The sequence below is a fragment of the Pseudoliparis swirei genome, chromosome 9 (genome assembly GCF_029220125.1).
Source record: "Pseudoliparis swirei isolate HS2019 ecotype Mariana Trench chromosome 9, NWPU_hadal_v1, whole genome shotgun sequence".
NCBI classification, from domain to species: Eukaryota; Metazoa; Chordata; class Actinopteri; order Perciformes; family Liparidae; genus Pseudoliparis; species Pseudoliparis swirei.
The window spans coordinates 10,524,641-10,649,367 of record NC_079396.1 but is presented as its reverse complement, the minus strand read 5'-3'; the positions used below and the strand labels follow the sequence as shown (position 1 = coordinate 10,649,367).

Here is a 124,727-nt window from a genome sequence, read left to right as displayed (position 1 = left end):
GCCCCAGGATACTCTGGACCTCAGTAATCACCCACAGGACACAGAGAGTTTGGATCAGAGTTCAATTCACGTAGATTTATTTGTAACCAACAGTTCCACAAATAAACCTGAGCTGGGTCCAGTATTAAAGACAACAACCTCCTCCACATCTGTCTTTTCCCAACTCCCGAACAAACATATTGACATATTATTTATACATCAGACTCAATGCATGTGTCGCCTCCGTCCACTCCCTCATTACATATTAGTACTCGTCACTCAGTGTGACCTCTGTCCCAGTCCAAGCCGGTTACTTTAAGGAATGTGGAGGTTTCTTGCTGACGTCTCCCTCCTCGTTACTTCTCTTATCGTTATTGTGTCTAAGCCTCCTGGTCCTCACTCTGCAGTCTCCTCTCTACCGGTTAATACTGGACCAGCACAAGGCCGCTGGATCGATCTATGTCTGGCGTTGTTGACCCTTGTCTCAGGGAGAGAGCTGTGTGTGTGTGTGTGTGTGTCCTCTCAATCATCTTTGTTGATGTAATTTAAGCCTAATAGAACACAATGGAAAAGTTTAATACACACTTTGTATTTATGTTGTAGAAGCACACGATTTGAAACATTTGATCCACCACATGTTCCATGTCTTTCTTTCATTCTTCCTGCAATGTTTGTCTTGTCTTGTTTTATTACCTGAATGACTCTAGAAAACATTCCCTGTATTCTTGCTTGCTTCTGTTGTACCAGCATCTGTAACTGATATTTAAATGTTCTTTACCCTGTCGATGAAATCTTACTTCTCCTTAAGAGGAGGGAAAAACACACTGCATCCATTGGCCACGAGTAGTACAATAATGAGATAGTCTGCACAGTTACTTTATGTTTCCTCATGAAATAGTCTGCAGCTTTGCATGTTTTATATTTCAGATGTCTGTGATACTGGACTCTATGAACATGGACCAATCTTCTGATTCAGATGTGGTGGGCATGTCAATGAACTCAATTCCCTGTGCTGTGTCATGGTGCACCAGCTCAAAGCACAATATGTCATCATGACATTTGTGGGTCAAGCCCACAGGACACATTTGGAAAACAGATCCAATAGTATTAGTGAGAGTAAGCCTATTTGAAGTGTATGCAGCCAAATGGCTTTTACATTTTTTAAAGTGATTTGGAAGCTGTTTAGTTGATGTTGGTCTTGTGGAGTAAACATGTGCTGTAAAGGCGATCGCGGAGTTGCAGACACAACGTTACTGGTGTGTGAACAGGCTTACAGAACCATTCTGAAGCATGGTTCTTACATGTTGAACATTTCATTCATGCTTTTATCCAAAGTGCCTTACAATCATGTTAAATTCATACATCTATAGACACAGAGAACAATTGTCTAGTTCAAGGACAGGGGTTGAACTGCCTATCCCCTAAGTGAAAGACGGACCTGCTAACCACCGACCCACAGTCGCCCCTATACTGGCTGATTGGCATGTATTGGTACGCGGGCTCAACTCGGGCTGGTAGTGATTGGCACATACATTTCACATTAAAGCCTTGCAATTACGATGGCATCATTATGATTTATGATTATAGATAGCGTGATGTGATGCGTTCATGTTATATTGTAAGGTTTCCTTTGACTGAATATGTTAATCATATAGCATCATATCATGTACATATTTCTTTATCCATATTGTCGAATGAAACAGTGTTCAACAAAGTGCAGTGCCATTTATAACCTCTTGGTGGGTGTCTCCACTTTAAGATCTCGTCAGCCTGAGAATGTTTTCTAATCCCCCACCAATCTCTAGACTACATTATAACTGAAGTCAAAGATGTTATATAATGAAACAGCTGAACAGAAGTCACTTAACAATATAAATGGTTCAATATCACTTTGATTATTTGTATGTTTAAGTTAAAATGACAACAGAAAAAAAGTCTTTGTCTCAGATGTTGCAATGTGTAACTATGTAAATGTATTCTGTCTAGCTTTGATTTGACTGACAGGTATCCCCTGAACCCTGAAACAAGGACAATCCAGAGGGTTATTATATACAGGGTGCAATGAGCAGTCATTGTACTCCCAGGAGTGGAGAGGCCATACAATGTACACGTTCAACTGCAATACGTGTTGCAAGAGTAGCAGCCAATTGAATTTTAGCTGCTTCTCAAGATTAAATATGGGTTGTTAGTCTCATTTAATATATATATATATATATATATATATTCCCTCTTGTCCTTGGCAATTCAATCATGGAATAATGTGGCCGGAAACATTTCCTCTATTCATGTAACAAGGCTTGGCTAGTTTTTGTTATTGTATGTCCTTGAAATGATGTAGATGCTATCAGTTTCACTGCCGGCTGTGATGCTGAACATGTGAATGAGGTGGAGAAAAAAAGATGGTTCTGTCTGACTGTCGGTGAAAGTTGGAGCAGGTACGGGGATGGCTGGAGTTGTGGGAAATCTGCCTTTTTTATGGCCTCCTGGTGCCTTTTTCTTTTGTCACCAAAGACAGGAATGTAGACGGAGGATGGCGATGAACAAGAGAGAATTGAAATGCTTGCATTATGGAAGCAAGGAAAGGAAAATATGGCTGACAAGAGGTAGAATGAAGATGTGTCAGCAAGTATAACAGTTGTCTGCAGTTTTTCCAATACGACGGACTCTCTTAAATTCAATATCTACCTCTTGTGCGACACATTAAAGATCGAACAGCAAATATTAAAGCAAATTATTCTTTTGAGGGTATGATAACATGGCTGATCATATTTTAGATAATTAAATGTATGCAAAACATCAGGATATAGTGTTTTGAAAACATATTTTGTGAAGGTTTCCTTTGCAGTAAGAACAGAAATATTTGTGTGCCAAAGTCATATGACAAACATGACAAATGGGCATAATTCCCCACCTTGTGCTCATATTGTTTCCAGACTGACCCAAAACAAGTCTCAATACCACCCCTTGACCTCAAGGCACCGCCCCCCGAGCACCCATAGTCAATCATGTATTACATTGTGCATTAACCTGCCATTGACCTCTGTATGCTAAACCCAATTGCCATATTATCTCCATCGTAATGTTCTACTCTTAGTTATCTTCCCTGGACTGAATCAGATTTTGTGTTCCACTTTACCCTCAGGCATAAAAGATGTCTCGAATGATTGCCATAGGTACTAGAGGGATGCGAGGGGAGGGGGAGGGGAGGGGGGGGGGGTCATCTAAATCACCAACATTTTGATCTAAGGTAGAAGCTGCATTAGTAAAGGAGTGAGACGAAATGTTCTTCTGCTGCTGGAGGAGAGAGTTTCAGATTTGTGTGTCCTATTATTTATTTTTCTCCCAAAAAAATATCTAATATAAAATAAAAAAAGTAGCCTGAAAAGCCCCGTCTGACACCTGACACTTGTAGTGTCTCTAATTATCACTAACTGACTTGAGCAATTATTACTTTTGTTATTACGACCAATTGATTGTTTCCTTCTGTGTGATTGCTGGTCCTGCCCTCATTGTGTCCACCTGTGTCTCGTTCCCGTTGTCCAATCCTCGACAGGAATAATGATAATCCCGTGAAAATGTTTTGAAGTCAAAATAATGCTAATGACTCTAATGATGAAGCATGCTCAGAAATCCCTCCCCGTCATCCTATTGTCTCCCGTGGCGGAGGAGCTGGCCTCCACGGTCCCATGGGAAATCTGTAATGTATTCAGCCAGGCCTTGGGAGTAAAATGAAAACAAATGTGGTGTAATAAAGGAGAGAAGATGAAGCGAGTCTGTGATGATGCTCTCCACCAGCCTTATAAATCAAAATAAAAGTGGAGCAGGTCATATGTGCCTCCGCCCTCACTGGAAATACATGCAAAGACACATACACAATGTGTCTGCGTGTGTATGTATATATGCAAGTGTTTTTCTATATCTATATAGAAATAAGATGTGTCTAATTAATGAATGATCGCTTCGTCTCGGCCAGCCATTCCTTTTTATATATTTCTATGCATATCAGACATTTCTTTACATTAGGCAGAATACAAAAGGTGTGTTTCCTTTTGTCTCAATACAAGAGCAGTTATGACATTTGTAATTGATACCTTGCACTTAAACTCCATACTAGTGTGCTGATTTTCAAAAATGTCTGTTTATGCAGCTGAGAAAAAAATATGTTGACGCCTTTTTTAAATCTTCCAACTCATTAAAACGAAGTAATGTCGTCCTGTGATCTCAAACCACGGTTGCATATATGGCTTATAACAAGGTCAATCAAGGGCTTTGTTTGTGTAAATGTTAGATGCCTGAAAAGGTAACATAATATATTCATTCACAGGCAAAGATTAGAAAAACATCCGAACAAATGAATGTAACTCCGTGCACTTTAAAGTATTTATGAGTATATCAATCATCTCATGGTTTGTCTGGTGAGTTTCTTTAGTGTCCGACCCTAGTTTAGAAACCAACGTTACTGTAATTAAACACGACTGAAGCTGATGGCAGTGGCAGTACCGTCGTCCGACGGTAGGGGCTGCTGTGGTGTCAGTTGACTTGCTGTGTGAAGCCAATGGTCCCAAACAGAGAGACTGGAGGCTTGCTGATGGTGGCAGCACTCATTACACACAAAAAATACTCCAGAAATTAAAACGGAAATACATCTCAAAAAACAGCTGGTTATCTTGGCCCAGTTTTGAAGCAGGCAACTGAAGATTGAGACATTTATTGACGGGGAAATGGGGTTGATTTGAAAAGTGTCACCATCATAGACTCGTGGTGTGCTCGCTTTAAGGTCAGTAACAAGAGGTGAGCTTTTTTTCTCTGGCATACTCCTAGAGCAAACTTTGAAGATTAATTTGAAACTTTCTCTGTCAAGGTAGCTGCTTATTACAAAGATAAAGAATAGTAAACAGAGAGGACAATACATAATTGATGCCTAATAAGTTGAGGTAGAGCGCGCCAGGGCTCCTTTTTTTATTTTCGGGCCAAGAATAGAGAAAGCCTCCTGAGTTGTTTATTTCCTCCTTTCCTTCTTTCTTTTCATGTCCTTCTCATTTTACGAGCCATGAGTCAACACAGCACACGTAAATGATATTTTGACACAGAGAGCTATGAATAATGCATTCAAATTTACTTTTATGCTGGAGTTAGACCCCTCTCACCACCCTTTCGCTCCCTCCCCATCTCTCCTTATTCCACTCTTGGTTCCCCCTTTTCTCCCCACCCCTCATTCCCTACCCCCTATACCTCTTCACCCCGTCCTTCTCCTTTCCTTCTTCTTCCTTATTTCACTATTCATCCTCATCAGAGCTCAACTTCATTTCTTCTTCCTTGCCCCTCCCTCCCTTTTCTCCTCTTCCTCCTGCTCTCTCCTCCTACACCTCCATCACACTGCAGAGAGGAAGCGGTACATGAGACTCCAGCTTTCAGAACTGAAGATCTATTGTATCAGTTTTTATTATCCAGGTCTCACTCAGTTGGCTGCACACTGGCACGTTTTTAAGAATCATAAAAGATATAATGTGACAGGTACAGACAAGTTATTTTTGAAAAGATTAAGTAAAAAAATGGGCTTACCTGCATACCTATTGATTTACTATAAACCTATGTTCTGAAATAAGGTGACAAAAAGGAATGTGAATAAAGACTGGTTTTAACTTGACTTAAAGGACAAGATGTTGAGAGCGATGTTTTATTTTTAGAGTAAATAAACAATTTAAAACGAAGGGAAGTCTTTTACATACACTACCGTTCAAAAGTTTGGGGTCACTTAGAAATATCTTTATTTTTCAAAGAAAAGCACTGTTTTTTCAATAAAGATAACATTAATCAAAAATACACACTTTTCATTGTTAATGTGGTAAATGACTATTCTATAGGTGGAAACGTCTGGTTTCTAATGAAATATCTCCATAGGTGTATAGAGGCCCATTTCCATCAACTATCACTCCAGTGTTCTAATGGTACATTGTGTTTGCTAATCGCCTTAGAAGACTAATATCTGATTAGAAAACCCTTGTGCAATTATGTTAGCACAGCTGAAAACAGTTATGCTGGTGATATAAGCTATACAACTGGCCTTCCTTTGAGCTTGAAGTTTGAAGAACAAAATTAATACTTCAAATATTAATCATTATTTCTAACCTTGTCAATGTCTTGACTATATTTTCTATTCAATTTTCAATTCATTTGATAAATAAAAGTGAGTTTTCATGGAAGACACGAAATTGTCTGGATGACCCCAAACTTTTGAACGGTAGTGTACACCCCCACGTATTGAAGGCCTCCCAGGTCATCGAGGCCCTGATGAAGCTAACGGCGCGTATTGATTCACTGTCTAAATTAATCATTAATAACGCGATCTGTTCCGATAAAGTCATCAGCAGCCGGCACACTGCATGATCAGCAGCGATCATTCTTGCCTGCCATATTGCTGATGTTTGGCCGGGGCCCACAAACCACAAGTCAGACACAGCTGTGTTGCTAAAGTAAATTAAAAACATTTATTCTGCTGTTCAATAGCTCGCTTGTAGTCATGACAAGTGAAGACGGAAAACTAAGTTCAGGGTTCTCCGACCATCTGGACATCATCCTTTTGAGACTGTTTGTTGTCCTCCACGTCATCAGTATCCTCAACATCTTCAGAACACAGTTTTCCAAGAATATTTGGTTGTTTATATTCCAGAAGGTCCTCACAAGAATTTTAAATACCTTATTTTCTATTCTTCTTCACTCTTTGGAGGTTTTCTTCAGCCAAACATTTTTGTTATCCTTTGTACTTGCCTTGCCACCATCCGTCATTTAGCGTTGCCTCATTTTCTGTGTTAATCTACGAGACGAGATTGTGTCTCTGTAGTTGTATTTCCCTCCACACGCCTCCACGTACCTGCAGTAATGTTTTATCTTTTTTTTCTTTCTGTTTTTTGGCAGGATGTTCACTAGGTCCCGGGACACTTGTTCTAATGTCATTGATGGATAGTTTATTTTCGCACTGTAAAAATGAAAATCATCAAAGCTATCCATCACCACTATGCATTGCCATATTGTACATGGCTTGAAGTAATACTACAACACCGATAATTGATGTAGACTATGGACTGCGGGCAACATCAAAAATAATGTTCACAGCAATTAACATATTATGTTATATTAGGCTATAACTATACTCAAAACTCCGGTTTAGACCAATTTCCAGGACAAAAAGGACAGGAATTGAGACAAATTTCCCTATCCCTCATGAACGGTAGCTTAATTTCATTTGTATAATGTTGTCATTGCCACAGTAACCATATTCACTTCTCATTATATGTCCCTTTTGTCATTTACTGCTTAAACAATATTCCATCTTTGCTGTTTTCTATTTACTTTCAACTGTAATATCACCTTCGCCAGGATTCAGATCTCTGACAACATTTGTTTCCCGAACTTGTGGCAGCATGTGGAAGTCTTACATTAAAAAGTTTGAGAACCCCTGATCCAGACCATAATCCAGATGGTGATAACTGTCGCTGGCTGTAGCCTGGAATCTACTTACTTTCTTCTTGTGAGAAATACAGTCCTCATCTCTCTGGTGTGAAATCCTTCTGCTGAGAAGTGGCTTCTAGGGAAGCAGGGATGAATAATCTGCATCATCCCCAGAGTGGTTCTTCATTCATAATTTACAACCACCCCCATTACATCTGATGAAAGCCACTGACCTGAAAATACAGAGGGAATGAGCTCCCTCAAGTATGGCGTTAACTTTGTCGACGTCCACCCCGTTCATGTTGCCAGAAAACATCAATATGAGTCCAATGTCAGCAGTGGGATATGATGTCGCTTCTGATCGACCACATGGGAATATGACACCCTCCAGGTTTCTACACGCATATCTTATGTTGAAAAGTATCACTGTAACATCACCTCAAATATAATACATCACATTTAAAGTGTAAATTCAACGGTTCTGTGGAGTGTAATTGGATGTTTTACGGCAAGATGAACAATGATTAACTCTGAGATGTGATCAAATGTTTTAATTATCCAGCAAATGTAGACTAAAGACCACATGCTGGGTTGTTTTATTGGTAGGAGAACATCAAAGACTGCTTTCCATTCAAAGAGTGTGTTTTATTCTCAGCATGCATCACATACAGTACAGTCTGCATGTGTCCATCCAGTATTGGAAAGTCGAATGTATTAAATGCATTTCTCCGAGGCTTTGACCACGCTATGACCCAGAAACGTTCATGTTCCCAGTGGTATATGAAAAGTGCACTATGCAGTTATACTTAAATACATTGTGGCGTGTGTGTGTGTGTGTGTGTGTGTAAGATTGAGCACACTTAATGGCATTCCTTGTGGCTATGGATTGTCCTGAGCTTACACCTCTTTTACTCTACATCCTTTTATTCTACTGATTTGATTGTGATGAATATGGAAAAGGCTTAGCCCACAATAACAAGTAAACAGTAACTTACTGCATCATTTTCTTCCAAAAACACTGTTCTATTTAATTGAAAAGCTCTATTTAAATAAGTAATTTAAAACTTTAAAGGATTTTTTTTAGCTGGGTTCTGCTAAAATAATGTGATGTAAGCAGATTTGTTAACCAACAGAACTTTGATGCTCTCTTTTTTCTTTCTTGTAAAACATGACTAGTTTTCACAATAAATATATATGCTGTTTAATCGCAGCTAAATGCATTCGTCACCGTGTTGCCCCGAGGCAAGGACTGTTCAGAACGCATCATTGGCTGTGATATCTAAAGATACCATATCCCTTTAAGCCAGTTTCACCAAGTCTAGTTATTTTTCTTCCTGTCAGACTTTCTCGTTTCTCCTACTAAGTTATTCATATCAAGATTTTTAGAGATAAGCCAGTGTTTGAGCACAGTTTAAGAATTTACACCCCGATAAAGATAGAGTTAAAAGGTTGAACAAAAAGAGCAAGCTCCAACCTCGTGAACACTGTACTCATCCCGTATCAGAATGGAAATCAGTTCATATTGAGAACCTCAGTGTGACTTCAACGACATGAGTCATCCAGGATTATGAGTCATATTCTACCTCAATACAACAAGAGGCCCAGCTGTACCACATACAACAGACAGGGGAACTTTTCACAGACTGGAGTTACCACTTCAGCATGCCGGCGTCTGTCGAATGCACTAAAAGTGGGACGATGGCTTTTTCTGTACTGCAGCCCAAATATTCAACAGATGTGACGAGATCAAGTTCAAACTGACTTTGGAGCTTAAATCATTTCCACAGCGGTGAGGAAATGGTGAGTGGTTTAAAGTGTTTGACCTTTCACACTTTGCGTTGGTTCAAAAAAATTCCTTTTGTAATTTTTGTACTGCATTTAAAGCAACCACTGTCGGTGGCTTCAAATTGAGCTTCAAAACCCCAGATTATTGTGGAATAGGATTCAGATCAGATGGATGGATGGATAGCCCAAATACTTTTCAATAAAATGAAACGCGCAGCAGCATCAGTAACGATGGCAATTTTTTTTTAAACACACATGGGGAAATCGAAAACAAATACATCTGAAATGCGTACATATTGTATTTCTTTATTTTTAATATTGTAAAAGACTGAGGGGGAATCGGAGAGTGGGTGCGATGCTGTCATTTGGGGTGGCGTTATCAGCTGTAACCGCCTTATGAAAGTAGTGCAGTGAGATGACCAGTGGAGCACACTCACGTGCACTAACATGCACTAACGTGCACTAATGTGCACTAACATGCACTAAAAGCAGGCGCGGCCGGCCCAGCAATGTCAACAACACACACACACACACACACACACACACACACACACACATGGAGGTGACTTCTTTCTCTGCTCAGGTAGATATTAGTCCACTATTTATTTGCATGGATTATGAATACCATATAGTTCATTATAGTTAGTTATATGAATAGTTAAATACTTCTCCTTTCATCCATTCTTCTTCATGCTTCAAAAACAAACAAGCTCTCTCATCTGTCGCTCTCTTTCTCTCTCTCTCTCTCTCTCTCTCTCACTCTCAGGTCAAAAATCAAGCTGTTCCACTTATCACTACCCTATTTGTATTCATGGGTTTGCGTATTGTATGCGTTGGCATAGTTTCTGAAGCTGCACCATATTTTTCATGACATATCTTTCTGTCCAGAGTAGCGTGTTTTGCCCTTGTTGACCCCCATATAATTTAACTTAATTGAATCTGAAGTGTTGCATGCAGAATCACAAATGCACACACTCCAACGTAAATATCCATGAATAGAGAACTTTGACTCGACATAATTAAGTAAACTTCATCTGAAGTTGTAAACTCTCTTTTAAATGGATGCATCTACGCCATGATAGGGAAATAATTGTGGCCACTTTCATCCCCTGTGCAATTAGTCTCTCTGTGAAGTCGTCAGATAAAGGACAAGAGCAGAGCGAACCTTTGTTACTTTAATCATTCCTATGTTTGTCTTCAACACTGGATAAGAACAGCTGAATGTCAACAACTCTATTTCACATCATTAGTGCTCTTCTTTGTGTTGATTCTGTGACACTTCCAACCAGTGCTGTATGTGGAGGGCCGTCAGAAGCAGTGTGTATCATTTTTACTAACACATAACCTGCTTGAGACAGCAGTTACATTTTAAGATAACATTATTTCTGAGCATTTCATCGTGTCAAAATGAAGAACCAGTATTTGCATGGGATCAGGATTAGTTATTAGCATGACATGTATGAGTATATGCAAACATGTATAATATCACCTGTATTTTACTTTTACGTAGTGTTTTTTATTTTTAATTAGCTGAATGAAAATGATGAATAACTTAGCTTCACCAACAATAATCATAATCAGATGTTAAATAATCTCTAAATACCAACATTTGCTTCTAATTATTTTGGCTTTATAATATCTTGTACATTTTTTGATTGCAGTTATTTTACTGGTAAAGGAGTATTCATGCATTGCTGTCAGTAAAATATGTGAATCCTTCCCTGAACTCTTCTTGACTTTTTGCTCGTCCCCAATCACAGCCTCAAGTGACGTGTTGTCTTTGCTGCACTCTCTGTGGCACTGCAGCGATGCCCAGTGAACCAAAGCTACGGTTCAAACCCCCCCCCCCAACCCCATCCTAATAAATCTGATTTGCTCTGGCATGTATTGTTTTGGAAAATAAATCAGTCCACTCTTTCCACTTCATGCTCTCATGACATCATTTGTTTCCCCTCTTAACTCAATTATTGTCACTTAGTTCATCTATACGGCAACAATGACCTGTAGGGCCCTTCCCACTCTCTGAAGCATGACTGAAAGGATTAGGAAATGGTTACGCCTTGAGCCTGTAAGTTTGTCAAAGTTAAATACAAGAGAGCATATTATCCTCCTTATTTTTCTGTCACCCAATCCTCTTTTTCCCGCCTCGAAAATAAGCTTTACGGTAATTGTGTCATTGTGTCATAAAGCACAGGGAAAAATGGTAATCCATTAAATTGTACTCAATGTTCTTTTTTGCTTTTGTAGTGCAGCGCGACACCGCAGGATTTTTGGAAGGTGAATTATGAATAATTGCCTTTGATCCAGAGAGCCTGACGAGTAATAACATTTAATGCTATAGCTGATCAATGAAACTGAGACTTTGTATGTCCAGTTTGTCAGTAAGTGCTTGTTTATTATCATATTCACAAAGAGAAGAGAATTGCGATTCACACAGGTTCTATTGCTCCAAAGTCCCTACATTTACTTTGCTTCACTTTATTTTAACTCTTCACCTTTACTGCCTGACGTGCTCATCTTCCAAAAATTGTGAATAATTTAGCGTTAAACATGAGAGGGACTAGATGTAATTGAACACACATTAGAAAAGGTCTTTGTTGTGTCAATTAGTTGATTAAGTATCATCTACTCCCCGTTACAGCCGGGAACCTGATCTGTTTTTAAACCGATTCATATTACAGGGACAGAGAAAAGTAAGAGAATGGGGACTTTTTCAATTAGATGTCAGCATATTTGACTGACTGTCAGCCATCATTTGATCAAGCTTTCACTTTAATTGCATGCATTTAATTAAGTATAATCATTTATGGTGGAATTTAATCAGTGTTGATTCAGCAACACACTGCGTGGAAGGCAAACAGACAGCCGAATACATTCAATTAAAGTACGAGAGGTTTTATCATGAACAATTTGTTGGGTTTTAATTAGATTCATACCACTTGATTCAAAGAGTTTATATTGTTTACATGCAGGTCAGAGACATCAGCAGTCAGGAGGCAAACAGCCGTGTGATAAAAACAGAATTACTGAGTGAAAAATATTGAGTTATTATTAACGCTTAAAAGTGAAACATCGGAAGTGATAAATATGTCTCTCTAATGTTTTAAGAGGTTTAGTTGACATCCATTCAGAGAACCAAGACCCTTTTAAAATCTTCCAACATGAAATACCTTCCTCTTACATGAAATCTCTAGGATGCCTACTGTGCTGTAGATAAGATCATTTCCAGAAAAGAGGACAACGGCAGCGAAATACAAAGACACAAAGACGAGAGAGAGCCAGCATGAGTGTGAAGAGTAAAGGCGTGAGATACGGACTGAACATGGAGTACGGCTACATCCACACATGTCCATTTTGTCTTAAGCACTGTTTCAAAATAAGACTGATGTTGGTTTTCTTCGTGAGCAGGATCATGTGATAGGGGCGTGGCAAACCAGGGAAGGACACATCGTGACTGATGAGAGCCGATCAAGAGCCGATCAAGAGCCGATCAAGAGCCGATCGTGGGTTCCTGTGCTATTGGTTCAAAGTATTGTTTCTTTCTGCCCAGAATAAAATGAAATTGAAACTAAAACAACACCAGCAGCAGTTTCTGTTTCAGAAGTTACAAATTATTTTTCAAATATATATATATGACATTTAATGCAGTCAAAACAAGACTAGTCTTAAACTCAATATATTATATTTATAAATGAATTGTTATAATATATTGATGTGCTTCATGGAACGTCGGTCAGTTGGTTAAATAACTTTAAACTAAAGCTCCTAAATATATGTCGGAGATTAAAATATGTGAAAATACTACAGTAAAGTACAAGTACATCACACTAGTACAAGAGTACTCCAGTACATTTCCTGACTCCGTACTGCAAGACACAGAAAAGAAGCTCTGAGCTGAGCCTTAGTGCCTTTGCAGCGGGAAGTCCTCATCCTCCTAAATATTTATCAAGCGCCTGATTCTCAGCTGATGGTCCAGACCGTCCAGACATGTCCATATTAGGTCAGAAACATCACAAGGCCTGATCCTCCACCACCTCTCAGAAGGCCGCATATCAACAGCTTGTCTCTTTCTCCGTCAGACTCTCTGGTTCACCTGAAAGGAGGAAATGATTTTGCTGTGAGACAGATTATCCCTGAAACTGAGAGAAGATATGTCACCTGTGGATTTGTACAAATCTTTGCTTTGCTGATCAAACACATTTTAAATCTAAAATATGAGCACAGATTATAACTTATGGAGAATTTCTCTCCATCAGCAAAGCAGGAAGAAGCACCCACAACAACTAATAAAGCCAGTGTTGTTTAGAAAACTGTAGGATGTAAGGAAAAGGCAGTTATATAGCAAACAATTATTGGATTTTATAGAGTTACATCAACCAAACGTGGCTCAAGAGCAGTGGGGGTACTTGAGAAGATGAGCCAACCCTAAAATCAATGGGCTCTCGTCAAAGAGCTGTATCTTTTAGCTGCTCTAGTGGCTCGAGAGATGGCAATGTTGTTCTGTTGGTCAGTACACTTTAGTCCAGTCTGAAATATTCTGAAATACAGCTATTGGACAATTTGCCTTGATATCTTGTCTATAAATTCATGGTCCTCTGAGGATGAATCCCACTGATTTCTGAGATCCCCTCGCGTTTCCTCTGGCCCAACCATAAGGTTGACACTTGCAGTTTTGAGTGAAATGTCTCGACAACTATTGGGTGGATGAATTGTTTAGTTTTCCTTTTTCATCTAGCGCCATCGTCAAGTAATATGTTTAAATTGATCATGATTGAAAACCCGAACAATGAATTCCATCAGCCTCAACTGAACAGTGTGTCTATGTTATGGGCAATATTATCAGGAAACACTCCATAAACTTTCATTGTTATCAGGCTGCTCTATCAGCTCCTCTTTTATGATCTGCCTGATGGATCGACTACGCCACTGTCCTGTTGGCATCTGTCCATCCTGGAGAGGATCCTCCGGGATGTCTATGTGTACAGATTAAATAAACTGAATTGAATTGAATTGAATTGAACATGCTAAACTAAGTAGTTGAAAAGGATAAACATTGTTAATACATACATGAATACATTATTGTGAACATAAGTGGTAGACTCATAGTCTTGGTGTTGCTGAGATCCTTTTAATTAAGGTGACTCTTGGCTAATTTTCAGTTAAATACTCTATGCTCCTCTCAATGGAGCCACAACCAGATCCTGTGCTAGTCTCACCCCGTGTCATCTCAGTGATAATCCATTCAGTTTGGGCTGAACCGCCACAAATAAACAGAAATAGAAGGCGTGTGGAGTGTGGACACCGGCATGAATCAAACCTTCTCTTACGCTGCCTTTGCTGACATTGTTTCTCGGTGAAATGGGGGGAAACCACGAGGTAGTTTCTTGTGTCCTATGTGTGCGACAAGGTGCGTGGGTGTTCACCTAACAGATGGACACCCTGATCTAAATTATAATCAGGTTATCCAGTGAGTAAAAGGACAGCTCATCATAGATGGGCATGTCATTTGCATAAAAGTACACACTGATGTGAAAACCCCCATTGGATGCAACATATGCCTTCAGTTCACTTTATCTAGGAATGCACAGCTCCAAGACAACAGCGTTCAAAAAAAGAGAAAGATTCACAAGCATTGTCGAGAAGCTGTTCACTCGTCCTTGTTATATTTGTTTTTTCATAAATACCGCAGCTCTGAGTGTTGTTAATACTTTGTGTATCAGTTTGTTCTTGTTTGCCAGACAGTGTTCAGCAGATGCCTCTGGGGCTTGTCTGCAGTCAAACAGGCCTTCTCCTCTCTTTCTCTGTTTCCTGTCAGTCGTAAGTGATAGAAGACGAGGGTGAGCGATGTCAGCAACAAGCAGCTGTACGGGAGGGAGCGTGTTGGTGCTGGTCTCTCACGGCGCATGTGAGAGCTGTCACTTTCCTTCAAAAATCACAGAATCTCTCGTGTCACAACACAAAGGCAGACATGATACATCTTTGACCACATCTATTTCAATTTGTAAATACCGTTGAGTGTGAAAGAAAGAACACAATAGATTTCAAATTAGTAATATGGATGTCCTTAAACGTTTGTGTCCGAGTAAAACTGTTAAATTAGAGAAAAGAAGATTAAAAATCCTTCTGTTTTTATTTTCTCAGTTTCCTGTGCTCTCTTTTGTATCGTAATGGCAATATTTTCACAATGTTCCCCACCATCTGTGGGAATGTGATACCTTTCTAAAGCTGAGTGAAAGAGGGGTGGGGGGAGGAAGTGGTGTTCTCTAATCCCAGAATCCCTCACATCGAATCATGCAAATTTGGTGCACTTTGAAGCGAATCCAGCTCCTACCATATGCAGAGTGAAAACAACAATCTATTATGCATGCATTGCACCAAGCTTATGGTAATGTTATTTCACTGCTATTCCTATAAAGTCAAATGTGCAGATGCGCAACATATCTAAAGTTTCTTTTAAAATAAAATGTGTCTCATTGCGGTGTGTAGTTGTGAATAACACCGTTTCGTGGAGGTAGCTGCAGTGCTGAGATCTGTTTGGACTATGGGAGTGATACAAATTGGATTGGGGATATTTTCTTCTATCAGTCTGTGTTTAAGAGTTGTTTTTTCCCTAAGTATGTTCTAATGGTTCAAGTTATGCTCTTCCAAGAGAACAACACCATTGAAAACTTCCTGCAATACAATGCTGTTTGTTTTTGATGGGGTTTGTCGGTCCCCCGGCACCAAGGAGCTTAGTGTTCATGATGTCTTTGTCATGTTAGTCATCGGTAACAGACCATGTTATCCTGTCAGAGCAACATGGTGAAGTTAGAGAGCTGCATCAGCCACGAATAAACTTTAATGACCAGGTATAGGTTTAAGCTCCCAGGCTGCTCATCACAACAAACTGTTGGACGCTCTCGTACTGAATCCCACCAGCCAAAAAGCTGTCAGCGCGCTTTGTTGCTCTCTGTCTTGGGGTGGATTAAGAACACAACATCAATGATATTTCCATTTGTTCAATGGATAATTAGGGCCCACGACATGCCAAGAATAATTTTCCATCTTGGCTCAACCTAATTTGGGGGAGGAATCATGCAAAGTGTAATTGGCAAGACGAGATGTGACTGGTGTCTCCCAAGCAGATCCATGCTTTGTTACAACATAGAGGTCCTAATAAATAGACCGGCAGCTCAATTGATTATCTCGTGTTGTAATATAAAATCATATGCATAAGCTTTCCGAAACTATAAGTAAGCTAAATTAAAACTTAAGTCATAACTTATATCTGTCTTTCTGTCTCATCGAAATGTGTTTTTTTGCTGACTTTATCTTTACGGTCGAAGTTATTTCATATCTTTCTCTGCCTCTGAGGAGATCCGAAAGTAGACACCTTACAAGAAGTTAACATCAGCACGTTTGAGACTGTCTGGGTCAGTGTGGGTGGTATTGGAGAAGGGATGGCATACCGTTGAAAGGAAACACACACACAGGCACACTTTGTGGTCTACCTGTGACAGTACCGTTATGAAAGATGACAGTGTGTCAAGCAGTTTCTTGGCGATTATAAAACATATTTCACACACTGAAGCACTGTTTTCCTGCCTTGTTGCATCCAAACCTTGTACGTACACAGGCTTACTTGCTCTCTGGGTAAAGTGACAGTTTCAAAATGTCACTTTTCACACTCAAAGGTGGATTCTGAGATATATATTTCTTCGAATTACATTATAAATCCTTTAAAACCAATTTCTTCCCTATAAAAATACTGTCATGCTATTAGTTTGTTCCAACTATTTTAATCTATGTGATGTTATTTCAAACCTCACACCAAATGTTATTTTCAATTGCACCATTGTATCAAATATTCTAAATATGTTGTGCATCATTTTATAAAAAATTCAGTCTGACTTTTTTTAAGCACCATTTAATACTTTGTGATATCCAGCAGAATTGGAAATAAAGCTTGTACATTTGTATTGAATGGAGTGGATAGTGCTTTACATATTTGAGGTTTCTTGGTGTAAACATATATGTATAATGATACATATGCAACACTGATACACAAACATGTATACAGTAGACACCGTCGCACTCACACAGCCATTATGCACACAGAGCTTCGTAGCCCAAGCATATAAATCCAAAGGATTTGGGGAATAAAACTGTTAACCTACTGTTGAGAGTAAGTGCAGCTCGGCAGGGGCGGCTGCATATCATGCAGGATGAGAGAGGGGACGTGGGGCGGCTTTATCATTCAAACTGGCCTCATGGAGCCCAGTGCTCTCTGCCAGCCAGACTCCAAGTTATTCTATGCCAGTGGAGCATTGATTTTCCACACTGTTAGCTCACATGATTCCCCCTTTCCTCAGAGGAAAATTGCTGGGATAAAAAAAAGACTCCCCGTGATCGATTGGTCCACTGCGCTACTGAATACAGGTTACAAGCAGAGGGAAATGAGCAGAGAGGGAGAGCAGGGAGAGTGAGGATGAAGTCGGTGCACAGCAGGGGGGCTTGCATGTTAGTCTCAGTGAGGTAAATTAGGACTTGTAAAACTAGGTCTGAGGAGGAATAGCCACGGTTATAAAGCAACATCAATAACAGTGCACAGGTACTTGTTTTACACCGTTATAATGATGCAAAATCAGCATTTTTTCCCCCATTTGTACACTTTAATCAACTAGTTTAAAAAAAGATATCCTTACAGAGGCCTTACAGAAGAGTGGAATTATGTATCACATAAACATGGTCAACCTGTATTAGCTCTCTTTTAAATCTTAACAAAAATCCTGTACACTAGAATTTGGCTTATACATTCATGTGAGCTGTGTACTTGCATCATTATCTTAAAATATCAGCGTAATAAAAGCTGCTTATTGTTTTTGGCCATGCTCTTTTCTTCATGTAACACCATTCTATAGTCAATTTTTCACACATCAAACCCTTTTGGAGAAAGACAGAAATTGTCCCAAAGTCCTGGATACAGAGCCAACAACACCAACAAGCAACAAAATACAACAATGTCGTTTTCTTCCTTGACAAAAAACTTGGCAACAAAGAAAGAACATCAAGTGTAAGGAGACGGCATGAAAATAGCACAAGCTATCAATAACCAGTCACTTAGTCATTTACTATTAATAAATAATGCTCTGTCTTCCTCTTCGCCATTACTTCTGCTAGTTTTAAATGGTATACATTTTCATTAATGCCAATGGGTTCTTCTTTATTGTGCCATTCTGCATGCTAGGTGAGCCTCTTACTCAGCCTCTTAAGACCATTATGTTAGCAGTGATGCATAAGAACTCATCTTCACGTGATGGATGTTAAAGATGGAGAGAGGCACAGTGGCCCATACAGAAGTGCATATGAGCGTGAAAAGACTTGTGTTCTACCATGAAAATTACTGTACATATTGGATCGATTTTTTTTAAGCTATGCGAGTGGCCAGAGGTCAACTGATAGGGTATTTTAAAAGTCAATGTAATAACGATAGTTTGGCGAAGGAAAAAGCCAAACAATTGGCCAACACCTATAAAGAGCTGATGGTGTTGCATCATATATTCGAGAACTTTTATGGGGAGAAATACACTTTAAACGGGTCAGATTGAAGGTTTTTTTCATAGAGTGGAGAATATCTAATATCTACGACATCATTTAAAGTCTATCTAGCGTATATGGCTGGAGCACTCCTGCTCCTTGTCTCAAAGTGCGAGTGTGAATGGGGTCAGAAGAAGTGGCATCATTGTTTGTATGAAGTCTTCATGCAAAACTGTGGTGTACAACCTCCAGTGGCCGGTGGCGGCTGTGCAGCCGTCGGACCCCAGTTCTGCTGACAGCGATAGTTTGTGAGATATTGTTTCAGTGCTGAACATCAGCCAACATTTTGAATAGCTTGATCTCAACTCATGGCGATTCCTTTCAATTCAATTGAATTCAGTTTAGTTTGTAGACCAACATCACAAATTAGAAATTTGCCTCAGAGGGCTTTAGAATTTGTACACACACGACATCCCTGTCCCAAGACCTCACATTGGATCAGGAAGAACTCCCCAAAAAAATATTGTAAAGTGGTAGTGGCAGAAGTCAAACAGTTATCTCAAAACAAATAAAAGCAAAACTATCTTAATGGCTATATAACACAATGAGTACAAATCTTTGCGGGAAACATCCTGATTTAGCTCTGCAGCATTTATATGAAATAGCCCAGAGCAGGTATATTAGCCCTGCTCCCAGCAGTGAAACACAGATCTAATTATGTCTTTCAATAGAAATGGACTTTGAATTCAAATGTGTCCACCACATTTATCTTTTAACTATACGACCATGCCACTCACCTCATCTGCATGAAGCGGTATAGTACTCTGCTTCGGGTCTAAGTTGTTGTTGTATTTGTTAAAAGACTTCCATAAACATTTGATGTCCAATTGATTGAGTTTCCCTGTTGCCATGCATAAATCAAATCCATAGAGGCAGAATCATATAAATTAAACACTACTTTTATATATTTCATGTCAGAAATTACACATTATGTGAAAGTGATCAATTAAAGGCGTTATATATTTTTACAATATGAATCGCAGTTCTACTTACATATTAAAGTATTTGTTTGCTGTTTTTTATTATATTAATCATTTATCATTGTGTGTATTAACCTAACTGTCAATCAACAGGAGGTGAAAGCAATGATTGTAGTCTTTTATTTTCACTTCGAGGGCTCCACTTTTGTTTATTTTTATATTACAAATTGAACCTCTTTTTAAAAGAGAAAAACAATACGGTTAACCCTGCTTCTGAATCATATTTATTGAAGTGAGAGTATGATCTCGCTGGGTTAAAAAGTATTCACTAATTGATTAAGTAACCTTGTCACATTCTCGGTGTATGCTAATAGTCATAAAAGTTTAGAATCAGTGATTATCAAAACACTATTCCAACTATCCACTGACACAACACATGTTATATTTTAATGTCATATTGATCTAAAAAGCCAACAATCATTATTTTCATATTTATCTAAACAGGGCAATTCCTGCTTTTAGGGGGCCAAAATGGGTGAGAAGCATTGTCACTTTAATTACATCAATGTACATATTTAATATTGGCTAAATCAGATCTTGAGGCTGCAACATTCTTGTAAATGGAATTTTATCTGTAGCTCGGGACCATTAGTGGCACTGAGTTCTGAGGCAGCCTAGAGGACGGTAATTAAGTCCACTCTGCCGTGACTAAACATTTTTGACATTTTTCCTAGTCCGGAATGAACTGTCAGTGTGCAGAGAGAGTAACCATCTTGTCACTTTGTGTTTGTATAAAAATAGCAGAAAGCTGGGTGCTGCGAGTCCAGAGTTTCATATCACAATTTATTTCATTATCCGGGAAAAAAAAGGAATGAAATACAGAAAAAGAGAAAATGGTGCTGGTTTATTAAACATGGCTTTGTCTGTTGGTCTGTACAGTGATTGAGTGATTGAGATAGATACAGAGGAAGGAAGACACAGAGTGTAACCCATTTTTAATTCTAAGTTATTTAATTTCACAACAGTTCTGACGAGAGAACAGCCTAAAATACAGTTTGTGTAAAGAAATGTTAATGAATCGAGCTCTGAAAGAAAAGTAGGGCAGATTTGACTTTGCTTTGCATCATGAAATCCTGATGGATCAAAGCTGTCAGAGTAGCCGAGTTTCTCATGGGTGCTTTTGTTAGATCTTCTCTATATTTGTTTGGACCTTCAACCAAGGTATGTGTGTCTGTGTGTACATATGTGTGTACATATGTGTGTGGGTTTGTGTGTGTTATATATATATATATATATATAGTGAAACATTTTGCATCTCATATTAGTAAGATACCAGGGTACGAATACGTCTCTCTTCTTGTGCGTGCAGAGATAATGAGTTACGGTGGTATCGAAGACTAAATCCAGAGATAGCAAGGTGACTTTGAACTTGCCTCTGAAGATATTCCACTGGCATTCTTGAGAAGAAGAAAACAACCAATGCCTTAATAGCCAATACAAGTATTCCATCAACTTTGGTATGCTTGAGTAAATTGAATACCCCTACTTTGCCTTTTGTTCTAGAAAATGCATCAAATTGATTGAAAGAAGCAATTACGGTACCAGGGAGTGGTATTGATTTTATGAAAGTGTGCAATTACTTTAATTGGAATAACCGTGTCTCGATTAGATGTTTGTAGTAGGCTATGTTAAAAAAAAAAAAGTCTGCATTTTACATTGTTATTTTCATTTTGAGCAAATTCCATTTCCACTGCAGCCCAAACTTTGTACCTGATTACCCGCTCATTCTCTCCTGCAACAAGGTTCTCTGGGGATTCAACATGGGTTCAATGGTAATGAAAAAAAGTGAATGGGAACATTAGTGAAATATATTTTTTCAATGTCACAAGAGTTATTGTACCCAATGCTGGATTGGATTAGTGCATTGAGCACCCAGTGAAAGCCCTGTTATTAGCTAATGAGATCTGTGGTGTATCCTTGAATGTGTTGATTTCCAGGTACGATTAAAATGTATCGTCTGTTTCCGCAACATTGAAAAAAGGGGAAAAATTAGTCAAGCCTTAAATCTGGCTGCACACCATGTGACTGGACATGGAGCAACCGAATGAGAGACAGAGAGAGAAAGGGGGTGGGGGGAGAGAGCGACTGAAGAGACAAAAGAGAGAGAGAGAAAGAGAGAGAGATATAGAAAGAAATGGGAAAAGGAGAGATGCAGGAGAGGGGGAGAAAATGAGAGAGAGAGAGAGAGAGAGAGAGAGCAATACCCCCATCAAACCATCTCTGCTTTCAGTTCAAATAGGTCCTATCATCTCCATGACAACAGTTGTAATGGTAACATGGAAATATATTAATGTAAAACCATGGCAACGTTCTCCAATTGAATTAAGCAGCACCTGTGCACATTACAGAAGAAGATAAAAGACAAAAGGAGCCAGCTTCTGCTTGCCAAGCAGCTGTGGCTTTCAGACCTTAAAAACCCATCTACATTTCCTGAACACATTTGTTTTCCAATGTTACTGTGCGGCAAATTACCGTATAGCATTGAGCGTTTTTTGAGGGTTTCTCTTTCGTATTTGTGCAAACAGATGAGAAACTGGATAATTATGTTCTTTTTTCCCCCCATTGACTCTAAGCCCGGCTCTTCTGCTAGCTGGATTAAGAGTATGTGTGTTTTACCATTAAATCACATAATGGTGGGCCAATCATTCTGATAGGTAAAAGGGCACAGTGTTTGTGCACAAAGAGACATGTTAGACGCACAAACCCCGGTACATTGTGCTCCCTTTCATTCAAAACAGAGGGTGTGAGAGACTGAAAGTGGTTGTGTTCTGCGTTCTTTTCTCTGAGCTGAGCTGAAAAGAGAAAACATTATCTACATCACCATGCCATCAAATCTGATGGATTTCTCTCCCCCTCCCTTCCCTCTTCCTTCTCTCTCCCCCTAGCCTCTGTGTTCACTGGTAATGGCAATGTAGCATTCTCTCACCCCTGAAAATGTGAGTCTGTGTGTGTTTGTTTGTGTCTGTAAAAGAAGAAGAAGGGGGGGGGGAGGTGATGCTGGAGAGGACACACAGCCTAAGTGAAATTACTCTGAAAAGAATATTGTTGTGTTGAACAGCATGTTCAATGGCCATGTTTTATTCATGCTGGCAGTCATGACCAACACAAAGACCCATACAGTACTTTGACTTTGGTTCAACTCTATCTGCCTCCGAGAGAAAATGCTCCTCCTGTTGTAAGGTAGTGAAGATAAAACTCTAATCTCCAATCTCTCTAGGGATCTGATGAGAAACTATTTTCTGCATCTTGCTTTCCATCGTGTAACAGTGCCTCTCCTTCCAGGCTGACAGAGGTCCAAACCATCAGTACTAAGTGTGCTTACACATTATAAGGCACTCAAGCCTCCCCACAGGCATCTTCTCTGCAATAGGTCAAAATTGCATAACCATCTCATTCAAATCTCCCAGCTGTTATATTCCAGAAAGGAGGGAAAGTGGAGATTAACAAATTCACAAACATTGAGGGAAAACATTGTCGAGCCGGCTCTCCATCAGACATAAAGTACATCAGTGTGCTGCACAAGAACCGAGCAGTGCACCGAAACCTGTTTGATTTCAGTCATTGTACGATGACACTGATGCTCACTTTGTGCAAAATTGCAATAGTTTGTCATATGTATTGCAAGCGTGACATTTTTATCGGAATTTGATCGTGAAACACATCTTTCAGCGTACAGTATATTGTAATCGCCGACATTTCTCACCACATGGATCTACATGTTGAGTGAGATTAGAATGGGATGCATCCCTTAATAATAACAAGGTGAGGAGGTATGAGGAACATAGCCTTGAATTATGAGTTAAATACTTAATTCATTTTGTACTCTACTGCCTGTCGGAAAAGTATACTTTTATTGCACTCAAATTCCAGTAAATAAAACATATATTTACAATATGGTCTATACTTTAACTTGGACAGACAAACTACTTCTTCCCAGAATTAGACCTTTCTCATGTCAGATGAATACAATACTTCAGTCAAGATGAGGGAATTTCTGTGAATTATAAATGATTTTGCTTTGTGGCAGTTCCAACATTTGTGGTTACTTTAATTAAGTATTTCAGTGTGGATGCTTGGCATGCAAACTTGGACGAGCAAGACATAAGTTAGATTCATGCTTGAGAAGTATGTTTCACTTTTAAGAAAACGTTTTAAAAAGAAATGTGTAGATGTCCAAAAAATCTATCGGAGTTAGGGGCATAGTGTGAAGAACGCCTGCAGTTCCTGATGAGCTGCAGAAACAGTTGTTCTTCCTGCATCTAGTGCTGTGACAGTGATCCTTCAGAATCTGAGCTGCAGAGAGCAAACTCCGACTGGCGGAGCCGTTGCTCAAATTGCCCTCCGATGCCAACAAAAGAATCATTCTGCTCATTCTGACCACTCACTCTGACCAAACCAGAATTGCCGATTGTTGGAACAATTGAAAGACTAACAAGACAGGTTTGAGTTACATTTTGTTTTGTTTTCTGCGTGTCTTAATTTGGTGTAAGAGAGAAATTTGACGATATTTGTTGGTTTAGATGTAATATTATTTCCTTTATTGACATTTCGTGAATCAATTTTTATTTTATTTTATTTATTTATCAACTTGTATTTTATTGAATTTTGTAATTAATTTGTATATATCTTTATACATATTGCATGCACTGGGACATGTATTTCTTCAGTGGACTACATTTACAATCAGAACTGATTTTTAAGGATGAGGACTAAATGTGTTGACGCTATCAGGATAAAGGGTGTGACTGGTTTGCTGAAGTGTAAACTTCAGCAAATCCAATAAAAAGCCGGACATATCCGCCCACTGTGTCTAGTGCTGTTGCTAAACTATGATTGGACAATTGTGGTTTAGGGGCGGGTTTAGAAAACCAACAATTGATAATATTTGTGAGATCAATATCCAGTATAGTAGATCATGGTTAATTTTTTAGTAATTGTCCCTTATTGCATAGTAAATTATATATATTTGAGGTAAAATATACTTTTAACATCCTGTATGTTTGGATTAAATAACACTTTGACAGTTCATCTGCAGATTTGAGGCCATACAAACCATCTCAATATAGCTCATACATTTATTGTGGTTCTTATTTCACAGTCGACAGGACCTGGATACTGGATCATCCTTCAACCTCGATAAAGATCAAGTATGCATGCTTCATTTAATCAGTGGGTGCAACATGAGAAGCAAAAGTAATGTTTCACCACCATGCATGATAGAAATTACAGGATCTACATGTCTTGACGTCAACAGAGAGTACAAATGGAAAAGGTTTTTGCAGAAAATAGTGCTCGTATGGTATCTACAGATCTGCATAAATTGAGTATTCTAATATCAGTTAATTGCGAAGCTGTTAAGGTAAACAACTCTTGAAAAGTGGTGATACACAAATAAAATGTTGAGTTCTGACCAAACAAGTTCCAAAAATGTGCAGTCAAGAGAAAATAAAATGTATTTAATGTGTGTTATTGCTGTTGGGTCACATTAAGAAGATGTCTGAATTCAAATTAGCCTTTTTTTCTCTCTATTTTCTTCTCCATTTGGTAAAAACATCTATAATTTCAGCTACTCAAAAGGAATCCTAATTGCTTATCTGAAAGAGACAGTGATTGGATGCTTGAATTTCTTTATATAGGAATGACTCATAATTCCTTCGCTTGAATGACAAACCATTTTCACTGGCAAATGATGCCATGTGTCTCCTGAGTAGAAATGAGAATAGGTCCTGTTTTCCGACATATGCATAAAACATGCACTCAGTCATATGCATGAGATACATTGCATCAACATTTTTATTTTGAAACCTGCGCAAAAGTCACTGAATTGTTCTGGGCTTTCAAAACAACAAACACTTGTTTGCTATACAATTTTTAAAAAGGGAAACTTTAAATTGACATTATCAGCATGTGCAAATGTTGGTCTTTTTAATGATATGAAAACCCTGAACTAAGCTCCTGCATACTGCAATACATCCTTCTCCAAATGAGAGCTGAAATGTTATAGGCAATTAGAAGAGTCTCCAGAATTTCCTTGAAATGAAGTGCTAAATGAAACGTGGTCAGACTGACAAGTCTGCTCTCTTTTCCACTGAAGCTCTCTGTCTTCCTGCATACGAGTCTGCAGGGGGAAAGGTATCCACATCTCTTTAACCACATCAAGAGTCAATGCATGTAAGCCCTATGGTGATTTCACTTAATTATTCTCGGGGGTGATTTGCAAGGTGGATGACACAATGAGGACATGGTGTCAGTCAAATAATACACTGGTATGCATCTTCACAGCAAGCTGAGATTCACCGGCGTACTGTACTGCATTTGACTTCTGTGGGGAGTCAGCATATTCCATGAATGATCAAATCAAGAAAACACTATGGACATAATCCTTTAGTGGTTCAGATGTCAGAAGCTTAAAGTTCAGCAACAGTGTGTGTGAGATGACCTCTGAGGGAAACGGCCATGACCTCTTTGTCTGCATTGAGGACATTATACGATCATTACATCTATTCCAATAGCAATCTGGGAGGAAGAAGAGGCCGGCTTTTGTTTCACGCTGTTAGAACAGTTGGAACGCCATTCACGAGAGATGGAAAATTACAAGTTTTGTCCTTGTGGAAATGAATTATCCCAGAATCATTATCTTAACTGCTGTTTGTTCTTTCAGGCCAGATTGTTGACACACTCAGGACACACTGCTGGTTCCCATGCCCTGCTGAGAAAAGCAGGGTCAGGGCAACCTGGCACAGGGGTCAAAAGTCAGCTGGGTCTGAAGAAAATCTTCACGTTTCCCCAAGGTGTTTTCTGAGATTAAAAATCATTGTTTTTGGAAGTCCTGAGGTGTCTCTGCATACACATTAACTTAGTTCCCCAAATATATACTGTATATATGTTATTATTGCACCATAAGAGAGTCATGTTTTACTATTCATACTTCTTAACTACATTCAAAGGGAAACAGTGCAATTATTCTCAATACACAAATGTTGATTCTCAGTTAATAAACTATCTTTGATAATTATCTCTTGGCCCTGAGACACATTTAGCTCCAAATGCCTCCAAGCTTTCTGTACCGCTCATCAATGCAAACAGGACCACACACAGGTTAGTGGGAAACAGAACTCAATGGGAAACTCTGTTCAGGGTACTTTTGATACACCTCAACACCATGTAATGGTGATATAAACCCTGAGCCCTTGTATTGTAACGTAACATGTAACTTACTATATAGTTACGTATATTCAAACATTGTATTGTATACAACAGGCTGAACATTCTTAGTTTATGTGTTTTTGGAATATATTGAGTGAGAAGATAGTCAGAGTGAGTTTACACCATAATGGTATCATCTGCATGTACCCATAGCTGCCCTGAAGAGTAGTTCGCAAGAACAGATCAAATAATACAGAATGTAATAATAATAATAATAATACATTCATTTTAAAAGGTGCCTTTCAAGGCACTCAAGGTCGCCATACAACATATTTAAGGTAAGGAAAGTACAACAAAGTACCACATGTCCTGCATTTCTGTGTGTGTGTTGTGTATAACACAAACCCAAACTGGTTGTCATCTGATGGTATTTAAATCAACTGTTAATATATCCAACAACTGCATATGCGGTACGTATCTTTACTCTTTTGTGATTTCAGATCACATCATACAACTAAATATATCTGCGATCACAAATATAATTTACAAATGCCAAATGTTACTTATAAGAAAAACATAATTTGTTCTTCTTTTGTTAACTGAGTTTATAATACACAAACAAAAAACGGAAGAAAGCCGAAATCTTCTGAAATATGTTCTTTTGTCATATTTTCATCACATCGGAAGACATTAGAAAACACATGAATGTCTGTGACACTTCACCCACAGAACGTGCTGCGATACGTAAATATCATGCCATTTCCTTCTTGTGTGTAGCACCATGAGAGGCAGTTGATGAAGACGTCTCAATGTTAAAAAAGGTATTGGATCTGTAGTGAGCCTCTCTCCGAAACTGGAACCATCTGGAACCATCTGGAAACTGAAGATGAACTAAAAGTGAAACTGCTTATTGTGTAGTCGGCCAATAGTCACTGAGCGAGGGTGAAATGGTAAAGAAAAACACAAACCGCCTGCTTGGACTACTTCACTGTTTCTCCCTTTCATTGCTTTCTTTGTCATGCTCCCTGTTGTCTGCTGAGCTGCCACCATTAATTTCTGGTCTGTATATTATTTATTTATTTTATTCCAAGCGGACCGTTGTAACTGAACAGGCCATTAGATTTAATTGTTTTTCATTTACATTCCTAAGTAAAATAAAGAATAATAAATGAATTACTCAAACAATCGAGACTGTATGACAATAGTTAGACCAACTCCATGTAGATTCATCTTTACATGTTACCTCGTAACATCAGAAGCTGTTATTTTTGTGTGTTTTATTACATGTAATAACTAAAAAACATTGTAGAACAACCTTCATTTTCAGTGGTGCAGAGGTAGTACTAAAACTAAACAGAAATGCTATATAAACTGAAGCCAAAACAAAGAAGAAAAAATAATAACCAAGGACAGTTAAGATCAAGAAGACAATAATTAAACCTTAAATTGGTCTCAGCCGTATTATTGAGGTCAGTTTAAAAGGGTTTGTAGTTGTTCTTTAGAGGCTTTTAAACAAGCAATCTAATGCAGTCCACTTCGGGGTTGAGTGGTTTGCCAAATTGATCAGCAATTATGTATAAAACTATAACACACTGTATTTGTGTGTTTGTGTGTGTGTGTGTGTATACAGGACTGTCTCAGAAAATTAGAATATTGTGATAAAGTTCTTTATTTTCTGTAATGCAATTAAAAAAACAAAAATGTCATGCATTCTGGATTCATTACAAATCAACTGAAATATTGCAAGCCTTTTATTCTTTTAATATTGCTGATTATGGCTTACAGCTTAAGAAAACTCAAATATCCTATTTCTAAATATTAGAATATCATGAAAAAGTATACTAGTAGGGTATTAAACAAATCACTTGAATCGTCTAATTAACTCGAAACACCTGGAAACACATTTTCAAATGTTTGATTTTGTTTTGCTGTTATAAATCTTTTTTTTAACTTGGTCTGAGGAAATATTCAAATTTTATGAGATAGGATTTTAGAGTTTTCTTAAGCTGTAAGCCATAATCAGCAATATTAAAAGAATAAAAGGCTTGCAATATTTCAGTTGATTTGTAATGAATCCAGAATGCATGACATTTTTGTTTTTTTAATTGCATTACAGAAAATAAAGAACTTTATCACAATATTCTAATTTTCTGAGACAGTCCTGTATATATATATATATATACACACACACAAACACACATATATAAATGTACATATATACGCATATATGTGTACATATCCATATATATAACATGTGTATATGTATATATACGTGTACATTTGTGTATACAGTATGTGCACATGTGTGTACATGTGTGTGTATATTTAGACCGATAGGCAATTATTTAACTAATTTTGTGAGCAAATCTCTGACGTGATTGTTTGTGAAAGCTTTACAGCACACATAGAGTCTAACAGTACAGCTACACGTTTAAACTTTAGGCTACATTGTACAATACTTACTCAGTGTTTTGGAACTGCTTAAATGAGTCATACATTGGGACTAATTGTGTTTAAAAAGTCTGTGTTTGAAGTGCATCCACCCACTGCTCAAAACAACATTAATCTAATAATGTGACACCGTGCTCAATTCTCAGAATGAAAGATGTCCCTGCTCAGTGGAATATATGAACACAATAAAAAGAAAGTTAAACAAACAGTACAGAGGTTAGCTTTTTGCTTTTACCCTAAGACCATGACTTAAGTTGGTTAAAAATCCCAGTAATATTCAAGTAAATACAGTTATGAGATGATGTATAACATAAACTGTATTCTTCTAAAGAATGTGCACAGCCACCATGGATGCTACAGTTGTAGCTGCTCATGCCAGCACTTCACAGTTTGCTCCGCACTATAAAATTAACCTCATGTGGGTACAAAACAGCAATCAGCGTGACTGTACAACGTTCCTAATTGTAATAATAGTCATCTTTCAATGACATCACAAACTGTAGACTTGTGTTTCCCCTCTCTACTGTAAATGTGGGAAAGATATATTCAGCATTCACTTTTTCATGTTTGATTTAGCTATCCAAGGTCACAGAGGTATCACGTGCAGATTCTGTTTTGAGATGATTTTCGGTTGAAATGAGCACAACCCTCAGCAGTTCTTTTGTTCTCCCACACTTTCCACAAATCAGTCATCGTTTCTGCAGAACGAACTGAACGCCACATTATCTTATCTACCTTTCATCTTCCACATTTTTTCATGTGCATCACATTTTATTTGAGATTAAAGTAGGGCTGTGTCTTTGTGGAGCACTAATTGCCATAGAGCTTCAGTAATTAAAGGACAATAAAGCCTTAGTAGTAATTAGTTTCTCTTGTTTGGTTGCTAGCCCATCAATTGTGCCTCAATAATACTGATCATTAGCATGCGCCTGGGCAGTGAGGGATGCTGGGAAAGGAGCCCTGCACACACAGCACTCCACATTCCATTCCCATGAAGCCATGGCACCGGGCCATGTGGTTAACCCTCCATGTGCTGGGCCTGGGACAGTGGCAGGCTGTGCCTAAAAGTGAAGGACTCCACTGTAAAACATAGAGGTCGCACTGTCACATAATAGACCTGCTGAAATAATGACCAGCTTTTTACATTTCTGCAGGGGGAACATAAGAGCTGCAGCAGTGGGCAGATGCTGCTGTCACAGTTTGTGTAAAAACAATTGTACCCTTCTTGGAGTTACATTCTCCTCTATTCACATCCAGGCTCTCCTAATGAAAGCCTGTCTGCAATACTGTTTAGGACTGATGAAGAGGATGTAGAAGCACCATTTTAATTCTGATGCATCCTAAAAACAATTCAAATTAGGTATCTTTAAAGAGAACGGCTTCAGCAGGATAAAGCGTGTTTCTGTGCAGGCAGGGTGTATGGATTGTGCTGTAAACTGTGGCATAGTAATAACGCCAGGCAGCAGCAAATGTGCTCCGTTCTGTACTTTGCCTTGACATGATTGAAAGACAATGGTCCCATGGATAGGCCATTTCAACATCAAATGTGCATGCACATCACAGGGCAAGGGTGTGCTATCCATCACATTCAGTGAGCTGTCAGAGGCAGCTCTCACAGCTCCAGCTTTTCACGATGCACATTGGCAATACAAGATTAAACTCCTTTGTACATATTCCATCTTGTAATACTATATTCCACACACAGTTTAAGGGTGATCAGTGTTAGCTACTCTGCTTTGTTGTGTGAGGTTAGTTTTAGGGCTTTAATTTGACGTTTTCTTGTATTTGTTGCTCTTCTTTTTACCAAAAATAACACAACACCTTAAAATACAAGAACGACTGGAGACAAAACACATATGACTAATGAAGTTTACTTTTTATTTAATCTTAACTAACCTATCACTTCTTAAACTCTATAAAAGACTGTAGCCTACCAAGAATAAGATATTCGGCAGTTTCCTTTTGCTTTAACCTATTCATAGGCATTGGAGCAAGTGAATTTAGCTTTACTGCCTGAGGCAATATAGGCTGTGATAGGTTTTGAATAATGAGGTGATATCGATATTCAGTTTGTTGTGCCGCAAATGAAAAATAAAAATACATAACAACATGGTGTAACTACAGAGAGACTCTGTGCAACCTCCTCCCATCCACCTTGGCACAATAACCCAAACAGAAGCCTCTATGGAGCCCTGATGGAAGCAGAGTGCGCTTCATAATGCACAGCCGTGCACACTACTACATTTCCAGCTAATCAGAAGCGCGCAGTTGCAGAAAGGAGAGCGGTTGCCAAGGCAGCACACCAATCTCCCCTCCCCCTTCTCCCTCGGTTCCTCTTTCCCGTTTATTATCGGCAGAGGTCGCATGGCAGAGGGAAGTCCGACCACTTCTGTACTGGAACCAATGCAAGAATATGCACCACCATAACAAAGCCTGTATGGAGTCCTGAGAGCAGAGGCTGACAATTTATGGGCTGCTGTTCAGCCGTAGAACAAGATCCAAACAGAGAGGACCAAAGTTAGAGGTTTTGCTTTTATTAGTTGTGGAACAACGGGATAGTTTTGCCAACACGTGTGTATCCAAAACATTTGTGCTCTCCGTGTTGAGTGAGTGAGCGTTTCGCATCCTGGTGCGAGGCTCCGAGGAGGACTGCGCATCACCAGAGTTGGTGCCGAAGTTCGGCCGCGAACGGTTGTGAGGGAAGAGTGTAGGCTACCGAGTGAAACTCCCCCACTTCTTTCTTTCTTTTTGTCCCTCCTGCTCCGGCGTTGTGTTTGCTGAGACGATAGTGAGTCAAAGACGCTGCAAGTGATTTCATGCCTTCAGTCTCGCACAACCTGAGATGGACGTGAGATTTTATCCTGCTCCCCCGGCAAATGTGGGTTCATGCTCCCTACCGACTGATCCAAGTTGTCTGAGCTCCTTGGACTATTACCACTCGAACAAGGTAAATAACAAACTGTGTTGTCTCGTGCATTGACATGCTTCATATATCACCTGTCTCCCTACATGAGCCAACATTCATGCAGCGCAAAACGCATGCTTTTTCTTCTCTTTTCATCCACGGGCGCTCACTTGCCCCAAACACACAGCTATCCAAAAACATGTCAAGTGTCAGCAAATAAAGTGTCCCGAGCTCCGATTGGACTGGTTTTAATTTAGACTGCAACGGGACGCATCATTTGTATTCACTGTCACTCTAGACTGAAAGCTGCAATCTTTATATTTTGTTCAAAGAAAATGTGTTGTCAAACTTTTTCTCTCTCTCCTCCAACCAACATGGTTATTTTGTTATTTCCCCGGTGAGATTGTGCAGTTGTGTTCCGCACAAAGCTGACATTACGTGTCCCACCCGATGTGGAATACCAGAGGCTGTATAGAATCCATACTGCCCCACTCTGCTCGCTGCTCCAACAGTATCTTCCCTCTCAATGATTTCTTATAGCTTACATGCTTTTCCGATGGGAGTTCGACGATTAAATGGATGTGTGCCAGTAATGTAGCCTACTGGTAATTACTTTTTAAAGAGAAATCACAGAGTGGCTGCTACATGCTACTCTTTTCTCTCTCTCAGTTTGGACACCTCGCAGCATTTGCCGTGTGACCTGCACTGACTCCATTGCAAGTGCGCAGGTGGCATTTAAAACAGCATTATGAATATGTTGCTCTTTGACATTTTCCTCGAAAAAAACATCTCATCATCCTATTGCAAACAACAAACCAGTTTATAGTAATCCTGTTTTAAATAACCGAAGGATGGGGCAACACTATAAATCTCTCGATGTATTGCCATAAGAGATTAGAAAAACACCACAAAGTAAAATAAGCTCACAGCAAAAGTTGTATTGAGTTCCACAAACACAATATATGCCCAGTAGAAACACTGTAGATAAACTGGTATATTAAGAGATGTGCAGCTTCCACAGTGTTTGCAACATCTCAGCCATCTGCAACCACTGAATTGGACTTTGTTGCCATCACTTACCGTGGTTTGAATATTACAAATCAAAATGCTGTGGATGTGGACCAGCTTCTAGATGGAGATGATTTGGAGTTCTTCTGGCTTGCTTGCTCAGATAAAGATAGCTTTCAGGTATGACAGCGAGGAGGAATGATGCACAGTTGGCGATGTTGATGTTTTTCTGTGTGGGCAATGGAAAGTGTCCGTCACCGAACGAAACCTTCCAGCTATCAACTGAAAAGATCATCTCCTAATTTAGACCTTAAAAATGACGCAACAATAATCTCTGCTCAGGTTTTGGTAGCAGAAAGCTTGTTCAAGTGCGAAAGACAGAAACAAAAGCAACTGGGACACAGTTTTATTCTGTGACTCGCATTCGATCACAGATGAAATGAAGTCGATATAAAACATATACCGATAAGGCAGGTGTACACCTGTGACAGTCAAATGGGCTCATATAACTGTCTTCTTAGGATCATCCTCTATGCGGATAATCTGAAGAATATGATGATATATACACACACAAACACACACACACACACACACACACACACACAGATACACACTGCATGAATCCTGGAAACAAAGACACTAGAAATGAAATGATATGAAGTGCTTTCACGAGGGAGAAAGTGACACCAACTACTGTCACCGATACAAAAGTATAGCGCCCCTCAAAATTACGAGTGTTCATTTGAATTATTGAAATCCCTCCACTCCCTTCGCTTGAGGGAGTGGGGGCTCTTTCCACAAGGGGAGGTATAATTTGCTATCATCACATGTGTAACACTAACTACCTTCACTAGCGATGCAAATGAGGCCCGCGAGCGGCAGGGATCACTTGGTGTCCTGTTAACACAGAGCATGGGGTCAAGTTCCGCTCCTCCAACGCTTGTCAAGCTGTCTGTGGCTCCATAGAGACATCTGATTTGTTATGTAGGTTCTGTATCTACGGTTTAGATCTGCCCGCTGCTAATCATGTCTGACAGCCCCAGTTGGTCACATTCTGCCCAGGTCTCTTTCTGAAGCCGCATGGAGGCAAAAGGCTTATCATAAGCATTAAGGTCAAATGTTTTTATGGACTTACTTTGCATATCCATGTGGATATATTTTTATTTTTTAGCTTAATTTGTTGTTGAGTCGGTTGCCTTTTGTAGTTAATCTTGAGAACATTCTTTTGGGATAATGCTATTTGAAAAGAGAAAAAATAAGAAGGAGCTTTTTGGTGAGATGGTCGCAATTTGGCAACTGTGTTGAGATTTAGCACCATTATTCCTCTCTGGATTCAGTATCCCTGTTTGAAAAAAAGAAAAGAATAAAAAAAAATATTTCGGAGGCCGTGAAAAGCTCTCTCCCCTTTTATCGCTGTGAAATTAACACTGTTATCTGATTTACACACAAGCATTGGATGAAAATGAGCTTGTGCTGGTATTTCTGCTTTATAGTGTGTTTATTTGGAAACTTATTTTCTGTCTACTCTGCAGCAACACAAGCCTAGTTTGAGTAATTATCAAGTTTATGGGACTTCCAGAGAACACGTGTACTGCTCATGCTTTCAGCCTTTGTCACACTGTTCATTGGAAGGAGAGACGTGTTTCATTCATATTAGTTCATGTGCTTCTGGATGCACTCTTTCTCTCACCTAATTTAATGTGCTGATGATTACCGTGTTCACTCATCTCTGTGTGAATAATTTCCGTTACTTTGGCACTGTTGTCCGTGATCAACAAAAACATTTTGCATTGAGGAAAATGTGAACCCTTTCTCAGCCAAAATGTGTCATCGACTGGTCCTTGAGTACCATGAATCATTCTGCTGGCCAAAATAGTTTGAGCTAAGATTGTAATCACTGAAGTTCAGCACTATCAAACTGAAAATAGTGAAGAACGTAAAGAAAAGAGATGAATAAAATGTGCAGAGACGGTACTTCAATGATAAGATGATTCTGAAAGATCCATAAATAACCCTGAAGATTTCGACTTCAATACTTTCAATACTCATCTTATTTCACCGTGAGTTATGTGTCTTTTATTACTGTGGTGGTCTCCCACAGCCACGGAGAAATGAAAGATAATAATACTATTACAACAGTTCTGTGCTCTGATGGTAATATTCAACTAGGCCATGTTTTAATGGTGCCTGCTGCTTTCCAAGCTGCATGATACACATTTTACTCATATATACTGTGCAAACACCATACACATTCACACCGTGTCTATTGTAGAAAGAATCTAAAGTATAAGGATGCATTTTGTCTGACACAACATGTATGTATGTACTTGTTGTTTGTCTGACGCTTTTAGTTTGCTCTGTGAAATGGGAACACAGTGTCTGCTCCTTTATTTGAATACCTTAAGCAAACAGTGCTGACTGCTGCTGAGGTGAGGCGATGCATACAGTATAGCAAGAGCATTGAGTGCAAAGAGAATAAGGCCCTGTGTTAAAACACCCAGGCCCCACCCAGCTCATATATCCTCCCAACAACTGATATCGGCTTTGATAGGACATGACTGAAGAGCTGGCTTTGTTAGTTGGTGGTCTTCTCTGCCTCAGATAAGATGAGGGATGATGTACTTCATTTGAATGGCTTATCTCAGTTTTATTTTTTATTACAGGATTGCCTGGTGTACTGTACGCTGTGCAAAGGTTTGATTACTTTACATTATTGTATTCAGCCAGTTTTCACCAACTGATCGTCCTCAAGTGAAATAAGCTCTTGAATAAACACACATACTTATTGTTAGTGTTGGCTAATTGTAAGGGGTATTTTTAGTCCCTCGATTACTTACACATGGCTGACAAATTAACCAGTCACCGTAATGCTGACTATACCCAATGTTCATGTTGAGTAGCGCTGTCGCTATTAGCTAATGACAAACTCTGTGTGACAAGAGAGGGAGAATCAGAGAATGAGTGGAAGTCAAATGGGTTGAAGTAATCAGTGGCCCAGTATGGGGACAGTGTGAGTATCTGTGTGTGTGTGTGTGTGTGTGTGTGTGTGTGTGTGTGTCTGTCTCTGTGTGTGTGTGCAGGCTAACCCGGGACCATTCAAGCGTTTTGCCGACTACAGAATCACAATCACAATTTCTTTCATAGCCCGGTGCAGAGGAAGGCCATGCATACCACAGTAAGGGCCTGTGACACACAGCGAGCAGGGGCAGAGCAAAAACAGCCACTAAATCATATTCTCCCAGCCCCAACACACGGAGGAGATTTTTAATAGGGATTCCGACCATTTGAAATCATTTCAATAAAACTGGAATTGGCTCTGACATTTGCAGAGTCACATAGCCTGCATATGGCACAGCCATTTCTTGCCATATATAAATATATATATGTGTGTATTAAACCTCGGTGACTCTGGGTAAAAAAGTAATTTTCCCAACCAACCAAAAGGTGTCTGTTTTTTTGTTCTGATCGATGCAGACAGACATACGCATAGATGAAAGGCAATAGGACACGAGACGCTGTATTACCACACACAGGGTCAGGAATAGCTTTTTCATATTTAAACGCTCCGTGTCGTGTTGTTTGCCCTTTAAATGCAATGTTTGTGTTTGATGTAGGATATGAGAGTGTCAGTATGAATGTGTGTGGTAGTGGCATTGGTGGGGGGCTACCCATGTGCTAATTATTGGCCCTGGCAGTGCTAAGCTACTTCCTCGTTGGTGGGTACCAGTGCGTCCCCCTCAGCGTCTGTTACCATAATTAAGACCAGCAGCCCCACTGTAGTGTGCTTACATTAGTCAGCCCGGGCCTTCCCATGGGGCAGTGCAATGGCATTCTCATTCTTGCTGCAGAAGAAGAAAGAAAAAGAAACCGCACCAGCACCTGCTCCAGAGGAGGCCTCTGGGTGTTGAGTTTAATGTTGATTATGTTTGTTAATGAGTGTAAACACTCAAAAGGAAAGACACGTGACATCATGGTGAAATTGATGTGTAAACAATGCAGCTTATCTGTCTCTCCGTCTCTTTAGTGGTTTGAACTTAATTTCACTGAAAAGACTATTGGAGCTTTTAGCTGTCCCATCGTGGCTTTTTGACGTCTCAAAGAAACTCACAATTTTAGTTTTTTCTGTAAGAAGTAAAAGAAAGGAAACCCCTCTCAGAGTATGATAGGAAATGCTATAATATACAATACACCACATATTATAGTGTGCGTCTAAGCTCCGACAGACCAAACCAGCTCAGTTGCAGTGCTGAAATTATAAGTTGAGAGACAATGTTTCTCTGTTTTATAAAATTGTAATGTTCTATATTTGAGTTTTGACTCTTAAAAAAAAGCAATATATAGACTTGGGACGTGTGACGTGAATGTTTACATTATATCGACAACCAATCAACCGATTCATCTCTTATTAAAATAATAAATAATCACAGCCCTCATATATAAAAACAGCATGCCTACTTTATGGACTTGATACATGTATGAATGTACATATGTACTATGTGTATGTATGCAGTGTGCTGTATATGTACTGTATGTAAGTATACATGCATGGAAGGGGCTGGAAGCTGGACAAACATTCCCAGTTGTCCCAGCTTCCTGAGGTATGTCCTGTGCAAACACCATGGCCCATGGTATAAACTCCTTGCCAGGGAGTTACGGCTCTTTCCCTCCCTTGTTTTCACTGAATACCCTTTACAAATATTATCGGCCTGGGGTCAGTGCCATGTTTGCACTGCGACCTGATGAAACGGAGCCCATTTATAAGTTACATTTTTGGTCCAAACCCAGACTAACACATAAACAGTACATATAAAGTAGAATGATCAGAAAGCATGAATATAGAGTATTTGTATTTATCTTAGTGTGCCTGCAGGTCAATTTATTTATTTTGGGAGCAAGATTATAAATCAGAATGCTTTTTTTAGGGTTGCCATTCATTTCCAGATCTTTGACTTCTCACCTGAGCACCGGTGTCTGTCATTCATTCACTGGCAGGCGTCAGTTTGGACTGTGAGAGGATTCCACTTGAGGAAGAAAGGGTTGATTAATCCATATGCACCTGAATATGCTCTGAATATGCTCTCTTTCCTCTTTCCCCAGCTGTGACTGTCTCCACTTGTCCCTAGTCTGGCAGGAGCATGTGTTTATAATGTGTGACATATTTAGCAGGCAGATATAATTGCCTGTGCAAGGCTGTAATCGTCTGCGTCCAATTCAGTCAGCAGAGACGGCGGGAGCCCACGGAGACACCGAGGTAATCAAACTGGGGCTCATTCTTCCTCTTTGAGAGCTAATGATGAGCTTCATGATCACTCACAACGGGCAGAGATAAAAGTATCACAGAAAGTACAGTGGTAATACTATGGTTTTAGGTCTTGCAAAGCCATTACTATGGTTTAAGAATCACCCACAGGAAAAAAGAGTAGTGTATGCTGCAGAGTTATGGAAAGAGAAGAAAAATAGAGATAGATGTTGCTAAAGAAAAAGGGAGGTATAGAGGTTAGTGGAGACTTGTGGGTTGAGAAAAGAGAGGGAAAGCAAGAGAACTAGGCCTTCTCTTTGTTTTGTCGACCTATTTAGTCTCAACTGGCCACGAGCCATGTCAATGAGTGATGTCGCTAAGAAAAACAAACAGGGAAGAAAAGTGGGATTTTGGAAATTATGACATACGGTCGATGGTGTTATGCTGTCGAGGACTCCATCTCTCTCAACAACCTCATAGACGCTCACAGGGTTGTTAACACACAGGAACGGAAAACTTGAGCGGATCTTTATATAGAATTGTTAATAACACAGTAGACAGTAGTGAAAAACCATAGCCTAAAGCAGCACTTACTGGCACAACCCACGTGAACCAAACAAGTATGTGTGTATGTGTGTGTGTGTGTATGTGTGTGTGTGTGTGTGTATGCATACATGTATGGTGTTTTGCTGGCACCTTAACAGTGGTGGAAGAAGTATTCAGATCATTAACTTTAATAAAAGTAACAGTTCTACACTGTAGAGATACAGGTTCAGTATCTGTATGTGTGTGTGCATGTGTTTGTGTGTGTGTGTGTGTGTGCACCCAGAATAGAATCTGACCATTGTTTGTGTGTGTGAAGGCAAAAGATGGCTTGCTTAGTTGCTTTTGACCTTTTTTTAACAGAAGGATTACTTAAAGGGTAATTTCACGCAAATTACAAAAAAAAGCATTCTCACGTGTTTTATTAACAATAAATCAATTTCTGCTGCCAGAACAATTTATTTGATACGTATGGCATTTTACATTGAAAGATGATGATTACAAAATGTTTACACTGCTACATGTCTTCCCAGAAAGTGTCCCTGTTACTCTCTCCATAGAACACAAAAATGTAATATTTTTTGTCAATGTCAATTTCCTAAAACCTTTGTTCAACCAGCAGTCAAAATCATAATCATAGTCTGATTACTATCAGAGAAAAGCAGCAAATCTGTACCCGTTGCTGTTAATCTGCAACAACGGGTACAGATAGTCCAGTTACTTAGCAAAGGCATTGGGAATGTTATAACTAGGAACAAATGTTTGCAGCAGCCGGGCAGGGAAAAGGAGTGAAAACTGAGAGATGGTCATGTTTTATTAAGCCTGATAATGCAGCCTAATCTGTGGCTCGGGTTACACAGTGCTTTATGGGTAATTAGAGATCATGTTGTATTCTTGGCCTGCTGAAAATATGCACTCCGCCCTAATACCCTCCTATCCGCCTTTTACCCACCACCTCCCTTCTTCTCTCTTTTCAATCTCTTCCTCCCTCACAAAAAACCCAGCATGCTTCAAAATTATCTGGCTTCCTGTCAAGGAAACAAACAAATAAACAAACATGGCAGCCATCCTCCAGGTAGCTAGTCATCAGAAAGTTGATACCTCGCTGTAAGATACTTGGACATGTGCTAATGTGCTCAAAATTCAATGAGAGGAAGTTGACAGTGGAGCACTTTGTGGTTTGCATTGTGGAACTTGTTAGATTAATGACTAATGCCTCCTGGCAAGTGCCCCAGGTTTACTATTACCAAAACAATGGCACTTGATACAGAGCGCCGTAGCCTTGGTTTTCACACAGACAGAAGCTCAGGCTGGTGTTTTCTTTTGAACCCTAAATGCTGACTGCCCATTCATGCAACATCCCCCGAACACAGACACACACACAAAGGAAATTCTCAACTGTCACAGTGACTTGTTAAAAACAACAACAACAACAGCTTCTTTCATAGCTCAATGTCCCCGATGTTTCCATTCTTACAAACTGAGAAATGTTCCCCTTTCTCAGAAAGTAGAGATTGCTATCACCAAGTTTAAAACAGTCCACGTTTTTATATACATAAAGATATAAAATTACTTGGATTATGACAGCCGCTCCACTAAAGAGTCTACATTTTAGGTGAACATTATTGATGCAATATTGTGCACTTTTATATTAAAAGCATCAGCTGCCTCAAGAAACTGTACTAGTTTGAAGACTGGATGAAAAGCAGTTTAGATTCTAACTCATGGACTTGAATGCAGTCTTTCCCCAACAATCTTTGTCACACTTTGTGGTTTCAGCAGCAAAATTACCATTACAAAAAAAAGAAGGCATGAAAGAAATGATAAAACCAGCCATATAGAAGTCATATGCATTCATCTCCTCTGCATCTAGGTGCCACTCATAAAATGTCATCCTACATTATGCGCTATATGAGTCACTGAAGAAAGTGTATTATTGAACTATTTGATTCCTATGCTATGAGTACACATGGTAAGCGTATTAGATACAAGCCACAAATAATGAAAAAAATGTTGGTCATGTGGCACAGAACTCATGGACCTCATCAACCTGTTCAGAGCCACCAGAGGTCTTATGTCTTATCATTATTATCAATAGGTAAAGGCATAGTGCATCAGAGGGAGATATAACAAACTTTCAAACAGCTCATATACCATCAGGCACTACATTTGCATAAAAATGTACCAAATTGCAAAACTGAGCTATATTCAAAGCATTCAAGTAGCATGATGATTATCAGCAGAACTAGAAGCGTTTATAAGTTGAGGTAGCTAATGGCTACTAGTGTTTTCTTTGTGAGTATATAGAGGCAGATTATGAACCAGAGACAAAAAAATAAGCAAGCTAACAACATTAAAGTTGTTCACCTGCTCGTGTCAGTTTGAAGTAGGGCCAATTTAAACACATACTGTTTTAATTGGCTGCAATGGTCGTCAATCACTGTAAAGTCTCTTTATTACCATACATATGCTCAGTCTAACTTTTGTTCATCAAGGTCAACAGATTTTTAAAACATGTAACATTTTTACCATCCGGCTACCCCGCCTGTATTCCTGCTGATATTGCAATATTCATCATCTAATTCACAGGTGCTGTCATGTGGCGATATGTGTTCATTTTGGTTCAGTTTGTCGTTTTCTCAGAGTGATGAAACTGTAAACTGAAACCACAAACACGTGACGTCATTGTGGGCCAAAAGGTGCTATGATTGGATGCAAGTGATATCACAAAAATCCCAAGTTGCCCAATTAGAGCTGCACACGTTTTAAACACATTTTTAACCCTGCACACACACACACACACAGACACACACACAGACACACACACACAAACACACACGCACGCAGGGTTATATACACTGACTTTTACACCTCTGAATCCTCCATCGTCCAACCACACAAATACACTTCCCGTGTAGCTTCAAGGCATTTCATTTCCTCTCCTCCGATGACAACATCACAATATAATGGGACATGGTGTCACATGACAAAAGCAAGTACAAGGAGCAATCAAATATCTCTCTCTCTCTCACTCTTGCTCTCGCTCTCTCTCTCTCCAGCTTGAAGGGCAGAACGGTCAGTCGTTACATCAACTAGAGTTTGTTCAATTACAGAATAATGTGCTGAGTGGCCTTGTCATAAGCAGAGTGATGAAGCAGATACAAAACTAATTAATGATGTGTGTTCCTGAAGGGTTTTGATGAAATACCTTGCTTTCTGTGCTCATTCTGTCCATAGAACTGAACAGTAGAGAGGCTGAGATGCTTCATTCAGGCATGTCGCTGAATGGGGCTGCACTGTAAAAGAACGTGCCATCCTGACCAGTGGAGATGCTATAGAGTTGTAATATTTGCACTGTAGGACGTGACAAACCAAGACTAAAAGAGTAACGTCGTGAACAATTTCCCAAATAAAGAAACAAGTGCTCTCAAGGGCCCTCATTCCCTGTGCGTCTTCTAGAAGCAAATTAAATTGTACTCAACATTTTTACACAAAAATGTATCTACAGGGCATTGCTTTCACGTCCATGTTGTGTGAGATTTCACTCATGCTTATTAACAAGTCTTTGCATCAACATAATACTTAAGATAGATTATTCTTCAGCTGAATTCAGTGCATTGGACGGCACTAGTAATATACAGTATATTGCTGTTCTACTGCAGCCACAACATTCAGGTATGTTTCCCACAGAATGCTCCTGCAGGATGTGCATACAGCGGCATCATGACCGCTCCCCAAAAGTGAAGCCAAAACATCTTGATTGCCCCCTGGTGGCTGGCTGACATCCATGGTTAAGGATTCAAGGATAATTGTTCATTATGCACCACAAGGTTGAACGATGAAATGCAGTGATAGCCCATTTACCACACAGGAAAACATGACAACACAAAAAAAGGTCCTTTGGTCCTTTGGTTCGCCTGTAAAGTGCAGCTTGATCCGGGGTGCCAGGACTGTCACCACAACAGTCTCCCATCAACCTCCCATTGCTGGGCTAGCCTGAAGTCATATATTATCCATATTTTTTTTCCTGCGTCCAGACATATTCCACTTGGCTGAGTAGCCAAGTGGAATATTAGGTCCTAGCTGGGTTAGTTTAGCTTAGTTAGATTAGCTTACAACTCAGCTGTTGGGTTCTCAGTGGTGTTTCGGTCCGGCTGGTCCGGCTTGGCGTTTGGCAGAAGCTGTGGGTGGTGAGCGTCTCAAGGTCTTCTGTAATTTATCCAAGACACGGGCCTCCCTCTCCGATATTGATGACTGTATCTTTGTCGTATGTCATACGCGCTCCAGTAAGAAACACGGAAAAACAACGCATTCAATCTAAAATGTATCAAAGTCAATGGGAGCTACCAGCCGCTGCATGTACATGTGCCCCCGGTGGTGTGGCTGACCCGCACTACAGTTATTCACCGTGTGATGCAGCCCAGTAGCACCGCACAGCTTTCAGATGAGCCTGTAATTAAGTATTCTCGGCGCCTTGAGAGTGCGACTATGGCGCACTGAGCTGAGACCCAACTGCATCTAATTGTCCTGAGTTTTAATTTCTAATGGAATAAGGGCCAGAGGGAACGCAGTTTAATGAGATGCGGTGACTGTGTGTGTGTGTGTGTGTGTGTGTTCTTTTATCTGTTTACTGTAACCGCTATTGGCCCTAGTGAATAGAGAGTAAAACAAGATGTTCTGTTCTGATTTTGTTACCTCGTTTCTGTTTATTCTACAAAGCACTCAGGATGTCTCTGTTTTTCCAAACTGTAAATGTACACGTAATAAATGGTAAATGTAGCTCAAACTTAAGCATAACATAATTGATTGTACATTGACAGTAGAGGTAGAATAAGCCTTTTAGCAAGACCTATGCCCTTTTATACAAACTGGGGAGCGCCTTCTCTTAATAACTGTGTGACATTGGAGACCCTTCCAAAAGTGAGAAGTGCTTTTGCCCTTGGCACTCAAGTTATTGCTTAGACAGCATGGTTGTAGACTGGAAGTGGAAAGGTTGTTTACATAGCCTTGGGAGTGTTTGTGTCATGATTTAGATTCCAGGCATTTCAACATCCAAATAAATTAGCTTAGACTTCTGAAGACAAGTAAACGTCCAAAAGAAGAGATGGGCCAGCTGTGTTTGAAATCTGTTAGGTAGTTTTATCTCGAAAGTTCGAGCTATTTTGTTCCCAGTTATTATAGGCAAAGGAAGTGGGGTCAAAGTTCACATAGCATATGCGGTTCAGGGTATTTGCAATAGGGATGTTTACCCTTTATTTCAGATTATTTAATGGCATGTTACAAAAGCAACAACTATGGCAGCAAAAAGAAGAAAAAAAACTATGCACATGTCACATGACTACATGAATCTTTCAAACATGTTGGTGACTTCACTTTAATTTTTCTAGCTTATCGCTTTTGAGTTTGCTTTTGCAACGGACTCAAGGCCCTTCCTCTTATTGTTTCAGTATGTCAGAGAATGAGGTCACCATTACCGATCTGGCCTGGGGCCAGCTTGACTTCGGCTGATTTAATTGAATCTACGACATGAGTCAAATTCAAACAAGCAGAGACTGCTTTGCCATGACAGCCTCATTACTTCACATTAAGAACTCATTTCACAATGCGTTGTGACTTTGGGCTTGACAAATGGGGAAAATGGATGAAATCAAATAAGTGAGTACATTTTGGAAGGCTACTCTTGAAATGCTCTGGCTGAAAACACTCCAAGTGCTATACATATTTTAAAGGAGAGCCGAACAAATTGTCTTTTTGCTATTTTGTACAAGTTAATGTGAATGCCTTCTGGCTTCGAGTGTTCCCATGTTTGCTGTCTGCAGTAATGGAATGACATTCAATGCCATTTTCCCTTTTAAATGGGTTTTTCATCAAAGCGTTATGAATCCAACCTGCCTTGTCGCTCAAGCCACATACATTGCTGAGAGATGAGGAAATATGCCAATGAAACCTTTCACTGCAGACTTCACTGTTAGCTGTGAGCAGACCAAATAATGGCGCCTTTATCCCATCGACGGCACAACAAACAAGGAAGGCTTTCTTGTGCCAGACCACAAGAAGTGAAATCAGGCCTTATAATGTCTTACATTATGTATATAACACATACGCAACATTCATCGCATAGCAGAATTTCAATATTTCATCAGCTCCAACCTCGACTAAATTTCTAAATTAAGCACGCATTCTTTGAGAGCCACTGGCAGCTCGGCCATGGCTTTCGGGAAAAAGAGAACATACAGCAGGCTCAACGTGCCAGTGCCTACCTCCACAATAGGGAAGAAAATGTTGAGACTGCGAGGGCTGTGGAGTGGAGATATGGCAATGTTTGCTTAGGGCTAGGTATCGGGCACAAAAACAAACATGGCCGCCCTTAATGAGCCTGTTTGCCTGCCAAAGGTAAAGACAGCTGTTGTCTCTCGCCACAATGGAGCAGGCTGCAGTGCCACGGAGCAGAGAGGAGCACTCTGCGTTTCCATAGCAACGCTCACCTTGTGTGTACTGAAGGGGGAACTTATTAAGTCCTCTTTACAGATAATTACTGAGTAAAATGTAAATCGTGGGGCCATACAGCACGTTCATAAGGTCGGACCGTGGAGGGAAAAAAAGGTTTATTAACTATGAAGGGAGTCTTGTTTTTAGAGGGCTAAACATGATGTTATCAGACTGTTTGAGGGGCCGTACTTACTTTTGGTATCTGGCTGTTGGCACTGGAGATAAATCTCTTTCAACTCTCCTCTGGTAAATTAAAACTGGCTTCTCAAAAGGACCCTAATGCACAGGAATATAGGCGAGGGGGGGCTGTAGCGAAACCTGAAAAAGCACTTTTCTCCTGAATGAGAAAATTAATACATCTGAGCTGTGCCTGTCCAACTGAATCAGCACTGACAGCTTGCTGCACTCCAAAGCTAATTTTAGAGTAAAACATGAGTGAGATGACTGCACAAGCATTTTGTTGAGAGGAGAGCAGCCAGAAAGAAACTGAAAACATTAAATGTCCAACCGTCAATTGCATCAGGGTGGCTTCTGTTGAAACAAAGCCCTCCCAGCCCCCACCGCTTTCCTGCCTTTGTTTACAGTACATTCTGAGCTATTGAATGGATGACATTTTTTCCATTATTATACTGTCTTTGTTCTGACAAAAGGACTGACAATGTCACAGATATAGTTCATATTGTATAGATGAGTATGTTGTGGACTGGAGGATCGACAATAACTGAGAAATACCGCACTTGATTATTAAAACAAAATAGAGATGAAAAGACGTGTACCCTTCATGAAAGAAGAGTGTTTGTTGTGCAATCCGGCCTGACAGATGATTTTGAGTGTGAGAAAGTGTGACATTTTGGATCATACAAAGATTACTTTTACTCCATTTCTCCACTGTTTGATTGGTTAAGATTGACTTTGCCACTTAAGTGTCTTAACTTTGATACTGCAACAATGGAAAACTGGAAATCATGCTCTTGAATTAGAAATTAACTGTTCCACATAATTTATGCAAGTCTTAGATTATGTTTGAAGAAGATCATGGGAATCTTCTTCAAACAAAGGAAAAAAGCTTGAGGGATATATTCTTTTTTATCTCTTTTTGACAGCATTCACTTTACACTTTTTTATTATCTTGGAGGAAAAACATTAACATTACAATAAGATTGTGGTTGTCAGATAACTGTCACTGAGGTGCTGCAAAAGCTTGACGCACATTTCCTGTTTGACTATTTAGAAGAAAAGCCACATAACTTAGACAACGCTGCAGTCGTGTGACTTGGTTCGAAATGCCCCTGACCACATCTTTGCACATGGCGATTAGTGATATGACTGGTTGGCAGTATCTGTCCTACATCTTTGCATTACTGTAATACCACATATTGCCTGCTCCTCTTTGTTAATGCTGCAGAGGCAGCAGTCTGAGGGTACAATTGGTTGTTTTTCTGCTGTGCAAGGAAGCATTGAGATGTTTTTACCTTCTTTCTCACCCTATATGATTATTAAATCAGGACAATAGACAGTCCAGGAATAGATGCGGAAAAGGGAGTCTTATGTAAACATACAAATATTTCTCAGAGGCAGAAATGATGTTCGTTTATTCAAGCCTCATTGGGTGGAGCTGAGGAATCACTCAGACCTGATAAAGTAATGAAGCTTAGTATTGATCTTAGCTGTAGCTGGGAGCCGATCTGACTGCCTGCTGAGCTGTATATGAAGTTGATCTATTTATTTTAATAGTAGAATTATTTTTATTTTAAAATTAAGATTGACTGCCTTTTGTTCATTTTTATGTGGTACATAGAGTTACAACAGTAGCTTGATTTCACTTATGCATTGAGATTTACATACTGGAAACATACTACACAGAAATCCGAGTATGACTAAACCTAAAACCATTTCCAGTTAATTAACCATTATGACAAATGTTAATTTTTGCAATTATTTTTGCAGCTGTGCAAGGATTTATCTGCTATTTTCACCTGAATTTCATCATTTTTTTGTCAGAGACATTTGGCTTGCTGCATGTCTCTCAGGCTATAATCTGTTCCCACTTCCCCTGTTTGTTTGCAGCAGTGTCTTTCAATTAAACAGCAGGGTCAGTTTGTTCAGAGATTTTGTTTTCGAGTGACTCCCCAGAGAGGGAGCAGAGGAAATGGCTGAACACATCAGACACATTCGTCTTCTCTGCTTAGTTACCTTGCAGGGGGAAGATGGTGAGACCCATTTCCTCCGTCTAATGTGTTTGCTTTACACCCTATACCCAGTGTCAACATGCAGCTTCATGACAGTCATTTTTCATTTGGAGGAAATAGCTAGCTGAATAAGCCTGGGCATTGCACTGCTTTTTGCGTTTACCAATCTTTTATCAACTGGTTGTGGTTTTAAATGTGGCACACATCGATAATGTGTAAGGTTAAAAGTGCACTAGTCAGAGCTTATTACTTAATAGATTTGGTTAGTTGTTGATTGAGAATAAAAAGCCAATTATCATAATAGGATATGGGACATAATGATATAATTAAATGAGTGTGACAGACACACAATAGGCCTACTCTGTCATCGCCTAAGCCCAGCTCGCTTATTAGAATTAATCTGGCCTAATTAAAAATGCAAATGGCTCAAAGTAATTGACGGAGTTTACATGTTTTTTATAACATTTAACTGATTTAATTACATGGAAAATGAAATGGTGGGATGTGCAATTTAATTTGTCATTTTTGTTGGTGTTCACCTTCCTGTCGGTTGCCACAGAGAAGTGAATATTCTCTCATGCCAGGGAGAGAAGGTAATGAGATTAGTGCTCTCCCTCTCTCTGTTTCTCTCTCCATCTCTGCCTTTCAGAGGCTGTTGGTTTGGTTCATCGAACCAAGAAGAGCTGTTTTATTGTTATCACTGAAAACAGTTCATCTTTATTTTGTGGGGCGCTTCACACAATTGAAAGAGTTTCCCACTACAATGTATGATTTTAAAAGACCACTATATGATTTATAACAGGCACAAATTAAAATAAATCTAATTCATCCTGGTGTTGTTTTCATAATCAAACATCCATGTACAGGAAGGATCAGAGGTCTTAAGAAACATATGTACTTATTTAAAGTGTCATGAGATGTTGCTGTATAGCCTGCAGCAAGTTGCCAGTGTGCACGATATGGTTTGCTGTTTTTCAGTTAAACTGCAGGAAGGTGTTTCTCCCTTGACAGGACTTTTGTCACATCACATTAAAAGATACCAAATAATCTTTTTAACATTTCTGCAAAATCAAATTTTGCAGAAACAAAACATAAAATGTTTATCTGTATGACGCTGCAAGATGCTCAAGACAAAAATAAAAAAATGTCTCGTAAATCAGTCATCTCTCTTTCTACGGTCATACAGTAAATCACAAACAATGAGCTGTTTGAGTGAGAACAGCCAGTTCCTGTTTTCAGCCTTCTTGCCGTTAAAGGTTTCAGACTATATTCAGACTGTGTGCACCTTGTACTGCGAGCTTGTTAAACGTGCAGATTGATAGTTTTGCTTACTTGAAACATGTTTTTTTTTGCACCTTTCAGCCGTGGTCGTAAAAACCCGCTAGCATGTGGTGGACATCCTATGGGGGAGGAAATTGATTATGCTGGGTTTGTTTGTTCTGGAGGCAACATGCATTGTTTAGTTGTTGTTTTTTACAATTCTGACTTCTTGTTTTATCGGTGTATTAAAATATTTAATGGTTGTTATGCCTTTACAGCTGTTTCAAAATAGCTTTATGTGAGCCTGTATTTCCCAATCATAAAAGGTCTACGACAAGAGAAGTAATTTGGAAGTGACAGAACCTTTTTATATTTGATTCACGTGAATGGGCCAGATGTTCTGTTTCTATGCCTCCATTACACCATTTCCCACCCACCTAGCTTTAAAATCATCATCAGCAATGCAGTTATTCAATGTGTAATACAAAGATGTCAACGTCAAGCTACAAAGGGTAGAGTTTGTGAACACGCTGTGAAAAAACACTTTTTATTTGAAGAACATTTATTTTGCAGCAGGATGAAGACTTACCGACATTAAAACTTTGTGTTGACAGGACAGGATCAATTCCAACTGTGTGTCCCTACATCAGCTCAATGTGTTGAAATGGAAAGTATGCTATCGATCTGTGTGCATTAGTGCTCTACAGTAACATAAGCAATGAGTGGCAGAACAAAAGAGGCTCTGTGTGTCATGCTGGAGGAGAGGCCAAGTACAACGAGGACATTTAACTTCATGAAGTCTTTTTGCATTGCATTGTTTATTTTTTTAAGTCGTAACTTGCATTTTTCTTTCATAAATGTATTTTTCTTTTGTATACATCTGGAACAGATTTTAAATAGTTTGGAATATATACTACGCCTAATATGCTGTTTTGCCCTGCAGGAAAATAATCTATTAAAGTATATTGTATTATCCTGCAAAAAATATGATACGTCTTGACTTTAAAAAGCTAAGAAGGCCATTAAAGCATGCTGTAATGGAGGTCAGGCAAGACAGTTACATCCTAGAAGTCAAGATGCTCATTTAAATCTCCATGAGCTGCCCTCACTTACAACTGGATCATCGGATGAGGCTGGAAAGCATACATCCTGCACTGATATTCCTCCTCTTCCGACTCATACTTTCCCTCAAGGGAGAAAACACAATTACTTCATTGTATCACACAGTACAGTATGTCACATTCTGCACATTTCTGTTAAAGAAAAGACGCAGTGTTGTGTCGGGGCATATGGCATCATGATGAATATGCTTCAGAGGAGGGGGGCGGGGGTTCACTGTCAGAGCACAAATTGAATGAACTTTAGCACGGTGATTGGATTAGTGTAGTGTAAACAAAGGGTTATTTCTGTAGATATCTTAATCCCAGGGGCCTGGATTAAAGGTGAACAAACAGAATAAAATGAACAAAGAAAAGTTTCCAATTGGCCCAATATTTCTGCTTTAGTATGTTAATATATATAACATACTTTGTAGAGGAAATACAAGGTGTAAAAAGAAAAACAAGATGTCAAACATCTTTGACCACATCTGAGCGAGAGACAGGTACAGTGCTGAGGCCTTTTCAGTAACTGCACTGTTCAACCGTACACACTGATGACAGGAAACACGGTGGTGACAAGAAAAACCCTGGGATACAGCACAGATGGGTAAAAATAGGCGTTTTGGCAGCAAGTAAGAGGGAGGAGAATAATTAAAAACAAGGGGAACATTGGTGGCAAGTGTCTTGTGAAGGGACTTTCTTCTGCAGGCCCAAGATAGGAAACCTAACTCTTTAATGTTCTGAAGCAGTTCAATCACATTTTGGCTTGTTGGTTTTCTGAGAAAGCGACAGCGGCAGAACAAAAAAAACAGTTTTTATTCCCATAGTTTAACCACAAAGAAACAGTCTGCAACTCCCACACCTTCACAGTTACAAAAGCTGCCCACTTTAACCCATTACCACCTTAAATGTGTTACACATCTCAGTTCTCACAGTGCCGGTAATATTCCCTCTCCATGCTGACCCAGGGAAACCCCACATTTGTTGTTGGTGTGAAAGGTGATCACAGCTTGTCTAAAGCAGTCACTCAATGCTCTTTAAGGTCATGCTGCGGCTTCTTGTGTCAAACACAGCATAGGCTCCCTACAGAATACGGCCATACGAGACATGACTTCCTAAGAGATGCTTTAACATTACTGTATCGTGTAAGCCAAGTGCAATTATCATAAGGACACAAATAAAATGTACACAAACCCTCTTGGTATGGCATAGAAACACAACAATATTGATTGGCACCATCATTTATTAAATGAAAATCATGCTGTATTGAAGAAGACTGTAAACTAGCAATTAAGACCTTGAACCTCTACAACGTTTACAAAGATAATAAATCAAGTGAGAAATAGGTTATTTTCTCAAATATTTCTTTACAATCAGACTTAGAGGAGTTTCCCCCTGGCCACTAGAAAGAATGTACAATTCAGACACTTCCCTATTGGGTCCACTTCTCATAACCGGAGACTGCTGTCCAGTGGAGACCCATCTAGTGGGTCTTAGGATGTATTTGATGAGTCAAAAAGTGATGTGCAAGAACATAAACATGTTGTGCTCATAGTCAGGCAGACGCCACTTTATATTTAGGGGTTACAAACTAGCATTGAAACACTTCTATACTATTGTGATTGTTAGCCTATTGTGTACTTGAACTACTGTGTTGTGAACAGACACAACCCAGCATGTACACATTTGGGTTCAAATAGTAAAATAACTCATATCATCAGTATCCTGTGTCAAACACCATGTTTATTGTCTGACGCGTGTAAACAGCAGTCAAGCCAGCATTTTCTCACCAGACCACCATGTCTCAGCTAACGGTTAAACTGTGACACCCAGTTAGAGTCCGCTTTTGGCCCTTGAGGAATGAAAAACGATGTGTCCTTAACGCCTGCCCCTCCTCTGCATATCTGCTCATTCATCTGGGCCGCTCATTAAAGGGTAATTACCTGTAATTAGTGATTCATGTCGCTTTAATGAAGATGTTGAAAGCTGTTGGAGCCAGAAGGGCTGGCCTTAATTCTGAGTGATGTTCAAGATTAGCGGCAGACAGGAATTCAATAAACACAGACAGATTAATGAAATATTAGTATTTTGCGAGTGCCATAGGTAGCTTGTATATTGTTTATATTTCACATTCATTTTCATTTTTATTGCCGTCAACACCTGGCTCTGGAGGGCAAGTATCAGAGCAGGCTAATGGGCACGATGATAATGAAGCTGTGTGTGTTTAAGTAAGTCTGTGGCACGTTCGCAGGCAAGTGTAATGCTCCAGTGTGTGCTGTGCTGAGTTTCTGTGTGTGTGTGAGTGAGTGTGTGTGTGTGTGTGTTCCCTGGCGGCGTGGTGAGTGTTTAATCTGGCCCGGTGGCGTGCCGTTGGCCCGGCTAATCACAGTGTGTCTGTAGGAGTGCGCTGAGCCAGGGGAGCATGCCGTCGCTAACAGCGCCTGACAGACTCATTAGAGAGACCTGGCACTGAGCTTGCAAGGCACACACACACACGCGCGCACACACACACACCCACACACACACACACAAAGAGAAAGATACACACTCAAACACTTTGAAACACACACAGTGGGAAAGGCACTCAGGCTCAACTATGCAGACATTGGGATAAATTCACACACTCACACACCTCTTTTTTTTGGGACGTTCTTCCTCACGCACACACACACTCATTCATATAATCATTCATACATGAGTGTGTGCTGTTTCGCTCTCCCTTGCTCACACACATACAAACACACGCTCGGTGCGCCACGTGTGAGAACAAGGCAGGCGGTGACCCCTCGCAGTCGCAGCCCAAACACAGACATGAGCCGAGAGAGCATCTGGGAAAGAGGGGAGGGAGGGAGGATGGAGGGTGGGAAAAAGCAAGAGGAGGAGTGGAGCGAAGGGAAGGGTCTGACGCAGCAACGTTTTCTGCCATTCAAATGGTGTGCTTCGAGGCCCATGCAGGCATATGGCATTTCCAAAGGCTAATTATCTGCAGTCAGGAGATCACCTGCACCCAGTCGAGAACCTTAAGAGTGTAACCAGTATGTTAGCAATGTATCGAATGTCGACTGTATTTACCGCTCCTGTGAAGTGTGGCAAGGGTCAGAAAACACTCTTCTTTTTGTCATTGTGTGATAATTAAAGTGGAAAAACTATTAATTTTACTTGAATGACATTTAGCAAAGTTCGACAAACTACTTTGATACATTACTTAAGACTTGCTTGCGTTGCTCTCACAGCGAGGTTCATTGCAGCTCAGCTGCAGAAGAGCCAAGTGGAAACATTAGGTTCGGCTGAATAACAGGTGAATGCAAAGCAGGTCAATATGTAATCAAGTGTGGGCCTGCCAGCTGTTCACTCCCTCTGCTCTGTCACCACACAATGGTGACACACACACACACACACACACGCATCATGCTTTTAAAATAGTAACATAGTTAAAACATGTAAACAAGGAGAAGTCTCTTGCTTTTTATGTATTATATCTCTCTTCTAAATTCTATTCAGTAAAGAAATTGACGTCTCTCTGTTGACACAAAACCAACCGTCATTACAATAACTTGTGAAATACAGTACACTACCAACTGAGAACACTTGAATCATTATGAAGGAGTTATTTTATATTTTTCTTATTGTCAATAAATCCAATGAAAAGACCAAAACCAACAATTACTTTATCTGACTAAAAGCTATTGACTCTAGTCTGATATAGCTCATTCCATTGTGCCCTCTATTGATGTAAAACAAATGATTAATAAGCCACAACGTCTTAGTGTTGCTATGACTCACCACCACACCAATTCTGTATTATTTTGCAGCTGAAAATAGTCCCCAAAAAGGCTCTAATCTCCTGTTTGAGTAATGCTAAACCTGAATAAATAAGTGAGCTTACTACTTTCACGTAAACTGTTGCATATGCACACATCCAGAAGACATGGAGCAACATTAACATCCATTCAAAGTTGTGATTATGTCTACCTGGCTATTGTTAATCCAACAATCACTCTTCTTTTAGCTCTGTGTTGCTCTCACAGATAGGGAAGTTGGAACACATTGTAGGTTTTGGTCTTTTCCTTGAAATATATCAGACTTGTTCTCTCTTACTCTAACACTTGAAAACAAAAGACTTGCAAGAATAAAGAACAAACAAGAAGATCCAACTCAAAAGAACGCCTGGCCGAATGATGAGAAGTTATACTGAATATTATTCTGCCGAGTCTCTCTCTCTCGCTCTCTCTCTCTCTCTCTCTCTCTCTCTCTTTCTCTCTCTCAATTTAAAACACTAACCACCTTGTCGGGATTGTTAATCAGCTGTAACTGGAACAAGTTTATCTGACAATCTTGTTTCGCCTAAAAGCAAAAATCAAACTGTCTTTAATTTTCCTACCACTGCACCATATAACAGGCCAAATCTCCCCCTTCTCGCTCTCTCTCTCTTCAGAGTACAATAGCTGTTTTGCTCTCTTCTCACCCCTATTCTCTCTCTCACTCTTCTCCAGCACAAGGCTGTGACATTGAGGGAATGTGATGTGATGTATTGTCGTGAATAATGTATTCTGTGAGGATTGTACAGAGTGCGTAGAGCAGATGGCAGCAGGTTGATCTCAATGTGTGTGTGTGTGTGTGTTTGTGTCTGTGTGTGTGTGGGCGTGCGTGTATGTTTTATGATGACAGTGTGTGTATATGTGTGATGTTTGTGTGTGTTTGTGTGTGGGTGTGTGTGCTCACCCAGAATGGGGGAGGGGACGTAGCGGAAGATGGTTAGGGAGGGGGGAGGGAGAGTGGGGGTTGGTGTGCATGTGTGTCTATGTGAGCCTCCTTTGTGAGATAAAACATGCAAATGGTGGATTATTTTAATGCAGTTTTTTCTAGAGCCCTGAGCTGTAATCCCTAAAGCAGTTGAAATGAAAATAGTATATGTTTTCTTTCAAACTCTCTCCCTCCGTCTCTGTTTTTATGTTCCCTGATAGGAATTTACAACCACCAGCTGTCTAGGAACGAGATCCTTTGCGCTTAAATTTCTCTCTGGTGTAGTTACAGCCAAATACTGATGATTACAGCCGGATAGCATGGAATTGACAAATGCTATTCAGGCCTGAACTGCTCCTTTACGCAGTGGAAGATCATGGTTGGGAAATGTTTCCGATTGAATGGTGATAACAGTGTCAATCATAGAAATGTAGCCGAACACTCAGTTTGTTTCTTTGAGTGGACTGCACATATGAAATATGCACATTTATAAACACTTGCACATGTGCAAGCACGCTGAATGTAACAAATAAATAAAAATGTGGCTCAGAATCACAGGACTACAGCCCTTGTGTTACATTGTGCTTTTTGTCCCCATATATATATATATATATATAGTACATCTATAGTTTATAATGTGTCTAAACAATAAAGAATGTCTAAACCATCATCTGAACTAACCAACTTTTTGTCATGTTTTCACATGTGAAAGATCATATTTCACATGTGAAAAGAAGAAAACACGTTTCTTTGTTGAAGAATGCAATATTTAGAAATATCTGAAAAAAACACATGAAAGAAATAAAAACATGTGCAGAAAACAATAATTGGTCTGAGTATGTGTTTTGGCTTTTTTGGAAAGGATGAATAGGAGTATAATAAGCAGTGGAAAAGCACACAAGCACATAAATAAAACCCAGTATGAAGATGTCCCCTATAGACGAAGCTAGCAGATGGCAAAATCAATTTACATTCACTTAGGTGATGCATTTAAATACTGAAGGTTATTCGACAGTTCCCTGCACTTAGCAGAGACTTTGTTCTGAAATATAAACTGTAGGCGACTCCTACTGTTTGTGTTTGATGGCTTAGTCATTCACGCAATTACACCATATTGATATTGTGTGCCTTTATATACTGTTACTTCTCATGCCCATCCTGTTCCTCCCTGTTGGGAGCTGGCGATCTCAGGCTGCCTCAGGCCCCTGAAGGCTCATCAGCGATGTGGCAGCAACAAGATATTCAAGGTGGCAAGTTTGGTTGCAAGGTGCCTGGCACCTGGTCTGCAGCACTGTTATGTTTCTGAGGCAAGACACCGAAACAACAGCACACATCCATTTATTCAACCCTCCCACACCACGGATGCAAAAAACAGTGGAAAAGAGAGGAACCTCGTTCATGCTTTCTAGATGAAAACATTGAATCAATTAGTCTGAGTTTTTGAGCACGAGAGTATTTTCTAGACATTTCAAGGCTGAAACAGAGCGTATGAAACTGTACGGAGAAGAAAGCTTGTACATTGTCTCTTTCATATTGGGGACAGTGAGCATAATTGATTAAATGTATTTAAGTATTTGAGCGAGTCGGTTCAGCCTCTCTGGGATGGTTGATATTGTACTTAGGAAGAATATTGCCCCAGGCAATTCATTAGTAGTAAATAATTGAGAGGCTCGGATCGTGCTAAGGTGAAACGCCTGTTATTATTTTATGGAGTTTGTGTTCTTAGGGCTCTTCAGTTTAAGGATATAAAAAATGCACAAGCCTTCCTCCCAATTACTCACCGGAAAGATTAACAATGGCCGTTAATGACTAATCGTCCATCTTTCATTGTTTTCAAGCTCTGTAAAAGTGCTTTGCTGCCTCATTATCAATTATATTACTACATTTAGCAATTCTCTCTTATGTGATGGAGGATGACATTTTATCCTCATGGTTTTTACGTGTTTTATTTGTTTCATTTAAGACAATTAAGGGACACCAGCTATTGCTGAAGCATACCCTCCATTGCCATTATATTTAAAAGAAATTAAATATCTCCAACCTTTTGAAAGCTTTTAGCTCAGATGCTCAAGGCGGGGTGTCGAGATTTGGATGGAGATTTCAACCAGGCGGGCAGCAGGCCAGTAAGCAGCGATATGAATCAGGGCTTATATTAAACATAGATGAAACAACAGCAGTCCTCAGTGTTGAATGCCCCCTACATCTGTTTATTCAACCTCAGAGAGGCTCATACAAATGTTGTTTCTTGACATTAACTTCAACTAAAAGGTTTTCTAAAGATTTCCTTTAAACCCCAATGTTGTTTTACTTCTCTGGGACTTTAATTTGCTTCTGTGTATGCTTCAACTCAGATGAAAATTGTCACCTTTCCTTGTTGGTTTTCCGGTGATGAAACCTAAAGGCCACTGAGGTTTTATTTAACATCTTGCACACCCACACAACATCACGTGACAACCAATACATGCATCTGAGGGTCTATTGGTTAGTCACAGCACTGCATGCAATATAATAGCATTATATGTTTAGCTCGGTCTGTGGTCGAGGTGCAGGAGGGGTTTGTTCTCAACAGGTCAACTGTTGCGTATAGTTTCCGAGTGTTTTGTAAGATAGGGATATTTGCGGTTGGACTGTTGTTTTCTACGCCATCCTCCAGGCTGACAGTCGATCTATCTGACTCCATTTGTTGGTAATTCCCTCACTTATCATCAGCGCCACCAGCAGGTCAAAAGTTAGACTTCAGTTGTAACCTAATGAGAACATTTCAGATTCAACATATTCCAAAAACGTTAGTGTTCACAGGATGACTCGTTTTCATTCGGATAACAACATGGCACGACACACTATTTTTCAACCCCACAACCATTCAACAATTTTGTTGCAAATGCTTTTTTGGTTTTTTTATTACTAATGAGCATTTGATATATGAGCTGTTGCTTGCAGGTCTTAGTTATAATGTAGGTTATATTAGATTACCAATTCATAATGTTCATGGAGTGTAAATCCACTCGTTGCTTCATGATACTCCGAAGGTCTCCAGATCATTGGCTCAGCGCCAGCGTTCAGCCCCACTGTTTTGTAGGGGGTTTGTGTATATGCTTGTCAGTGTGTGCAAGAGAGTAGGGAGGTGGGCATGGGGAGGAGGCGTGTTCGGGGTGGAGGGGTTGTCAGATCATTAACCTCCATTCTTCCCCTTGCATGGCGCTGCGTAGAGTCACGGTGGAGGTCTCATGTCATTTCTCCTCCCCCTGTACGCGTGTGCTGGGCATTATGGGCAGAGCAGAGCAACTGGAGAAAGGGAGCAGGGAAAGGTTCACGATGGAACGGAGGGGGGAGAAGGGAGGGGGTCTTGACATGTTCCTTTACAAATGCCCTGCTTGTATCTTGCAAACTAAAGCCCCGCCATCTCGTTTCCTTCCCCACTTTTGTCTTCTCTGTCTCTTCTCTTTCTCTCCCTGCCGTCTCTCTCTCTCTCTAACCACAGGCCCGATACACTGTGGGTGAACGAGGGGTTAGGCTCCACACTGCCCACCCTCCAGGCATCAATCCAGCTAGGAAAAGACTGCCCACTGCTGTGGTGAGATACAGTAGCCAAGCACCCAATTTATGAAACCCATTCTGTTTATCAGCCAATTGATTCAAGCTACTGACCCGGGCCCCGTGGTATTTTAGAGGCTCCAACCTGAGGATATCTTGAGTTCTGATGAAATGCTTACTTAAACACATGAAAATCCCTTTAAGAACACACGCAAGCTATCTATGTTTTCCACATACACGAGTGAACACATAGAAAAACCTCATTATTTTATACTCTCGAGACCACAATGCAAATATTGCATATATTTGCATTTAAAAACAAGGTCACTTGCTGTAATTGACAGATGACGTCAAGAGTTATCTTTTCTAATTGCAGCAACATAAGTATGAATACATAAAATACGTCCCTGTGGATGTTATAGTCACAGGCGGATGTTTGCCTTCATAGAAACAAATTAAGTTTTAAACTGAAAGCACTTTTGACATCTTCAGAATCAATCCGTAACAGCTTTTTAATTAATGATTAATTAATTACTGTAATACCGAATTTAACTATTTGGCAGAGAAATTGTAAGTAGTGCCCACAAATTAATACATAACAGATTTCCTGAAAAAGATCCATTAGAATCATATGACGCAATGTTACTTCCTGTGGATTTGAAATCTCTTGTCTCATATTGTTGGTTATAATATAGCACACGTCCCTGTTTAGTAAACTGTAAAACTTCATATTAGTGCGTGTATTACAGGTTCTATAATTGTATGGCGTCTGAAAGTAAACATAGCACAACCTGATTGTCAGTAACAGTAAATGACAACACTTCCTTCCCACCTTCTATAATTGTATGTCTTGTGCTGCATGGTAAAGTCCACGTCATGTTGGTGTTTGTATAGGAGACCCAGTCCAACACGCAGATTAACGACACATAGGAATCGACTGACGTATTCCTTCTGCTCATCATTAGATATTTTAGTTACTGCAGAACAGTCAAACTTCAGCCTTTTTTCTTCTTCTTTTCCCATTGCAGTCTCATACAATTCTGTGCAGAGGCAAGAGTGCACTAGATTGCAATAAGATAACCAATTATATGTTAGAGGAAACCAGACTTTTCTTTCCTGCTGCAGTTATCTGATGCTGAGGTGAGCAGAGGCAAAAGGCTGTGGTAGTGTGACATTTACTCAGCCCTTTATCTTCTCTCATAGCTGTTTACCCCAGTCAGTTAAAAGTGGCTTGTGCTCTGCATCCGCTCCTGCTGCCAGAGAAACCTCAACGACATAGACTCACGTAGAGACACACTGCGCTTACTGTTCGGACATATTGTACACACAGACACAGGCCTGCTCGTTGTCACCTCAGACAGTGTGCGTGTCAGGTAGACTGGTGGGATAACCACTTTTCTCCCAACATGTGAAGTTAGGTACCATACTGCACCTGCTGGAGCTAGTTGCTAATTGCATGTGATGCCACTGTGCTCGAGGCTAAGAAGGCATTTCCCAGATCTGGTTCGCAGAAAGGGTGAAGCATGAGAGCGGCCGTGTGGGTATCACTTTGGTGTGTGCTCGTGTGTGCCACTGGTTACAGATACATTACACCTTGATGCAAGAAGGCACATTTTAGCAGAATGTTGTCCTTCCATACAATCGTGGTGCGTAATATCATAGCTTGCTCCCTTTAGCTCTTCAATCTCGTTAGTGCGCACACATAGCTACTGATGATACACAATCAAGCTATATGTTGATATACGTCAACCTCTTAGAGAGACAGCACAGTCATGTTTTATCCAACAAGTCAATAGGCAGCAAAGCTTTGACTTTAAGCTGCAGCCGGATATATTTTATAAAAAAATGTATGACAGGTACTGACCACCTTTTGATTTAAAACTTGCATTTTTATACATCAAGCTGATATAGAACAACACTAGCATTCATTTATGGACACATTATTAATTTAAATCTAATATTTACTCTCCTTTTAGCTCTGTTTGTGTCTCCACCAACTGTGAAGGGGGAAGACTGGCTATGTTCACTGCATGGTTACGGTGACTGCCTGCCGAGTGCTAACGACTCACTCACTACTCTTAACTGGCCCATGGCTAGTAGTAGTGGCCGCTAGTGGTAACACAGCTGAGTGCATCTGTGACATATGTTTTGGACAGTGTGTTTGGCTGACAGCTGACTGTAGGCTATGGATGGTGTGTTTGGCTAAGAGCTAACAGCGAAGAGCTAACGGAATGACCAGTACACACACTGCTTAGTACCATGTTGCCACTCAGCCGCTGCTACGCGGGCGGACAGCTTGGTGAGTTTGATTTTGGTTTCAGATAGATTGTAGCCTATGAAGTGTGTTGTACGACCAACTTGTCTGCATACATCAGTGCCTGTTTCTGAGTTTGAATGAAGTGTGTGTAGAAGTTGTCATTTCAGAAACACTTGTAAGTTTCTATTTAACACACCATCCTAAGATAAAGATTATATAATCATTGTTGTTTTTGGTCTGTTTTTGACAGTAACATGATTGGAATATTCTGTTTCATTTATTCTATACATATTATTTTAATTATTCCAAAGTAAATTAAAGTAAGAAGTAAAGGGTCTTTAAAAACATTTTTAAAGCTGTTGACCTGTGATTGCGTTGAGTTAGCATCATCATATAAAATTGTTCTTGATGTGAACTCACTAACCGTGAAGCCGAGTTCATTGTGGAAACAAAACCTTATTTAGCCCAACCCCACCTGGCCTCTCTCAACACACACACACACACACACACACACATACACACATACACACACACACACACACACACACACAGCCTTTCTCCTCAATCTCTCCTTCCATCTATGCTGTTGACGTTACTTCTGTTTTGTGGTTGCTCCAGTGCAACAGAAAGTGGATGAATGAACGCTTCAGCCTGCTGCTTTATTTTTACACATCACAAGGTATAGGTGAAGCCGGAAGCGGTTGGAACCTGTACCAATGTCTTTTGTGAAAACACTTTTTCTTCTTTTTTTCCCCAAGCCGTTTCTGGCACAGTGTGTTTGTGTGCGTCTGGAATGCTTTAAGACCTAATCATAACAAACATAGCTGACGCTCATTAGCTGTGAACTGATCGCACCATCACTGAAAATATAACAACATATTTCTCAAGCAGAATCAGCTGGAGAGGTCACGCAGATAGTCGTGGATAGAAGAAATGCAAGATGGCGCATATTTATGTTTTCAATTCTCAAACTGAATACTTTCTTGGATGGCACAAGGCAATTCCAAACAGAATTACATCAAAATCCCTCAAAGAAAAACGAGAAGTCTCGATCCGTGTATCGATATCTGATCATGCTGCTGACGGAAGTACAGCAGTGTCCAGATAAACATAGCCTGGGTTTTGCATATGAAAATGAACTATGCAGCAGATAAAGGTGAGAGTACATAAGATGCAGGGCGTTGTTGGTGGATGTGACCCCAGTGCGGCTGCAGAGTGTGCACAAGTGTGTAGGTGTGTTGTGTGTTTGTGTGTGTGCAGGATCAGACCCTCACACCCAGGAAGAGGCCCCTGTTTCCCTTATCTAACGACAACAGAGCATGTGTCGCCATGGCCACAGGCTGCGCTTTTTATGGGCTTTGTGTGTGTGTGTGTGTGTGATTGTGTACGTGTGTGTGTGCGATGTTCATTGTTTGCCCATGTTCATTGTTTGCTTGGGGCGTGGTGCAAACACCATAACTGTTACTATAGTCTCTCCTCCCTCTCCCTCTTTCTCTCTCCTTTTGCTTTGCAACTCTGAAATATATCTACTATAGGTTGCTTGCTTTCTTTTTTTCTTGCTTCCTTTCTTTTGTTCTTTCCTTCATTAGTTATGTCCTTCTTCCTTTCTTTCTTTTGTTCACTCATTCTTTCTGTCTTTCCACTCTGTCTTCCACTCTTCCTCTGTTGTTTGTGTGCGTGTGTGTGTAGACAACTGTGTCTGTCGGTCTGTCTCATCCTCTCTTCTGGCTTTGAACCTTCGGTGACAAGTTGGGCAACGTCAACATTCAGTGGCACATTGTCTCAGGTTGGGCTTTGCTAGGTCTTACCTTCTGCTTAATTGAACAGAGAATGAGGGAGAGAGAGAGAGATGCAAAAAGGGAAATAAAGAGAAGAGGGGGAAGATGATGAAGAAGGGTGCTCAAACAGGCATACATATTGCATGAGCCCCCACCACCACCACACCCCTTTCTTCAGAGAATAGCTGTGTACTGTTCTGGGCTTATTAATTCCGCTCGGTGAGAGAATTATTTTTAGAGACTTGGTGCACTGGCAAAGGCTTTTAAAGTCACAAGTATTCTGCTTATAGATTCCCTTTAAATATGTATGTTGAAAAGTTCTAAAAGTTTGTTGTGGTTGTTATTAAGTGTGATGATGTACATGTTTTTTTCGTCGCACTTTTACAGATGTTGCGACGGTATACTTGACTGTTGATTGTGTAAAAGTAAAATTCCTCTCCTGTCATATCCTGGACCATGCACTGTAATATGGTATATGATAGGTAGGAAAGCCCAGCGGTGGAAGATGTCAGAGCATTTATTTAATGAAAACAGTAGAACAGGCACAATGTAAAAATGTTTGAAGTAAGATAATTAACCTTTTTCAGAGATATGTATATGATTGCATTATAAGTATTGATGCAATAACTCATAAGCAGCATTAACTTGCCAAAGTAGAGTTTTGAGTCATTTCATATTTACTAACACATAATATTTTACAAGCGATCATATGTCTTCTATGTAAAATCTTAATTCTAAGCAAAGTATGCAGTACCCACAAGGGAAAAGAAGAAGAAAGTAGCACACATTCCTCAAACCTTTAATTAAGCACAGTCCCTAAATACCTTTCACGATCACAAAGCCCTTTGAGACAAGCCTGTGATAAATGCACCTGAATTGCAGTGTACTTATTGTCGATATCATCAGATACATAAAACAGGTTACTGTCGTATTTGTAGATTTGAATTCATTGGGTCCAGTTTTGTAAGTTATGGCAAATAATATTCTATATTCCTCCCGAGATAATTGGTTTCCTGCCTCTCACAATGAAGGTGCTTTTGATCATTGCGAGGTCATTTTTCTCTCAACTGGCCAGTTGTGGCATTACACGGACACACAAGCGATTCATCCCCTCCCAACCCCCTTCACAAACAGATGTTGCCTAGAAAGCTTTATGAGGAGCTTATTTGAATTGTCCATCAATCAACAACAATCGTCAGAGCAGTCAATAATTTGGTCTCCAATCCTGCCATCAACTGTCTCACCAGTGCACTCCCAGATGAAAAGATCCCAGCACTGCATTGCACCATTAGCACTGTGTAAATATTACATGTTTTCCCTGGATATGCTAGTTGGAATTACTTCCACCTTGTGGCTTCATTATTTTTGAAACGCTCAGCTTTGTCGATGATTGCAAGGCATGACCTACTTCTGGGAATCTCTCTCTCTCTCTCTTTTACTGTCTTTCCATTTTTCTTCCTCATTTGCTCCTTCTCTGTATCTTTTTCATTCTCTCTCCGCCGATTCACCTCATTTTCTCTTCTCACACTGAAACTGTCTCCCTCTTTCTTTGTCACTTATTCATTGTCTTTCTCCATTTACTGCCTTAGCAGTGCCTTCCTCCCTTTTATCCCGTCTCTCTCTGACTCTCATCGTCCCTCTCTCTCATGTATGCATTCTTTATTTCTCAATTTGTCTCCCTTCCACAACCTATTATTATTTCTCTATTCTCACAACCCCCTCTCTGCCGCTCTATCCTTCTCCACCATGTTTTTATTCCTCTCTCTCTGCACCACGTGTGTCACGGAGGGAAACATCGCGAGCAGTGGTCCCTGCTGAACAATTACCATGCAAAGCAATCCAAATAGAGATGTTTGCCGAAAACAACATGTGTGTAATTACTGCTTAATGAGGCCCTTGTCTCAGGCAGAATGCCCAATTAGACTGCCGATGAGAAAGCGATGCCAGGGCCCACTGAAGAAGCAGAGGAAAAGAGGGGGGAAAGGGAGATGGAGAAGTTGAAGGAGGTTGTAACACGGAGAGAGGAGAGTGGAAAGAGAAAGATGGAGAGAAAAGAGCAAGAGGGAGAAAATGAGAGAGAGAGGGAACAACAAAGAAAGAGAAGATGATTTCTGCAGTAAATGTTGAGTAATGGCAGAGCTGATAGCATTGAACCGAGGATAAATTGGCATTTTAAGTGGGAGAGCGAGGCTGTGCAAAGGAGATCTATCGAGAGAGGAGCAGGGGGAAATAGCTTTACATTGCAATATATGGGCAGCCATGTTGAAGCACAAAATGGCTGACCTTTCCAGACTGTCTTTGGCCTTTTGGGGGAATATTATTTAACAAATGTAATTGGGGGGAATAAGCGTTGTCTGACTGCATTGCTTCCGGTTGAGACGAAAAAAACAGCAATCAGGCTTTGTGTGGAATAATTATCAACTGAAAAATAAGCTAAAATAAAAGATCATGCAGCGTTTTGTGCTTAAAAATGACTTTATTCAGTAACTGTGCTCTCTTCACCCGATATAATCTTATCCTAAAGATGCTCTCAAAATGGCTTCACGTCACCAGTGATATCAAAGTGGATTTCAGTGGAACGAAATTGCTTAGTTAGGCGAGGACAAGAGGCTTTCATGTGAGGAGCGAATAGTTTATTGCAGATATGTCATCAAGGTCAACATCACTTTGGTCCTCTCGGTGAGTTAATGTTACTTTTTACTGCAGTTTTGACTGACACCGCCATGCTTCACGAAACAAATTAGCATCTGTGACTTTAGCAGTTAGTCTGCAGCATACAGTTCCACTTGATGTAAACACATAGTTTTTCCAGCTGGTGTCGGGTTTTTGGATTGGTCATGTGAGGTGAGAATGATGTTTAAATGCAGTGCTCAGCCTCAGTTTCATGTTTGCGTTTGTGCAGGAATGTAAATGTAATCATTAGAATAACCAAGTGAATCCTCACAAGGGCTTCCATGATATGCATCGTTAACCAACCAATGCCCTGAGGCAGGCACTCATTTCCTCGGCTGTTCTCCTGCAATAATGTACAGTAATTTCTCTTTCTCACCACTCTCATGCTCGTTTAGCTACTTCGACTTTTTCCTGTCTCCCAGTGTAGATATTAGATATCACCCCCAGGAATTCTGCCCATTTCCGTCCATTAGTCTACTTAGTTATTGTTTTGAGAAGGTATATCTCATGATCCATTAGTTAATATCTAGCTCGAGCGTGTGTTTATCTTTCAAGCCTTCGGTCTCTTTCTTCATATGCACAAAGTGGCTTACCCCAAACAAAAAAGCCCCCCGACCGCACCCCCACCCCCACCGTATCTTCACATCTGAGGAATTTGACGTGGAATGCTGTCTAGTTTGATCATGTTGTCTCTGCTCTCTGATTCTTTGCATTGATATCACAAAGAATGACCTCAGCCAACCAACAAAAAGTAGGGTTTGTTAGACACGTTGTGTTTTCTGTGTGTATGTGTGTGTGTGTTCATGACCATTATTATCCAGTCCAGTCAAGGTTAGCAGTTTCTCTGTCACCTTGGCACAGCACAAGTTCAGTTGCTGAGCCGTTTGGTGGCAGAATGTCATTTCTAAAAACAGAATGTGTTGTTTTTTCCTTCATTTATAGCTTGCTCAAAGCTGATTTCAGCAGAGCATTCTTCAGGCCTTACTGGAGTAATATGTTGCATGTTTGGGGTCATCTGGTGACCTGGTGTTGTTTCGCAGCACCCTTTGGGGTCAAGGGTAATTTGTCGTGTCAAACTGTGTTTTGGCACCTGCAGCAAGTGATCTTTCGTTGCCTTGTTAGCTCGATTTGAAGCGAAGCATGTTCCCACTGCGCGACACACGCACACACACTGGGTTCACAGCTTTAAAGACACACACACCCTTTCCTACTGCATGCACTCATAGTTTCATTCACACTCATTCTCTCTCAGACACACAGCGGAGCCCACATGGAAAAGCCCATCTCCCGTCACTGAGCTAATGTAGCCTAATTACCGTCCCGCTGACGAACAGTAATTACCCACGCCGCCATGCCACCACGAGGTTTAACCAAAGTGACAAAGTCATTAGTCTCACACTTCAGGCCACCCGTAAAGAGCTTTTCCTCTTCGCACCACCTCCGCGGCCCCCAATTCTCAAACCTCCTCTTGCATACCATGTTCATTTCTCCTTTCTGTTTCCTCCCACAGTTTGATGGTGACAACATGTACTTGAATGACAATAACCAAGAGTTTCGGTCACCAAATCAGGTACGTTTTTCTATGAACCCCACAGACTTGTATAATTAAATATCTGCAGAATCTGTCGTGTTATTAGCTTTCCTTTTGCAGGTGTCAGCATTTAACGAGATGAGTTTATAGAATTATATGTTTTGCTAAGTGTTGGAAAATAATAAATGTTTGCCAGTTAAGGAGCTCATTAACTGAAGAAAGGGTAAGTTGTAAAAATAGTAAATAGCTACATTTGTTACTGGTTAGTGCGAGTGGAAAACACAATCACAAAGTCAGTATTAACTGTTGTATGTATGACATCTTCAATTACATATTCACATTGACCTCTGTTAAACTGGAAGACATATGACATATGAAGACATATCTTGATTTCTAATCCTTATTCGCCAAGTGTTATATTTGTATAGAGGATGATAACAAATTAGTATCTACAAAATGCATTATCATTTGAAAATATATATATATATATATATATATATAGGCAAGTTTATAAAATACCAGCAAGTTGATATTGTTGGTTACTAGTGCCACCACCAGGTCACAGTTTAGTTTTGATCCAATACTTTGGTTCATGACCTCAATTGTACTTTAACAATAACTCCCCTAAATCCTACACACTGGTCCTTTAAGTCAGTCAGTCTGAATAAGTTTTTTAATTGTTACTTTTTTCACACATGGTCTAATCGAGTTTTGTGACCAAGAGGAATCTCTGCTGCCGAACTCTTTATGTCCAGATGAACTCATCACTGACAACATCAACTGCAGACTGGTCTCGAGGTTGAGCGTTTTACTAGGTGTCTGAAATGTATAAGAAAGACACAATGTGTCACATCATTTGTCCTCTCAAGCTCCTCCAAAGTTCTTCATAACAACATTATTAAGCTTTGAAATCGGAGCATCGCTCTTAAAAAGGCGTCCTTGACTCTAACTCTCCTGCGCTAATTAGGAAAAACACTTAATTCCTCGTAAGCTAAAGTATCCTTTAAGTCCACAAAACATGTGCTGTTTGATAGAGGATTTTAGCCAAAGCACTTAAACATAACATACATCTACACCATCAGAGGGATTAAACCATCACAGTGACAGCCACTAACTGTCACCAGCTCTAATATGTCACCACTCCCAGCTCATTGAAGGACTGGTCCCAGTCCGACACGTGCCTGATCACCGACCAAGTTGCGTTATTTGACGTATTGGTGTCCCAGTCACACAGTCAGCGAGTTAGACAAGCGCAGCACTGACTGCTCCCAGCTGGAAGATGGGAACACATGGCCGAACATATGGCAGAATTTGCAGCTCCAGAATTTGTTGATCCAGCAACGAGGCCTTCATGTTCTGACAAAACAAGACGAGGTGGAGGCTCCTCATCAATTAGCGCCTTGCCAAATACTGTCAGAGAGTCACAGGACAAGGCCGGAAGGCTGAGGGCGCCGGGGCACACACACAAACACACTCTCACACTAAAAACACACACATACTCTAATAGGAAATGACACATTGTCTGACACAAAGTTATTCATAAGTCATTAGCACATGCCTACGAAGACAGCCTCAATTTCAGCTTGTTTCACTCACATAGTGTACAAACTGTGCACACACTCACATACAGTATGTTTATACTTCTTCAGAGGATCCACATTGACAGAGTTAATTCCCTTGTACTAAGCCTCATGTTGCGTTCACCCCAAACACGACACGAAAATGTGTTTCGCTTTATGTGTGAACGCAGCATTAAACGTACCCATACCATATCCTTAAAGAGTCACTTCACCCAATTTACAAATAATAAATTAAACTTTACCCTCTCATCTGAGCGGTGTACATGCATATCCTTTGTGTTTTATTTGTCAAGAGTAAAGGTGGAAAGAGGATACAGGCCAATATAATAACAATAGTTTTAGAGCAGGAAAAAGCAGAGAGCCGATTGAATCAGAAAAACCTGCTGTTTATATGACCACAGAGGTTTTTCCCAGATTGTCTATCACCAGCATTACGTTGAAGGTGTTTTCATGGAGTGTAGAATTGCTTTATTTCTAAAAAATTACCAAACTATCTAAATAATATAATTTGTTTTAAACATAACTTGAGGTCTAATGTGCAACCCCACCTCAGATATGTTCAGTTAAAGTGGACCTCATTTTGTGAATGGAGCCTCCATGCAAAACAGTGATGGACTGTTGTGACTGGTGGCGGCGCAGTGATTGGCTGCTTTCGGAGCAAAGTTCTGCCGACAGTTATAGTTTTTAAGATGTCTGATCGGAGCAGATAAATCACCCAAACGGACCAACCTCAAGTCGTCATTTCCTTCTCCAGAAACACTTTTCCATAAAGATTGATGAACAAGAACTTATGCATGTGCACATAAAACACCACACACATATCCGCTCTCATACTGGGTTTAATAAGAGCGTATACACACACACATACACACCGTCATCCTATAGCCATAAGGTTAGCTTTCCTTTGATGTTGTGATTGACGGACTATAATGAGGGGTCGAGTGGGAGCTTTAGCAGCTTATTGTCTGCTTATAGCACACATCACCGACGATGCGGTCCATCGTTGTTCGCCATGTTTCCTTGTCTGCCCTAATTATGTCACTTTGCGTGCAGACATGAGTGTGAGCTAATTGGGATAAATGTCCAGCTTTGTAGTTCCGCTGCAGCAGCGGTCATGTGTCAATCATCGACATCCATTCCAGGTTTGCAGTGTTGTGTCAACAAATACCTTCTTAGCGGATAAGGCAATTTGGGCTTTTCAAAATATGCCAGCTGCAGTTGATGCTCTGTCAGCGCCGTCAAATAGAGGCTTCCACACTTTGAATAGCCCTCCAAACAGTTTGTCATCCGACTTTTTTTTTTATACCGCAGATTTAATTTGAAGTTTGGGAAAAGTAGAACGGGCGCCTTCCCTTTTATGTTTAGGTTGCATAGTTTCAGCCCTGATGGCGAATAACTAATTATCTTGATATCTAGACACAGCCTATCCATAAGTTCGACCACATAGACACCCTTGACCCCCGTTATTGTTCAAGCTTGCCACATCTTTACATTCTAGTTGTCGTAAGTGCTTAATATTTAAGTTCGTGCATATTTCCTTGTAATTTAGCATGTCTTCTGGTGTTGGGATCTGGACTAGAATGAATCATTTCTGTGGATGTCAGCAGTACTTTGGTGCGAGCCATGTATTTGCAATGGTTAACCTGCCAAAGGGCCTGAAGAGGTTCACCAATAAATATCTTCAAAGCCACCACATCAAAATGTCTGCATTTTATTTATGCGTCATACAAAGTTCATCACTCGCTGTACATGTGAGTCAGTCATTTCTCAACTGATGCCTAATTGTGTGCAATAGCTGAGCAGTAGTTTGTTACATACGACTTGCTTTTGAAGTTAATTCAGACAAATTACAAGTTGCAAATATGGAATCATGTCATGCATCCCTTTGAAATGGTGATGACCGTCTGATGAATATGCTGAATACATGCCTACTGGCACGTATCTATGTTATTATTTGTGCGTGTTTAAAAAAAATAAGATTAGCTATTCTTCTAAATGCTTTGAACATGCTAAGATGGAGGGTAGTAGCAACTATTTCTCCTCTGTTTACTGTGTGTCAACAGCACTGGAGCAAGATTTTTCCTCACGTTCAGTATCTTCACATCGGTCAAACATATTGTGAAAGAAGAAACCCGTGTTGCTTAATGCAAAACTGTTTTAACACCGCGTCGAGATGCCCACCTCTGCTTTACATGATGTGTGCCTGTGAATATGGTGCATGAAGCCAGAACAGAGACTCCTTTGTTTGCATGTCTGGGGTCTTCCACAGCGTACACACTGAGGTAGCAGTTTGACACAGCCAGGAGATTGCGTTTCACATAACATCTCTGGGCTTTTAAAAAGAGAAAACCGCTAATCGGAAACAGCTTTAAGGGGCCGTTTACTGTACGCTTGGACACAATCTGTCCATTCAAACAAGATGTTTTCAAGGCTTTGAATACTCTACGGTTTCTGTACAAGATATGCTGAATATATGGAGCCCCCCCCCCCCCCCCCCCCGACGTTTTGATATTGATGTTTTCCATTTGATTCATCTGTTGAGATTTAAACCTATATAAAAAAAGTGTGGGCGTGTTATTTGGTTGATCAGCCAGTGTTGTATATCTTCCCACACACAACGCTATTGGGGTAGTTGGTTGAATTAAAGTTGATTAAATATCTCCATTATCCTGATTGACTCAGAATGTTCTTGTGAGCCAAACAGAGTATGAATCACTCACATGGACTTGCTCCAGAAGCATCCTATAAAACAGACTTCATCTCAGACTCTAATACATGTAGGTCTGGCAAGTGTTCATTGATTGCTGATTCACCGGTTACAACTGAGCCAATCAGAGATTTCTATTACGAATGGAGTCGTTATGTGTCGTTGGGATTTCTTGCAAAAAGAAGTTTTAAAAAATGTGTTCTAATAGTCATTGCAGACAAACCAGTCACTACCGAGGCCAAAACACCTCCAAACAAAAAACTTGAAGATGGTTTCAAGCGGAATAATAAGGCTGGATTGTCAACAGGCATGCCAAATATTGCTAACTGCAGTATATATTTCTGCAGCACTAGAATAGCTGCATGAGAATGATCACAGCCAAACCAAAATGGCTGCCTCCAACCACGCCCACACATATTTTAATTTTGTATCAAGAACAATTATCTTTCTTCATTTAGATTCATATCAGCTGTTAGATTGATTGCGCAGACTTGTAGCCCCATGTCTATTTCAGTGTTTTGGCTGGTTCTCACTCTATAATCAGCCTATGTGGAAGCATATCCGTGTGTATTTATGTATGATAGATTTGGCAAAATTAGAGACAAAAGAGGATAGATTTAGAGAAATAGCGGGTTAGGGAATTTTGAAAGAGAAAACAGGCGGCTGGCAGGAACAGGGATAGTAATTGTCTCTTCTACTCTTGTGTTTTACTTGTTGCATATTGTTGAATGTTGAGAGGAAACTCGGGGGCCCCTGGTCTTCACAGCAGCCGCCGGTTTCAGCCTTTTTGTGCCTGTGTGTTTTCTGTTCCAGCTGTCTTGCTGAGCCGTGCGTCCCTATCGATTTGGCCGGCAAGAGAACAGTAGCTGATGGTCGAGATTAGAATAGAAACCTCACTTGTTGGATACAGGCTCTATTTCTCTATTTCTCTCTCTCTCTCTCTTTTGCTCTCTTGCTTTCTCTCTCGCTCTCTCTCCCTTGTCTATTTTTGTGTATTTCTTAACTCTGGCACACCCTTACTCTCTCTCATTATCTGTCTTTCTCTTTTCTCTTTCTTTCTCTGGGTTTTCACCCACGCTTATCCAGCTGACGGCCATCACCTAAAAATGTACGCACAAATATACACACTACAAAGTAATGGTAATCATTATATGTAATAACTATGCGGTAAAAAAGATCAAGTGACTAGACTTTATCAAGATAAGAAATTAAGTTCAGCTCACAACTTTTAAGTCATACAGCTTTGAGTTCAATTTTATTCTAGTTCAACAGTTTCAGTTTTCTTCCCTTATATAATACGCTGTCTATTCAGAAATATGTGTTGTTGTTTTTTGCATTGCTCTCAGTGTTGACTGAGAGAAATAGACACAACAGCTAGGAACAAGGACAACAAAGCTAGACAAAAATAGTTAAAGAATAGTGAGTACACAAGTATATGAAAATATAAAAGTATATAAATATATATTAAAAGCCCTAATGAACCACAATACAAATGTAACTATATATATATACAAGTGTTCTGAGAGTTGTAAACAAAAACACAAATAGTTCAAATAAATACAACATATTCATGGACTGGATGAGTATGTACAGTACGTGCATGCATTTAGATGTCTATATAGTGTATGATTTGTATTGGTAGTGACAGATGATATGTAAATATTTTGCATTGCAGCTTTTGCTGTCATGCTGAAAGCACATTCACATTGAGGATCTGTGCTGTTGATCAATGGATGTAACATTTTAGTTGGAAGTACTTAAAAACACACAGTTTGAGAAGTGGTTGAAGTGGGCATGTTCATTTTGATGAGAGAGAAGACCATGTGACCTCTCTGTAAACAGATATTTTACAACAATAAACTTCTTTCAAATCACAAAAGTGAAGACTCTGAAATGTTATCTGAAATACAATGCATGTTGGGAAGTGTGTTAATAAGTTGAAACAACTTGAAGGCATAGTTTGGCATTCAAGGAAATGCACTTCTTCACTTTCTCTCCAAAAATTAGATGAGAAGATTAATACCACTCTGATTAACCTTAATATTTTGCGTTTGAGATATGAAGGTGGTATGAATCTTTTATATTTGAATAATTTATTCCTAAAATGTCTGACTTTTTAAATATCAATCAAATAAAAGAAAGATGCATAATTCTGCTGTTTGTCAATCAGATGTTGTCGGGCTTGTAAAACCAACTGGTTGTGGTTTGTCCCCCACACCATCAATGAAGGGTCTCTCTCTCTCTCTCTCTCTCTCTCTCTCTCTGATGTGAAAAGACATCGTTCCTTAACAGTGACTCACAGTGCACCGTTATACCCCTCCACTACCACCACAAAAACACTCTCCTCACTTTACAACACCCCAACTTCACTCAAAGTGTTTCTCTTTCCATACCTGTTAACGCGCAAATTTGGGGGGACAAACGATGAAAAATTAAAATTGAGGGTCTAGAAACGCCAACACACATCTCACTCCCTCTTTGAGGCCATACGGAGCCGCTGGCAAGGTCGCAGGAATGAAGAAGAGATACATATTGTACGGTGTCTATTTAGATTTCAAGAGAGCGTACAAGTTCAGTAGCATGGATTCAGGCTGAAAACAGTTTTCAACTCTAAACCAGCACTGGGGAATCATATCTGAAAACAATGCTGGAGGAACATCAGAGAACATCACCACAACACACAGCCCATGCTAGGAGGGATTGTAAGTTACATTTGAAACCAAGGATTGGTCGTTCCTTATGTAGGTCAGTCCATGTCAGCCAATAAGTCCAATTACTATCAGCCTCTGAACTAGAACATACTATGACTGCTGCTCTGCTTTCATGGAGCTGGAAAAGGATGAAAATCCTCGCACCGCCGCAGAGTGAAGGATTTTATTTAAAAAATGAACATGTAATGGTTTTATTGAGATTGTTTAGAGTTTAACAACAGGTTGACAAAATATTAGAGGGGAATGTTCAACATGAGGGATCCATGGCGATGAGAAAACATTTACCCTTCGCTCGAGGAATATGAACAGATTCATCTTTCACGATTTCTTAAGATCAAAACAACCCAATGTCCCACTCTTTTTGCCATACTCCCTCGATCCCTCCTCAAATACATACCCCTCAGAAAAGCAGCACTCCCCCGACAAAAAAACCTCTAACTTATCAGCAGCGAGAGTGCACTCAATGATTCATACACTCTTTTAAGAGAACTTGAAACCTTGGCTCTATTTCTGTCCCAGCCTCTCTGTATTTGCTGCACAGTGGAGCAGATGGATTTAGTGGGACTAAGTAGTTTGATATTTCTATTGGTTTTCCCCGTTTATTTTCACTCTCTCTATCCCAGTGATCTTTCTCATCATATAGAGACCAAGGTCATGGCTGATTGAAATATAATAGAAGTGTAGACATCTGGCCTAATACTGTGGGAAGTTAAATCTATTTTAATGGCCCCTGCCGCAGCGGATTCTCTCTGATGCACTCTTGCGCTTCACTGACAGTAAATCACAATGTTCTCTTATTACCCTGACTGGAATGAGGGCATAGAGAAAGAACAATGAGGGATCCACATCATTTGTTTTCACCCCTCCCTTGCTTTTTCCTCTCCTCTCTGCTCCTCCTCTTCTCCCCTCTCCACTCCGTTTGCGACTCATAAAGCAAGGGGCTTAAAGAGAGTGACATCATGAAAATAAAAATAAAGGAGATTATGGGCGAGCTATTGTGCCATATGTGATTACTGGGGCTTCCATGTTCCCTTGGGGGAGATGAGTAACTGCGAGACAACATATTTTATTTATTTATATGATTCTCTCTAATGAATAAGAATAGGAAATGTGTAAGACTACAGTACTGCTCCCCATACCAGAGTCGTTGGTTCAAACATTGAAGAATTGTTTATTTATCTCGGTTCCGGTGAAAATGATCAGAGATAATTTTTCTCTTCATCTTTGATTTCTAACTGATTTTTTATTGTTATTTCTTTTAAAAAAAATGTATATACTTAAATGTGTTCACACCTTGTCAAAACACTTCCTTTGCAGCAGTTTATTCAGAGTTCAGGTGCAATCCAGCACAAGTCCTCCCACATCTGCAATGGAGAGTCAGGTCCTTTTTACTCACCTAAATGAGATCCATTTTGATGTGACATTTGAGAGAATTACCAGTGCATGGGGGAGCATGGAAGAGGTTAGCTCACTCGTCTGCTATTGGTTGAAGCACACCATAGCCCACCTTTGGTAACGGACGCTGCGAATGACCCTGAGCTACTATCAGTCGTGGTATCCCTCCCCCCCTTGCACACTTCACTTATCCCAGTTCTGTCTTGCTGTCAGTCAGCCCGATGGGTCTGCTATTCCATTCTCTCTCTATTGTACTGCTCTGTCTGCTTCCCTTGATACATCACCCAAATGGAGTTCCTTGTCGTGTCAAAGCCAGGTCAGATAGCCTTTGTGGACCCTGCAGACCGTCACTGTAATGGTCACTTGTGCCGCACACCTCAATATTCAACACCCGCTGATGATGAGTTTGATTTCTACCCTTTCTCGGCTCTCCAAGGTTGATCTTTGAAGGTGAATTTTGAAATTCCCCATAAGATGTTTTAAAGATTTATTGTTGCCATCCGTCTATCTGAAATACAGCGAGTGGACGTGAAAACCTTTATGTATGCATGGCCAGCTGTTGTTTGTCACCAAAATCATGCTGCTGTCAGTTTTTCTCACAAAGTAGCATATGGCTGGATGACTTTCCATAGGACACTGTATACTCATTCAAAGTTAACAGTTTTATGACATATACATTGGGGTTTTTTCTGATTAGTTCTTTTTCAAGCATTTCCGTGTTTCGTATTACAGGAAACACTTTGTTAATACAGCTTCAGTGACTGACACATTTAAAGTCTATTAAAGACAGCTCTTGTCTTTGGACAATTTGCCCCCCATCAGCCATGACAGGCTCTCTGGTGTACGGTGCAACATATTCATTCTGCTCCCTTCAACTGAACACCTTATCGGCCGTGACTCCATCGCCAAGCGAATTACTTCACCTCGTCTTCCCAGGCATTTGTGTGAAGAAATATTTAAGCTGAGCTGATTGATTTGTTGACACTTAAGATTCCTTTATAAGATAACTTGAAAAGTTAGAGCTGTTATGTTAAAGAGACTTCTTCAGCCTCAAAGGGTTTACTGTATCTTTATCTTCCGAACAATTCATGAGCCCCAATCTTTAATCGTTAATTTAGAAGGCAATGAAGACGTTAGCATGTTTGTTCTGTGTCCACAAACCAAGAGAAAAATTGAAACCAGGAAAAGGATTACAGAGTAAAATAATGTTATTGTCCAATCCGAATGATTTGGACTGGTATCTTTGAGTGATACCTTACTTTTTGTGCTTCAACAATTAAATAAAAAAACTACAATACGGTGTATATTATATACTAAATCAACTTAACTTATGGTATATATGAGTAAGCCATCTCCAAGACAGCCAGACTGAGAAGCAGTGTTTTACTGACCTCTCCGGTTGAAACGTTCAGTTCTGCTTCTCCTCTAGGTGGGTCTGTGGGAGGTCAGAGGTGTGCCCGGTTGCTCCGCACACCAAACCACAACAGTGTTGTCACTGCAGTACACTTCTACATCACTGCAGCATGGTGAGAAGTTAAACCACTCAAGTTCAGCAAGAGAGATATTTTCAGCTGCTATTCTTCTTTAAAGCAAAGAGAAGTACAGGTCGGGCCACGACCTCCATTTCTGGAAAGTGAAGCCAATGCGAACGTGCATTTGAATGCCATCAGGGGGTCGACTCCTCTGGTTGCAAAGTCGAAAATGTCAGATTGTACAGAAGTCCTTGAGAAAATGTCTCTACTTCTCACTTGATGAATTAAGTCAGTAAATACTTTCAACATGAGTGTTTGGTTGCAGTTGCTCGTTGCAAGTCTTATTCAATAGAGCACGATGTATTGAAGAAGCATTTGACTCTGTGAATGTAAGTAATTGTAGGCTCAAGTCAAACAGCGAGTTTAGTGGAAAACATTTTTTCCTTAAATTTTTCTGAAAACCAGTTTGTGTTTTATGTGATCTAAGTGTAGAACGTCAGACGTTGTATACTTTTTGTCAGTCTCGGTCTTCCATAAAATATCTCTGTCCTTTTTTCCCCAAGGGAAGCAGGTTCTGCTTTATGTATGATTGTCAATATGCCAAAGAGCAACATCTCACATCTATAAACTAAGTTAAAGCAATATGGTGTTTTGATGTCTTATCACAACTGATGTACAAAAGTAGCGTGGTGCTGTCGTGCAGAAGTTACAGAAAGAAAATAAGGAATTAATTGATTTGTAGATTCTGCAACGGTCCAAAGGGACGTGCTTGTACAGGAAAATGACAGATTTGCTTAAATGTCACCTCTAGAAGGGAGAGGGGGGAGGTTAGAAAGAGAAGGCTGAATCAACATTTGGCATCTCTTTCTGACCCCTCTCTCTTTTATCCTCTCTTCTCCATGTCCTGGAAGACAGCATATTTATGAATTATTTATCTATTTTTGAAAATATTAAACTTGTGATGTCCTTGTCCCGCGTCTTATCTCCAAGGGCATCATAAGAAGCTGTAAAGAAAATAAGAATTCACCAAAGCGATGAAAGGCACGGTCGTAAAATAACCTCTGACAGCGTTTAAATCTTGGTGCATACGTCAACGTGTTAACGCTCTCCTTCTCTTTCATTTCATCTTCATAGCGAGGACAAAGGGTTGAGTTTCCTAGCTTTATTGAGAAGCAGTGCTTATGTCAATGAGACAACCACAGACTAGTGTTCCAAACACATGTCATTATCCTCTAATTATTTCCTCAATGAATTGATTAATCCAAGGTGATATCTTCAAGTATTAGTTTAGTCTAAAAACACAGAAATATTCAGTTTATTTTGGATGAATAAGAGAAGCAGCAACATACTCATTTTGAGAAACTAGAACCAGCTGATTTGCTCCAGATCCACAAACCAGGGAGATTTGTTTGTATTTGTTTATTGAATGTAACCTACCGCGTATGCTTGTTAACAATAATACTAAACAACGACAAAGACACATTTGCAAAACCTTTATCATGGGAAAAGAAATTGGCAGTGATAACAGTTCTGAACAAGCACCAAGAGTGAGTGTTATGGGAAGAGAAAACAGCACATCACCCCCTGATAGTATGCTACTCCCTCTTATTATTAGTATTTCTCCCTAATGATAGTGCACATTATGAGACTTTTATCCTATCTTCAAGCACCAGTTCTGCTTGTGGGAACATTGTAGCTGTTCCTAGACGTTTCTTGCCATTTGTTTGCTAAAAGTATTTGTTTGCAAGATGAATTGCTGCACTGGCAGGCGAGATGACAGCCTACACGAAGATGATATTGAATTGATTTCTGAAATGTTGCAGAACGGACTAGTTGATGTGTACCACGAGACATGAATAATACAAATTCTATTAAAAAGCTCTTGAATGGCTGACACTGGAATATTATTTGTGATGATTAATTTTCTTCAGTCATTATAAAGGGGAGTTGGCATCAGATTGCCTCTGACAAAATTGCTTTTCATTCCCTTGTGAATACCCTCAGTATGCTTTTTGAGAGCACAAAACCATATTTCTCAGCGTAATATTATGTCAAGATAGGCCCTGGAAAAGACAAGCACAGGCTTCGCTCATGTATCACCTTATTAGTGCCATAAAATCTGTGCTGTTTTACCTGGAGGGGGTCATTTGGACCTACTGGACATATTTCATAATGATAAATGCAAGGTTTGTTCAGTCCACTTCTTTGTTTCAAAAAGATATGATTGGCAACATAATAATGGGATTATAAAATAGCCATTGAGTGTCAATGGGGTTTTTCCACATAATGAATTTGATTAACTGTATTTTAAAGGCGTGCAGGGTGACAGTTTGTCGCTTTAAAGCTGTCAAGATTTCTAAAGCAAATTATTCTGTACAGCAGCTGTTGTTGTCTAACTCTAATTCATTTGCTGTGTATGTTTGTGTTGAATTAATTCTTTACACTTTTGTAAGAAGAACAATTTGCATTTCTAATTATTTTTATTTTCAACAAAACAGTCAGAAGTGACTGCTGCAGTTCAGTGTCTGCTGCGAACACAAATGTGAACAACAAAGTGCAACAGGTGCATTGTAAAAGCCAATTATGAAGCTTTTTAATTACACCGGAACAGATTTTGTTCCTCTCCTGAACTTCAGTCTGCCATTGAAATGCAGTGAAGCAGTACGGTTAAGATTCAAGTGATAAAACCAGCCCCCTATTTTATTTATGCTGTAACTAAATGTTGCACTGTTTTGAGGCACGGGACATTCCTATGTTGCCACGTTCCCGTTCATTTAGATTTTCCTCTGCGCGCCTCCAAAGGCAAATTAGTGTCGGTGGGTTGGACTCTAATTTGCCCACACATATGGAAGTCTATCTGGGACCTGCACTGGCATTTTCCTTTGTTTTATTAATATGCATTGGTAACAAATTAGCCTCTTGTAACCCTGGGAATGCAGCAAATGACGAAAAGCTGCTGTGATTGCAGTTTTATTCTCTTCTAAAATAATCTTTTCTCTGCATTTCCAGAGCTACTCCAGTCATGGAAGAAGCAGCAGTGGCGGAGGAGCAGGGGATGAAGACTACGAGATCCCCCCTATCACACCCCCCAACCACGCCGACCCTTCTCTGCTGCACCTTATGGAGCACGAATCCGGTTACCCTTTCCACTCCCTGCCTCACAATGGCCTGCTCAACACCTACTCCTACCCCGAGCTGCCCGCCCTCATGATGTCCAACATGCTAGGTCAGGACACCCACCTCCTCTCTGGGCCCATGCACTCGGTGAGTACACCTCCTTCTGTCTGCCTCCTTTTAGCTGCGGCCCTTAGTGATAGTGCATGTCAAGGGCTGTGGTGGGCGATTAGTCTCTGTGGTCAGAGGGCTGGAGGTCCGCCAGCAACTCAGCGCACTGAACATTTTCTCTGAATGTTTCACAGGTTTGTTATGGAAAAATCAGTTTTCTTAAAATGTTTCCAAAAGTTATTTTAAAGTATTATAGTTAGAGAAACTCCATTCTAGAAATTAACAGATACAATCAACAATGCAGCAACGAAGCAGTAAATATAATACTTTTTCCGTCTGCAGCTCTCAATTATCTCTGATTATTTATTTTTAATAGCAGATCTATTAATGCGATAATTAGTCCATTTTGAGAACAGGGAAGCAATACATGCAACATTTATACATATGAGAAGTTTGCAACACAGCTCGTTTAATATGAATTCAGCTGCACAACTCAAAGATGTCATTGCCTCAAAGTGAGCCAAGAAAGGGAACAAGAAACTCGGCGCTGCACATTTTCATTCGTTATGATCTGCAAAGCAAAAAAGGAACGCGGAGGGATGGAGGGGGTTCAATGTTTTGAACAGAGAATCTTGAGGGGGAGAGGGAGATATCCCTTGTCAGCTGATTTCTCTTTTCAAAAGGATGCTGAGGACCCCTACTCTCCCCTCCAGTAAAGGGACTTTTTCTTGTGTTAAACATGCTTCAGACTGAACATGTAAACACCCCTGGCGAACACATTCAAATGCTTTAATCATAGGATCGAACCAGATGAATTATAGATGTCCTGTGTGGTGAATTATTCAACGTTATATACTTTCATCTGACATAAATATTACTTTTTTCTCTCTCTGCCCTCCATCATGAATATTAATGCTTTAATGTGATCATCCGTGGCATTTATCCTCCGTTAATCAGGTCTTATGTGATTTTCAGAATCAAACTGCATCAATTGCAAGCTTCATTTTTTTGCCATGTGAGGCAGCTACGGCCTCCACTAAAGCCAGTCTTTAGGATTAGGTCACAATCCATTGGCTACTGTGCTGAATATGTTTGGTGCAGGAGAAATATCTTGTTGACCGGAGCATATTCAGTCAATCTGCTTTTTCGTGTCGATGGAGGGTTTTGAAAATACAATACAATAATGTGGATGAGTCGATTTTAGAGCAAACGGTATGCATGTATGCAGTATTTCTGTAAAAAGTTGATAGTAATGTGTCCATGCGCCAGTATATGTAACAAAGCAGCTCTTTTAAGCCAGTAGCATTCTCAAAGGAAACGTAGAGGGAGGGCCTGCTTCTTAAACAGCTTTTGTTTCACCTTTGCAATTATTTATTTTCAAATAGCCCTTCAGGGTAATGTTCCATTTTCTTATTTCACACCCCCTTTTCTCATACATGAACCGTCATTGCAATAAATCACAGCACAAACAGAGACTTGCACACACTGTGAAAGGTCCAGAGATTTATGTAACACATTCATGTTTCCCACTTCCACATTTTAGTACTACTCTAGCAGAGTCTGGCTAATAATAGCTGCTATTAATATTTTGTGTTGCCTAGCAACCTCAGCAAGTAATAGCTTACTCTGGAAAAATAGATGACCGATAAGGAAGAAGGAGGGGGTTTGTGGGGGTTGGAGTGTGTGTGTGCATGTGTGGGTGTGTGTGTGTGTGTGTGCGTGCGTGCGTGGGTGTGTGAGTGTGTGTGTGTGTGTTTGTGTGGTTGTGGGTCTGTGAGAGGGGGGTCAATTCATTTATTATCTCCTGGGACAAGAGGAGCTTATTTCTGAGGCTGCGGAATAGAAAAGTAGGCTGTATATTGAGAAATATTGTCAAGCAATTGAAGATGACATTATTTTCATTTTGGTTCCATTAGGGATGTTTCATTTGATGTTGCCCCAACAAAGTCAATCAACCTTAATTTCATACTGATAAAGGCATAATAAGAAAATGTAATTTATTCCTGCCGAATGCTTGAAGAGTAATGCGGTTAAATGGAAATATTCTCTCTCAAGAAACCGAGGTTGGAAATAAAGAGACAAGCCTTTACCGTTGCAGTATTCTATTGTAACACACGCCTTTTGGTAAACCAACAAACATGGAGGAGATGGATGGAAAACCAAAACGCTAATCATTCAACTGCCTTCTTTCACCATTGCTGAAGAAGCAAATGAACTGTCAACAGCGTTACCTTAAGGATACACTCCTCTTCAATAAAAGCTATCCTTCAGAGCACATATAAACCTCCTACAAATACAAGCTCAGCTGGAGCAACAGATACGCTTCATCTCAGGGGAGGTTGTTGCTGGTTTTTGTACAACATTTAGCCCGAGGCTAACGCTCTGTAAACTTCTCCCTGCTTTGGGATTCTCTTTTTCAGCACACATCGATCCTACAGCAAACACAGTTAAATCATGACCGCAGTGAGAGCAGCGGATTGACCATCATCTCCACTCTGCATACTGTACGCACATAATCGCACATCATTTTGCATCAGTTCGTCACGGTAGTTATCAAGTCTGTAATGTATGCTCATTTATGGCTGACAATATAATAATCTAATGATTACTGGCAAGCAGAACTTCACTTGTTTTTTTTCAGCGAAATTTATTACTTAAGAAGAAATATTAGCTGGTGAATCAAAAGCCTAGCAGATGGGGAAAAAACAGGTGTCAAAAGCTTGCTTTGAGTATTAGGCAAATATGAAAGCTTGAACATTTCATGTATATTGAGGTTCGGTTTTTATATTTTTATTTCCAACTGGCAGAAGTGGCACTTGTTCAGGTGCAGGGTTTGATCCTTTCTGCTGCAGTGGCATGTTGTTCATAATAGTCTTAACTGACAGTTTTGAACCATTACTCAGACTTGAAATTGCACCATTTACAAGGACTCCAACAAGCTGAAGGATCATTGGCATTCTAAAAGAAAGAGCTGACAATCAGAAATGCTTTTACATTCTCTTAACTCCTCCCAGCAACGCTGACCTACTCTGTCAATTCAAGGAAGAAAGGGTCAAGTCTTGGATGACTGGATACTGCGAAATGTAACGCATCTTCATGTGAGTGCTCATTGCAGACGGAGATTCCCCGTCTCACCCTTAGCTGTCAGCGTTCCTGCCACCCCGGCGCTCGGGGAGAAGGTGGCACCAGGGGTCCCATGTTCAACAAGCCCCCTGATCGTTCAGGTCTGGCTGAGACTACAGCCGAGGGGAGACGCAAGCAAGATCTAGCGCTTTGAACAAAATAAAGGAGGAGGGACACCCACCAGCGGATGGTAATGAGGGGTCGTGGAGGACGGCCCCAACATGAAGCCTTGAGGGGCGCCAGCACGTTTAAATATTGAGACAGAGCACCAGCCCCTGACTCATTACCAGCCTAATGAGGCTGGTAACGGAGGAGGAAAACCCCTGCTGTCAAAAAAACAGCTGTCAGTTTTACAAGTTTATGTCACACATTCAGTCAGATCACTCCTGGTGGGAAGTTTCTTCAGTTTTGTTGAACATGTGGTGCTCTATTAATATGGTTGGCAAGATGCGTGACAGGCCATTGTTGGGACAAGCTATAGTTTTGATATTCAATATCAATTATTAATGTTGTGGGCTGAAGATACTGCTTTTATTATGATTTTTTAAGCCTGCATTGACATATTTTTTGATCGATTGTTTGGGTTTTTGTTGTTGTTTTTTGTTCACTGGAGGGCAGAAGAACTTCACAGCAAGATGGCAGACACACCTCTGACATGTAGCACTTCATTAAGCTGTTATTGGAGCATTTTTAGCAACTTTAACACACATACAGTACTTACAGTACCCTGTCCACAGCACTGTTATCTGTTTGTGCACTTTGATTTTAATTTATACCATTGTAAATGTTCTGTCAATTCTTGCACTATGTTGACTGTTGATTGTTGTTGGTTTTGTTTGTCTGTCTAATGCCACCAGCCGCCAAGTAAAATTATTTGTGTGCCTAACACACGTATAGCAAATCAATTTTTCTGATTTATATATAGATTAATGTTGATGGACATCTAATAGAAATATGTGTAGTATTTAATCTCCTTTTAGATTTACTTCAATTTCAAATAGGTCCTGAGGAAAATTATGGATCTTTAGCTGCTAAATGTTTGACTTCCCTCGGTAGTTGCAAAAAAAAATATTTCGGCCGTTTGGTTATAAGCTTGTACGATACATTCGGATTGTTTTCTAATTGCTACTAAATTCAATTCTCCATATTTTTAGACTGTACCGAATAATACATTTTCAAGATGTCAAACCAGAAAATTAGCTAAAAGAGTCTTTGTCATCATCGTTGCATAAACATAGGACCCGCCCTCCCCTTTCCCCTCAGGTCAACACTGTTCCCTATTTAGCACCTTCCAAATGTATGACACAGAAACACTGAGTGCATTAGTGCACGTATGTGCAATAGTGCACAAGTACAGTATGTGTGTGTGTGTGTGTGTGTGCGTGTGTGTGCTTTATTTCCTGGATCAGTCTTTGTCAGAGTCACTGATTGCTACACGGTTATATGAGCTTGACTTCATTTAAACTGTGAAAGGACATTTATTTTGCATCACTTGGCATTTAGGACATAGACAGCGGGGAAAAAAGCCATAACTATTTTAATGCAGCAACATAAAAATGATATTGACTGCTGTGTTTGACAGCGCAGGGGTAGTAAAAAGATCCAATGTTGAGAGTAATCCTATCAACATTGTTCACAAACTTGTTATATGCAGATAAATATATTGATACAAAATATATAAATGAAAATGCACAGTGTGAACCTAGTGGCCTACTATCCTACTAACTAAATGGAAAGACTGCCTTCAAATAGACTTAATCAAGGATGAAAAGAAGAAAGAAAAATAAATAGCAGTTTGACTTCACATGCTCAGTGTAGCTGGATTTCTTCATTTGGTTTTTTTGGTGCTTTATTTTCGTATTGAAACAGCAATCTTTTTTTTCATTGTAGGTTTTAGACATATCTCATATGACCCGCTTGCTCTACTGCCTTTCACTGGGATAGAAATGACATCGCGGTGACGTTCCCAGATAAATCACTTTGTGTAACAGTAGAAATGTTTTCTGTTTCTGGCTTTTCATTTCACAAAAAGACAGATGCCCTTCAGTGCTGCACTCCACAACAGGGGAGAACAATGTGTCTTGTATCTGTCAAGAGAAATGACAGCGAGATAATTGGTAGGGCACTCCCTTTTCATTTAAACTGAAACAAATAGGCCTCCGAGAGAATTGAGCTTTAAAAATGTAAAGCTTTGTTTTGTGCAGCTTATTTATTATGCAGGCTTCGGAGTGGAGTAATGAAGAAGAGTATTAACAGATTGAGCATTAAAAACAAATGCACATTCATTGCTGCTCATGAATATTCATGCCACTAATTCAAATAACCTTAGGCGACTGTTACGACTAATGAATATTTAAAACAGCTTGGTCACAGAGATTTGAACATTGCGTTACAGCTGACTTTCTGGGATCATCTCGTACAAGGGTAAACAATTAGGAATGGCAAAAACAGATTTCAGTGGTGATCAAAATACATCTGGAAAACAATATATCATGTTGTCATATTAGTTGCGGGCCATTGCCGCTCCAAAGGGGAACGAGATGGCATGCGAGAGGACAGTGAGATGAAGAGTTGGCAATAATCATAACTATGAGTGGATTAATCAATTAGTCATTCAACGGAATATGTATTGACAGCTATTTTGAAAATCTAAAACATTTATAAAGCAAAATGTTTATAATTAGGTGGTTACTTTTTCTGTTTTTTATGATTTAATAATGAATACCTTTGAGATTTAAGAGCCGATTGGTAAAAACAAGCCATTTAAAGTCACATCAATAAAGCAAGAAATCCTAATTTGCAGACCTTTCAAACTTGATAAGTCCATTTGCTGTGTCCTCAAAACTCCTGGCTCAGTCTGGAAGCTTCAGGAAGCCTCACTTAACCGAGCGGGACTCACCCTCGGAGCCGGGTGACCCAGGGCAGACTAGATATGTTTACATTTACCACGCTGGTTTTGAAAAAGCCCGACATCCTTAAGCGCTGCAAGCACGAGAATCCGGTACTGCCCACTCAAAAGGGGGCCTCTGCTGCTTCCTTTGAGAGATCAGCATGGTGACTCGTCCTCCTCACCACCACCGCAACGCTAATTAGGCCCACCACAAAGCCAGCCTGTGGGGATAATGTCCCATTATTAGAGTCATTTGTTTCAATTAACCGCTCTGTGATTCTACAATAGCATGGCACGGCCCAGTGCAAAGAAGCCATTACTCTCGCCCAAGGAACCACCGAGGTTTGGGACACAAGTGTTGGTAAGACAGTATTACGGATACCTGCTCCTGCAAGCGTTGGTGCTGCCGGCCTCCACTTACTGCCCAGTCATTGATGCGTTGTTTCAGGACTCAAAAAGTCCAGGTTCATATCCTTTTGTTTTTTTTAGCTTTTAAAGACTGGTTTTATTTCTGAAATGATGGATGCAATGTTTTGTGCACTTCACTGAGAACAGATTGAAAGTTAATACGAGGGGTTGTAGACTTAAGCTATAGGTTGCTCCCTTTAAATGCTGAGACCATTGTGGTGTGCTGAACTATTCTACTACTCTATACTTACTCTATATTGCATACTACATGCTCCTCCAGTCATTTATAGACTGCACTGATGTTTCTTCCTGAGCTCTCTGGCTTTCTCCTCAGCTCGTGCATTCTCCTAACTCCTAGAACATTTCTAGAGTTCGTAGATTTGCGGAGATTGACTAATCTATTTCCATCACATCGGTAGACAAAGAAAACAAATTTCTCCCCTGTTCGAGACTTGTGAAATGACAATTAGTCGAGAGCGTTTATGGCCACCAACAAGCAACCATGGTAATAGCTGTTTGTAATGTTTGTGCACTTGCGTACTGCTTTCTGTTGGTCACAGCTGGAAGCTGAACAAGCCAACTGGTTGCAGGTTACATAAGACACGAGTACAAGAGAGATTATGACTTTGATTTGTTGCCTGGTGTAAGAGGAATAACGTTTGTATAAATAGCTTTGATGTCGATTCTTCAGTGATTCTTAAAACAGCAAAAAACATTGTGTCTGCAAAAATGAACTTCTTTCTTGAAATATCCCTCTCTCCTGACCATTTGCATATTGTTTTGAGCAGCTTCACTGAAAACCAGCTCAATGTTTTTGGACACTTAACACGAGAGGTACAAAGACGCTTATCAACTCCAAATGCTCCCAAATACAATATTTCAGAGCACTTTTAGTTCCTTTCAACACTAGATAATGGAAACTTCGATTGCTACCAAGAGGTTGCTGCCCTGTGATGCCTCTGTTGCCAGGCTCTCTCATTGGCTTTCTCTCCCCGCTGTGTGGATGTTTACAAAGAGACATCACCAGCTCACATTAAAGGGTTCAAGTTGTCCCCTCGGGCTGTTGCTATGGAAATAACCCTGCTCGCTCATTCATGTTTGATTCATTGTTTTTTTTCTGTGCTGTTGCCTCTACAAAGACCTCATCATGGGAACATTTCATCTTGAAAACAAATAATATAAAAAGATGAATATGTCCAAATCTGTTTTATTTGGACTTCAAAATATTATATATTTTGTGCTGGACATTCATTCTGTTGTTATACAAGTCTTAGAAATTGTATTAGTATTAATAAAGCAATGCCTGGGAAGCCATGCAAACATAAAGACGATTTTACCTGGACTGAGGACAAGCATTTTGCTTTTTCCCCCGACTAATTTGCACTGCAGTGCTGAGCTACAGCAACCCACTGGGGCCAATTAGGATGCCAGCAGAGCCAGGAAGTGCATAGCAGATGCTTTTGCTACTATTTATTAAAATCCAATCTGCGGGGGCCCCCAACAGCTCGTTAAACCACCGTTAATCTAATTAGCTCTCACTTGCCACTGTTTTCACCACATTACCAAATACAAGGGCCTCAACTTTGCAATTTTAGACTGATTAAGTAGGTCCAGAGCTCTTAGGCAGAGCTCATACGGAGGAGCTACTCAGAGCTGTCAGTCATTTTCCAGAGTCGAATAAATCATGCAGTTTAGTTCAGCAGTGGCTTTGGGCTTGAGTTTCAATTAAAATATCTTATATATTGGAATATTGGTTGAACTTAAAATCCACAAAGCTCGCTCAGTTGTGCCAACCCACATGTTTTTAAAACATTAATAAAATACTCCACATTCTAAAAACCTTGTGTATTTGTAATGGCTTGTACCATAACCTGATACATATTCCATAATGGGCTCTTTATAGACCAGGCCTGTATGATGTCCTTTGATGTCTCTTAGATCGTGATCATGAATCTGCACTTCCGGTTCATTATTGTTTGGGCCAGGCTGTGTTTTTATTTGATGAGTGCTGCTCTCTGAACAAGTGCCTGGTTCTACTCAGGGATCTGTGCGGCGGCTTTGACATACAGTCCTGCTCATTGCTTACAGATGGGAAGTCTGACATGGAGCTGTAATCGCTTCCAGATGAGTATATATTTTAAGACATATTCTAATCTATCGAGCGCCATGGTGAACTAGATGACGGGAACACACAAAGACAAAACTAGTGCCTGTAAAATAATTGAAAGGTAGTATACGATATGAATAAATGATAGAACATGGAGTTTAAGTTCCACATTGTATGATATACAAACAATTTTAACAAGCATCCTGTATTTTGGATTCCAACCATGACGTTTAAAGGCATTCTTAGTTTAGACAAAGTTGAATCATTTAGATCTCAAACAGCTTTGTTTACAGTCTCAGCTTGCCTGCCAACATGTTGTTAGGCCACATTCTTGACAGTATTACACACAGAGGCACTTTGAAATGTGAGGTGAAACCGATATCTTAAATCAACGAAATGCATGTAATAAATACACAAGTGTAAGCCCACATGATCCCCTGCCCTAATTAGGGAAACTTAACAAAGACTTGCTTACTCCTTCTCAAAACCCACTCTAACAAATACTTCCTTCTCCTCCAAAATCATCACATCACACAGTCGATGCTGTAATTCATTTCAAATACATGGTGTTGGAAAAACTTTGGATTGTATTCATCATTTATCGTACGTTTCTGTGCTGCCTGCATCCTCTCAAGCTGCATCTAACAACTAGATGGATGATGTAGTTGACAAACATGCTTTTACATTTTTAAACCCGCTGACTTTGCATGAAAGACGTGTGCCACAATAACTTCGTGCCCTGATGTTTCTTTTGCACGACACAACCTTCAGGAACCCACTTATTATTTAAGGCTGCGAGTTATAGCTGGTGGTGGAAATTGCAGAAAAATTATACACGGCATCTTAAAATTACATTATTCTCACTGCTGCTTCTCTAACCACAGCCATTTATCTATTTATAAACCCACAAAGGCTTAGAGTCTGTAACAGCTGCGCTAAGCCGTGCTTCTCTTCAGTATGTTGGTGCAGAGAGGTCCGCGCTTGGACTGAGATTTATTACAATGTGCCACGTATACCATTTTTGCAATTGTAAAAATTCACTCTCGATAAAAGGAGTATGAATATTGGAATTAGATTCATCAGGCCAACAAAAAAAGTGATACAAAAAAATCTATTATTGCAGTTTTAAGGATGACCAATAGAAATAATGCTTGTTCATTTCAATACACTTAAACGGGGTTTTTCCGCCAGTTCCTCGTGGTCTGGTCTGACTAAATCAGCATTACATCTGTAATTGCCATTTGTGACCAAAACGGTCACTATTTGGCAAAAGCTTTCTGTCCAAAATATGTGTCTTGTTGACTCGTTGCCCACTCCCTGTATGATAATAACAATAATAATAATGGTAATCAGCTGTTAATGCCATAGTGAACTTTTAAATTGAGATTGTGTTCTGAATCATCATCTTGTGTTATCACTAACAGGTGTACTGTCATTTTTGCATGATTGCATTGTGGGATTTTTCACAGAAAGTAGTGTACATACCAAGGATTTTTTACGGCACTGAATTGAAAATTTTGAGCATATGCAAAGCAGTAGCCCTTAGCTAGCCATTGACACACACACACACACACACACACACAGGGACGTGCATGCACTAACAAGCACCCGCTATACGAAGCAAAAGATCAGCTCTGTTAACAACACACACAGAGGGCGAATGTCCTCATTCTCTGCTCTGGTAGACATAACTCTCCAATAATCTTACATTACAAATAGTTGTACGTCGGTATTTTGATGCTCTGAATTTTTATAATATCACCTTTAACCAAGGCGGTGTGATCATTTTAATAAAAAATACACTGCATGTTATTATGCCTCTTAACAAGCATACTTTAAAAGGTTTAATGTGCTAAAAGCTGAGCAAAACAATGCAATATGCGCTCTCATTACTGAGAAAGTCCCCTACTTCAAACTACTTTTATTGCCTTTTTTTCCATGTCGGTTCTTAATAAAAAATTATTTCACCACCAACTGTTGATCGATGCTCTTGAACTGCTGTTTTAAAGAGCCTCTTCTGTTTCACAGTCGGCTGCTGAGTAGCTGTCGTACATTGTCTCATTCTTCAGTGCACATTCAGACAACATTTCCCTGCAAAAACTAGCATGTAAAAATTGGTTAATCGTGTTTTCTCTGTTGATGCTTGCACACTTACTCTGTGCCACAAACTGCACAACACACTGAAAGACAGGGATTATGTGTGTATTCCTATATTACAGTTGTTTGGCTTAAAATCCACAGAAGAGTTAAAGACTTTGGAAATGGATGGCATTCAGATTTGACTTGGTGCTCTGCATCATGCTTTAGTGTAATGACCATCACTGGAAAAAGAGAAAGTGTATCCGTGTATCACCTCTGAGTAGTTCCTGTTAGTTTTTATGGCTTTTTGAAATCGATTCGCCGTGCAGCACTCTCTACTTTGCTGCTCAGTGTATATGATGATGTTGTTGTTGGTGATGATGATTATGATGATGATGCATGTATTCAGAAGGCTGTGATTGGACCAACACTTTTATATTCTTCCATACTATTACCTGATTTTATTGTCTTATTTAATGTCTCTTAAACTCTGTCAGCCTCTGTGTCTGCACCCGTCCTTCTTTTTGTTATCAACCCTCTTCTCTCTACATCACTCCTCCTCCCCTTTTCCTTTTATCTGCTCTCTCTACATCAACCCTCACGCTTTTTCCTTCGCATCTCACACTCCTCTCCCTCTCTCTCTCTCTCTCTCTCTCTCTGCTGTTTTGATAGTGACACAGTTATCAGGCTGTCAATTCTAATCTTGTCTTGCCAGTGCAGTACTGTCCATTCAGAATTACTGCTACCCCCCTCCTCCCCATCTGTCTCCCCATATCCACCGCCTTCAGACAACAGAAACGCTGATGAGAAGCTTAGCCTGACTCTATAGTTCAGTCTTTTGCGAGTAAATTAGTAACCTGTGTACAAAATATATTTAGACCGTAGTGCTCTTTCCAGGACATGGTGGTCTTACCTAGCAACAGAGGTGTGCTACCTCTGTTGCTAGGTAAAACCACCATGTCCTGGATAGAACAGTGCAGTTTTGGGCCGTCTCTACATTGTGGTTTTTAAAAGTGAATTTCTTTTACAGCATCAATGTTGATCTGCACTGTAAATGGGCAGTGTGTCCTCTTGTTTGAAGAAAAACATAAAAAACTAAAAAGAAAATTATACTTAATATATTCTGGTGTCATTGTACCTCAATACCTTTTCTGCACAGACCAAAATGTTTACATGGCACGACGTTTTGAATACTACCATGTGCAAAAAGCTGGCATCAAATATTTGCCTCAGATTTGCATTAGAATAGATATTGATTAAAACATTCTTCTTTAAATCAATCAAAGTGTTTACAATGTATTGCCAGCGTTCTTGTTAGATTTAACATTTAAGAAGTCTGGCTTCTTTTGTTAAAAAAAATGTTTTAATTATTATATTGAATTATTTTTTCAAGAAAGGTATTGATTACGTACTATAAAATGATTTTTTTTCTGTCCAGTTTTAGGTTACATTATTTTCCCAATTCCCCTTTTCTCAAAGGACATTTTGATTATTTTGACTACATCTAAAAAGAAAAAAAATCTGTAAAAGGAGAGAGTGAGAGAAGCAGAAGAACACAATGACCTAAAGCAGAGCTCTGTAAACGTTTGCTGCGGTTTATGTTCCTGAAATTAAATGTGACTAATGTCACATTCTGATATCTCGAGGACAACTACAGAGATGCAGGACAGGCAATAAATGTCTAACGGTTACAAGAAGAATACACATTTTAGACTTCAAGATCCAGTGTGAGAACATAACGATCAAAGAGCTACTTTAAACTCATCATTTTGCATCAACAGTCGCACAGAGAGAAATCCATCATAGAAAAGAACTAGATAACCAATCTCTCCACTGACACTATCAGAAAATAGACCAGAATGCAGTGCAGCCACAAGATGTTGCGTTATGAATAAGGGATGTGACTCTTTTTCTCTCAAAGGACAACAACAGCCGTCCTAATCATTACTGTTCTCTGCACATGCAAGAAAAAAACAATGAAATCTAGTGTTTATGTGCAGGGTATGTGTTTATCCACTAACAATAATTAGACATTTGTAATTGTTCCAATATTTGAGTCATTTTAATTAAAAAGTGTTGTTCCTTAATTTCATCGATGGGGTTTACATCCACACTGGGATCTGTAGGCTTTAGCTTCTTCCTTTTCACTTTTGCAAACGTCTGACAATATTTATTCAGGTTGTGCAGTTAGTGACAGTGTGGGCGCCGTGGTAACGGTAGCTTAGACAGCTGGACACATATAGATAGATACACATTTTAAATATATAGAGATGTTACGTTGAATACGCAAAGAGAGGGACTGCAAACTTAACTTGTTTGTTGAGTTGTAAACTAAATGATATGAATGTGAATGAATGCTTGTGTTCATGTTGACACGCCATCTACTGTTTTAAATCATCCCAGAGCCAATGCTGACATGGACATGGACAGGTTGGGGCATATCTATGTCATTAGATTTAGATTTATTTATTTCTGAAGGTCTTCTGGGAAATGTAGGAAACCACGGACAGCAGTAAATGTTGATAAGACAGGCTGACAGAAAATAAAAGTAAATTGAAAATCCCAGATTGATTATGTACATAACAGAGTGTCTCAGGCTGGATTTGTCCTTTCACTGTTATTCTGTCGTGAGTGGAGTTTCAGTTTATTGCACTCTTTTCAGAGATACAGTCTGTTGAGCCAACTGTTTCCTTTGTGTCTTTCGGCTTTATTGATATTACTTCTGGCTTCCTATAAATTCACAAACATGAATAATGGGAGAAACAATAAGAGGGAAAAATAAAGAAATGAAATAATATGCTCCTTGCTCTCCTGGTTGATTGCATGTAGCTGCAAGCTGTTGTGCCATTGCTCTTTTCCTCTATTTTTTCCTCTGTACATATGAATTTTTCTGTAGATTATTTAGCCTTCTTGTTTTCTATTTTGTCATTCCATTAGCTCTAGCTTCAGTTTATTCTATGTTCTACTTCAAAGGCTTGAGTGGAACAGATGTTGTTTCAAATGCCTGTCTTCTGGCTCATTGCCTAAAAGTGAGGGATGATTATTTTTTAATGAAACCAGGCGTAGTCTCAGAAAAAATAAATATTACCTGTAAGCTGTGAAATAGACCAGCAATACTTTCGCTTCACCCTGAATGAGAACATCCATTCATTTCCGCACATCACAAAAGCCATTTTTTGAAGTTTTTCTTCAGCTGCCAAATGTGCTCCTGGACCTGGAATTTTGATTAGTTAATTTCATGCTGTGTAGAATAAACTATTTTGTTTGGCTGCAAATGCTTTGCTGAAACAATAACATTTTCAAAGGCAGACATTTCCTGTTTTCCAATTGACAGTTAAAGGAGAAAACATGGCTGTTGCTTAATCCCGTGATAAGTATGCATTAGACGGATGTGAACGTCTTTAAATGTCCTCAAGTTGCTGTTTGATACGTGCGAAAAGAAAATTCGTTTTCATGGTTTGTTCTCCCTCCCCGCTGAGTTTTAATACTGAAACCCAGGATCAACAGGATTATAAAAGAAAATGTTCAAAGCTGTTTAACATTTCTAAAATGCAACATGATGAAATAGGAACTTGGCCTTAAATATGGGCTGCCTTTGCCAAAAAAGGAGTTCACTCTCACTTCAGTCAAAGCTATATTTGAATAACTCTCAACAACCCCTCACCCATAAATAGTGCACATAAGCATCCTTCATTTCACATAATACCAATGTGTATCATTATATATTCAGCATGTCATTAAATCTTCTATTATATGGGTGGAAATTGGATTGTTATTTCCTGCCTTTATAGCAACCAAGAAATTTGGCTGATGTTCCACTGATACTAATGGCAACATCAAGCCGTCACTTCTTCCTCACCATCCTCACTCAGCTGCACCTCTTCTCTCTCTTTCTCCTTATCTTTCTCTCTCTCACTCCTTGCTCCCTTCCTCTCCCTCCTTCTCCCGTGCTTGATGTGTTCTCTCCTCAGCAAAGAAGGAAATTTCCATATAGAATCACAACCAGGATCAGGTGACCTGGATTTGACTCCTCGTCAAAGCCCTGCACAGAAAATGAAAATGTATTCATGTGTATTTGATCGAGTACATCACACAGATGTGAGATGTTTTTTGCCTCCTGAAAATGTTGTGAGACTCCGGTGTGTTATTGTTGACAAACCAATTGGGTACATCCTATAGAAAATATAGATGTAATCTTTATTTTTGTTATGGTTTCCTCATAGAGTTGAATTGTTTGTGAGCTACATGAAAAAGAGAAAAAAATAAAGAGTGCAAATACCCATGAATCCAGCAATTTAACTGATATAGGGATACAAATAATGTGATTATCCCAGGATTCTCTTCTGCCGATCTCATGTTTTTCCAGTTTCTCCTGAACTACCCCTCCCCACTCAGAGGCTGAACTCTCAGGCGTCTCACCGACGTCCTGTTAGTCTTCATTCACCCATGTCCATAAATTGATCTGTTCTCTTCTCAGAACAAGCTGCAGCTGCTCTTCGCAGAACTCTGCTGCTTTACTCCTCTTTTCAGCGTTAATTGAATGTTCTTGTTGGTTATTTTCAATGATGCTCGGCATCATGACTTAATTCTGATGTTTTTTTAAATATATATATTTAACATTGCAAAAAACTAAGAGTAGCTTATCCACGTCCATAAATACTCTGAAAGCTGAAGCAAAATAGACATTTTCATCAACTAATTTATGACCAGCAATGTATTGTCTTCCATCCCTCTTTCTGCCTCCAGATAAACAGTGAGAAGCGGGCCGCCGCAGAAATGATGAAGCCCAAACCCAAACCTCAAAAGAAGAAGAAGAAGAAGGACCCCAACGAGCCACAGAAACCTGTGTCTGCCTATGCTCTTTTCTTCAGAGACACCCAGGCGGCCATCAAGGGACAAAATCCCAATGCCACCTTTGGGGACGTCTCCAAGATTGTGGCCTCAATGTGGGACAGCCTTGGAGAGGAACAGAAGCAGGTACAGACCTGGAATATATGAATCAATAAATTGGAAGAGGAAACAGTGCAATCTGTAAAAAAATATTGCAAACACATACATGTTATTGACGTGAAAAATTAAGGAACAACTATCCTCTCCAGATGTGACACATTTTTGCACAAATGTACACACATTTAATACTGTGGGTACACATTTACATACATTTGCTATGCTTGCCCAGAAAATGTACATGAATGCACGCACACTGACACAAACACATTCTCAGCTAACCGGTAGATGGCATGTGTGCTGCAACAGGCACGCAGCCTTACCCTGGCATTATGTGCTGTGTAATTACCAGAACATTGCTGTGAGATACAGCTCACCTTAATGAGCTAGTTCCTCTCTTTCTAAAGATAATCCATCCATTTATCTCCAGTCCCCTGACTCCCATAAAAATGATTTTCTTTCCAAATTTAATTCAAGCAAAGGGGAGGAAGGGACGGAGACAAACCAAGTTTGCCAATATACAGACAAAAAAGGGTCAATATGTGAAAAATAGAAACGCACCTGGGGAGATCTCCGAGGTCTACGACTGTTTTTTAATGCAGTGGGCAGATTCACTCACACCCACGTGCCTGTGCTCACCTGCAAAACAAACCCTTAGTGGTGCTCTACTTGTTTTCAAATTTCACAATGCAATGGTTTTTCTCAGCAGTGGAGCAAAAAAAAGGGTTTTCTAAAAATCGAACAGAGTAAAGTTAACATTATCTTCTTTGCCAAAACAAAGCTCCAGGCCCGGGTACAATCCACACTTCCTGTGTCCCTCTAGTCTTCATAGCTGATGCCTCCACATCATGCATCTTCATTGGCCCTCCGACAAGCAGGGATGTGTGAACTTATTATTTCCACTCTCCTTATTTATATCTCTCGCCTGCTATTTTGATCCTGCCAAGAATACAGAATTAGTGACCCCCTACACACACACACACACACACACACACCTCTCACTATCGTCTCGTCCTTGGATTTAGCTGAAGGGCATCTTGGCTATTCAGAAAGAGTGGTCTATTGTTTTTGTAGCTATTTAACGTCAATTCCAGCGCAAGAGTAATATGCTAATGAAGACAGAGTTATTGGGGGTCATGGTGTTTTGTGTTACGGGTATTCAACTCCAATATAAACTACATTTGTTAGCCTCTTTTGCTATTAGCCATTCTCTTGGGATGAGGAAGTTACTTTTCAGAAAGGATACTGTGTAACAAAAGGTTTCTTCTGGAGCATCAGCTCTGTGGCATTACATGGAGCACACAAATGAGCACCAAGTATGTACAATTGTTAAGAAACTAAAGCTAGCATCATCAAATTAGTAATACATTTCTTTGATCAGATATTTACTGATTTAAATCAAGCATTTTGCCAATTCTTACAGTATTTTAATAAAGCAAGGTGTTGCGTTGAGATAACATTTAACATTTTAAGAAGCGCTGTTGCCTTCGCAAAATAAAAATTTTAATGTGGTTGAAGAAAAAAACATGTTTTTCTCAGGCTGAGGTATTGATAACATAGTGTATGTTGCTATTAACACCAGTGCTTGCATCAGCAGGAGTAGACAATAAGATATCTAGCCCTGCATAAAAACTACTTTGCATGCAAACTTTTTCAACTGACAAACATACTTCTCTCTCTTTTTTGTTTTGCATAATAGAAATCATTTGACCTAAAGCTCTTATAGCTAATAGCCCCATTTCAGACTCTCTACATCCCACACAGACAATGCCTGGGAAGAATTCCTGCATGCAAAAACACATCCATACAAGCCACATTCTTTATGGAAACACTGAGATCATTCAAACCCTGCAGCAGCCAATAGTTGTATGACAACAGAGGTTTGTATATCGCATAACAATATGGAAGACAGTTTCAAACAAAACTCATATTCATACAGGGATCGCATCCTTATGTGCCAAATGACAACAACCATTCTGGTGAATCACTAATGTCAGTTGGTATGCTGATAGAAGTGTTATTGTGGAGCTGAAAGGCAAGAGAGAGAGCGAAAGAGAGAGAGAGTTCCAGTTCATTTCTCGAGGTGGTTTGGAATGGAAATGATGTGTTGCTACGATAGATGGAGACACATTGAGATGAGGGAGTTTTAGTGCTGTGATGAGGAAATAGAGGTGTTCTGTACCATTGGTTCTGATGGAAAGAAACATTAAGGCTGTGCATGTGTGTGTATGTGTGTGTGAATGATGTGTTTAAGAAAGTGTTAGATAAAAAGTATCTGTGTGTAACTGTGTGCGTGTATTTAGAGACAGACATGTGTGTCTGCACATTTATGAGCATGTCAACCTCTCCTCTCACCCGAAGCCTCTCGTTTTGATTTCTCTCTCTCTCTCTCTTCACAGGGGTACAAGAGGAAAACCGAGGCGGCTAAGAAAGAGTACCTGAAAGCTTTGGCCGCGTACCGAGCCAGTCTGGTTTCCAAGGTAACGCTTATGACACACAGACCCTGGCTAAGACTGATGATGGATTGGATGGAAAATCCCTGCTAATGGGATGGGTGGGGCTTCCGAGGGATGAGGTGGGGAGGGTGGGGGTATCTGATGCAAAAGAGCAGTCCGTATTTGGAACAATACCTGATTTCCATAGGGTGCAGATGTTGGGGGTTGGGGATTGTAGTTGGTATGGTGATATAGTTGGGGGAGGGGTCAGCACAAGCATATGGCCAAAACATCTATGAGGGATGGAGTAGAGCAAATGATTGCTCCCTCATGTGCTATACCAAATATCAGGTTTACGTTGTATGTGTATCATTAGAAAATAAAAAACCCTGAATAAATCTTATCCCAGCAGACACCTGTGTCTTGCATTAGATCATCGATTTCCACCATCTCATCGTCGACAACAGGAAGTACTTCCAAATCAACGCAAGCAATCAGAGGCTTTTCTGCTGCCTTTCCACCTCTGACACCTTCTTGCTAATTCAGATCTATGACATCCATTTTTCCAAGTGAATGATGGTGTCTGGTATGCACCAGCATAGTAGCACCTGGGATTATAAAGAAAGCCAAGGAGAAGGGCTGCGGATTGCATTGTTTAGTGCCGTCTTGTATTAACAACACACAATGTAGTTGGGAGAAGATTTCTTTTGTCATTCCATTTGTTCTGCAAGAAAACAGCCTCATTTCTCTGCCCAAGCTCCTGCATATATATGCAGGATATATATGCAGGATATATATGCATGATATATATACAGTGTATATATATACATATATATATATATTAGGGCTGCGTTAAATGCGTAAAAAAAAAAACTAGTTAAACCTGTAATTTAATTAACTGAGTTAACGCGTTATTTTTCACAGCCCTAATATATATATATATATATATTAGGGCTGTGAAACGATTAAACATTTTAATCAAATTAATCACAGGTTTCTGTGGATTAATCATGATTAATCACATATTACCGATATTCTCGGTATATTTTTGTGAGAACATAAAGATTTATGACAAAAGACGGATATATACATTTATACACAGGGGTGCACATAACTTTTTCAGTGAGTTACTCAGGTGAGTACCGGGAGATGGTGTTTGGTACTCACTCCATATGTAGCGTCAGCTTTTGTGACGTCCACCTACGGGGGGTGCTAGTGAGAGTGTTCGCCGGCATCGGAGCTCTGCCGCGCTCGAGCCGAGAAGAGTTGTTGGGGGGGGGGGGTGCAAGTGACTTCTTTTCGTCCCGATGTGCGCGCACACACCGGCATCGGAGCTCTGCGGCGCGCGAGACGAAGAGCCGAGACATGTGAACGCGACACGTAGAGACAGAAATGACATGCTGCTGGTTAGAGACGACCAACAACAGACCTATTGGAAACTCATTCTGCGCATGCGTTAAATGCGTTAAAAAAACTAACTAATTAATCCTGTAATTTAATCATAATGCGTTAACGCGTTATTTTTCACAACACTAATATATATATATATATATATATATGCAGGTGCCACACACATATACATATATATGTGTGTATATAAATATATATACACAAGCTCCTGCATATATATATGCAGGATATATATATGCAGGATATATATATATATGCAGGAGCCACACACCCACATATACTGTCTATTTATATATATATATATATATATATATATGTATATGTATATATATATATATGTGTGTGTTTGTGTGTGTCTCCTTTTCCCATCTATCTGTCAAGTTGTCTATTGATCATTACCTCGGTCTCAGCTCTATTCATACAAATGGGCTCCATTACCTTCTAATCAACACTGATGGCTGGAGATGAGCAATCTGACAGTTTATCATACGGGCCTGGAGAGGGTGGGGCAGAGTGGAGGTGGGGCATTCTTGTAGGTCCTGCACCTGCTCGGACACTGCCCAAAACGAGAAAGGTCAAGTTTGTTTTCCCTGTCTCCCCATCTGTCAGCGCGTCTGCATGTGTGTGTTAAGTGAAGGCTGTCGGGCCAGGGATGGACTGAGAATCAGATATCTACGGTCTCATTACACAGTGAGCGTCAATATGCTGAAAAAGATGTGCTGTTGGGAGCTTTGAGTGTCAACTGTCCTGTTAAAACTGTATTGGACAGCTGCACCAGGCAAGCAAGACACACACATTCATTCTGTCTGCTGCTTCACTGTAGAGAGGCAGAGCATGTTGACAGGATTGACCAGTAGTGAGGAAGACTATGGGCAAATGTTTAAAGGGAAATTATGGCATTTCTCCACCTGGGTGTTATTGACATATATTTTGTAATAGTCTTTTCGCCATAATAAATGTTCACTCTACCCAAGTGTACGTGTAACATAACATTAAAGTACTAGTTGAACGTTCTATTCGAGAGTTAGATAACAGTCTGTCGGTTTCCCATGAAGACGGTTAGCTCAGCTCAGCACAAACAAGGGGTAACTGCTTGCCTGTCTATCTCAATCTTGTAATCTAACTGTGAGATAGAAAGCAAATCAGGGTATTTCACAAACTATTCTTAAAAAAAATAATCCAACAAAAAATACTGACAGAATGTAGTTCCTTGAAAATCCCTCCAGCTGTTGTAGCAAGAAACACACCACTTCCTTTTCAACTTGCCTGACACACTTCAGTTTAAGAAGAACCAGGTGGACGGGTACCAGAATGTCCCTTTAAGATGCAGGTCAGGGCTACTGTTTTATTTTAAAAGTAATGGGTGCTTGGTGAAGAGATGATGTGCATGTATTTAATTGAAAGTAAATTATTTCATGACATTTCTGTTTTATTCATCCACAGACATACAATGACCCTGAACCAAAAAGTGCCCAGCAGACCAGCCAGTCCTCCCACATGCTGCCCCCGAAGCAGCCCCTGTACAGCGTGCCCCCCCAGCCCTCCTCACCCTACCTGGGCCAGCCAGGCTCCTTCCCCCTGTCAGACCTCCAGAGCTACGCAGGGCCGCCCCGCCACACCCTGGCCCAGACCCTCAGCCAGTCCCAAATGCTGCCACCCAGCATGAGTGCCTCTCCCCCATCTCCCTTCCAGATCAGCCCACCCCTGCACCCCCACGCCCAACTCTCCCTGCATCAGAGCTCCCTGCTCAACCAGCCAATCCGCATGCAGCAGTCACAGCCAATCATCTCACACCAAATGGGGCTGCATTCCCCTCCTCTGAGCCAACAGGTTGGTCTGGCTATTATTGAGATTACAATAATGAATCATGAAAATGACGAGACACACACATCTGCTAATGCTCCTCATAGAATCACTGATAAAATGTCTCATTATTTCTTATTATGTATCACCTGTAATCACATGCCTTGCAGTTTTCAATCATTGCTAAATACTGATAGCATTTCAAAGCATTGTTGATATTTCTTAGAGCCACGGGCCTGTAATGCTTTTCTGCCTATGATTCAAATTTAAATAATATCCAATGATTTTATCAGTCGCTGATGAAAATGGGACAACTCTCAGTTCAATCTAATTAATTTGAATCACATGCAGTTTAGCATTTATATGAAGAAGAACAAAACACAGTCTGCAAAAAAGTGTTTTCTAAAAACAAACAAACTATTTTCTCCTTTCCTTCTGATGTTAAAATGTCGCCAATCCAGCAGGGAGTTGTCATGATGGTGTAAGAAGTCAGATTTGAAGACCCTTTTAAACCATGCAAAGAAATGAGAGAGAAAATAAGTGCTCAAGACCTCTGGCTGCATTTGGCATCATACAGCATCACGGCTCAGCAAACTGTAATGGCTGGCCATCTCAAAGCTAGAGCGATATAACCATTCTCCTCTCCCTCCTCTCCGATCCACAGGGATTCTCCCATATTCAGGCTGATTACCAGAACAGTGTCGGGGGCTCACAGTCTCCAGGGGCCCCTAACCCGGGGCATGGCCAGAACCCTGACTGGGACAGCGAGTACTGCAACAGGGACTGTGGACCCAACCACTGCAGGTGAGCTCATCACACGGTGGTAGTGAATGTTATGTGATGGATGTGATGGTGAACAAAAATAAATCACATCGAGATAGTCACGAAAGTTGGTGCAGGATATAGATTTCTCGGCCTCTGTAGATCCAATCCAGGACATTTGATTGTCGAGAATAGTAAGTATTTGTCTGACAGTTACTCATTTTCCAAACGTGTTGCTCTAAAACACTTCACTTTCACACAGACAGTATTAATCCTAAACTGTGATTCCTCTGCTAAAGCAAAGCATCTCCTTGAAATTGAAATGAGTATTGCAGCAGTAGAACAACGCTATTACCGAGCTTGGAAAAAGTGTGACATCCAATTAAGTTCCCCTGTGTTTCGCTCAGCACACATTGCCTTATTGAATCAAGCTATTCAAGCAGGTACGAGACGAATGTCGCGTCGTCTCACACCTGAAACTTGGTGTTGCTTTTCCGAGAGGCAGCAGAGCTCGAAGTCGGTGTCTTCTGTATTTAGAGCTGATTCATCTATATGTCAAATGGGATCACGGCTGGGTCAAATCACATTGGATGCTCTTTGAAGTACATTGAGTCTTTGCTTAAACCTTTCCCTCAGTGTCAGATCAGAGTAGTTTGGAGTTTTGGAGTGCACTGAATTATTCCCAGTGTGTCAGTAAAGATAACTGGAGAAGAGAATTTGTAATTGATGTTCGGAGAAGCAAGTGATCTGAATATTCTGACTTTTTATTTGTACTGACTCATGTCTGTTGTTTGTCCTCAGCTTTTATGTTTTAGAGCTGTTTTCATTGCCACAGTTTGACTTGAAATAGATTTCGTCACCTGGCTAGGATTTCCTGTTGAAATATATAGGGTGAACGAAAATAGATGTATCCTGACATACATTGTTGTAATACAGCCTATTCTTCCTCAGCAGTGGCATGGGAGCCCGGGACAAGCCTCTCTACCTCACTTGAAGTTGAAAGACCTCCAAATGTCAGACTCCAGGGAGCTTTCCACCATAACAACAACTTCATCGATGTATCTGCTTTTACACCTTCTTCTTTTTTGTGACGGTTCCGAAAATCCCAAAGACTGCTACAGTAACTTCACCTATTTGCCAAGCACTTAGATCGGCCAGAAGCCTGAGGCACTTCTCTTGCTTTTTTCCTTATTAGTGAACTTTTCACTTTTCTGCGGGGGCAGCGAGCTTTAAGCTCATGCCAACATACTGGAAATGAAGACCAAAAAAATAAAAAGTCTTCTCATTCTTTTTTGATTTTTTAAAAAGATGCTCTCTCTCCTCTTCACTCCATTACTCTGTGTTTGCCATGGATTGCCCTCATCGGGGAGAAGAAATGCTCTAAGCATCCTAAAAGTGTATGGGTTTTGGGTAGAAAAGCTAATGCAGGAAACTAGAATATAGTCACCTCAGCAGGGGTGGATGTACTTCAGGACATACTGAAACACCCCAACTGAGTAAAAGCAAATTGACATTTTAAAGAACACATACACTTTAGACGTTTGTAAATCATCCTCGCCCCTCGTAAAGGACTCCCTCTTTTCCTTTTCGTTCTCACAGAGTGATTGTAAATATCACCACAATGGATCCCTCTTATGTGTGTATTTAGCTGTAGTCCCTTACTTTCTTTTTAAAAAAAACATTATTTTCGTTTGGCTATGTAGTTTTTGGGCGGGCGGATTCAGAGAGGGGATAAACGCACTAAAAGTTGTGTTGAAACTCTGCTCACTGGTCTTGTTTCTCTCCAAATGAGAGAGAAATGCAAAGACTGTAAAACACTCCATTTCCTCCTCAACTGCTCTGATAGAGTGTCCCTCTCTTCTCATGGCCTCAGGATGTTACAGAACTGTAGAGGTCAAAGGTTGATACCTCTCCTTTTAGCTCCTTCTCCTTTTGGTCAATAAGGACCGCCCCCACCTGTAACCCCGCTCACCTTTCCTTAGACCTGACACCACTTGTACAGGTGAATTAAAAAAAAGTTGCTAAATGTGAAATGTTACTAAAGAAAAAAAACATAACAGTGGGTTTTAAAGTTTTTGACTAGTTTTATTAGGTGTTTTAGAATTGTGTTAAACTCATCTTTATCATTTTTTGTGAAGAAAAATAATTCTAAAGATATTTTGTTTTTTCACTGTTGCAGGATTTTATTGCATTTTGGAGGAAGAGTCATGGGGATAGATATTTTAAGTTTGTGTATGAACCTGCCAAATGTACTTCTTTAATTTGTAAAGCCGGTGATGAGAGAACCCATTTTGTTTTGTTGAATATCATATGTTTCACAATATGGTCATTCTATTTAATTTGGTTGCAGGTTTCTCATCTATTTATGAATGATATGAAGTAACATGTTGGCTTATTTTCATCAGGGTGCATTATTATTATTATCATTATTATTATTATTATTATTATTATATTATTGATCAAACAACATTATTATTAGAATAATAAATATGTTTTCAGACATTGTTGTTGGTGCAATACCAGTGTACCAGCATTAGATTCATTTTGTGTCACAATTACTTCTTTTGTTTTCTTTTGTCTGTAATAAAATGTTTAAAGTGGAGAAATTGATGTTTATGTCTCTATTTATTATATCATTTTGTTTACATTTCTGAGTCCCAACACATTCAGAATTTGGTGAGAAGCACCTGATAGCTGCGACAGTTTGTAAGCACCTTTACTTTCTCCTGCATGTGTCTGAGGTTAATTAGGAGAATAATCTATGATGTTGGAGGGAAGTTGATGTGACAGCTGTCACATGGCATGTGAGGATTTGAGGCTCCACAGTGTCCCTTTATTAAACTTTAACCTTTCTACATTTTTTTCTTTTCTTAAAACCAGACATGATCAATATCGGGCAACATTTGTTCTGCCCGCTGGTGGTGTTTTCTGGTAAAAGTCCGATAATGAAACTCAGAGTTGATGCAGCAGTACAGAACCACCTGAGAACAAAAATAGGACTGTTTTTTACTTATGAATGTCACAGTTGGATTAAAGGTAGAATAGAAATGGAATCTCTCTCTCTCTCTCTCTCTCTCTCTCTGTGCCTCTGTGTCCTTCTTTCTCCCTCTCTTTCACTATCTTTCTCCACGTCTTGCTCTTTAGCTATGATGATGACGCAGTGCCCCCTAGAGCTGATTTTTTAGTTCCCCTAACCTGAAAATAATCGATCCATCACAGCTCAATGGCTTAAGCTAGACTGTTGGTCAAATATAATACTTATATGTTTACATTTAAATGAAGGAAGGTTTTCAGCTCACCATCATTATCTTTCTTCCAAAACTGTGGTTTTACTAGGCAGCTTCCAGATGAGAATGTGCGTTACAGGGTGATCGTGAAATGGAAAAAGTAACATTAAAATGGAAGCAGTCATCTAAAGAAGTTACATGTGTGAGTATATTGGAGCACAATATCCTTTAAATGCCAACCACGGGGGAAATAATTAAAGTGTTCACGCTTCATTAAGCTTTAAAGACATCATTTATATACAAATACAGTTATACTTGCTTAGAACTGCGTGACAGCAAGATGGCGTTGGACTGGACCTCTGCTGGTTTACCATATCATATTAGTGTTCCTCTACTGCCATCTGCTGGTAATATCTGGTAACATCAACAACTATCAAACCTAATCTCAACATGTGGGGAAGAATATCCTAATCTATAGGATCCTAAATATTAGTCTCATGTTATGGCCAATAGCATTAAGACGAAGACTTCAATTTTTATTAATAAATTTCGTGAAGAAAGACAAACAAATCTAAGCATTATGTAGGATGTGTAGCTCAAATACCTTTCAGTAAATTTATTTTGGCTTTCTATTTATTATTTTTATTTTAGCACCATTTTTTAAGCAAGTCTCAATGCTTGGTGACAAGTGGATTTATTTCACTGACAAAATGTTTCTTGTTATATGAAGAATAGATCTTGCAGGCTCAATAGAACCAACTCAATTATGTATAAAGATTGATGTCGATGATGAATGTTTGCTGTAAAGTTGAGTCAATCTCTTCTCAGCTAGTTATATATAATTAATTTGATGCTGATTTAGTTTTGCCCAGAGTTATTTAACAACACAGATAGCTGGCCTAGATACCTTACATCTTTACATTATACTATAACATACATTTTTAATCTATAATAGCAAAATATTAAAGCATTTCATTTAATGTTAAAGATTGCTACGAATAAACAAACTTAAGTATGTTTATTTTCTATCTCAATAACAAAGTCGTTAAAATATGACATTTCAGTCCCCCACTGGACTTTACTATATTCTATGCACTGGTTTACTATTTTACAAATCAAATGAACTGATCAAGTCACAGTTGGCAGAAGGTATAAAAATAGTCCACACGTCACTTGTGCAATATTGTCTCTTTGCCTGTCCAATCTCCCATCACTAATATTGTCTCCAGCAGCCATTAGAGCCTCTCATTTCCTCTTCAAGCGGATATGAACTCTCCTGACATAAGAGGCATCGGCAGCACTATTGTCTGACAGCCAACAAACAAGAGCAGACAAACAAGAGAGGACAGAGCATTTCATTCAGATCACCACCTAAACACTCGATGGCTGATATGACTCCGCCGTTGGCCCACTTCTTGAGAAAGCCGTGCTCATGAAACATCGTCATTTGGATAGAAGCTATCTTGTGCTTTGGGATTGTCTGTTCTTTTAGAAGCTGTTATCTGCGGGTTCTGAATCACACCCACGAGGAAAACTTCTTTTGTGGGCTTTACAAAACACAAACAACCAGGCCAACTTTAAACAAAAATATGTTTATTGTTAGGTGAACCCACCATGGGCAGCGAAATACAACAGTTACAACAATTGACAAAGGTACCTTCAATTAAAAATATTTTAAATACTCTATTCTAGTTTTTTCTCCACAACACTTTAATTCGACATATAGTTCTTATCAATTCATACACACAGGAGCACTTTGTACACAGAGTTACGGTATGTTATGCATAACATGAGATGTATGATGTACCTGTGTTTGAATGTAATCAGTACCCTTTCTTTCCCAATTGTTATGCTTGTATCTATCTGGCTTTTGAATTAATAAGTCAAATACTTCAATGTTTACTATGGGAAATGAACACAATTATTTTATCTGATAATATACACAAATAACCCAATAAGGCAAATAACTGCATAAAAGTTGCACTTTTTCATGACATTTATATTTTAATAAATCATGTTGTAGAATAGGTGCAGTAGGTATCAAAATGTGTATTAAACTTTCACAACGGCTTTTCTTTCAATCCAGTGGATATTAGACGCCCTTATGGGAGTTATTGTCATTGGAAGGTTCAATACAATTTCCCACTACACTTACAGGTAAGATTTATTTCCACTGCTGTAATTTTAAACGTTAATTGTTGTCTAGTTTGTTGTGAGAACTTGGTCCAACTTCCATAAATAATATGACGGTTGTAGAACGCTTGTTTCACAAAAGAGAAATAGCGACTTTCATATCTCGCTGGAAAAATTATGTTACGACTTTCAGCCTTTCCCTCATTCTGCTGCCGTTTGAAATTCTGAAAGCTTTGCATTCATTTATGTTGGAAAATATTAAATGCATTTCTTTTGATGTCTTCAACCAATATGAAATAATATCCAATTTCAGCTCATCTATTTGATTTGACAGTGTCCTGCAAAAGTGTGTGTCTGATTTTTCTGTGCACATTTCAGAAACCTTTTGCAACAAATAATAACCTCCACCCTCCTTCCTTTCCATCTGAGACTAGTTTTCCTCTGGGATCTTGAGTAGATTGACAATGTTCTTTCAATAACTTTAGAAAAACCTCAGATATTCAGTTTAAAAAAAAAGATTTTATAGGTAAAATATAAAAGCAAAGCTGGTGCCACATTCATTCTGGTCTTATAGTGACAATACAACAACAATGTAAAAAAGAATAACAGTACTACAATTGCTGGCAAAGATCATATATACAAACAACACACACACACACACACACACTAACACTGCAATGGAGTTTTCTAAATACAACCAAAAGGACATCTATGCAGGTCTTCAGTTTCTTATAATAATACCTCACAAACAGCTGCTGATATCCACTGTCATTTCATCAAATACCATCACATATGGAGCACTGCACGACTGACATGGTTTGATGTGAGAATAAAATGATACAAGAAACAGACCTGCTTCACAGCAAAACATCTTCAAGAAATATGACACTCTCCTTCATCTCACTTTAGCTTGTGCTTTCCAACCATTGCCTCCTCCAACCTTGGCCTTCTTTATACACTGTTTACTGTGTCGTTTACTTCAAATGAGTCCAAACATCATTAACTGATGCAGTAAGTTCTCAGTTTTTATTTCACAGTTCAGTAGCGTTCATATTCAAGAAAACGGGAACTATATTCATTTGTGGTTTGTAGTTATCGAATGTCTCACTAAGCTACTTATCGGGACGCGTTAGCTGAACAATACACTTGTGTGTTAGGCCACAAGTGTATCTGAATGCAGCTTCTAGCACATAATGATTCACCCTTTAAGATCATGGCTCTCCTTTAACTCACTAACATGCAACATGTAAGCATGTTCTCAGATTAAAGGAGATGTACTTGTCAAATGTAGAACATCTGTAGTGTTCACAAGATACTGTATGCCTTCATACTTTTTAGGCGACACAAGATCATACTTAAACCCTCCTGTACCAAGATTGACTAGCCGCCCTCATCAATTTCAATTTGTTACGCAGTTATATGCCTGGTTCGTTAAAGTGTTAAAATAAATAGCTTGAGCCAAATCACAAGTGAATGAACGTAGACATATACAGGACTGTCTCAGAAAATTAGAATATTGTGATGAAGTTCTTTATTTTCTGCAATGCAATTAAAAAAACAAAAATGTCATGCATTCTGGATTCATTACAAATCAACTGAAATATTGCAAGCCTTTTATTCTTTTAATATTGCTGATTATGGCTTACAGCTTAAGAAAACTCAAATATCCTATCTCTAAATATTAGAATATCATGAAAAAGTATACTAGTAGGGTATTAAACAAATCACTTGAATTGTCTAATTAACTCGAAACACCTGCAAGGGTTTCCTGAGCCTTGACAAACACTCAGCTATTATAAATCTTTTTTTTTACTTGGTCTGAGGAAATCTTAAAATTTTATGAGATAGGATTTTAGAGTTTTCTTAAGCTGTAAGCCATAATCAGCAATATTAAAAGAATAAAAGGCTTGCAATATTTCAGTTGATTTGTAATGAATCCAGAATGCATGACATTTTTGTTTTTTTAATTGCATTACAGAAAATAAAGAACTTCATCACAATATTCTAATTTTCTGAGACAGTCCTGTATTCAGACAAAAATGTTGTGACAGTCCATCATGTAGTTCAGTGTGTCCAGTGTTATTCATCCGCCTCGCATGGCCCCCTCTCCTCAGGAACAGACATGAAGATCTTTTGACAGAACACGGTGAAGTGATCTGAGGAGAAACAACTCGTCAACATCAGCCCTGTCTGTTTTCTTTTCCTAGGTTACTGCAGGTTGTAGATTTAATTCAACATCGGCCCGACATCTTTGGTTTCCGTCTTTCCTGCCGACTATATAAACAAACCAAATGTATCAATGGCTGAACTAATAGAAAAAGACGAAAATAAAAGAAACAAATATGTCTCACTCACTCAGTATCTTCTGGACCGCATGCGGTTTCTTCCACTTGTAGCCCAGGAAGTACACCGGGATGCCTGTGAGAATAATGCTGCAGCCTACCAGGCACTCAAACGGAGCTGCCCAGAAGGAGACGACGATCATGAAGACACAGCCCAACACAAAGGTCACAGGGATGACCAGATACACCTGCAAAAAGAAAAGAGCATAGATGTAGGTGTGTGTTCCTCTTAACACAGAGGTGTAGATAAAAATGCCTACTAATATTTGAAAAAATAGAATTTATTTGGAGACAGGTTTCAGGAAATTAGTCTTTTTAAGGGTTAGGGTTTTACATTGCTGCCATTAGTTATTATCAGTAATATGCTGTACATGCTGTATGCTGAAACATTTAAACAAAACTATAAATGTCATAGAATGAATCATATAAAATCGTCATAACAATGCCAGTTTTACTGATGATTTAATAAGATAATGATACAATAAGCTGTTGAGTTAATTTGCCTTACTGGGTTATTATTTTCATTTTTTAGTACTTTATATTTCTACTCTACTATATTAGTTTCATTGAGAGGCGTCTGTAGGAGTCTCCTGTAGTCCACTACATTTGAGTTAAGTACATAAGGTGACTGCATTAAATTGAAGTGACTGCATTGAAGAAACAAGGCACAATTCAAAATATAGTAAAAAAATACATCATGAACTGAGGGAGGAGAAACAATAATGTGAACTTCTCTAATACAATTCATAGGGAAAATACTGTTATGCTGTTGCATTGATTTGATTAGTTTAGTTTATTCTTAATACAAATTCAGATCAATAATACAAAATAAAGTCAATAAATAAATAATGATGTATCAAAATTATACTATACCACTATATACCATTCGGCATGATAAGTACTTTTTCTTTGGTGGTATTTATTGGGGATCTATTTATTGCTTGTTAGAGGTTCATCATATAAAAGCAATAGTCTGAGAGCACTCAGGCTGAAAGCCAAGATGAAAGCCTGGTCCACCAAAGTAATGTTCCCATGATGGAACAGGAACAAAGAGACATGTATGTGTGGAAACACCACTCCCTCCTATTCTGAAAACACAGTATGCTTCCACCAATAACAAGAGTGGTGATACAATGGTGCTTTTTTATTATTTATTTATTTGAAAGAAAAGTGGATGCTCTATGAAACCAGGAGACGTGTTGACGTTTTGGGCAGACAAAGAAACTGGTCGAGGTTCAGATAGAGCAAAGGTCTTACAAACAATACGTGGATACCTCGCAGTGACTCTTAAATGAAAGGGAGTTCTTATTAGATAAATCTCGGGAGCCAAACACTTTTACCACATGCAACCCAACCTGTCAGACATGGTTACTCCACCTTAATGGGCCTTCTGAGGTCGGGCTTGGTGAAGCGCAGCCAGATCATGCCGGCAATGGCCATGCCAACACACAGCCAGGTGAAGAAGCTGAAGAGGTTGATGACAGAGAAGATGTCCTGCGATATGGTGTACATCATGGACAGCAAACACTGAGAGGAGACACCATTGTATTAGTCTAGTACACATAGCATATATACACACACACAAGTAGTACTTTTTTCAATTCAATTCAGTTTATTTTATACAGCCCAATATCACAAATTATGAATTTGCCTCGGCGGGCTTTACAAACAACATCCCTGTCCCAGGACCTCACATCGGACCAGGAAAAACTGAAGTTATTTGGAAATATGATTTAAGACTTGGGGAATGTGTATGATGCTAAATGCTCTCACGCTGTGAACATTCAGAGAGTTGTGATTAGTTTTAGTGGCTTTGACAAAAGGAATCTTGCCAAATAAAAACTATTAAAATAGCTTGTGACCGTGATATACGTCAATAAAGGTCAGACGTTAGTGCACCTTTGTTTACCTAAAACCTTATTGGATTACATCATAGGTTGTTGAGCTGATTTGACAACAATAAGTCCAAACACTGATCCTTGAAAAAACAAAGACAAAAACAACTGTCAGACTATAGCCGTTAGAAGCGTCTTACTGTGAAGATGAGAGACGGCACTGGTGTGAAGAGGTCTGTGTGCACCAAACCCAGAGCAGCAGGGAGTTGACCCTCTCGAGCTCCAGCATAAAACAACCTGGAAGAGAGAAAGCTCTGTGGCAGTTCTTTTGTGATGAAATAGTCGCCCGTGATAATATTTTCTAACCCGTAACCGTCATATAAGACTGAATATCCTCCCTACATTTGAGAGTGTTTAACACCTTAAAGACCGATATTTGACTGGAATTTTAATTTTTGCAAATAAACTGTGCATTACCTTATTTATATAAGTTACAAACGGGTGTATTACAGCATTAAAATGCGACTTAAGTTTAATTCTATCTCACCTTGCTGACGTGAACAGGGATCCATTGACGGCTCCAAAGCAGGACAGTCCCACAAAGACCGGGATCAACCAGGCCATCACACCGAGATGGTACTCTCCAAAACTCTGCCAAACAGCACGGCATGTATGAGAAAACACAGCAGACCAACAAGATGCAACCGACGGCTTCGACTTACAAGTCTTAGCTAACTTTATGGCAGGAAGACAAAGCTCACCATGGCAACAGCCTCAGACTCGACCATGACTTCAGGAGAGATGGTGGTGAAGTAGGCCAGGTTGGTCAACACGTACACCACCGTTACTATAGGCATGGATATGATGATGGCCAAGGGCAGGTTCCTGTGGGTCAAAGGTCATTCCAGAAGAGGAAACCCACCATATTTCTTCATAATATCTGATTGTTTCCATTGTATTTATAAGCTCAGTGATATAATTTCATGAATATCAGTGTACAAATATCTGATGACATTCTCTCTCTACTTTTGGATGAATCTTCATCTCTCCATTGCACATTATTAACTCTGTTTCCTCTCCGGAGTCCTTGTGACTTCACGTCTCATAGGGTCACTTGGACCTGGCTGAGTCTGATGCCCTTGGCACTGCTGATGCCCCGCCCACTCCTCCTCTCTACCTCCATCTGCCTGATGGATCATGGAGGTCTGGATCGTGGTCCATGCCGACTACCAACTATTCATACACTCTGTCATATTCATAGAATGTGTTATAACTCTGTAATGCTTCCTTCTGTACACATGACATCTATTGCATATGTCCATCCTGGAGAGGGACCCTCCTCTGTTGCTCTCCTGAAGGCTTCTTCCCTTTTTTCGTACGTGTACAGATTGTAAAGCCCTCTGAGGCAAATTTGTAATTTGTGATATTGGGCTATACAAAATAAACGGATTTGAATTGTATTGAATTGATGAGTGTTGTACAGTGGTCAGCCGTGCTAAACTTTCTAATATAAAATAAAAAAAAGCAGCTCCAACACTTATATAATATGCAATCCAAAACTTGTCAAGAGAGCTGTGTGCCGACCTTTTTGAGATTGCTTTTGTATTGGATTGCATTAAAATGTAAAGGGCATCAAGTCCCTGTTTCTTCATGCAATCAAGTGATGGCAAACAGCTGGTCATGGATGAGGGCATTCATGCTGTTGGCATATACAATCCTCAAAACAACATTCATCACATTTATCTCACCTCTCAGGATCGATCATCTCCTCGGTCACGTAATTCAGATAATTCCTAAAAAAATAAATAAAGCTTAACAACATTTTTAGGATTGGGTGAAGACTGGAATTACTGTATGTGGTATTGCAATGCAAACATTTGGGAGCTATAAATACATTATTTCTATTTCTGGTCTTATAATTACATCAAAATAGGTGACAAATGTCTCACCAGCCTCCGAAAGCAAAGAGTCCACTGTACAGAGCCAAGACAATATTGTCCACTCCCAGTTTGCTGCCTTCAAATGCTTTGTCTGGTTTCAGGTACGGCACATCACCTGCACACACATAAACACAATAATAAGTTACAGTAAATCTAAGACAACGGACACTCTTTTTCCACTGACATCTTTAGTTTATGAAGTCCCATTCAGGGCTGCTGCCCTCTTTAATTTCCCCTTTTACTTTTGACAGCCTTTACATTTCCAACTCGCCAATTGTGACTGTGTCTGAACACTTTGCCTCCAGGGTGGCGCATCTGCTTTAACGAAGGGAACCATAATCAGGTCCTGTCCAGCTGACACTTCAAATATCTTCTGATAAGTAAACCTCAATCCTCTTATTTATCCGCAGCCATTAACAAATCCACGCTATCATCAGTGTGTGCGCGCATGTGTGCGTGTGTGTGTGTGTGTGTGCATGTGTTTGAATTCTTGCTTCTGCACAGCTTTCTTCTCTACCTGTCACTTTCAGATGGTAATGACTGCTTTCCGTGAGGCCTGTATTACACACACACACTCACACACATTATTTCCCTCACTAGTCCGGGCGCACTCTGAAAGACCACAGTGTAACAGTCGGCAAGCTTCGACGCCTAGTTTCCATGGTAACACAGTATGGAGCACAATGGTGGTGGGTGTGGCCTTGCCAAAGAAAGGGGAGGGGGTGGCTGGGGAGTAGCAGATGTAGCATGGAGCAGACGATGGACACACCAACTTCCTTTGACTGGCAGGACTGGAGCTGATGCAGTTGCTTTGCTATTAGTATTGAAAAGCATATATATAATTTTAATAATAAAATAATATACAAAGCATAAATATATATGCATACATATACACTATACAAAGCATATATATATAAATATATATATGCTTTGTATATTATTGTAATATTAAAATTATATATATGCTATTAAAATGATATACTAAGCATATATATATATATATGCTTTGTATATTATTTTAATATAATGCATATATATATATATATATTCTTTTTAAAACAAAAATAATATACATAAGGCCAAGATGGAGTGAATCACATCAGCAATTAAGAACCAACTCATTGAAGATTCAGTTCACACTGAGATTCATAAGGACAATTAAATACTGTAGGCAAAGAAACACTTTCATTTTTGCAGCATCAGTGAATTTAAAATGTCCACAATTTCCCTTATACGATAATATTAATTCTTTCATATTCTGTTTCATATTTCACATATTACAGGATATACAGGAAACATATTTATAGAGGCTACACATTGTACAGTCATGTATGAAAGCAAGTGTGATGTCAGTGTACCTCAGAGTACACACATGTACAGGACTGTCTCAGAAAATTAGAATATTGTGATGAAGTTCTTTATTTTCTGCAATGCAATTAAAAAAACAAAAATGTCATGCATTCTGGATTCATTACAAATCAACTGAAATATTGCAAGCCTTTTATTCTTTTAATATTGCTGATTATGGCTTACAGCTTAAGAAAACTCAAATATCCTATCTCTAAATATTAGAATATCATGAAAAAGTAGACTAGTAGGGTATTAAACAAATCACTTGAATTGTCTAATTAACTCGAAACACCTGCAAGGGTTTCCTGAGCCTTGACAAACACTCAGCTGTTATAAATCTTTTTTTTTACTTGGTCTGAGGAAATATTAAAATTTTATGAGATAGGATTTTAGAGTTTTCTTAAGCTGTAAGCCATAATCAGCAATATTAAAAGAATAAAAGGCTTGCAATATTTCAGTTGATTTGTAATGAATCCAGAATGCATGACATTTTTGTTTTTTTAAATTGCATTACAGAAAATAAAGAACTTCATCACAATATTCTAATTTTCTGAGACAGTCCTGTATGTATGTATGTACGTATGTATTTATATATGTATGTATGTATATATGTATGGCTTCACAGTCACTTAGACTCAATCACACGGCTGCAGACTGACAAGCCTTGTGCTCAGTTAGCTGCCAACAAACTGAAAGGAGGGCAGTCTGCTTGGTTGGGCTCATTAGCAGTGGCGGGCCGTCAGGGCCAGCAAGGCCTTCTCTGCTGGCCTAAACATCATCAGAATATATATATTTTTCTAAATATATTTTCCCACAAATATGTATTCAATTATTTCCCAGAGTAAGAGTTATTCTCTTAATTTCATAGCGTTCCTCTTGGTTGCGCTGCTGCCAGCGCCAGGTTGAGATTTGGAGGGCTGGTCTTTATGTTAGATCTTTTATCCAATCATATTCAGCCATCGTGTGTTGCCAGGGGGCTCAAATCTGCCCGTACGCCTTCAGAATCAACATTGCGGGCGCTGGTAGCTTCAAGTGAATGGGAATGACAATGTTGTGTCAACCAATCAGCTTTAGAGTTGGCTCCTCTAGGCCTTCGAGAAGGCCCCGGAACCGGCACAGGAGCCAGCTAGCAGGCGGAGTGCTGCACGTCTTTTGATTGGATTATCAATATTGAGAGGCGGGTCCTATGGGCAGGTATATGCAGAACCTCAGAACTAGGAAACTGAATTTGATAAAGGAATTAATTCGCGGACTACAAAGCTGTTTTTTCAACCCACAATGGCGGAAGGAGGAGAAGATGTCGATTTGGTCGAGCATATACTTGAAATCTGCTTTGGGTGCGACAATGCCCTGTTTAGTGAACAAACTAGTGCAAGTGACTTTTTTCTTCTTCTTTTTCTCCGTCCCGATGCGCGCATTCTGCAGCGCGCGAGACGGAGAGCCGAGAGAAATGACATGCTGTTGTGTAGATACGATCAACATCAGACGGCTGTTTAGTTTAATAAGTGAACAAAGACGTGCTATAGAGAAAATGACGGGGGCGGGCCAATTTTTTTTAATGTCATGCGATCTACCAATACTACGCCGCGATCGACGTATTGAGCAGCCCTGGTCTAGAGCCATGGCATCATAATGATAGTAATAAGAGGTGGATTAATTCGGGTGGGACTGTGTAGGACCTCACTGAAGGCCCAGGCCCCAGGCCCACGGCCCGCCACTGCTCATTAGTATTAGTCAACAATGTGTTGATCATTAGAGACAAAGGAAATAAACCTGGGTTTAGGCAGACGATAATGTAGATAACTACTTAAAACGTTTTTAAAAAAATACAAATATAGATAAAAGATAAAAACGTAATTGTTTCCTATTTGATTACACTCTTATGACTATCATTATGTCAATGAACAAAAATATAAACTAGTGGGAGATGGGTGAACACACTGTAAACATACTGGGAAATACAGAATTATTATATTGGATAATAGAGAAAGCAATAGATTTATTTCTCTACCAAAAAAAAAAAGTGGATCTAAATCTATAGAGGACATTTAAAACCTGTCAGCCATTGGCAACAATACAAAAGAGTTTTCCTGAGAATTAAAGTAGATTATATTTGGCTGAAGTAATCATAATATGAATGTTCATTTGGGCACATGCCTCATCACACACACAACAAACACTAACCTTTTTTACACTGAAGTGAAGATGTCTAACAATAAAGTTTTACAAAAGATCAACTTGTCTAATTTTTCCAGTCAACTGAGCATGTTGGGATCCAGATGTTTGAAGCTAGATTTTACATTGGAAATGAAACCAGATTATGAGACAGAAAAAACAGCTGGAAATGTATATCAGCTTGAGTTAATGTTGTGTTTATGCTTTTGCACTCTTCGTGTTGTGTAGAACTGCGGCCAGAGAACGCTACACAGCACAGATGTACAGTACATGATCCATGAATGAACCTGAACACAACACACTTTAAACCTCTGGGCTTCTTCAGTCGATGAGTAAGTGGGACTCACCTGTGGAAATCTGGATGAAGCCAAAGATGATGATGATGAGCAGGGCTACTAGTTTGGAGACTGTGAACAAGTCCTGCACCTTGGTGGCCGCTCTCACACTGATGCAGTTTACAAACGTCAGGGAGGCTACAGGAAGTGGAGAGATACACATAAACTTACAAATTAGGTTGTCGGGGAATAATCACCTGGGATTATCAATTTAGTGCATTTTTATGATTCGCCATCTGTGAAGAAAGAAAAGTATTTGCGAGGTAACCCCGGCCAAAAAGCCAAACTCACTTAGACACATGCAGGCAATAACTTTGGCTGCGCTGTCGGGCACGGGGCAGTTTGGGTACAGGGGTTTCAGAAGGTAGGTGGCGAACACCAGCGACACCACGTACTGTGACGACGGCCGGATGATGAGCATCTCCACCCACAGCTTCAGGAAAGCCGCCAGCTCGCCATACACCACCAGGATGTAAGTGTAGTCGCCCCCCGACTTGGTGATGGTTGTGCCAAGCTCAGCGTAGCACAGGGCGCCCATGGTCGAGATCACTCCACAGGCGGACCAGATGATCAGGGAGAGCCCGGCTGAACCGGTCTCTTTGACCACGCCTGTTGGAGTGACGAAAATGCCAGAGCCAATGATGGTGCCGATGATCATTCCCACTCCATTGAAGAGGGTGATGCTGCGTTTGAGCACGATCTTCTCCCCTTTGGCGGGCAGGTCGGTCGGGCTTGTGGCAGTGGGAGCAGGGACCATGAGGGTAGATGGAGACGCTGGCTGCTCTAGAATCAGACCATCTTGGTTTCCTGGAGAATAGGGGACGGCGGGATGAGAGTTTCACATTTAAAGGTTAGACCATTAAGTGTTGCCAGTGATCACAAAGAAAGAGTGTATTTTGAAGTTTTTCTTTGCTGAGATATTTTAAACTCTGATTGATCAATAAAATACCAAACTTAGATGAAAACAATAAAGTTTTTTTTAAATATCTGTTGGTGAGGCAGCAAGGGGATGCAGTGAGGTCATTCTGGTTCAGCAATTTAGCAAAATGTGTGACATGGACTGCTCAAAAACAAGGGAAGCGGGCCCATCAGTCATTTTTACAACCTTTTTCTAAGAAACTTTCTCACCTTATTCCCCCTCCCTCTGTTAATTCTTACAAACACATGACTAGGTAAGTGTGTGCACACACCCAGTAAAGGGCCCCCGTGGAAACACAAGCTCTATGTGTATGTATTATATGTGACATTTATTCACCTGCCACATCGGCCACCTGTCACTATCACCACTAAACACCATGAAGCATCTCAATAGCCACGTCAGTCCGTAGGTAATTTAGCATGAGACAATGTTGCATCAGAGTGCATGGCGGACTCATGCAGCTCTGGGAGCACGCACTGTACCTACCTCCAATCTTCTCCTGGCTTGCTGCCTTGGCAACGCTCTCCCGGCTGCTCCGTGACTTCAGCTCCGGCTCAGCCATCTTCCTTCTTAATCTGGGTCCCCTTGTCTTGTCTTTTTCCTCCTGCCCCCCTTTTCCTTCCACCCTTTATGTCCCCTTCCTCCTCGTGCCTAGATTTCCTCTGTCACCCTCACACACACAAAATCCTCTCCCCCACACCCCTGCTCCCCCCAACCCGGTCTCTAGCCCTTGCTGATTCGTCCTTCCTCACACACATGCACACAAACTCTCCTCTTCATTTGCACACACTGCCTTCGTCACTCAAACGAGCATTCATCCGACCCTGAGTCTCCCCGTCTTTCCCTCCCTCCGTCTCTCAAGGATATGGTGGGGAGGAGCTGACCTTTGCGATGATGCTGTTGAGCTGCTGCTGCCTGAGCCGACGCCGACTCTGAATGAATGATGGGATAGCTTAGAGGGGGAAGTGGGCTACTGGCAAGCACCATTAGGAGGGGCCCTGTAATCTGTGCCGCCTAATCCAGTAGTATACAGTATGTCCATGTACGCCTGCAGTGTGTGCACTCATGTCAGAGTGTATTAGGAAGGATGCTCTGCATGCAGTGCTCCCCCTAGTGACGTTAACGTGTGAAAACAAGTGTCTTTGTTCTCCTTCTGTCGCGCAGAAAGGTGACACCGGAGAACAAATGGAGACCCACTGCTCAGCGCACATAATGCAGAATATTGATGATGAGGCACAGCATTATATTCAGTGTCCTCATACTGCACCCTACTTTAGATAGAGACACACTATGAGTGACATAAAGTAAAATCAGTAATAGATGTTATACCGGTTTCCAGACAGTTTTAAAAACAAATTGGTGGATTTAAAATACAACAGTCTAAATAATTTGGAAGGCCGACAGCATCTGAGATGTTAGAATTAGAATTGGTTAAATATATAAGATTGCAGCTCATTGTATTCCTGAAATTAACAAAACGTTTGGAGCGTCAGTATTTTTTTAGTTTTAAGTTTTTATTTGACAAATTGCACTATAATATCAGGTTGATTTCCTTGAATTGATGCTTAAATTGGTTGCACTTCCCATTTGTAACCACTAGATGGTGCCCTATAGATGTTTCAAATTTGAGATGTATTTTTATGACTTGAGGGTCAACCATTGCAGTTTAACTAGGTGACGCACACGTGGAATATGGTGTACTTAAAAGTATTCGCAACTCAAATTCTAATGAATACATTTTATTTGTAGCCTTTTGTGAGATAACCAGCACACCGTGTCCTCTCATGTAAATTGGTGCAGTCAATAAGGTATTTCAATATATGCAGCGACTCAGTGTTTTAAATAGGAGAAACACATTTCCCATCCAGACCTGATTAAGCCTACTGAAGGAGATTAATCAAATAGTAAAATAGAAATTTCCCCACAATACAGAGCACCAGAATACACTTAGGAAGCTGGCGAGTGGCGACTTGGTCATTGTTGGATGATTGGCTCTGATTGCGAAACATCTAGATAGCAAGGGCATTCTTCTCCATCCAATGAATTACTCACCTCAAATTGAAGAAGACCTGGCCACAATTGGAGAAACAGTGTTTACTCTGCGCACTTCTGCACTAGTGATCAGAGGATCGTTTAGCAACCTGTAGAGGGCAGCAGTACGTCTTTGCAACTTCTAGCCTGCAGAATTCCAAGTCGAAGAAGAAGTACTCCACTTCCTACTTCTTCTTCTCTTTTGGTTTGAACAGTGAACAGTGAATGCCGCCCCCTACTGTACCGGAGTGTGTAAAGATAAACTTCTTTAAATAAAGGCCATTTTGTGTCTTATACAGAGCACCAGAATACACAGAAATCATAAACGAGTCCCAAAAAGTAATATGGGAGAGGAAACAGTAGAAATGAAATGTTGAGGGTTTACAATTATTATAATCGAAATGATTATTGAAAAGGCCAAATAATAAACATGGTTATGATACTTGAGCATCTCTAAAAGTGTATAAATAGGTCAACCTTGAATTATGTGTACGTCATAAATCTGCGATCCAGATTATAGACTATAAACTAGTAAATATATATCTAGATCCTAGAATATAAACTAGTAGATATATAGATTATAAAAAGACTGTGTGTACGTCATGAGTCTGCGATGCAGATACGAGAACAGTGGTCCTTAACCTTATTGGAGGTGGGCCTACTGAACCCTGCAAGCTTCAGTGCCGTATAATAATTCTTGAACACATTTTAGGTAAGAAAAATCTCATTAATTGTCAATATAGCGATCACATAAGGCAAAAAAAAATACGTACAGAAGAAGATTATTGAGCTTGTCAAAATAGGTGCAGCTAAATAGATTCGCTAGTTGGTGTGGTTAGGGTACTTATAATGTAATACATATATAGCTGTCACTTTCAATGAAACCAGATTGCTCCAGACAAAAAAACATATTAGTATATAAGTTTTCAATCACTTTATTAAAATACAGTTATATCTGTGCAACATTTAGCTTATCGTTGCTGCAATTAACCTGTTTTTCACTGAACATCTCTTCAAAATAATAACAATAAAGCGCAACCTTTGAAAAAAATAAACAACCAGTTCAAATATTTGGAAAAATGTGTTCTACTGAGTTTTACACTGAATATCTTTTAAAAACATTTAAACGATTGCAGATGAGTGAATCATCCCGTTTATGTGTGATACAATGAGTTGTCCACGACAACTCTTCAAGCAAAGCTTGATACGGCCACTCTCACTAATGCCCCACCTGTCGTTTCTGCTCCTGAACCCGGAGCAGAAGAGCTACTCCGAGACGACTCGTCCCATCTTCACCACCTCTGGAGCGTTTAAAAAAGCAGATATGTCAGTTTGCTTTTCACGCGACATGTCGCGGGCTGGTGGGAGCCTGCTGACCTGTGCGCAGGTGTCTGTGCGCATGGGGGCGGAGCTCCGCCGGGGGCGAGACCAAGAGGAGAAAGCGACATGCGGCTGTGTAGATACGATCAATAACATACGGCAGTTTAGTTTATTAAAAGAACAAGGTGGGGAACCTTAAATTACTTCTGCAGTAATTTGGCGCTATAGCGAAAATTGCAGGGGGTGATTTCATAATGGTAGGGGAAACACTGCTGTGTGTGTCTACCCCCGACGAACCCGGGGGTTCGATCGAACCCAGGTTAAGAACCACTAGTACATCTATAGATTACAAAGCGCTACATGTTTGCAAAAATGCATTCCGAGAATGAGCCCCGTTCTGTTGATGCGTGCGCACACTTGCATGACTAGAAACGCTGACAAAGTCGACCTGCGATCACCAAGCTCCGTTCAATGAACTTCTTAGCTTGATCAGGGTGAGCCGCGGGCCGACGCTGGGTTTAGCCAGGGCACTTTCTGCCGGGAGTCCGGGGACTTTCCCCTGGGCGGGTTGTAGAGAAACCAGGTCCCCTGTGTGTAGCCCAGATAGCAAGTCTTCTGAATGCCCGGATGAAGAAAGGGACTCGCGGAGCTTTAGTAGGGAGACGGACAGCAGCTACTCAACTTCATGGTGTCGCAAAATGTGTAAACTGGTCCCATAGTGGAACTTTAATAAACAATACACGTATTTAATGCTAGCGGGAGTTCGCTCTTTCAAAGATCGTCTCTTTCCTTTGTAAATAGCTTAGTTTGTTGAAAGGTTGAAAACCCGCAAGGGCTCATGGGATATTTAAAGGTATGGTAGAAAGACAATGGCCACCACAGGTACGCTTTTATTTATATGTTAGTTATGTATAATGCAGAGACGATCGTGCCACAGCATTATATTTAAAGACGTGACCGATTGGACTGTAAACGTACTGTAAACGTACTGATGTCGCCTCTACACGTTGATTATACAGTCTCGTGCAATAGTTTGAAAAAAGCAATGTTCGATTTTTTTAAAGGAAAATCAAATTAATGATATCTGAAATTTGAAAGATATACCTGCAGTCAACTATTACTGGTATCTGGTAGGGAAACATACATAAATCAGAGGGTACTGATAGTAATTCTCTCAGGGGAAACCAGGTGGCGCAAATGATCTGCACAACTGAAACACAAATACGTTTCAATAATAAAGAATACTTGAGTTATACGACTAACCTACAGCTTGTATTCTTATCTTTGTGTTTGAATCCACGAATGACCATTGGCGGTGCAGGTATTCGTGTATTTATTCAATACAAATGTATGAGTTATCACTATCATAAAAAACCTGCATTTGGCCTACAAGTACAGGCTCTTAGTTAAACATAAAGATGACAGATTATTTAAAAAATGTACACAGGAATCCAAATAAAAAGTGTTGATTATGCACAATAGAACATTTAGGTGTGTTGTCATATATGATACTCTTATATGAGTTACTTTTAGAATGGATCTGTCAAATGTGTCAGCAGATTAAATAAACGCTCCACTGCTTGTAACCTTGTACGAGCACATTATGATGCTGCTGGTTTATAATTTTATTAATAATAAATGTTCTTGTACTGGTCATAACCCCATGATGGACTTATGTGAGGTGACATCATAATACAGGTGAAGTCAATGGGGTTGTACAAGTAAATACATGTACTCAGGTACCTCACAGAAGTACAGTTATGAGGTGCTTTCATGAATATTACCACACTCGGCTGTCCGTTACATATGAGCTAACAGACTGATAACAAAATAAAGAATATATTACAGATCTATGATGATGAAAGTGATCACTACAGCAATTGGGTGTGGGGGGTGTGATTGAGTGGTATGCCTGCAATGCAGAGTAATCCGTTAATAATTGCTCAACTATGTAATGCTTACACCAGTCGCCGGATATGATCATGTGCTGCACCGGTATGATGGAACATTAATTACAGCTTTTGCCGACAACGGCGACAAATATTGATGGGAAGACAGCCCACACAGAAGGGTACGCTGTGTCATCTTACAGGGAGTCTCATAGGATTTTAAAACAATGAGTTTACACTTCTTCTGGATGTTAATGAAGGCAGTTCGTGCTCCATCTCCTTCAGTAGCTTCTGAAAAAAAACGTTTGCCATTTTTCGACAAAGAGTTTAAAAATAGATAGTGGTAACCAGAGGCAGAGGAAGAAATAAGTGTAATCAGTGGAAAAATACTCAGTGAAAATACAGGCTTGTTTACAGTAAATGTACCCAAGTATTGAAATATTTACGGGCTCATCGTGAAGTGTTAGATTATTGATGAGTAAACCGTATTTGAATGTTGTAGCTGGTCCTGGTGCAGCTGAGCCCGATTAATATCTCATTATACTGTTGGGGATTTTACAACACATGAATCTACACAGTGTGTAATAACATCACTAAACTACAATAATGACATCTCTGGGGATGTAATTAAAAGAAGTATTTGCTCTGTGTAAAACTGCATTACCTCAATCCTGAGCCCATATCATAGCCCAAATCACTTGATGCTACAAATTTGACATTTTTAAGGCAATATTTTAAAAAGCGTATATGTTGAATACAGCATCGCTCCAGATGAATGTCGCCGACCACAAGTTGTAGTCCATAGAAGAACAGGAAGTTACTACCAGTGCACCAGTATTACATTGATTACACTCCCTACCCCATGCTTTATTTATACATATTTAGGGATCTGATTCTCTATTCTGATTTTCTTTACATTTTTGTCATGCTTTCATTTATTTTTGGCCTTGCTATTTTTACTGCTCTTTATTGTTGTTTTCCTTGTCTTTCTTCTCGCTTATAGACTTGTATCTGTAATCCTGTTTCACAGGCTGCTTCAATCTCCCCTGTTTTCAACTGTTAATCCTATCATCTTCTATCCATAATCTTTTTTTTTTACCAGAAAAATATATCTTTTGCTCACTCTCTTTTCCGTTCTCTCGACCCATTCTTCTTTCATTTTCTTGTCCTCTTATCCATCTGACTCCTCTCTCCCGTCCTACACTTTTCCACAGTTGATATCTCTTTTTGTTGCTTTGCTCTGTTTATGAACGAGGAGAGACAGTGATACGTTTTATTACTGAACATCTGTTTGATGTACTGAAATAGTTTAATGCAGTATACACGTACATTGCAGCGTATATTTGTAGTCTACATGACAACACTATGTGGATATCGGATTTCATTTGAGCTTTTCATGTTTTTTTCTTTTTAATAGTGCAAAGTTAAATGAAAATATGGTGCAAATTGAAAAAATAGACCCAACAAAATGTAAAAGGATATATATATCTATATATATAGAGAGAGAGAGAGAGAAAGAGAGAGAGCGAGAGAGATGTATATATATACATATATATATATAT

At 39.8% G+C, this 124,727-nt stretch overlaps 2 protein-coding genes across 4 annotated transcripts; one reads left to right on the top strand and one right to left on the bottom strand.

Annotated features, from left to right (window-relative positions):
• The first annotated feature begins 31,741 nt into the window (after positions 1 to 31,741).
• On the top strand, positions 31,742 to 104,275 carry LOC130199694 (thymocyte selection-associated high mobility group box protein TOX-like). Of its 3 annotated transcripts, none has more exons than XM_056423409.1 (9): positions 31,742 to 32,313; positions 58,324 to 58,416; positions 66,595 to 66,654; positions 79,490 to 79,744; positions 95,059 to 95,289; positions 97,659 to 97,739; positions 100,548 to 100,934; positions 101,572 to 101,711; positions 102,624 to 104,275. In XM_056423409.1, the coding sequence occupies exons 1-9, from the start codon at positions 32,209 to 32,211 to the stop codon at positions 102,661 to 102,663; spliced, it is 1,392 nt and encodes a 463-aa protein (XP_056279384.1). In that variant the 5' UTR covers positions 31,742 to 32,208; the 3' UTR covers positions 102,664 to 104,275. The 3 variants fall into 3 exon arrangements, with proteins under 3 accessions (XP_056279384.1, XP_056279383.1, XP_056279385.1); XM_056423408.1 differs by having other exon boundaries at positions 102,621 to 104,275; XM_056423410.1 differs by lacking the exon at positions 58,324 to 58,416 and having other exon boundaries at positions 102,621 to 104,275.
• A 2,192-nt stretch (positions 104,276 to 106,467) lies between these two features.
• On the bottom strand, positions 106,468 to 118,529 carry LOC130199753 (large neutral amino acids transporter small subunit 1-like). The gene is made up of 11 exons (XM_056423490.1): positions 118,412 to 118,529; positions 117,298 to 117,813; positions 117,019 to 117,144; positions 113,156 to 113,261; positions 112,955 to 112,999; positions 111,968 to 112,091; positions 111,754 to 111,857; positions 111,407 to 111,503; positions 110,749 to 110,898; positions 109,385 to 109,559; positions 106,468 to 109,185 (listed from the first exon to the last, which is right to left on the bottom strand). Exons 1-11 carry the CDS (start codon positions 118,485 to 118,487, stop codon positions 109,109 to 109,111), a joined length of 1,596 nt encoding a protein of 531 aa, XP_056279465.1. The 5' UTR covers positions 118,488 to 118,529; the 3' UTR covers positions 106,468 to 109,108.
• Between the last annotated feature and the right edge of the window lie 6,198 nt (positions 118,530 to 124,727).

Excerpts from the sequence above, each read along its gene's own strand:
- LOC130199694 (XM_056423408.1), top strand. The coding sequence starts at position 32,209 with ATGGACGTGAGATTTTATCCTGCTCCCCCGGCAAATGTGGGTTCATGC. Across the intron at positions 58,417-66,594 it reads AAAGACTGCCCACTGCTGTG|TTTGATGGTGACAACATGTA; the intron begins GTGAGATACAGT and ends TTCCTCCCACAG. Across the intron at positions 101,712-102,620 it reads TGTGGACCCAACCACTGCAG|CAGTGGCATGGGAGCCCGGG; the intron begins GTGAGCTCATCA and ends ATTCTTCCTCAG.
- LOC130199753 (XM_056423490.1), bottom strand. The coding sequence starts at position 118,487 with ATGGCTGAGCCGGAGCTGAAGTCACGGAGCAGCCGGGAGAGCGTTGCC. Across the intron at positions 117,814-118,411 it reads AAGCCAGGAGAAGATTGGAG|GAAACCAAGATGGTCTGATT; the intron begins GTAGGTACAGTG and ends CCTATTCTCCAG. Across the intron at positions 109,186-109,384 it reads TGCGGTCCAGAAGATACTGA|ATCACTTCACCGTGTTCTGT; the intron begins GTGAGTGAGACA and ends GTTTCTCCTCAG.